The sequence below is a fragment of the Stomoxys calcitrans genome, chromosome 5 (genome assembly GCF_963082655.1).
Source record: "Stomoxys calcitrans chromosome 5, idStoCalc2.1, whole genome shotgun sequence".
Classification (NCBI taxonomy): domain Eukaryota; kingdom Metazoa; phylum Arthropoda; class Insecta; order Diptera; family Muscidae; genus Stomoxys; species Stomoxys calcitrans.
The window spans coordinates 114,517,267-114,661,445 of NC_081556.1; the positions used below are offsets into that span (position 1 = coordinate 114,517,267).

The 144,179-nt window shown below is 38.7% G+C and overlaps 2 protein-coding genes across 6 annotated transcripts; both read right to left on the minus strand.

Moving 5' to 3' along the window:
* Positions 1-23,868: 23,868 nt before the first annotated feature.
* LOC106090874 (MAGUK p55 subfamily member 7) lies at positions 23,869-112,895 on the minus strand. 5 transcript variants are annotated; one of them, XM_059369650.1, is made up of 13 exons: positions 112,665-112,895; positions 109,135-109,469; positions 51,223-51,339; positions 50,972-51,153; positions 50,796-50,891; positions 50,532-50,663; positions 41,201-41,230; positions 37,365-37,532; positions 37,101-37,283; positions 33,035-33,173; positions 29,864-30,157; positions 29,456-29,799; positions 23,869-24,355 (listed from the first exon to the last, which is right to left on the minus strand). In XM_059369650.1, the coding sequence occupies exons 3-13, from the start codon at positions 51,266-51,268 to the stop codon at positions 24,179-24,181; spliced, it is 1,791 nt and encodes a 596-aa protein (XP_059225633.1). In that variant the 5' UTR covers positions 51,269-51,339; positions 109,135-109,469; positions 112,665-112,895; the 3' UTR covers positions 23,869-24,178. The 5 variants fall into 5 exon arrangements, with proteins under 5 accessions (XP_059225633.1, XP_059225634.1, XP_059225636.1 ...); XM_059369651.1 differs by having other exon boundaries at positions 112,661-112,895; XM_059369653.1 differs by lacking the exon at positions 112,665-112,895 and having other exon boundaries at positions 29,864-30,040; positions 109,135-109,718.
* A 21,911-nt stretch (positions 112,896-134,806) lies between these two features.
* Positions 134,807-135,361, minus strand: LOC106090964 (keratin, type II cytoskeletal 3). The gene has a single exon (XM_013257332.2). It carries the CDS (start codon positions 135,359-135,361, stop codon positions 134,807-134,809), a length of 555 nt encoding a protein of 184 aa, XP_013112786.2.
* Positions 135,362-144,179: the final 8,818 nt, after the last annotated feature.

A 144,179-nucleotide genomic window follows, 5' to 3' on the forward strand; every position in this document is an offset into this window, starting at 1 on the left:
CAAAATTTGAAAATTTTCATAAGGGGCTAGCCTTTGCTAAAAAAATGCAAAAAAAATTAAATGTGAAATTTTAGGTATTTCTGTTTATTTTTCGAATCGTCTTCGAATTTCGAACTGCGGAATGCTTGAAAGTTTTCGTAATTCGAAAAAATGAAGGAGTTACAGCGTTTTAGACCTTGAAAACGACTTTGAATTTTGTACTCAAAAAAAAATTTGGCATATGCAATTTTGAGCTTGTTTTGTGTAGAAAAAACATACGAGTTGCACTAATCCGAATCTTTTGCCATAATCATCATTACTGTATACTCAACTCGAATAATTTTTTCGCATCAAAATTTGAAAATTTTCATAAGGGGTTAGCCTTTGCTAAAAAAATGCAAAAAAAATAAAATGTGAAATTTTAAGTATTTCTGTTTATTTTTCGAATCGTCTTCGAATTTCGAACTGCGGAATGCTTGAAAGTTTTCGTAATTCGAAAAAATGAAGGAGTTACAGCGTTTTAGACCTTGAAAACGACTTTGAATTTTTACGTACAAAAAAATTTGGCATAGATATGAATTATGCAATTTTGAGCTTGTTTTGTGTAGAAAAAACATACGAGTTGCACTAATCCGAATCTTTTGCCATAATCATCATTACTGTATACTCAACTCGAATAATTTTTTCGCATCAAAATTTGAAAATTTTCATAAGGGGCTAGCCTTTGCTAAAAAAATGCAAAAAAAATAAAATGTGAAATTTTAAGTATTTCTGCTTATTTTTCAAATCGTCTTCGAATTTCGAACTGCGGAATGCTTGAAAGTTTTCGTAATTCGAAAAAATGAAGGAGTTACAGCGTTTTAGACCTTGAAAACGACTTTGAATTTTTACGTACAAAAAAATTTGGCATAGATATGAATTATGCAATTTTGAGCTTGTTTTGTGTAGAAAAAACATACGAGTTGCACTAATCCGAATCTTTTGCCATAATCATCATTACTGTATACTCAACTCGAATAATTTTTTCGCATCAAAATTTGAAAATTTTCTAAGGGGTTAGCCTTTGCTAAAAAAATGCAAAAAAAATTAAATGTGAAATTTTAAGTATTTCTGTTTATTTTTCGAATCGTCTTCGAATTTCGAACTGCGGAATGCTTGAAAGTTTTCGTAATTCGAAAAAATGAAGGAGTTACAGCGTTTTAGACCTTGAAAACGATTTTTAATTTTTATGTACAAAAAAATTTGGCATAGATATGAATTATGCAATTTTGAGCTTGTTTTGTGTAGAAAAAACATACGAGTTGCACTAATCCGAATCTTTTGCCATAATCATCATTACTGTATACTCAACTCGAATAATTTTTTCGCATCAAAATTTGAAAATTTTCATAAGGGGTTAGCCTTTGCTAAAAAAATGCAAAAAAAATTAAATGTGAAATTTTAAGTATTTCTGTTTATTTTTCGAATCGTCTTCGAATTTCGAACTGCGGAATGCTTGAAAGTTTTCGTAATTGGAAAAAATGAAGGAGTTACAGCGTTTTAGACCTTGAAAATGACTTTGAATTTTTACGTAAAAAAAAATTTGGCATAGATATGAATTATGCAATTTTGAGCTTGTTTTGTGTAGAAAAAACATACGAGTTGCACTAATCCGAATCTTTTGCCATAATCATCATTACTGTATACTCAACTCGAATAATTTTTTCGCATCAAAATTTGAAAATTTTCATAAGGGGCTAGCCTTTGCTAAAAAAATGCAAAAAAAATTAAATGTGAAATTTTAGGTATTTCTGTTTATTTTTCGAATCGTCTTCGAATTTCGAACTGCGGAATGCTTGAAAGTTTTCGTAATTCGAAAAAATGAAGGAGTTACAGCGTTTTAGACCTTGAAAACGACTTTGAATTTTGTACTCAAAAAAAAATTTGGCATATGCAATTTTGAGCTTGTTTTGTGTAGAAAAAACATACGAGTTGCACTAATCCGAATCTTTTGCCATAATCATCATTACTGTATACTCAACTCGAATAATTTTTTCGCATCAAAATTTGAAAATTTTCATAAGGGGTTAGCCTTTGCTAAAAAAATGCAAAAAAAATAAAATGTGAAATTTTAAGTATTTCTGTTTATTTTTCGAATCGTCTTCGAATTTCGAACTGCGGAATGCTTGAAAGTTTTCGTAATTCGAAAAAATGAAGGAGTTACAGCGTTTTAGACCTTGAAAACGACTTTGAATTTTTACGTAAAAAAAAATTTGGCATAGATATGAATTATGCAATTTTGAGCTTGTTTTGTGTAGAAAAAACATACGAGTTACACTAATCCGAATCTTTTGCCATAATCATCATTACTGTATACTCAACTCGAATAATTTTTTCGCATCAAAATTTGAAAATTTTCATAAGGGGTTAGCCTTTGCTAAAAAAATGCAAAAAAAATAACATGTGAAATTTTAAGTATTTCTGTTTATTTTTCGAATCGTCTTCGAATTTCGAACTGCGGAATGCTTGAAAGTTTTCGTAATTCGAAAAAATGAAGGAGTTACAGCGTTTTAGACCTTGAAAACGACTTTGAATTTTGTACTCAAAAAAAAATTTGGCATATGCAATTTTGAGCTTGTTTTGTGTAGAAAAAACATACGAGTTGCACTAATCCGAATCTTTTGCCATAATCATCATTACTGTATACCCAACTCGAATAATTTTTTCGCATCAAAATTTGAAAATTTTCATAAGGGGTTAGCCTTTGCTAAAAAAATGCAAAAAAAAATTAAATGTGAAATTTTAAGTATTTCTGTTTATTTTTCGAATCGTCTTCGAATTTCGAACTGCGGAATGCGTGAAAGTTTTCGTAATTCGAAAAAATGAAGGAGTAACAGCGTATTAGACCTTGAAAACGACTTTGAATTTATACGTACAAAAAAATTTGGCATAGATATGAATTATGCAATTTTGAGCTTGTTTTGTGTAGAAAAAACATACGAGTTGCACTAATCCGAATCTTTTGCCATAATCATCATTACTGTATACCCAACTCGAATAATTTTTTCGCATCAAAATTTGAAAATTTTCATAAGGGGTTAGCCTTTGCTAAAAAAATGTAAAAAAAATTAAATGTGAAATTTTAAGTATTTCTGTTTATTTTTCGAATCGTCTTCGAATTTCGAACTGCGGAATGCTTGAAAGTTTTCGTAATTCGAAAAAATGAAGGAGTTACAGCGTTTTAGACCTTGAAAACGACTTTGAATTTTTACGTACAAAAAAATTTGGCATAGATATGAATTATGCAATTTTGAGCTTGTTTTGTGTAGAAAAAACATACGAGTTGCACTAATCCGAATCTTTTGCCATAATCATCATTACTGTATACTCAACTCGAATAATTTTTTCGCATCAAAATTTGAAAATTTTCATAAGGGGTTAGCGTTTGCTAAAAAAATGCAAAAAAAATTAAATGTGAAATTTTAAGTATTTCTGTTTATTTTTCGAATCGTCTTCGAATTTCGAACTGCGGAATGCTTGAAAGTTTTCGTAATTCGAAAAAATGAAGGAGTTACAGCGTTTTAGACCTTGAAAACGATTTTTAATTTTTATGTACAAAAAAATTTGGCATAGATATGAATTATGCAATTTTGAGCTTGTTTTGTGTAGAAAAAACATACGAGTTGCACTAATCCGAATCTTTTGCCATAATCATCATTACTGTATACTCAACTCGAATAATTTTTTCGCATCAAAATTTGAAAATTTTCATAAGGGGCTAGCCTTTGCTAAAAAAATGCAAAAAAAATAACATGTGAAATTTTAAGTATTTCTGTTTATTTTTCGAATCGTCTTCGAATTTCGAACTGCGGAATGCTTGAAAGTTTTCGTAATTCGAAAAAATGAAGGAGTTACAGCGTTTTAGACCTTGAAAACGACTTTGAATTTTGTACTCAAAAAAAAATTTGGCATATGCAATTTTGAGCTTGTTTTGTGTAGAAAAAACATACGAGTTGCACTAATCCGAATCTTTTGCCATAATCATCATTACTGTATACTCAACTCGAATAATTTTTTCGCATCAAAATTTGAAAATTTTCATAAGGGGCTAGCCTTTGCTAAAAAAATGCAAAAAAAATAACATGTGAAATTTTAAGTATTTCTGTTTATTTTTCGAATCGTCTTCGAATTTCGAACTGCGGAATGCTTGAAAGTTTTCGTAATTCGAAAAAATGAAGGAGTTACAGCGTTTTAGACCTTGAAAATGACTTTGAATTTTTACGTAAAAAAAAATTTGGCATAGATATGAATTATGCAATTTTGAGCTTGTTTTGTGTAGAAAAAACATACGAGTTGCACTAATCCGAATCTTTTGCCATAATCATCATTACTGTATACTCAACTCGAATAATTTTTTCGCATCAAAATTTGAAAATTTTCATAAGGGGCTAGCCTTTGCTAAAAAAATGCAAAAAAAATAACATGTGAAATTTTAAGTATTTCTGTTTATTTTTCGAATCGTCTTCGAATTTCGAACTGCGGAATGCTTGAAAGTTTTCGTAATTCGAAAAAATGAAGGAGTTACAGCGTTTTAGACCTTGAAAACGACTTTGAATTTTGTACTCAAAAAAAAATTTGGCATATCCAATTTTGAGCTTGTTTTGTGTAGAAAAAACATACGAGTTGCACTAATCCGAATCTTTTGCCATAATCATCATTACTGTATACCCAACTCGAATAATTTTTTCGCATCAAAATTTGAAAATTTTCATAAGGGGTTAGCCTTTGCTAAAAAAATGCAAAAAAAAAATTAAATGTGAAATTTTAAGTATTTCTGTTTATTTTTCGAATCGTCTTCGAATTTCGAACTGCGGAATGCTTGAAAGTTTTCGTAATTCGAAAAAATGAAGGAGTAACAGCGTTTTAGACCTTGAAAACGACTTTGAATTTATACGTACAAAAAAATTTGGCATAGATATGAATTATGCAATTTTGAGCTTGTTTTGTGTAGAAAAAACATACGAGTTGCACTAATCCGAATCTTTTGCCATAATCATCATTACTGTATACCCAATTCGAATAATTTTTTCGCATCAAAATTTGAAAATTTTCATAAGAGGTTAGCCTTTGCTAAAAAAATGCAAAAAAAATTAAATGTGAAATTTTAAGTATTTCTGTTTATTTTTCGAATCGTCTTCGAATTTCGAACTGCGGAATGCTTGAAAGTTTTCGTAATTCGAAAAAATGAAGGAGTTACAGCGTTTTAGACCTTGAAAACGACTTTGAATTTTTACGTACAAAAAAATTTGGCATAGATATGAATTATGCAATTTTGAGCTTGTTTTGTGTAGAAAAAACATACGAGTTGCACTAATCCGAATCTTTTGCCATAATCATCATTACTGTATACTCAACTCGAATAATTTTTTCGCATCAAAATTTGAAAATTTTCATAAGGGGTTAGCCTTTGCTAAAAAAATGCAAAAAAAATTAAATGTGAAATTTTAAGTATTTCTGTTTATTTTTCGAATCGTCTTCGAATTTCGAACTGCGGAATGCTTGAAAGTTTTCGTAATTCGAAAAAATGAAGGAGTTACAGCGTTTTAGACCTTGAAAACGATTTTTAATTTTTATGTACAAAAAAATTTGGCATAGATATGAATTATGCAATTTTGAGCTTGTTTTGTGTAGAAAAAACATACGAGTTGCACTAATCCGAATCTTTTGCCATAATCATCATTACTGTATACTCAACTCGAATAATTTTTTCGCATCAAAATTTGAAAATTTTCATAAGGGGTTAGCCTTTGCTAAAAAAATGCAAAAAAAATTAAATGTGAAATTTTAAGTATTTCTGTTTATTTTTCGAATCGTCTTCGAATTTCGAACTGCGGAATGCTTGAAAGTTTTCGTAATTCGAAAAAATGAAGGAGTTACAGCGTTTTAGACCTTGAAAACGACTTTGAATTTTTACGTACAAAAAAATTTGGCATAGATATGAATTATGCAATTTTGAGCTTGTTTTGTGTAGAAAAAACATACGAGTTGCACTAATCCGAATCTTTTGCCATAATCATCATTACTGTATACTCAACTCGAATAATTTTTTCGCATCAAAATTTGAAAATTTTCATAAGGGGTTAGCCTTTGCTAAAAAAATGCAAAAAAATAACATGTGAAATTTTAAGTATTTCTGTTTATTTTTCGAATCGTCTTCGAATTTCGAACTGCGGAATGCTTGAAAGTTTTCGTAATTCGAAAAAATGAAGGAGTTACAGCGTTTTAGACCTTGAAAACGACTTTGAATTTTGTACTCAAAAAAAATTTGGCATATGCAATTTTGAGCTTGTTTTGTGTAGAAAAAACATACGAGTTGCACTAATCCGAATCTTTTGCCATAATCATCATTACTGTATACTCAACTCGAATAATTTTTTCGCATCAAAATTTGAAAATTTTCATAAGGGGTTAGCGTTTGCTAAAAAAATGCAAAAAAAATTAAATGTGAAATTTTAAGTATTTCTGTTTATTTTTCGAATCGTCTTCGAATTTCGAACTGCGGAATGCTTGAAAGTTTTCGTAATTCGAAAAAATGAAGGAGTTACAGCGTTTTAGACCTTGAAAACGACTTTGAATTTTGTACTCAAAAAAAAATTTGGCATATGCAATTTTGAGCTTGTTTTGTGTAGAAAAAACATACGAGTTGCACTAATCCGAATCTTTTGCCATAATCATCATTACTGTATACTCAACTCGAATAATTTTTTCGCATCAAAATTTGAAAATTTTCATAAGGGGCTAGCCTTTGCTAAAAAAATGCAAAAAAATAACATGTGAAATTTTAAGTATTTCTGTTTATTTTTCGAATCGTCTTCGAATTTCGAACTGCGGAATGCTTGAAAGTTTTCGTAATTCGAAAAAATGAAGGAGTTACAGCGTTTTAGACCTTGAAAACGACTTTGAATTTTTACGTAAAAAAAAATTTGCCATAGATATGAATTATGCAATTTTGAGCTTGTTTTGTGTAGAAAAAACATACGAGTTGCACTAATCCGAATCTTTTGCCATAATCTTCAATACTGTATACTCAACTCGAAAAATTATTTTGCATCGAAATTTGAAAATTTTCTAAGGGGTTAGCCTTTGCTAAAAAAAATGCAAAAAAAAATTAAATGTGAAATTTTAAGTATTTCTGTTCATTTTTCGAATCGTCTTCGAATTTCGAACTGCGGAATGCTTGAAACTTTTCGTAATTCGAAAAAATGAAGGAGTTACAGCGTTTTAGACCTTGAAAATGACTTTGAATTTTTACGTAAAAAAAAAATTTGGCATAGATAGGAATTATGCAATTTTGAGCTTGTTTTGTGTAGAAAAAACATACGAGTTGCACTAATCCGAATCTTTTGCCATAATCATCATTACTGTATACTCAACTCGAATAATTTTTTCGCATCAAAATTTGAAAATTTTCATAAAGGGTTAGCCTTTGCTAAAAAAATGCAAAAAAAAATTAAATGTGAAATTTTAAGTATTTCTGTTTATTTTTCGAATCGTCTTCGAATTTCGAACTGCGGAATGCTTGAAAGTTTTCGTAATTCGAAAAAATGAAGGAGTAACAGCGTTTTAGACCTTGAAAACGACTTTGAATTTTTACGTACAAAAAAATTTGGCATAGATATGAATTATGCAATTTTGAGCTTGTTTTGTGTAGAAAAAACATACGAGTTGCACTAATCCGATTTTTTTGCCATAATCTTCATTACTGTATACTCATTTGAAAAATTATTTTGCATCGAAATTTGAAAATTTTCATAAGGGGTTAGCCTTTGCTAAAAAAATGCAAAAAAAATTAAATGTGAAATTTTAAGTATTTCTGTTTATTTTTCGAATCGTCTTCGAATTTCGAACTGCGGAATGCTTGAAAGTTTTCGATATTCGAAAAAATGAATGAGCTACAGCGTTTTAGACCTTGAAAACGACTTTGAATTTTGTACGCAAAAAAAAAATTTGGCATATGCAATTTTGAGCTTGTTTTGTGTAGAAAAAACATACGAGTTGCACTAATCCGATTCTTTTGCCATAATCATCATTACTGTATACTCAACTCGAATAATTTTTTCGCATCAAAATTTGAAAATTTTCATTCCGCAGTTCGAAATTCGAAGACGATTCGAAAAATAAACAGACATACTTAAAATTTCACATTTAATTTTTTTTGCATTTTTTTAGCAAAGGCTAACCCCTTATGAAAATTTTCAAATTTTGATGCGAAAAAATTATTCGAGTTGAGTATACAGTAATGATGATTATGGCAAAAGATTCGGATTAGTGCAACTCGTATGTTTTTTCTACACAAAACAAGCTCAAAATTGCATAATTCATATCTATGCCAAATTTTTTTGTACGTAAAAATTCAAAGTCGTTTTCAAGGTCTAAAACGCTGTAACTCCTTCATTTTTTCGAATTACGAAAACTTTCAAGCATTCCGCAGTTCGAAATTCGAAGACGATTCGAAAAATAAACAGAAATACTTAAAATTTCACATATAATTTTTTTTGCATTTTTTTAGCAAAGGCTAACCCCTTATGAAAATTTTCAAATTTCGATGCAAAATAATTTTTCAAATGAGTATACAGTAATGAAGATTATGGCAAAAAAATCGGATTAGTGCAACTCGTATGTTTTTTCTACACAAAACAAGCTCAAAATTGCATAATTCATATCTATGCCAAATTTTTTTGTACGTAAAAATTCAAAGTCGTTTTCAAGGTCTAAAACGCTGTAACTCCTTCATTTTTTCGAATTACGAAAACTTTCAAGCATTCCGCAGTTCGAAATTCGAAGACGATTCGAAAAATAAACAGAAATACTTAAAATTTCACATTTAATTTTTTTTGCATTTTTTTAGCAAAGGCTAACCCCTTATGAAAATTTTCAAATTTCGATGCAAAATAATTTTTCGAGTTGAGTATACAGTATTGAAGATTATGGCAAAAGATTCGGATTAGTGCAACTCGTATGTTTTTTCTAAACAAAACAAGCTCAAAATTGCATAATTCATATCTATGCCAAATTTTTTTGTATGTATAAATTCAAAGTCGTTTTCAAGGTCTAAAACGCTGTAACTCCTTCATTTTTTCGAATTACGAAAACTTTCAAGCATTCCGCAGTTCGAAATTCGAAGACGATTCGAAAAATAAACAGAAATACTTAAAATTTCACATGTTATTTTTTTTGCATTTTTTTAGCAAAGGCTAACCCCTTATGAAAATTTTCAAATTTTGATGCGAAAAAATTATTCGAGTTGAGTATACAGTAATGATGATTATGGCAAAAGATTCGGATTAGTGCAACTCGTATGTTTTTTCTACACAAAACAAGCTCAAAATTGCATAATTCATATCTATGCCAAATTTTTTTGTACGTAAAAATTCAAAGTCGTTTTCAAGGTCTAAAACGCTGTAACTCCTTCATTTTTTCGAATTACGAAAACTTTCAAGCATTCCGCAGTTCGAAATTCGAAGACGATTCGAAAAATAAACAGAAATATTTAAAATTTCACATTTAATTTTTTTTGCATTTTTTTAGCAAAGGCTAACCCCTTATGAAAATTTTCAAATTTCGATGCAAAATAATTTTTCGAGTTGAGTATACAGTATTGAAGATTATGGCAAAAGATTCGGATTAGTGCAACTCGTATGTTTTTTCTACACAAAACAAGCTCAAAATTGCATAATTCATATCTATACCAAATTTTTTTGTATGTATAAATTCAAAGTCGTTTTCAAGGTCTAAAACGCTGTAACTCCTTCATTTTTTCGAATTACGAAAACTTTCAAGCATTCCGCAGTTCGAAATTCGAAGACGATTCGAAAAATAAACAGAAATATTTAAAATTTCACATTTAATTTTTTTTGCATTTTTTTAGCAAAGGCTAACCCCTTATGAAAATTTTCAAATTTTGATGCGAAAAAATTATTCGAGTTGAGTATACAGTAATGATGATTATGGCAAAAGATTCGGATTAGTGCAACTCGTATGTTTTTTCTACACAAAACAAGCACAAAATTGCATATTCGAAATTTTTTTTTTGCGTACAAAATTCAAAGTCGTTTTCAAGGTCTAAAACGCTGTAACTCCTTCATTTTTTCGAATTACGAAAACTTTCAAGCATTCCGCAGTTCGAAATTCGAAGACGATTCGAAAAATAAACAGAAATACTTAAAATTTCACATTTAATTTTTTTTGCATTTTTTTAGCAAAGGCTAACCCCTTATGAAAATTTTCAAATTTTGATGCGAAAAAATTATTCGAGTTGAGTATACAGTAATGATGATTATGGCAAAAGATTCGGATTAGTGCAACTCGTATGTTTTTTCTACACAAAACAAGCTCAAAATTGCATAATTCATATCTATGCCAAATTTTTTTGTACGTAAAAATTCAAAGTCGTTTTCAAGGTCTAAAACGCTGTAACTCCTTCATTTTTTCGAATTACGAAAACTTTCAAGCATTCCGCAGTTCGAAATTCGAAGACGATTCGAAAAATAAACAGAAATATTTAAAATTTCACATTTAATTTTTTTTGCATTTTTTTAGCAAAGGCTAACCCCTTATGAAAATTTTCAAATTTCGATGCAAAATAATTTTTCGAGTTGAGTATACAGTATTGAAGATTATGGCAAAAGATTCGGATTAGTGCAACTCGTATGTTTTTTCTACACAAAACAAGCACAAAATTGCATATTCGAAATTTTTTTTTTGCGTACAAAATTCAAAGTCGTTTTCAAGGTCTAAAACGCTGTAACTCCTTCATTTTTTCGAATTACGAAAACTTTCAAGCATTCCGCAGTTCGAAATTCGAAGACGATTCGAAAAATAAACAGAAATACTTAAAATTTCACATTTAATTTTTTTTTGCATTTTTTTAGCAAAGGCTAACCCCTATGAAAATTTTCAAATTTCGATGCAAAATAATTTTTCGAGTTGAGTATACAGTATTGAAGATTATGGCAAAAGATTCGGATTAGTGCAACTCGTATGTTTTTTCTACACAAAACAAGCTCAAAATTGCATAATTCATATCTATACCAAATTTTTTTGTATGTATAAATTCAAAGTCGTTTTCAAGGTCTAAAACGCTGTAACTCCTTCATTTTTTCGAATTACGAAAACTTTCAAGCATTCCGCAGTTCGAAATTCGAAGACGATTCGAAAAATAAACAGAAATATTTAAAATTTCACATTTAATTTTTTTTGCATTTTTTTTAGCAAAGGCTAACCCCTTATGAAAATTTTCAAATTTTGATGCGAAAAAATTATTCGAGTTGAGTATACAGTAATGATGATTATGGCAAAAGATTCGGATTAGTGCAACTCGTATGTTTTTTCTACACAAAACAAGCACAAAATTGCATATTCGAAATTTTTTTTTTGCGTACAAAATTCAAAGTCGTTTTCAAGGTCTAAAACGCTGTAACTCCTTCATTTTTTCGAATTACGAAAACTTTCAAGCATTCCGCAGTTCGAAATTCGAAGACGATTCGAAAAATAAACAGAAATACTTAAAATTTCACATTTAATTTTTTTTTGCATTTTTTTAGCAAAGGCTAACCCCTTATGAAAATTTTCAAATTTCGATGCAAAATAATTTTTCGAGTTGAGTATACAGTATTGAAGATTATGGCAAAAGATTCGGATTAGTGCAACTCGTATGTTTTTTCTACACAAAACAAGCTCAAAATTGCATAATTCATATCTATACCAAATTTTTTTGTATGTATAAATTCAAAGTCGTTTTCAAGGTCTAAAACGCTGTAACTCCTTCATTTTTTCGAATTACGAAAACTTTCAAGCATTCCGCAGTTCGAAATTCGAAGACGATTCGAAAAATAAACAGAAATACTTAAAATTTCACATTTAATTTTTTTTTGCATTTTTTTAGCAAAGGCTAACCCCTTATGAAAATTTTCAAATTTTGATGCGAAAAAATTATTCGAGTTGAGTATACAGTAATGATGATTATGGCAAAAGATTCGGATTAGTGCAACTCGTATGTTTTTTCTACACAAAACAAGCTCAAAATTGCATATGCCAAATTTTTTTTTTGCGTACAAAATTCAAAGTCATTTTCAAGGTCTAAATCGCTGTAACTCCTTAATTTTTTCGAATTACGAAAACTTTCAAGCATTCCGCAGTTCGAAATTCGAAGACGATTCGAAAAATAAACAGAAATACTTAAAATTTCACATTTAATTTTTTTTGCATTTTTTTAGCAAAGGCTAACCCCTTATGAAAATTTTCAAATTTCGATGCAAAATAATTTTTCGAGTTGAGTATACAGTATTGAAGATTATGGCAAAAGATTCGGATTAGTGCAACTCGTATGTTTTTTCTACACAAAACAAGCTCAAAATTGCATAATTCATATCTATACCAAATTTTTTTGTATGTATAAATTCAAAGTCGTTTTCAAGGTCTAAAACGCTGTAACTCCTTCATTTTTTCGAATTACGAAAACTTTCAAGCATTCCGCAGTTCGAAATTCGAAGACGATTCGAAAAATAAACAGAAATACTTAAAATTTCACATTTAATTTTTTTTTGCATTTTTTTAGCAAAGGCTAACCCCTTATGAAAGTTTTCAAATTTTGATGCGAAAAAATTATTCGAGTTGAGTATACAGTAATGATGATTATGGCAAAAGATTCGGATTAGTGCAACTCGTATGTTTTTTCTACACAAAACAAGCTCAAAATTGCATAATTCATATCTATACCAAATTTTTTTGTATGTATAAATTCAAAGTCGTTTTCAAGGTCTAAAACGCTGTAACTCCTTCATTTTTTCGAATTACGAAAACTTTCAAGCATTCCGCAGTTCGAAATTCGAAGACGATTCGAAAAATAAACAGAAATACTTAAAATTTCACATTTATTTTTTTTTTTTTGCATTTTTTTAGCAAAGGCTAACCCCTTATGAAAATTTTCAAATTTTGATGCGAAAAAATTATTCGAGTTGAGTATACAGTAATGATGATTATGGCAAAAGATTCGGATTAGTGCAACTCGTATGTTTTTTCTACACAAAACAAGCTCAAAATTGCATAATTCATATCTATGCCAAATTTTTTTGTACGTAAAAATTCAAAGTCGTTTTCAAGGTCTAAAACGCTGTTACTCCTTCATTTTTTCGAATTACGAAAACTTTCAAGCATTCCGCAGTTCGAAATTCGAAGACGATTCGAAAAATAAACAGAAATACTTAAAATTTCACATTTAATTTTTTTTGCATTTTTTTAGCAAAGGCTAACCCCTTATGAAAATTTTCAAATTTCGATGCAAAATAATTTTTCGAGTTGAGTATACAGTATTGAAGATTATGGCAAAAGATTCGGATTAGTGCAACTCGTATGTTTTTTCTACACAAAACAAGCTCAAAATTGCATAATTCATATCTATACCAAATTTTTTTGTATGTATAAATTCAAAGTCGTTTTCAAGGTCTAAAACGCTGTAACTCCTTCATTTTTTCGAATTACGAAAACTTTCAAGCATTCCGCAGTTCGAAATTCGAAGACGATTCGAAAAATAAACAGAAATACTTAAAATTTCACATTTAATTTTTTTTGCATTTTTTTAGCAAAGGCTAACCCCTTATGAAAATTTTCAAATTTTGATGAGAAAAATTTTCAGAGTTGAGTATACAGTAATGATGATTATGGCAAAAGATTCGGATTAGTGCAACTCGTATGTTTTTTCTACACAAAACAAGCTCAAAATTGCATAATTCATATCTATGCCAAATTTTTTTGTACGTATAAATTCAAAGTCGTTTTCAAGGTCTAAAACGCTGTAACTCCTTCATTTTTTCGAATTACGAAAACTTTCAAGCATTCCGCAGTTCGAAATTCGAAGACGATTCGAAAAATAAACAGAAATACTTAAAATTTCACATTTATTTTTTTTTTTTTGCATTTTTTTAGCAAAGGCTAACCCCTTATGAAAATTTTCAAATTTTGATGCGAAAAAATTATTCGAGTTGAGTATACAGTAATGATGATTATGGCAAAAGATTCGGATTAGTGCAACTCGTATGTTCTTTCTACACAAAACAAGCTCAAAATTGCATAATTCATATCTATGCCAAATTTTTTTTTACGTAAAAATTCAAAGTCGTTTTCAAGGTCTAAAACGCTGTAACTCCTTCATTTTTGTCGAATTACGAAAACTTTCAAGCATTCCGCAGTTCGAAATTCGAAGACGATTCGAAAAATAAACAGAAATACTTAAAATTTCACATTTAATTTTTTTTGCATTTTTTTTAGCAAAGGCTAACCCCTTATGAAAATTTTCAAATTTCGATGCAAAATAATTTTTCGAGTTGAGTATACAGTATTGAAGATTATGGCAAAAGATTCGGATTAGTGCAACTCGTATGTTTTTTCTACACATTTATTTTTTGTACGTATAAATTCAAAGTCGTTTTCAAGGTCTAAAACGCTGTAACTCCTTCATTTTTTCGAATTACGAAAACTTTCAAGCATTCCGCAGTTCGAAATTCGAAGACGACTCGAAAAATAAACAGAAATACTTAAAATTTCACATTTAATTTTGTTTGAATTTTTTTAGCAAAGGCTAACCCCTTATGAAATTTTTTGATGCGAAAAAATTTTTCGAGTTAAGTATACAGTATTGAAGATTATGGCAAAAAATTCGGTTAAGTGCAACTCCTAAGTTTTTTCTTCAAAAAACAAGCTCATAACTGCATAATTGATATCCAAAAAAATGCAAAAAAAACAACATGACTATGCAAGAGCTGTATGTTCTTTAATTTTGCAAACTTCACAAGTTTTCAGACACCGTTGAATTCGTGTGGAATCCAACTAGATGAAGCAATAATGTAAAGTTATCTATGAAAAATATCGCAAAAACCAATTTTTTGGGGTGTAAAACTTCAAGGCCGTTTTCAAAGTCTAATACGCTGTAACTCCTTCATCTTTTCGAATTTCGAAAAATTTCTACCATTCCGCAGTTCGAAGACAATTCGAACAATAAACAAAAATACTTAAAATTTCACATTTAATTTTTTTGGAGAGTACCCCGTTCTGAGTCGAAACAATTATTTAGCCTATGTTTCGTTCTAGACCAACCTACACAGTCTATGGAAATTTCGAAGAAAATCGATTCTGTTATTTTTGAGACTATATGGAACAAAGAAACCGTATCCCATATAGTCGTGATGGGCTAATGTGCCCATTTGGGGCGTTTTTGGGGGATCACCCCCATACTTTGTTCTGATTTTGTATGCCAGTTTCGTAATGTATTCTCGTATAGCTTTGAGTTCAGCCCCATATTCATAGGAACGTTCAATTTGTCAGCTTGGAAGATTTTTGGGGTAAGGGCGACTTCCTGGGTACTTGGACACAATTTTTAATATTTGTAATCTACTCTTCAACACCTTTCATTTGATACCCATATTGTTCCTTTTGATTTTGGGTGATGTTTTTATGGCAACGGGGGAGGATTAGTCCTTCCTTCCCTTCCTGGCCATATTCGTAATCTACTCCCGAATACCTTTCATTTGAGTCCCTTATTGTCATGATCGGCCAAATAACCTGTTTTATAGGGTTTTTGGTGTTGGGGCGGTTACTTGGACCAAATTTTTAATACATTTGTATTCTACTCCGAAATACCTTTCATTTGAGTCCCATGTTGTCCCGTTCGGTCTACTTTTATTTTTGGGTAGTACTTTTGGGATAAGGGGAGTGTCCACCGCCCTCCCGATATCAAAAAATTTTATAGCCTATGTTTCCTTCCAGACCAACCTACACAATCTGTGAAAATCTCAAGTTAAACGGTTCAGCCGTTTTTGAATCTGTGCGGAACAAACAAACACAAATTGATTTTTTTTATAAGATTTTCCCAATTTCGTTTTTAAGAAGCACACTCTTTTTTTTTTGCCTGTTAGGGTGAAGATCATTAAATTTAAAAATTTTTTATTTGTTTCCCTTTCGAGACGAGCTCAGTGATCGAGGATTTTCTTTGCAAGTAAAAAAGGAATGCCAAAGAACGCAACACACATCAGCCACTATGGGACGCGTTTCGTAATTTGGTTACAATTACTCATCAGCTATATTAGGTGTGAAGACTTGAAGGGCAGTAAGTTGGTATGTTGTACTTGTAACTAATTTATTGCGAAAACGCCTCTATGATACAAATACCATATTAACCACGCTCGACAACCCTGGCTATTGGCTGTACTTTTCCCAATGCATGTGTTTTTGTGTAATGGCATATTTTCTGTCTGCTCAAATTACAATACTTCCATGGTACGCTAGAATTTTTCGAAGACAGTTCTATTTTTGGGTAAAATCCTATTTTTGCGGTAAAATCCTCTTCTTCCCAATGTTATTTCAGTTTATACCAAAATGCCCATTTGCCCATGAATATTCCATTAAGGAACAGAGGCAAACTTCTCACATATCAATGAGTGCTGTCCGATTCAAGTTTAAGCTCCATGATAAGGGGACTCCTTTTTATAGCCGAGTCCGAACGGCGTGCTGCAGGGCGACAACTCCTTTTGGAGGTGTACCATTTGATGGTTGGCATATCAAATGGTACAGTACCTCCCATATGTCGCCAGCATTAGGCGGGGATAATCTCCGCAGAAAATTTCCATGATGTTCTCACGCAGGTTTTCAGCGTCATAGGCGGGGAGATGCTAACCTCTGCTCTACGGTGGTCTCAATTTATACCCATGGAAAAGTAATTCAATCAAGAATGTGAATCGGATTGTCTACTGCAACTATTGGAGAAAGGTATGAGCTGTTTGTTTCTAGTTCTCTCCCTCTATCCCTTTTTTTGATATAGGCGATTCTATCATCTGTAGATTATAACTTCTGCATCTTAATTCAATTGACTGTGTAACAGTAAAATTTTTAAACAAAGTTTTCTATAATCAGAGAATGTTCGCTACAAACTTTTGCTTATCAAAATGCCCCCCTTGGCCCAAAGCAAATAAATGAACAAAATCTTCGGACTTTCCTACACATGCCAACATACATTCATTTGAATATACGGAAATTTGAATGAATACTTGTACACATTCATAAATGTATTCCAAATTCTTGTTCTTATCAAAATGTATCGGACAGCATGCCATTTCTAATCAAAACTGTGATTAAATGTATGACACAATGGCTCGGGTACCAATTGTGATGGGAAAATTGATTTCTCATCAAATGATTGCCAATACAAATTGATTGTAGACCAACAATAATTGAAACCAATTTGGGGAGGAAAAGTAAACACATTGGGAGATATCGAGAGAAGTGTGTATCAAAAACGAAGAAGAGGAACATGTAAAAGCGCCCTAAGTTCGGCCGGGCCGAATCTTGGAAGGAAGGACGGATATGTCTAGACTGATTTAAAATGTGCAGACTATTGAGAAAATACATATTTTTAAAGGTTACAGAAAAATATTTCGTGCTGCTACAAACGAAATGGCTAGAAGTCTAACATTTTTAGTGCTCTGCTCTCTCTTGGATCAGACACTTGGACCCAAATAATAATATCAAATTTGTATTCCGCTGTCTCTTATGCCTGTCATGGCCAGTTGGTTTGTGGTGCGAAGGTCCCCCAGTCTATTTTTTCCAAATATTTATACCAGGTTAGTACTTCTTCTACTCCTTTGTTCTACTCTTAAGACCATGTCCGTTTTATGAGAGTTGGACGGCCCCAGACACCTTGAGCCTATTTTTTTTAAAGATTTGTAACAATAACATTTACCTTTCTTTTTATACCCATATTGCCCAAATCGGTAAACAGGTCCTCTTCGGTCTTTGGTGATGGTATATATGGATGGGATATACCTTCTGACTTGATACATCAGTTACACGCATCTAAGTACTGGTTTTACTTAAAGTGGCTATGACAGAACCATTGTCCCATTAGCCGAACTAAGAATAGCGTTCCATACGCCTCGATCTTTTGCGCTTCTTCTAAAATCTTAGACATCACGTTTCGAGATGTATTTCAAGTTGTTCCTTACAGCAGGAGATACAAGCTACCCACAGTGGCACCTGTCCCCTTGGGAGGAAAGAATGTTCCATTTACAGAAAGCGCAAAATACCTGGGTGTTTTGGGGGATAGGAAATTTAACTTCGAATCTAAATTTTTTGAAAGGGCAAGAAAGGCCACTCTTGCCCTATAAACCTGCAAGAGAGCCATTGACAAAGGTTGGGGGTTAAGACCGCGTGTCATGCATTGGGTATATACTGCAGTTGTCAGACCTATAATGCTATATGGTGTTGTGGTATGGTGGATGGCGCTTCTAAAGTTCATTACTTAACCGGATCCAAAGGATGCCTTGTGCATCACAGCCGCACTGAAGACGACTCAGTCTGATGCACTGAATTTAATGGTACATTTACTGCCTCTGGACATTGTGGCTAGACAAATTGCTGCAACCTCTGCTGTGAGGCTAAGAGAGCTTTCTCAGTGATCATGTGGCGGCTACGGACACCGTGTTATACTTGATACAATATTCGATGTTTCAGGCAGTGTGAATTACACCCTCTCCTATGCCTTTTTTTGATAAAAATTACTGTACCACTCTATTCCTGATAGAACCTATAGGAACTATGATATCCCTGGTAACCGAAGTTACATAGACTTCTATACGCATGGTTCACAACTAAATGACCACGTGGGCTTTGGAGTGTACTCTAAAAATCTAGAACTGGTCATATCGAAGAGGTTACCCGACCACTGCAGAGTGTGTCAAGCAGAGATCTTTGCAATAAAGTAAGTGGTAGAATGGCTAAGATATAATGTCATTACGACGATTGGCAAAAAATATTTTCTCAGACAGCCAGGCAGCCATTAAATCCCTGGAGAAGGTATTTCTGAACACAAAAAACGCCCTCGACAGTCGCAGATCGCTCAACGAGATGGCTGAACAGTTCAAAATTCACCTGTTCTGGGTGCCGGGCCACAGAGATATCCCAGGGAAATGTAAAGCGATATCCAGGGATACTGAAATCTGTGGGTATGCCTTTAGCGACATGGAAGCCAGACCCGAAGGACAATGATAAATGGTCACAAAGAGGGGGCTGTCAGCATTCCAAAACTATGTGGCCTAATCTAAATTTGAAGAGGCCTACCGCTTTGAGGTCATTGACTAGAACAGACGTCTCAGTCATTGCTGATAGACTGAAGAATGCCAACAACGATTTTTGCAGAAGCTGTGAGGATATCGAAGAATAAGAGACTATAGAACATCTTCTGTGTGTGTGTCCCACACTGGCAGTCAGATGGTGTTCCACTTTAGGTTCTCATTTCTTTGAGAACCTGTCTGACGATATGCTAGTATCATTTGACGTGGTATCATTAATTACAAAAAAAAAAACATCATGAGTAAGTGGGAACATCTCAAGGAACACACTAAGATGATGAAACAGATGTTCCTCAAAATCTTGCAATTCTGTCACATAGAAAACAACTTTTTTAAATACGAGGAGAAGATTTACCATCAAACATATGGTGTGCCAATGGGCACACCCTCTCACCGACTATAGCTAACATTGTGTTGGACACACTTTTGGACAAAGTGTTGGGGGAACTAAAAAGCCGAAATATAGAAATCGAGTTTTTAACGAAATAAGTGGGCAACCTCTTGGGAATAATCAAAAAACAAGACGAGCGGGAAATACTAAGGCTACCTAACACATATCACACGAAAATTCAATTCACATTGGAAAGAGAAGTAGATGGCGATATACTATTCTTGGATATGAAGACTATAAGACATGAGAACAAAATAGTTACAGACTGGTACACGTAGGCAACGGCATCTGGACGAATGATGATTAACTACTCAACACAACCTAAAAGGATGAAGACAAATATGGCAACTAACTTTATCAAAAAAGTTAAACAGCCCAATTGTGAAAACTCCCTAGGCATAAACTCCCATGGAATTAATTTCTCCCTCGAATAAAATGATCCTATTCTGATTGAATGGGGAGAGAAAATTTTTGGGAGAGGGAATTTCGAATTCTCTAAAAACAGCTGTTTTGCTTCAGCTGTTTTGGCTAAACATTTTACTATTATTTTTTTGGAAAAAGAACATAAAATGGAAAATGAAGCAAAAAGCAGTTATAAAGGTTGATAAAAAAGTTTACAAACATGTTTACTGTTGCTTTTGTAATGTTTGTTTTAATTTTTATATTTTAATAGTGCACAATTATGGCCTACAGCTTGTCATCATTTTTATGTGTTGTGATAACAACTTTCCGTCTTCATCCAACAATTGTTGGCTAAATTAGATACTTCCAGAGTGGTCTGGTAGACAGATTAATTGTTGTCCCTGGTTGCATGCGGGGCACACATCCTGCATGTTGGCGTTTTCCCTCTCCAAAAGGAGTTAAGGTGGCTGAATCGTATGAATGTTGTGGTGGTCTGCCAGATACGCCGTTTTATCTAAAGTCCTACTTTTATGGAATTAGAACTTGAAGATCTAATCGACATTTCCGGCCGGCGGCCGATTTTCTTGATGGTTGGCTGCTGGACATGGTGCTGCCGGAAAGCAACTTATGGATTTATTCTTACTCCTGTGGAGTAAATGCTGCCAAATGTGGCGCCAAGTATCTTTGAATAATTGCCCACTAACATTCTATTAAGGAACAGGCAGAAGACTCTTTGCACATCATTGAGTGCCGCCCGATTCTACTTTAAGCTCAACGATAAGGGAGCTCCTTTAAGTATCCGACTCGGAACGGAGTGCCAATGAAATTGAAAAACTTGAGAAAATCTTCTATGGTGTTTACATGACATATTTAAACCGGGAGAACCTAACAAAATTTGTACTTGTTTTTGATGAAAAATAATTTCCATATATTTTAAGTTATTCGTAAGTAATAAGAAGTGGTAGTATTTTCTTTTTATAAAACGATTTTTTATCATAACTCCCTTTCATTTGTTTGGGGGAATTTTTCCCAAGTTTTATCGCCTCATTCTCCTTTTATATCGATTCAGAATAGCTACTTTTTTCCCTGGGAGAGATTTCCCTTTTTTTGAAGTTTGTTTGGAATAAGGGAAAGGGGATTAGGGAAAAAACTCCCAGTAAATTGCTATTCAGAATAGGGGAAAAGGGAGTAGGGAATTGTTATTCAGAATAGGGCTGATAGATCTTAGTGACGAGCAATATATTACACGCAATATAGCAAAAACAGAAACCATATTAAAATTAAACAATTTTCCACCTTCACTTATAAAAACTCTAATTCAGAATGTAATTCAACCCAAACAATACCTCAACAAATATGAAAACTCATCGTGAAATACTTGATTTCGCAATGTACCATATATTCCCAAACTAACAGTGAACAATGCTTGGGCACCAAACAGAGAAAATCGAAAAAAAAAAAACAACAACAATCGCATACAAATCAAAACACACACTACAAAAGCTGTTCACAACAACAACTACCAAAGCAGACAAACTCCAACTAGACTATGTAGTTTACGAATTGATGTGCAATGACAAAGAAGGGGAACAATGCAATATGTGTTATGTGGGCACCACTCGACGAAAACTGAAACGAATGGCAGAACACGAAGCAGCAATCAAGAAAGGCAGAGAAAGTACAGCTTTATCACAACACGTTAAAGAGAAGGAACACAACATTGACTTAAACCCTCCAAACATTTTCTATCGTGCGAGTCACTAAATCTGCACTCAAGGAAGTTGAAAACAATCTCAGGCGATATCATTTTTTACTCTAATTAGTGTCTCGGTACGGGAGAAAACGTGCCACTTGGCGATATATACCTATGAGTGACTAAATAGGGACTAAAAAAGTGTAAAATTCGATTATCAACGTCATTTATAAAAATAAAAATTTATTTGCCAAATGTCTTTTTTTACCTTTTAGAGTGAGGCTTATTTTTATTTCTCTTTCTAATTTATTTCTTTTCCAAATCAAGATTAATAATCGAAGATTTTCTTTGCAATGATTTTCCCTGACTGGGATTTGAACAGCCAACCTTACGATTGTGAGGCGTATGCTATCCCTCTGTGCTACCGGCCTTTCTTCATTACAGAAGGCTAAGTTAACATACATTCTCTTGTTTGGGGTTTGTTGAGTTAGCGTCCAAAACAATAACAAAAAATCTATTTTTAAATTTGTAGCAATAATAGTTGACTATGAGAAACTAATTAGCGAAAAATGAATGATAGAATTTCGACAGTAATGCATTTTGTTGTTGTAAATCTTGAAATCTCTACAAACTATCATACAAAAGAACCTAAAAAGTGACTATTCTGCGAGGGAGTGAGAAAGTCACTTCCAAATGTTTGGAGGGAAGCTGTCAGAATTCTTAACAGAGAGAGGGAGAGAGAGGAATGAAAATAAGAGTTATACTTTTCAAAGTTTACATATACAACAGAGGATAGAGACGTCAATGAACACGAAAGAGGACAAAGATAATACAAAGCTACAGTGTTCCGTTGCAATAGATTAGAGTGTAAGCATAGTTCTGTCATATTAGTTTTTAATTTTTCGCTGCAATATTTTACTTTATTTTTTTTTTTTTATTTATTATAAGAGATAATTAAGAGAATAATGCAAATGTAAACATATGTAAGTAAAAACTATAAACGTAACAAAACAGAACAAAATATTCAAAATGCGTATCTTGTTAATAGATTTCACTAAATAAACTCTTGAAAAAGTCGGAAAAAAAAAGCCGACAAAACGTGAAGAAAAGGATGAAATAAACTTGTTTTATTTGCATTTTGAAAAAAAACGGCAAAAATCACGTAAGAGATTATAGAGCAACAGTGGTCACTAACAAAAACGAAGAATTTTCCATTGAGAGGACACTTTTCATTTATTGTTTAAAAGTTTTATTTTTTCTCTGTTATAGATTTTATCTTCTTCTTTTTTACTTGCATAATAATAACAATTACACACAATGTTTTTTAGGGTTTTATTGGCAAATTTCTCTTTTGTGGTTGCTGTTGTTGTCAGTTTTTTTTTTTTGTTTTGTTTCAACATTAAACATTTTAATAAATTCTTTTAAATTGTTTTACAGATTTTGTTTTTTGGTTTTGGTTTTCATTTAAATACATTTACATAAATAGAGTATATATATATGGAGTATATATATGGTATAATGCTGTGGTTCTTGTATAGACAATTTGTTGTTGTTGTTTAAGTTTAATTTAATAATGGACAGTTGAGTTCTTGTTGGTTTATTTGTTTCAATAAGTATTAAAATAGAGCTTTATTTAACAATTTAATACAAGTTAAGAAGTTTTTTTGGTAGTTTTTTTTTCAAGGGATTCTTGTTAATTTTTTTTACAGTTGGTTTAAGGTTTTTGTTAAATTTTAAGTTTTGAAAATGAGCGAACATAATTTCAGATTTTTTTGTTTATTTATATGCGTTTAAGTTTATTGTAACAATTATTTCCCATATATTGGTTTTGCAAAAGGTACATTCAGAACATGCTTCGTTTTGGTAACATATTGAGATAATTTAATAGTGGCTTATATGGCAAAACATTGTAACGTCTAATAGTCTTTTTCAAAAAAAAATATTTGTTTGTTTTTGGCTGTGGAACTATAGCGATTTATTTATATTTAAAATTTCCTGTTTTTTATTTTTTTTATTAAAGAATTTTTTTCCTTAAAAATGGGCAAATTTGTAATTTTTTGTTAAATAACAATTTTTTTGGTATAACGATTTGCAGTTGTTTATTTTCTTCTTAATTTTGTGGCTTTTTACAATGTCAGCTGAAAGTTTTCTTTTAACTTTTTTTTTCAAAAATCATTTTTTTACAAATTAAAATTTTTTTTTTTTTTTAATTTTGTTTCTCTAAAGACATGAATTAGATTTGTTTGGTGTTGTGGTTTTCTATGACATTTATTTTTTTTTTATTATTAATTTAATTTTCTTAAGTTTTTTTTTGCGTTACGCATGTTTCTTTGAATTATCTCTGTTTTACAATTTTCTAAATTTTATCCATTTCTTAGTTGTTCCTTTGTTTTTCCTTTTGGTTTTGGCATTTGGTTTTAAAAATTTCATTTTGTAGCAGTGTTTGTCTTTTGTGGTTTTTCTAGTTATTTGTTTTCCTTTCCCCAGGGTTTCCTTGTGAAAACATTTTTAGCTGCCTGCTCTTCTGCGCTCCAACCTCATCCCAAATTTCTACAGATCTTATTGGACCCATGACGAGGGAGCCCACAACGGTTCATTTTCGACTCTTTGGACAATATTTACAAGTTTTTCAAATGCTGTCACCAAATCGGCATTCAAAATTTCATCATCGAAGAAATGACCGTATAGGAAGTCAATGCGCACCGAGGACTTGACCATGTCAGTGAATTCTTCATCCTGAAATTTGAAGAAAAAAAAAGAGTTTTATAGGACATTTTTGAAGTTAAAGTGAATTAAGTGAGAGTAAAGGTCCGATACTTGAATACCTATCATAGTGGATTATGTTGAAAATGTACACTAGGATGTACCACGATGTAAAGGGTATGCGTTTCCATATTTTCAAAATACGGAAACGCATACCCCCGATTTTGTCTTTTTGATTTCAATAAACAACAAAATTAACGTTAACCCGTGCGGACACTACGCCGAAAGTTGGATCTAGTAGTTGTATAAGGAACAGGGCCTCACTTCTCACTTATTAATGAGTGCAGTACGATTCAAGTTTAAGCTCAATGATAAGGGGCCTCCTTCCTATAGCCGACTCCAAACGGCGTGCCGCAGTGCGACACCTCTTTGGAGAGAAATTTTATATGGCATAGTACCTCACAAATGTTGCCAGCATTAGGAGGGGAAAACCATCGCTGAAACATTTTTTCCGAAGGTCTCGCCAGGATTCGAAGCCAGGCGTTTAGCGTCATAGGCGGACATGCTAACCTCTGCGCTACGGTGGCCAATAAATTTCTTGGATTGGTCAATCCAATTGGCCAATCTATGAATCATCATTGCATCCCGAAAAAAATGCGGTTTCGTTTGGTTTATAGGCCAGCGGCGTCATTGGGCCGTACTTCTTCCAGAGCAAGGCCGGCACGTTACTGTCAATGGAAATCGCTACCGTTCAATGATAACAGAATATTTTTGAACCCAATTGGATGATAAGGACTTGGTGGTTCCAACAGGAGGGGCCACAAGCCACACAAAAAATGTCACAATCAGTTTATTGGAAACCAAGTTTGGAGAATGTGTTATCTCACGAAATGGTCCAATCGATTGGCCGCATCGGTCGTGAGATGTGGCGCCGTTAGACTATTTCCAGGTTGAGGCTAGTTCAAATCTATGATCAATGCCAAGAAGCCAGTGACGATTGATGAACTTCGCACGAATATCGAACGCGAAATTTCAGCAGTATCGCTCGTTTTCTGCTTGAAAACCGTAGAAGATTGGGAACAGCTTATGGACTTCTGCAAATGTGCTCGTGTGGCCATGCAAAAAATCGAGTTTCATACATAATGGCATCGAGCAACCATTTTTGTTTTATTTAAAAAAAAAAAAAAAAGATTGTACTGCTCTAATTGTAAAACGCGATATGTGAGGCCGTAGTCCTATGAGTCCCGTAATGATATCGAAGTCTATAATGAAATCTTCTTCTTACTTCCCTTCAGTACCAGCCTAGTATTCTCGTGATTGGAATATTGTCATGGGATTTTCATCGTTCTACCAACCATTTCACTGTTTCACTTTTCCACAGTGCTTTATGCGCTTTTGTCGCCCACGCCCTTAATTCAAACTGCGTGCCACGAAAGGCTTCGGATGTACTAAGTTTCTGCGGTTCTGCGGCCTTCACGGCCAAATTGTATGCCCTTTCAATTCCCCTTACTTCGCTATGACCCTTCATTCAGACAATGGGAATCGTGACATCCCGAGAGAAGGCATTAATCTCCTGGTTCTGGTTGTTGGAGCAGTGATGGTAAGTTAACTGCTCGTGATTGTTCACACTCGACGTCCTCGCTTTTATACCATACTAGCTGGCCCACTCCTCTGTGCCTTCTTTCACTCTCTTATTTTATCTGAGTCCTATATTGGCACGGTCAAACAATAAGTCCTATTTGAAGGTACTGGTACGGCATTTCAGATATTTCACCCCGATGTGGATATCATATTGGTGATTTACTCCCAACCACATTTCACTTAAGCCTTATATTGCTATGGTCGGTAAATATGTCCGGTATGGGCCTAGGTGGCCACCGTAGCGCAGAGGTTAGCATGTCCGCCTATGACGCTGAACGACTGGATTCGAATACTGGCGAGATCATCAGAAAAAAATTTCAGCATTGGTTTTCTCCTCCTAATGCTGGCAATATTTGTGAGGTACTATGCCATATAAAACGTCTCTCCTCTTCTCTCGGCACGCCGTTCGGACTCGGCTATAGAAAAAAGGCCCCATATCACTGTGCTTAAATTAACTGCACTCATTGATATGTGAGCAGTTTGCCCCTGTTCGTTAGTGGAATGGGCAAAATTTGCATTTGTATGGGGCTATTTTTGGGAGTTAGGTGGACCCCCATGAGCTCCATATTGTCATTATTGGTTTATATTTATATTTTCCGGGCTTTGGAGATGGCACCGACCCCCTAGATATCCCATCCTAAATAAGGATACCAAATTTCTCGTAAACAACCTAAATTTCGCTTAATTCCCCCCACTCACCTTCGAGATCTGGCGTTTTTGAAAATGGGTAAGGGAGGGTCCGCCCATCTCGGATGTTAGATCTTCTTCATTGGTTTTGGTGGTGGATTGGAGTAGCCAAACCCTTTGCCCCGAGAAAGGATTTTAAACTCATACTCCAATTTCAAAAACCACATTTGAGTTACATATTGCAATAGTCGGTATTTATGTGTGGTTTAGGGGGAGTTTAGAGATGAGTCGTCTCTGAAACACTTGGTCATAAAACAGATATCAGATTTGAGCTCTTTTTTGCCATAATCCACAAGTATGCCAAGTTTGAAGGATATTTAGGGTGGGACAGCCACTCTCGCACTTAGCCTTGAAAAATATCAGCATCGTGCTATACTCTCAAATTTCTTTTATTTGAGCCCCAATTACCATTGGTTTAAAGGGAGTCAATGGGGTGAGACTTCTCCCAAACACTAAGTCTCAAAATTTAATATCAAATTCGTTTTCTACTATTGATATAGTAGGCAAACATGGCCAGTTTGAAGGGAGTTTATGGGGAGCACCCTGAAATAATATCAGCATCAGCACGATTTTGTTTGAGCCCCATATTATCAAGCATTTTGAAGGTAGCTATCAAGAAATTCAGTGTTACGAGTCTCGTTCAAGTCCACACTAATTATTAGTTTTTTGTTATTGGCTATCTACATTAAAAATAAGGGGGAGGGGAGGGGGTTGGCTTCTCAGACAGCATTGTCATATCAGATTTGTACTCTACTTTTAAATACCTTTCATTTGATACCCATATTGCCCAAAGCGGTAAAAGTGTCCTGTTGGGTGGTCTTTTGGGGTGGGGGACTCTCCCCGACACTTATGGTGACATTTTAATGTCAACTTCGTGCTCTACTCTTAAATACCTTTCATTTGATACCCATATTGTCCCAATCGGTTAACATGCCCGTTCGGGTGGGTTTTGGGATGGGGCGTCCCCCCAGTTTATTTGACCCCAAATTTTACACCATAGTCGTGTTTTTGGGGTACCATAAGGTGGCATGCAAAATTTCGCTTAAATCGATACACCGATCTCCGAGATCTGGTGTTTTTGAAAATGGGAGTATGGGGGAGGGTCCACCTCCACTTCTGATATCAAAAAATTTAGTACACTATTTTCATGGGAAGTTTTTGAGTTTATACGAAATAGACAAACAAACAAAGGGCAACAATTTCATTTTTATACTCTCTACCATAGGATGGGGGTATATTCATTTAGTCATTCCGTGTGCAACACATCGAAATATCAATTTCCGACCCTACAAAGTATATATATTTTGGACCGTCGTAAAATTCTATGACGATTTAGCGATGTCCGATGTGTCTGTCCGTCCGTCTGTTGTAACCACTCTACAGCCTTCAAAGATTGAGATATTGAGCTGAAATTTGGCACAGATACTTATTTTTGATGCACGGTGGATAAGTTCTTGAACGGGCCATATCAGACCATATTTGGATATATAGACCGATCTGCCGATAATGGGTCTAATGCCCATAAATGCTTTATTTTTTATCCGATTTCGCTGAAATTTGAAACAGTGAGTAGCTTAAAGCTTCCCGACATCTGACTGAAATATGGTTCAGATTGGACTTTATTTAGATATAGCCGCAATATATACCGATCTGCCGATAAAGGTCTGAAGCTCATAAAAGCTGTTTTTATTACCCGATTTCGCTGAAGTTTGAAAAAGTTGATTAATTTAAACCTCCCGACGTCTGAACTAAATATGATTCAGATCGGACTATATTTAGATATAGCTGCCATATAGACCGATCTCCCGATTGAGGGTCTGAAGCTCATAAATGCCTTATTTTTTAACCGATTTCGCTGAAGTTAGAAACGGTGTGTAGTTTTAGGCCTCCCAATATAGGACCCAAATATGGTTCAGATCGGACTATATTTAGTTATAGCCGTCATATAGACCGATCTGCCGATAAAGGGTCTAAAGCCCATAAAAGCTTTATTTATTACCCGATTTCGCTGAAATTTGAAACAGAGGTAAACAGGTTATCTTAAGCCTCCTGATATCTGACCTAAATATGGATCAAATAGGACTATATTTAGGTATAGCTACCACATAGACCGATCTCCTTATAAAGGATCTATAGCCCATAAAAGCTTTATTTTTTAGCCGATTTCGCTGAAATTAGAAACAGTGAGTTATTTTAAGCCTCCCGACATCTGACCCAAACATGGTTCAAATCGGACTATATTTAGATATAGCCCGATCTCCAAATAAAGGGTCTGAAGCCCATAAAAGCATTATTTTTTAACCGATTTCGCTGAAATTTTCGACCCGATATAGCTGTCATATAGACTGATATGGCGATTTAGGGTCTTAAGCCCATCAAAGCCGCATTTATTACCCGATTTCGATGAAATTGTAAACAGTGAGTTGTTATAGGCCTCCCGACATCCTAAATGAAAATGGTCCAGATCGGACCGTATTTTGATACAGCTGTCATATAGACCGATCCACGAATTTAGGTTCTAAGGCTTTTAAAAGCCTTTTTATTATCCGATTTCGCAGAAATTCGAAAAAGTGATTTGTTTTAAGCCTTGCTTCATCCGACCAGAAATGAAAGAAATGCCATATAGATTGAACTTCCAGTTGACGGGCTTAATCCAATAGAAATCGGATATATTGCCCGATTTCGCAGAAACTGCGATTTGTTCAAGAGTTCTCGGCACCTGAATCAAAAATGATTCAGATTCAAAATCAAATTGGGTTTAAATTTCTTTATAAAATAAAAAAAGGAGTATCCTGACCCACTTACCGTAAAACCTCTGGCATTCGATTCATCGAACGTCGATTTGGCTCTCGCCTCTGTGCGTGTCTTCTTCAGTTCATCGAACTCCGGTGGTTTAATGTGCACAAGGAAGGGTTTCAATTGGACCGTTCTCAAAGCCTTGATGGCCTGATAATGGGGGCTCAGCAAGCAAACACAGCCCGCATTGACAATTGACTTGACGCTTTCGGCTGAGGTGCCATACAAATGGCCCTTGTATTCGCCATGCTCAATGAATTTGCCAGCCTCAATGTCGGCATCCATTTTTTCGCGGCTAACAAAAATATATTCACGGCCAGCTACTTCACCAGTGCGCATGGGGCGAGTGGTATCTGCAAAAAGAAAGGCAAAGAGATAAATCGAAGTTTTAAGGATTGCTTTTTTGCCACCACTTACATGGCACAGGACTACGATACTTTTCGGGATCTCGGGCTATCAAACGTCTCCTCAGCTCATTGCGTCCCACACCGGGAGCTCCGATCAACACCACCGGTCTATAAATGCCTGGACGTGGATACAACTTAGCCACCTCCTCATAGGTGGCAATCAGCTCACGATCAAAGTCATCGTTCTCTGTTAAATCGTACATGATTTTTTTAGTTTTCGGTTGGCGACATGATGAAGTGCTACTGCTAGAACGCAGCCTAGGCGAACCAGGCGGAGTGGTACATATGGAGGTACATGAGCCTTCTGATGATGTTTAGGTTGAGTTGAGTTAGGGATAATGGAGGTGATGTTAAAGAGACGTGGATTTTGCGCAAATGAGGTATGTGTTGAAGCCAATTTAAATGGTAAGTTGGCATATTGAAGGGTTTCAAGGTAGTGGTTGGTTTTTACAGATGTTAGGAAGTGGAGAAGACATTAGAATAGAGTCCATGCATTTTATGAAAATAGAACATTAATGAGTGATTAGTGATCATTGATGAATAAATATGGTAATGAACTAAAAGGAGCGAAAATAAAATATTCTAAAATCCGGGAGTGAAAACTAGATTGTGTCATGGCTATAAGAAGCTAGAGAGGGGCTAAGTGAACAATGGATAGATCCTATGTGCAGTTCTATATTTTGAGATCATAAAAGGCCAACGATATGGGTGAGATAAGCCTTATAAAATTGAACTAATGACTCATATACTATGAAATGTAAAAAAAAAAAAAAATGTTGCTCAGGCAATCATAAAAATCATAGAATTTTTTAGGGAAACATTTTTTTAGAGAACTTCTGCCTGTAGAAAAATTTTCATGGACTTAAAATTTTGTCTTTAAGTTTTTTGACTGTTAGGGCGAAGATCATAAAATTTTACAATTTTTGTTTGCTTCTCTTTGGAGACGAGTTCACTGATCGGAGATTGCAAATGGAAAAGGAAAGCCGAAGATAGCAACATACACCAACCACTATGGGACGCGTTTCGTCTTTGGTTAGAAGACTATTCAACCATATAAGGTGTGATGGCCTCGAGGGCCATGCGTTGGTATGTTGTATTTGTATCGTATTAATTGCGAAAACGCATCTATGATACAATTATCACATTAATCACGCTCGACAACTCTGTCTATTAGCTGTACTTTTCCCAATGCATGTATTTTTGTGTAATAACAGACTTTTTTTCTGTGGCAATTACTCTACTTCCGTAGTACACATGATTTTGTGCATCTGTTGGAAGTTGTATTGATGGCTTCGAATGCTAGACAACGGCTACGGCTATAGCTGTTGCTCCATGTGCCAAGGTTCGAATCCCGGTCGGGCTCTGGCGATTTTTTTCATTTTTCAATTTTTTTACCTGCGAAGATCATTAAATTTTAAAGTTTTAGTTTGTTTCTCCTTCGAGAAAAGGGAAACCAAACATACCAACACAAACAAACACAAGTTTTGTCTTCAGCGAAGATTTCCGTGAATTAGAGAAATTTTCATGGAAATTTTGTATTTGGGAAATTTCATGAAAATTGAGATTTGCTTATTTCCTTTTTTTTTTGATTTATTTGTCCAGCTGAAACCAATATAGGTGTTGTTTTTGTTTTTATTTAAAATAGAATACAAAATAAAACCCCTTTTTCATTAAGTTTTTGGTAAAATGTGGTTGCGACTAATGCACTGGGCAGGCTATAGAGATCATGATTTCGAAGCTAACTAAGTTCCATCTTCAGTCTGCTTTGTCCTCAAAAAGAAAGATGACATGCTTCCACCTCTCACTAATTAGTGAGCTGTGCAATGGTAGAAGCATTTTTCCTAAGACACACATTGGATCATATCAGGGCACCTTTCTTCGAGAGCACTAAGACAGGTAAACCACCAACCGCCAATTGTCTTTAGAGAAATTTTTGCAGAAATTTTGGTTTTAGAGAAAATTTTATGGGAATTCAGTCCTTAAGGAAAATTTCATGGAAATTTTGTCTTTAAGGAAAATTTGTTCAAAATTTTGTCTTTGGAGAAAATTTCATAGAAATTTTGTCTGTATAGAAAAATGTGAAAATTTCACGGAAATTTTAACTTTAGGGAAAATTTCATGGAAATTTTTTCTTTGGGAAGCTTCAGGATTTTTTTTAAAGGAAAATTTCAGGAATTTTTTGTTTTTTTTTTTAGCGAAAATTTAATGGAGATTTTGTCTTTAGGGAAGGTTAGGTAGTGGCAGTCTACCATCAGACTCACTTAGACGTTTTCGTCCATTATGTTACCACAGAAGCAAAAAAGGAAGATGCCTTCTAGTTTCTACCGTTAAACCAGACAGATCGCTTTAAAAATCCCAACAGCTTGTGAATCTTCACAGCTTCTGCAAAAATTGTTGCTGGCAACCTTCAGTCTGTCAGCATGTTTTCCGTTTAGACAGTGACCTGTCATGACGGACTCAATGACTGAGACGTCTGTTCTAGCCAGTGACAGCAAAGCGGTAGACCTCTCAAGTCTAGATTAGGCCACATAGTTTTGGAATGCTCACAGCCCCCTCTTTGTGACCATCTATCATTCGTTGTCCTTCGGGCTTGCTCCTGAAAACTCAGCTTACATGTCGCTAGAGCCATACCCAAAGATTCCAGTGTCCCTGAAATAAGTTGGGTAGTTCCTAATCTCGCAAGCTCGACCACTTTACAATTTCCTGGGATATCTCTGTGGCCCGGCACCTAGAACAGGTGAATTTTGAACTGTTCAGCCATCTCTTTGCCTTTAAGAAAAAACTACTTGGAAATTTTGTCTCTGGAGAAAATTTTATGGAAATTTTGTTTTCAGAGAAAATTTCATGGAAATTTTGTCTTTAGAGAAAATTTCATGAAAATTTTGTCTTTAGTAAAAATTTCATGAAAATTTTGTCTTTAGTGAAAATTTCATGGAAATTTTGTCTTTAGTGAAAATTTCATGGAAATTTTGTCTTTTTTGCCTTTTTAACTTTTACTTTTTATGATAAGGAAGTTGTTAAATGAAGTCAGATGATATTTTTTCTTATTTTAATTTTAATAAAAACAAACAAACTTGGTGAGAAAGCTGTAATTTTGAATGATTTGTTTTATCCTATTATAACAACCAATAATTATACAACCTTTTGTGCAATGATCTTTTATAACGCTTCAAAAACTTACTTTTCGATTCTCCATCAGCTACATCACGTTGCGTCCGTTCATGTAAAATTCTTCTTTCTTGCAAGGCACGACTGGGTATAAGACCGGCGCGAGCGGTGCGTTCCGATTCACGGCGAGCTTGCCACCAATACGAATCGTCCTGTAAAAGAGAGAACAAAAGGAACAAATTAAAATCAAACAAATAGCGGTTTTCAAGGAAATAGGCTACGTTCTGGGTGGCAGTTTTTGATTTTCAGATTTCACTTTTTAAGCAAAAAAAAGAATCAATTTTTTAGGGGACTATGGATCATGAATGGCAGCTTGTATAGCCTTTATTTATATCAACATCTTGCTTTTACATGAATTGATTAGACTGGCCTTATATTTTGCTCAATTTGGCTTGGCATTAATAGCTCATCATTTAAGGAAAATTGGTTTGGTTCGGAAGTTTGGATGTGATGTCATAAACGGATGGACGAACAAACATGGCGAGATCGCCGCGAATGTTCATACGTTTTTAACCTTTCAACGAAATTTTTAAAATTTAGCTGCGTTAAATAAAATTTTAGAGCATAAACTATGCTTTTTTCGGTTATAAAAAGATCTTAAATCTGCCTATGAGTGATGTTATTTCATCACTGCCTTAAGGTATGCTATGAAAAAAACACATTGGTATTTTAAAATATCGCTACCATAGAAACCAAACCCTAAACCAATTTTTACCAACTAGGACAAAAGAGAAGTGTGCGTCTATGCTTTTTTTTTACAGTGGAAAAAGGGACACCAAATCACAAGCTTATTGGTTTGCCAAATTTTATGGAAAATGAGTGGGTAAGGTGGCGTATGACGTATGCAATTTGGGGACATTTTTATAAAATAGTAATCATACGCAACCGTAGACAATCCTCTTATGGCCATTTTTATATCCAACACCATAGGATAGGGAGTATATTCATTTAGTCATTCCGTTTGCAACACATCGAAATATCAATTTCGGACCCTGCAAAGTATAAATATTTCTGATCGTCGTCAGAAGCAGACACCCGATGTCCGGGTGTCTGTTCGTCTGTCCGTCTGTTGTAATCACTCTACAGCCTCCAAATTTAGACATTGAGCTGAACTTTGGCACGGATACGTCTTTTTGATGCACGCTGGTTAAGTTCCGATCTGCCGATAAAGGGTCTAATGCCCATAAATGCTTTATTTTTTATCCCATTTCGCTGAAATTTCAATCAGTAAGTAGTTAAAAAGCTTCCCGACATCTGACCCAAATATGGTTCAGATCGAACTATGTGTAGATATAGCTGCTATGTATACCGATCTCCCGATAAAGGGTCCGAAGCCCATAAAAGCTTTATTTATCACCAGATTTCGCTGAAATCTGAAACAGTGAGTAGTTTAGGGCTTTTCGACATCTGACCCAAATATGGTACAGATCGGACTATATTTAGATATAGTTGTCATATAGACCGATCTGCCAAAAAAGGGGTTGAAGCCCATAAAAGCTTTATTTTTAAACCGATTTCGCTGAAATTTGGAATTGTGCGCAGTTTTAAGCTTCCCAACATCCGACCCAAATAGGGTACAGATCGAACTATATTTAGATATAGCTGCCATATAGTCCGATCTCCAGATAAAGGGTTTGAAGCCCATAAAAGCTTTACCTTTTTCCAGATTTCGATTAAATTTTTAACAGTAGGTTATTTTAAGCCTCGCGACGTCTGATTTAAATTTGGATCAAATCGGACTATATTTAGATATAGCTGCCATATAGACCGATCTCCCGATAAAGGGTCTGGAGCCCATAAAAGCTTTATCTTTTAACCGATTTCGCTGAAATTTGAAACAGTGAGTAGTTTTAAGCCTCCCGAGGCCTGACCTAAATATGGATCATATCGGACTATATTAAGATATAGCTGCCATACAGACCGATATCCCCATAAATATTCTGAAGCCCATAAAAGCTTTACATTTTAAACCGATTTCGCTGACATTTGAAACAGTGAGTAGTTTTTCGCCTCCCAGCCTAGGACCCAAATATGGTTCTGATCGGACTATATTCAGATATAGCTGCCATGTAGACTGATCTGCCGATAAAGGGTCTAAAGCCCATAAAAGCTTTATTTTTCATCTGATTTCGCTGAAATTTGAAACAGTGGGTAGTTTCAGGTCTCCCGACGTCTGATATAGACCGATCTCCCGATAAAGGGTTTGAAGCCAATAAAAGCTTTATTTTTTAACCGATTCCGCTGAAATTTGAAACATTGAGTAGTTTTAGGCCTACCCACATCTGAACCAAATATGGTAAAGATTGGACTATATTTAGATATAGCTGTTATATAGACCGATATGCCGATTAAGGGTCTGAAGCTCATAAAACCTTTATTAATTACCGATTTTGTTGAAAATTGAAATACAAAATTCAACAGTGACTTATATTTACTAGACCACTTAATGCCCGTGCCGAATTTGGGAGCATAAGTTATCCAATTTTCACCGGATTGTGACGAAAGGGGGTTACATATATACCCGAAGTGGTGGGTATCCAAAGTTCGGCCCGGCCGAACTTAATGCCTCTTTACTTGTTATATAGATAGGATATGGCATATTCATAGGACAGATGGCATATTCATTTAGCCATTCCGTTTGCAACACATCGAAATATAAATTTCCGACCTTACAGAGTATATGCGTAGGATCTTTCAAAGGGAGCGCTACAAACTTTTTTTTTAAAATAAAACAAAAACGAATTTTTTTCCTTTGGAAGTTCGTTCGATGCCATTATGTATGGAACTCGATTTCGTTTGCATGGCAACCACGGCACGGGAGGCCACCTTAGCGCAGAGGTTAGCATGTCCGCCTATGACGCTGAACGCCTGGGTTCGAATCCTGGCGAGACCATCAGAAAAAATTTTCAGCGGTGGCTTTCCCCTCCTCATGCTGGCAACATTTGTGAGGTACTATGCCATGTAAAACTTCTCTCCAAAGAGGTGTCGCACTGCGGCACGCCGTCCGGACTCGGCTATAAAAAGGAGGCCCCTTATCATTGAGCTTAAACTTGAATCGGACTGCACTCATTGATATGTGAGAAGTTTTCCCCTGTTCCTTAGTGGAATGTTCATGGGCAAAATTTGCATTTTTGCAACCACGGCACGCTTGCAGCAGTACAGACGCTCAACAAAATTTTTGACAGTTTTCAAGCACAAATCGGCCGATACTGCTGCAATTTTGTTCATCAATCGTCGCTGGATTGTTGGCATAAACCATAGACTTGACGTATCCCCACAGGACATAGTCTAACGACGTCAAATCGCACGACCATGGCGTCCAATCGATTGGACCATATCGTGTGATAACACGTTCTCCAAACTTGGTTTCCAAAAAATTGATTCTGACATTCGCTGTGTGACTTGTGACGCCGTTCTGTTGGAACCACTTGTCCTCCAAGTCCATATCATCCATATGGGGCCAAAAATATTGTGTTATTATTGAACGTTAGCGATAACCATTCCCAGTAACGTGCCGGTCTTGATCATCACGGAAGAAGTACGGGCCAATGACTCCGCCGGTCCATTAACCGTACCAAACCGCACTTTTTCGGGATGCAGATGACTCTTTGAGTAAGTGTGGATTGCTGTCTGGCCAATAACGCATATTTTGCTTATTGCCGAAGCCATGAAGCCAGAAATAAGCCTTATCATAGCGCTCTTAACGTTGAGGTAACTGACTCCGAATTTCGGTAGAAAATTTTAATAATTTCGAGTCTTTCCATCATAAAATGCCAAACCTTACTGAAGAGAAATGTCAAAAGAACAGCAAAAAGTATAGCGTCGTTTGCTGTCCCTATCGGTCTACTTTTGTAGTGTCCCTGTTTAAGAAACCTGTATTGCTGATCGTCATAGAATTGTAAGAAGATTTAGCGATCCGTCCGTGCGGTCCGTGTGTCTGTCCGTCCGTGTGGATGGATGGATCTTCTTAACATGATTTTGTTAAGCTTGGGCCTAGGTTCTGGAGGTTCGATCAATAAGCTGAGTTCTATCAATACGCTTTTCTTTCTGGTTTTTCCATAATTATTTTAATAACTTACCTGTGAGACAATATGTAAAATATCGCCACGTTGAAATGCTAAACCAGCCTCTTTACATGGTATATAAGGATCCACTTCGGGGTTGTAGTCGAAATGGGCACGTACACGAACCTTGGATTCACGTTGGGCACCACGGCCATCGGAGGGAACCAATTTGAAGGTAATGGTGCCTTCAGAGTTTTGCTATAGTTGACAAAAAAACGCACACACACACTCAGTTTTTGATCTAAAATGGCTAGAAATGTGTAACGAAGCCTAACTCACCAATATGCTCAAAACATCACCAGGAGTTTTGCCCTCCACATTGATGCCATTGACTTCGATAACCTCATCGCCCACATGAATAAGGCCAGAACGATCGGCAGCTCCACCATGCATAATGCGTGCTATGATGATTTTACCCGATTCTTCATCGGTTTTAATGGTGGCTCCCTGCAAATCAAATATAAGAAATAGGTTTTAATAAAATTTGGGTTGAATATGGGTTTGCTAGAAAGGGCACAGCAATTACAACAATTTTAATTTAATTATAGTTATTATATACTTTTTTTTAATACTACACAGACAAAGTACGACACAAATGTTTTAAGTGTATGTTTTACAACAAAAAGAAGCGATACTTTTAAACTTTTACCTTTGGTGAACTTGAACAACAGAAAGTACACTTGAAAGATGAAGCAAGGTAAAAGTCTAAAATGTGTTAACAAACTTATTGAAAATTCTTCAGAAATGGCAAACGAAAGAAGAAAGCAAAAAAGAACAACAAAAAAAGGCGTCAAGTTCGACCGGTCCGAACTTTGGATACCCATCACCTCGGGTATATATGTAAACCACCTTTCGTCATAGTCCGATGAAAAATGCATAATTTATGCCCCCATAGCAGCTTTATCGAAATATGGTCCGATTTGGACCAAATTCGGCACGGACATTGAGCTCATAAGTACAAAATATTGGTCTTTTTGGTACCCATATCCAAATGTAGACCGATCTGAACCATATACGAGACGGATTTCGAAAAGTCACTTTTTCAAATATCAGCGAAATCGGATTATAAATGTGCTTTTTATGGGGCCAAGACCTTAAATCGAGAGATCGGTCTATATGACAGCTATATCCAAATCTGAACCGATCTGGACCATATTGCAGAAAGATGTCGAGTGGCCTAGTTTTACTCACTGCCCCAAATTTCGGCTAAATCTGACAATAAATGCGCTTTTTATGGGCCCAAAACCTTAAAGCTAGAGATCGGTCTATATGGCAGCTATATCCAAATCTGGACCGATCTGGACCATATTGCAGAAAGATGTCAAGTGGCCTAGTTTTACTCACTCCCCCAAATTTCGGTGACAATAAATGCGACTTTTATGGGCCCAAAACCTTAAATCGAGAGATCGGTCTATATGGCAGCTATATCAAAATCTGAACCGATCTACACCAAATTGCAGAAGGTGATTGAAGAGCGTAACGCAACTCACTATCCCAAATTTCCGAGCTATCGGTTTATGTCAGCTATATCCAACTCTGGACCGATTTGTGCCATATTGCAGAAAGACGTTGAGGGGCCTAACCTGCTTTGATTTCCAACGGCTGCTCCAAGTAAGGTCCGAATCGATCTATAACCTGATATAGCCCCCATATAAACCGATCATCCGATTTGACTTCTTGAGGCTCTGGAAGCCGCAATTTTGGTTCGATTTGGCTGAAATTTTGCATGTAGTGTTCCGCTATGACTTTCAACACTTGTGCCAAGTACGGTCCAAATAGGTGATTGATAATGTGCCTAGTTTGATGCCTCAGATATTCTTTCGATCACGCCTCAGATATTCTTTAATAAATCTCTGGGCCCGGATAGTATATCAACACTTGTTCTTTGTGAGTGTTCTTCGACGCTTGCTCGTCCACTACGCAACCGTTTCAACCTTGCTTACCGTGCGGGAGTTTTCCCAGCGCGTTGGAAGGTTACGAACGTTCAGCCCATCCCCAAAAAAGGTGGGGCGAACAACCCTGCGAATTACCGGCCAATTGTGATATGCTCCGCGCTCTCCAAGGTTATGGAGAGTATGGTTAGCCACCATCCTCTCAGATACTTAGAGTCCAATGGCCTTCTTAGCGACAGACATTATGGGTTCCGCAAAAATCCCTCTACGGGAGACCTAATGGCATTTTTGACGGAACGATGGAGTTGCTCTATCCACCAGTTTGGTGAGAGTAAGGTCGTGGCTCTGGATATCTCCAAGGCATTTGATAGGATCTGGCACGGTGCACTTTTATCAAAGCTTGTCGCTTTTGGAATCGGTAATAACTTCATTCGATTTATATCGAGCTTTCTGACAGATCGCACTTAACGAGTTGTTGTAGATGAGTTCTCATCAGATGAGTATACATTGACCTTACGTGTGCCACAAGGCTTTGTCCTTTCCCCTTCCCTTTTTCTTATTTTCTTATACGATCTATTGGGTCAGACTTCGAATCCAGTCTATTAATTTGCCAATAACAGTAGCCTGTGTCATACATATTCATTCGACCATAGGCCCAGTCCTTAAGACATTGTGGATAGGAGGCGCCATATGGATGGGACGCTCTCCCAGGATTTGTTGGCCATTTCCGATTGGGGTAGAATGAACAGAGTAGACTTAAACGCACAAAAGACGCACTGCTGTTTCTTGTCTCACATGCGATTCACTGACTGACACTACAATTGTCGATATCTATCGACGGTATAGATATTGAACAGTCAGATGCTCTTGATGTTCTGGGCATGAAGATACAATGTGATGCCCATTGGTCAAAACACATATTCGAAGTGTCGAAAGAAGCATTCAAGTGTTTGGGCTTTCTTAAGCGGTGCAAGATTTCTTGCACCTCTTCTTATCTTCTTAATATCTATACTACCTACATCAGGCCGAGGATGGAATATAACTCTCATATATGGGCAGGAGCTCCAAAATCATCCTTGGAGCTACTTGATCGGGTTAAAGGAAGAGCGATGATGTTGATTGGGGACTGTAGGGTATCCAACTCTATTGCCTCTCTTGATCATCGTCGGAATGTGTGTAGCGTTGTATTGCTCTATCGTTATTTTTATGGCGTGTGTTCCAGGGATATTCATCTTCTTATCCCTGACGTTACGTTGACGTTCACCAGGAACACAAGACTTGCCAGGAACTCACACTCGTTTGTAATTTATTGGCCAGTCGACCAAACCATTCGTATGTGGAATCGACTTACGGCTAATGTCTTTCTCGCTGACGTCGATGTTCAAAAATTTAAGACGAATATTAGCAAACACTACTTCCTCTTTCCCCCCTCCAACCCTTAACTTTCCTAATTGCCAACGCAATGCACTGCATATATTTGGGACACCCTGCGTGTTGCTTATGTAAAATTTGTTAGTAAAAAACAGCAAATAATTTTGCTGATTTTACTAAAAAAATTTTCTGAGTGCATACCAAATTTCATGACATATTTTTTCTCACACCACTGTGCAGCCTAAGATGAGGGAAGTTAAACTGGGGCCTATGAACATTCCCAACGGAGATTATGTAGTCGAAACTAAATTTGAAGAGATCTGGGATCCGTTTTACTGTGGTTGGCTAGAACACAAATCTCACTCATCGTGAGGAAGATCACTAACTGATTGAAAAATATGATGATAGGCCAAAGGATGCAAACATAAGCTATGAGGATGTCAAGGAAGAGAAAACTATAGAAGGAATATCTGCTATGTGTGTAGTTGGTAAGCAGAAAGGGTCAACTTAAGATTTGTATCTCTTTCAAGGATTATTGATATCACAGGATGTGAACAAATCCAAGTTATTAGGATTTATTAATGAGTTTCAAACATTTCTATGAGGCAGTGAATTTTCAATAAGTTCATTAACCGTTTTTATACTTTTTCGCAAGGTGTATTTACATTTTTTTTTTCAATTTTTTTTTTATATATTTTATCGATTTGCTTTGGTGTATAAGTGTTGATTGAACTAATTTTTGTTCTTTTATCTTTTTTTGGTTGGTTTGTTGTGGTTGTTATTTTGGAATTTCGTTGTTGTTGTTGTTGATTATTATTATTTTTTTTTTGGTTGTGAAGGACATTTACTTACAACAATTGGTTCCGCACTTTGTGCTCCTGACTGTGATAATGTATAGTTATTTTGTTTGAGAATATATTTTTTTTTTATAATTTTTTTACAAATTAAAAAATAAGAATATATGAAAAAAAGAAACACATAACGATTTTTTATATGAGTTCACATTGAAAACAAATTTTGCAGTTTTATTCTAAGACGAGACAAATGTAGCAGAAGAAAGGCCAAAAAAAGGAAAACAAAATGAAAAAAGCTAAAGGATCTTAGTTTTGGGATGGGAGATAATGAACCATAATTTTGTGTGATTGATGTGTGAGGGAAAATGAAGCCTGTGATTGTCTGCATGAAAGCAGCATGACTTCATGTTGTATACATATACCGGTTTTTTTAATAAGGTCCTATAAAATTTAAAATGATTTGATTAGTTTTAGAGAAATGAGTTTGGAAGGGACAATATTCTGAGTTTTTCACCAAACACAATGGCTTAAAGACATTTGTGAATAAAAAAACAAGCATTCCATATGTGCCCTTGGACACAGTACGATGATGCGAGACATGAGTTAGATTGTGAATGTATAGTTAGTGGAAGGCTGAAACATTTGGTATTCTGATGTACTCCAGATAATGAAGATGGGTTTCCTTTCTACTATTGAGCAAGCTATCTGGAAAAAAAGGGCCCACCGAACACTTTTACCAGTTGAAGAAAGCTGAGTCTTTTCAGGTGTTTCCTGTCCTGTAAGGGGTAGCGCTGTCTCTCTCCAGAAGCCAAGTACCTGAGCTTGATTTTGGGATGCAGACAAACTGGCGAAGGAAGGGATAAAAGGGGACTATATGCGCTCTGCTCCTGTTGCAACTTGATAGAAAAAAGTTGGGGGCTAAGGTTGCAGATAAAAAAATTGATGTTAACCGCGGTTTATCGGCCAATTCTCCCTTAAGGATATAGGGTGTAGCATCGGTATTTGAAGAACTATGCCCTCCGGATTATAGAGAAGGTACAGCTAACAGTGCGTCGCGGATCTATGGCACAAAACGCAGCCAAGGCACTTTAAACTGAAGAAGCCAAGTACAAATTAAATGTGAAATTTTAGGTAAATCTTTTTATTGTTCGAATCGTCTTCGAATTTCAAACTGCGGAATGCTTGAAAGTTTTCGTAATTCGAAAAAACGAAGGAGTTACAGCGTTTAAGACCTTGAAAACGAATTTTTAAGCACAAAAAAAGTTGGCACAGATATGAATTATGCAATTTTGAGCTTGTTTTGTGTAGAAAAAACATACGAGTTGCACTAATCCGAATCTTTTGCCATAATCATCATTACTGTATACTCAACTCGAATAATTTTTTCGCATCAAAATTTGAAAATTTTCATAAGGGGTTAGCATTTGCTAAAAAAATGCAAAAAAAATAAAATGTGAAATTTTAAGTATTTCTGTTTATTTTTCGAATCGTCTTCGAATTTCGAACTGCGGAATGCTTAAAAAAGTATGGTTTTTGCGATGTTTTTCACACAAAACTTTACAGTATTGCTTCGCACCATTGCGGAAAGAGATTTTTCTCATGAATCCAAAGGTGTCTGAAAAATTTAAAAATTCGCAAAACTAAGGAACTTACAGCTATTGCAAATTTACGTTGTTTTTTGGAATTTTTTGGATATCAATTATGCGACTTTGAAGCAATACTCCAAAGTTTTCAAGCCAATAGAAAAAAGCAATGCTTTGTCCAACACTATCACGGCAAGAGACTTTCTTCACGAATCAAAGGGTACTAAAACTACCCTTTCCCATAAGAAAGGTTGCTAAAACTACCCTTCCCCAAAGGATAGGGTACTAAAACTACTCTTTCACAAAGGAAAGGTAACTAAAACTAAAATTTCACAAAGGAAAGAGTACTAAAACTACCCTTTCCCAAAGGAAAGGGTAATAAAACTACCCTTTACCAAGTCAAAGGGTACTAAAACCACCCTTTACCAAGGCAAAGGGTACTAAAACTACCCTTTACTACGTCAGAGGGTAAAAAACTACCCTTTCTCAAAGGAAAGGGTTCTAAAACTACCCATTCTCAAAGGAAAAAGTACTAAAGGGTAAAAGATCTACCCTTTCCTAACAAAAAGGGTACTAAAATTACCCCTTCACATAGGAAAGGGTACTAAATTCACCCTTTTCCAAAGAAAAGGGTACTATAAACTACATTTCCGAAAGGAAAGGAAACTAAAACTAACATTTCCTAAAACAATGGTACTAAAACTATCCATTCCCAAAGGAGAGGGTACTTAAAACTACCCTTTCCCAAAGAAAAAGGTACTAAAACTATCTTTTCACAAAGGAAAAGGTAATAAATCTACCCTTTTGCAAAGGTCAGAGTACTTGAACTATCCTTTCCCAAGAAATGGTACTAAAGATATGTTTTGCCAAACGAGACGGTACTATAACTACCATTTTCCAAAGGAAAGGGTGCTAAAATTATACTTTTCCAAAGGAAAGGGCGATAAATCTACCCTTTCTCTAAGGAACGGGCACTAAAACCACCCTCTCCCAATGGAAAGGGTACTAAAACTACCCTTTTCCAAAGGAAAGGATACTAAAACTACAATTTCCAAAGGAAAGATTACTAAAACTACCATTTATCAAAGGAAAAAATACAAAAGAAAAAACTTTTTCAAAAGAAAGGGTGCTAAAGCCACCCTTTAGCCTTTCCCAAAGAAAAGAGAACTATAACTACCGTTTCGCAAAGGAAAGCATAATAAAACTACCCTTTTACAAATTTTGTGGGTATCAATTATGCAATTTTGAACCAATACTCTAAAGTTTTCAAAGAAATAGAAAAAAGTATTGCTTTATCCAGCACCATTTTCGGAGAGATATGCTTCACGTACTCAACGTTGTTCTCAGGATTTTAAAGTTCGCAAAACTAAAGATGTTACAGCAACTTCAAACTCATATTGAGATTTTTAACCATTGTTTGGATATGAATGATGCAATTTTGAGCTTTTTTTTGCAGAAAAAACATAGGAGTTGTACTTATCTAAATTTTTTGCCATAATCTTTAATACTGTATACTTAACACGAAAAAGTTTATCGCATAAAAAATTAAAATTTTGCTAAAAATGCAAAAAAAAATAATAAAATTGAAAATATCCGCAAATACCTTTTAAAAGTACCCTTTTCCAATGAAAAGGGTACTAAAACAACCCAATTCCAATAAAAAAGGGTGTTAAAATTTTCTTTTCCTAATGAAAAGGGTACAAGAACTACCCTTTCCCAAAGAAAAGGACATTAAAACTATCCTTTCCTAAGAGAAATGGTACTAAAACGTTCCATTCCCAAAGGAAAGGGTACTAAAACTACCCTTTTTCATAGGATACTAAAATTTCCATATTCCTTTTACTAAAACTGCCCTTTCCCGAAGTAAAGGGTACTACAACCGCCCTTTTCCAAAGGAAAGGGTACTAAAACAACTTCTTCCCAAAGGAAGGGGTACTAAAACTTCCGTTCCCAAAGCAGAGTGTACTAAAACTACCCTTTTCTAAAAGAAAGGGTACTAAAACAAAGGAAAGTGTTCTAAAGCTACGCCTTCCCAAAGGAAAGGTTTTTCAAATTACTCTTTCCCAAAGGAAAGGGTATTAGAACCACTCTTTTCCAAACGAAAGAGTACCAAAACCACTCTTTCCCAAAGGAAAAGTTGTTTAAACTACCCTTTCCCAAAGAAGAGTGTGCTAAAACTACCCTTTCCCACCATATTCTTTACTAAAATAAAGGGTACTACCCTTTCCCAAAGGAAAGTTTACTAAAACTACTCTTTCCCAAAGAAAAGGGTACTAAAACTACCCTTTCCCAAAGAAAAGAGTGCTAAAACTACACTCTCCCTTTCCCAAAGGTAAGGATATTAAAATACCCTTTCCTCAACGAAAACTTAGTAATGAAACCCTTACCTTATCGAAAAGTTACTTTAATTACATTTTATCCAAAGAAAATCTACTTTTGGACAGGTACAGTCCCCCCTGTACGTGCTTCCTCATAGGGTCGACGATTGCTACGATGATTGCTTGAACGAGCCGTGGGCTGGTGCATTGGGTTGCGGGGTGTCAAAGGCCTGTGGCCCAATATTTCGCGGAACAGGTCGTAGCTTTTGCTAGGTCAGAGAGCATAACATAGATAAAGTGGAGCACCTTTCATGTCACTACCACGCTAATGCCAAGGGAGGGAATCCATCCTCCACACTTTTAGGACTCTTGTCATTTTGGAGCTCTGTAGAGGCCAGAATTATCTGACTGGACCTTACTATTACCAATGAAAGTTTTTTCCCCCCCGGTCCTTGTGCGTTAGCTTTATTTCTCTGCCGTTTCTGGATATTCCTGTTTTTTGTCCACCTTCTTCTAGGGCGAATACAAAGGACCTAATTTTAACCCGGTTGCTAACCGGATGAAGCGACTAGAGACCGAGATTGTTAGTCGCGTGCCTCCAATCTAAGCTAAGCTTGTTGTAACGAAGATATGCACACTTCAAAGAGAATCGAAAAACTTACGATCGGCCTCTGTTCGGACGCTAGACCTCGAAAAGCTTCAAGCGCTACAGATGGCAACGACATATTGTATTTCACTTGACTGATGATTAATGTTAAATGGTTTATTGTTATGAAGTTAAGACATCTCTACTTCCATTGGACCATAAACGTGGACATACCACGCTTGTCTGGATATTCTGCTAATACACAATTTTTACGTGTTCTGATATAGATTTTTTCAAATATATTTCCACTATTAATATAGCAAAAACTATTTGGCTCAAGCGCACAACATAAAATATTTTTTAATGTTCAACGAAACGAAAATCAAGTTAAAGGTAATTACGTTCGAAAGCACATAAGAAGAAAGATTGGAACTTAGCATAGGCTTTGTAAATAAAACTTTCTCTGTATCTCAGCTCAAAAAAACACAAATCGATAATGGTCTCCACTGTAGTCTCCTCATATATTTTTGGGCAGAGGGCACAGAATTGTATACTAACGAAAATCGAAATGGTTCACCAAATGTGGTTTTCTAAGATAAATTTTGAAGCTTAAGCATCTAAGCCTATAATCCACCCTATTATTTACAGGTATCTACTTAGGTATATGGCAAAGGTAATTTTTCTTCTTTTTCGCCAATTATTTCTTTGAAAAGAAAAAAAAAAGTCTACCCAACAACAAATCATCGATGGAGGGCAACATAGCCAAGAGCATGTGAAACTATAAAAGTGCCATAAGGCAGACAATCGAACACCATGGCATATTGAACTAATTAATTAACAACACTAAACAATTAAAAACATGGTGCTGCGATTCGCACCGGGCAACAGTAGATAAGGCCGCAATAGCCACCCCTGGGGCAAAATGGGGGGCATGGACTTAATTATTTATATTGTTTTACCAAAGTAGGTGTGTGTGTGTGGGGGGGGGGGGGGATTTAATATCAGTGATGGGGGGTCAGTGATAATAGCGCCCCCCCTCAGGCATAAGAGGCTGGCGTTGTTGCTGAAAGTGACCTCAACTAAGAAGAGCCCATCTCATAAAAGATGAAGCGAAAACATGCTGTCAACACAAGTTCAGATCATAAGACTAAATGTGAATTAACACCGACAAGTGTCAGTGAGAGAGAATGCTAATGTATAGTGTATGAGCGTGGGTGAGTGTTTGTATGTGTTCATGTTCATTGAGCGCATAAAACAATTGCCTATTATTATAATAGACAATTGAGATTGTACAAGCATCCAACCGCCCCTCCATTAGGTTCTGTGTGTGTGTGTGTGGTAGGTGAAATAAGGTATGATTGTCTTAGAGGATATGTAGGGAAGACATTGAATTATGTTGGTAGAAAGCTTAAGATGGTATGGCGGCAAAGCACACCAGCAACAAAAGTAGATGAACTTAACAATGACAAAGGCGACGACTATGACGACCACCACCACCACCTCGTAGGCAAAAACAATGACAATGATGTTTTGTATTGAAACTGAAAGTCATAGAATCATGGAGACATGTAGAGGGGAAGGGAGAAATACGACTAAATCAAGAACAAAACAAACAAAAAAACTGTTATTGGGACCAATACAAACAGATAATAAAAAAAGAAGAAGGAAACCAACAAATCATGGTTAACGAGCGATGTAAATAAGATAAAGGGGCACAGTGTTACGAAACCTTTTGACGAAATTTCAATGAAATATTCTCCAAAACAAATTTTAATGAAATTTTCTTAACAACAAAAAGACAAAATATTCTCTAAAAACAAAATTTCCATGAAATTTTCTCTAAAGACAAAATTTCCATGAAATTTTCTCTAAAGACAAAATTTCCATGAAATTTTCTCTAAAGACAAAATTTCCATGAAATTTTCTTTAAAGACAAAATTTCCATGAAATTTTCTCTAAAGACAAAATTTCCATGAAATTTTCTCTAAAGACAAAATTTCCATGAAATTTTCTCTAAAGACAAAATTTCCATGAAATTTTCTCTAAAGACAAAATTTCCATGAAATTTTCTCTAAAGACAACATTTCCATGAAATTTTCTCTAAAGACAAAATTTCCATGAAATTTTCTCTAAAGACAAAATTTCCATGAAATTTTCTCTAAAGACAAAATTTCCATGAAATTTTCTCTAAAGACAAAATTTCCATGAAATATTCTCTAAAGACAAAAATTTTCATGAAATATTCTCTAAAGACAAAATTTCCATGAAATTTTCTCTAAAGACAAAATTTCCATGAAATTTTCTCTAAAGACAAAATTTCCATGAAATTTTCTCTAAACACAAAATTTCCATGAAATTTTCTCCAAAGACAAAATTTCCATGAAATTTTCTCAAAGACAAAATTTCCATGAAATTTTCTCAAAGACAAAATTTCCATGCAATTTTCTCTAAAGACAAAATTTCCATGAAATTTTCTCTAAAGACAAAATTTCCATGAAATTTTCTCTAAAGCCAAAATTTCCATAAAATATTCTCAAAAACCAAAAATTCCATAAAATTTTCTCTAAAGACAAAATTTCCATGAATTTTTCTCTAAAGACTAAATTTCCATAAATTTTTCTTTAAAGACAAAATTTCCATGAATTTTTCTCTAAAGACAAAATTTCCATGAAATTTTCTCTAAAGACAAAATTTCCATGAAATTTTCTCTAAAGACAAAATTTCCATGAAATTTTCTCTAAAGACAAAATTTCCATGAAATTTTCTCTAAAGACAAAATTTCCATGAAATTTTCTCTAAAGACAAAATGTCTATGAATTTGTCTCTAAAGACAAAATTTCTATGAAATTTTCTCTTAAACAAAATTTCCATGAAATTTTCACTAAAGACAAATTTTTCATGAGATTTTCTCCAAAGACAAAATTTCTATAAAATTTTCTATGCGTACACATCCGCAATTCCAAAACACCCCCTGAGAGACATATTGGACATTCATGTCAATATAGGGCTGAAATGAAAGGTATTCGGGAGTAGATTACGAATTTGGCGTACAAAATCAGTTCAAAGTAAGGGAGGAGCCCCTCCAAGACGCTCCAAATGGGCAGTTCACCCATCATGACTATATGGGACTCGGTTTGTTTGTTTGTTCCGTAGAATCAAAAACGGCTGAACCGATTTCCTTAAAATGTTCATAGATTGTGTAGGTTTGTCTGGAAGGAAACATAGGCTTTATAATTATTAAATATCGGATGGGAGCGGACCCTCCCCATGAACGTCACCCAAAACCAAAAAACGACCCACAGGCACAATACCCATATTGTATATGGGTATCAAATGAAAGGTATTGGATACTAGAGATTCAAATGAAAAGTATTCGGCAGTAGTTTACAAATATGGCACAAAAAATTAGGTCCAAGTAATGGGTGGTCGTCCCTCCACCAAATATCTCCAAATAGGCAAATTAACCGACCATGGCTATATGGGACTCAAATGAAAGGTATTTGGGAGTAGATTACGAATATGGCATTAAAATTTGCATCAAGTCTAGGTGACGCTTTTCCTCTTAAAAATACCTCCATTAGGTTAATTGAACCATTATGACACTATGGGACTCAAATGAAAGGTATTTGAGAGTAGAAAACGAATTTCATATCCAAATTTGGAGTCAAGTGTTTGAGGGGTACGCCCTAAAGCACCCCCTAAACTGAACTACATTTCCGACTGTGACAATATGGAGTCCAAATCAATGGTATTTGGGAGTAAAGAACGAATTTGATATCTATTTTCGGGGCAAAGTGCCGGTGGCCGCCCCAAACCTATAACACCCTTCAAACAGTTCATATTTACCGACCATGGTAATATGGGGCTCAAATTAAAGGGATTTGGGAAAGGAGTACGAATTTGATATCCATATTTGATTAGAAATGTCTGAGGTGCCATTCCTCCCCTAAAAAGTACTTCTCATTACCCTATTTTTCAAAAACATCCGATTTCGGAGATTGGTAATGCGATTTGTTCGAAATCATCGAAAACCATCGAAAAATCTTCATCGGTGATTTTCCCCTCCTAATACTGGCAACACTTGTGAGGTACTATGCCATGGAAAAACTTTTCTCCAAAGAGGTGTCGCGATCCGAGTCCGAACGGCGTGCCGCAGTGCGACACCTCTTGGGAGAGAACTTTTTACATGGCATAGTACCTTACAAATGTTTCCAGCATTAGGAGGGGAAAACCACCACTGAAAATGTTTTTGATGGTCTCGCCAGATTTCCAACCTAGGAAACGAGCAGCGGCAAGCATCTCGCACATCAATGAGTGCTTTGCGATTTAAGTTTAAACTCAATGATAAGGGACCTTTTTTATAGCCGACACCTCTTTGGGGAGAATTGTTTACATGACCATGCATGGCATGGTACCTCGCAAATGTCGCCAGCATTAAGAGGGGATAACCAAAATTGCAAATTTTGCCCATAAATAATCCACTAAGGAACAGGCGAAAACTTCTCACATATCAATGAGTTCAGTCCGATTCAAGTTTAAGTTCAATGATAAAGGGTCTCGTTTTTCTAGCCAAGTCCGAACGGCGTGCCGCAGTGCGAACACCTCTTTGGAGAGAACTGTTACATGGCATAGTACCTCACATATATATGTTCATTAAAGAAGATAAAATTTTCTGAAAATTTCTCTCAAATTTTAATGGAATTTCGTAAAATTTTTCTCTCCTCTCTTTTATAGGTTTCGAAACACTGTGCTTCCCAAAATGAAACTTATTAAAAATACAATTTAGTTATTCTCCATTTTTCTGTGGTTTCTTCTTTCACCATGAAAGGCACAAACTCAATGATTATGCCACCCACTCATGTATAGAATATCCTTGAAATTCTTATCGCTGCCAGGACTTACCAAGGGTTCATTACTTTTAACCAATTGCACAATTTTAATGGTTTCCTCATCCTCATCCATTTCAATAGGCAAATCGGGCAGATGGGGATAGAAATCCTTTTGAGCGATGGCATCGTGGGCATAAAGAAGACTCTAAAGTGGACGGAGAAGAAGAAGAAGCAAAACGAGAAAAACACGAAATGAAGGACAACATCATTATTAACGAAAGATTAAGGCAGATGATATTTCTGTGGTTGTTGGTATTGTTGTTATTGCTATACCCACTTGTAAATGCGGTTTCTGTAGCAGATGAAAAGCCTCGCGGCAATCCTCATTTAAGTGACATTGCTGTGATAATTGTTCCAACACTTCGCACATAATCTACTCAAGGTAAAGAAAAAAAGAAAAGGTATTTTTTTTTTAATTTAGTGATTTTTTCTTTGGTTTAAATTTCAGCTTACCATGCCCGAGGTTGAGAGAATAGGCGCCAAACGATCATCTCTCCCCACTTTGGCCACTTTACTGTGCACATTGACCAAGGCATTGAGTTCCTTGGACTCCAGCAGGGTCTGCAGAAAATCAATTTCTTGATCATTGGATAGACTTTCGGCCTCTTTTAGAGATGCTATCAGCTTGGATAAGGCTAAAGAGACGTTTTTATAAAATACATTTAAATTGCGTGGTTGAAGTTAAGCTGCTAAAGAAAACCTACCCGGATCCCAGTGTGTATCATTTGCTGCCATAACTTCAGCTGTCATAATTCATAAAATCGACGGCAGGAGTTTTTAAACAAATATTTGCAAATATGTAATGTGCCTTTTAAGAAAATCTGTAAAGAGAAAGAAATGGGAAAAAATTGTTAGAAAAATGTACACGTGGAATACAAGGTTAGGTTAGGTAAGGTTGAAAAGAGGGTGCAGATATCTATCCGCTCTTGCCATGGACGTTGTCCATTGGACATACACCTAAGCCAGTAATCGGCTTGTTGTGCGCTCTAAATACTAACAAGTAAAAGCGTGCTAAGTTCGACCGGGCCGAATCTTGGCAACCCTCCACCATGGATTCTGCTAAAATATGGGAGCTATATATAGTTATGGACCGAATTGGACTGTACTTGGAGCAGTTGTTGAGAGATACTATATAAACACTATATGCAAAATTGCAGCCAAATCGGATAAAAATTGCGGCTGGTAAGGGCTCAAGAAGTCAAATCGGGATATCGGTTTATATGGGAGCTATATGAGGTTATAGACCGATTTGAACCGTGCTTGGTTCAAGGAGTTGTTAGGAGTCATTACAGAACACCATGTACAAAATTTCAGTCAAATCGGAAGAAAATTCAGGCTTCCATGTGCTCAAGAAGTCAAATCGGGAGATCGGTTTATATGAGAGCTATCAGGTTATTAACCGATTTGAACACTATTTGGCACCGTTGTTGGAAGTCACAACAGAATACTATGTGCATAATTTCAGCCTAATTGGACAAAAATTGTGGCTTCCATGGGCTCAAGAAGTCAAGTAGGGAGATCGGTTTATATGGGAGCTATATCAGATTCTTGACCGAATTGGACCGTACTTTGCACAGTTCATGGAAGTCATAACAGAACACTATGTGCATAATTTCAGTAAAATCGGACAAAAATTGTGGCTTCTATGGGCTCAAGAAGTCAACTCGGGAGATTGGTTTATATGGGAGCAATATCCAAATCTGAACCGATATGGCCCTTTTGCTATCCCCAACGACCTACATCAATATAAAGTATCTGTGCAAAATTTCAAGCGACTAGCGTTCGCGTTCGACCTCTATCGTGATTTCGACAGATGGATGGACGGACGGATATGGCTAGTTCGAATCATGATTTCGAGACGATCAAGCAATGTCGAGAGTATCAAAAATTTTTAACAGATGGTAGAGTTTGGGCCCGCAGTGAAAATAGGGTACTACATATTTTGATATCCGGATGGGAGGGGGGGGGGGGGGGGAACCTTCCCCCATATCACAATTTTCAAAAACGCCAGGTCTCGGATATGCGTGCACCGATTTAAGCGAAATTTTGTATGCCACCTTATAAATAATAATCAAATAACTTGGGGGTACGCCCCGTCCCAAAACCCTCTCTCTCTCTCTCTCGTCGCTTTGAAATATAATTTTTAATGTATTGTATATAACCAATACAAAAAAAAAATAAATTACTGTGAATCTGAACGAGACCCATAGCCCTCAATATTTTGATAGCCTCCTTCAAAATGCTTGACATTATGGGGCTTCAACAGAATCGTGCTCTAGCACGATGCTGATATTACTTCAGGGTCCTCCTCTAAACTCCCTTCAAACCGGCCATGATTGTCTACTATGGCGACAAATAATAGGTATTTGATAGTAGAAAACGAATTTGATATCCAATTTTGAGGTTAAATGTTTGGGGTCGTGTCATCCCATAAACTCCCCCTAAACCAATGGCAAGGGAGGGCTTAAATTAAAGAAATTTGAGAGTAGAGCACGATGCTGATATTTTTTTCAGAGCTAAGAGAGTGGGTGGCCTCCTCACCCTGCATACCCCACAAACTGGACATATTTGTGGATTAAACCAAAAATCGGTCTCTGATTCATGGCCAAGTGCTTCAGGGACGCCTCACCTCATAAACTCCTCCTAAACCACACATATATATCGACTATAGCAGTATGTAGCTCCAATGTGGTTTTTGGGAGTGGAGTATTAATCGGATATCCACTTTCGGGGCAAAGAGTTTGGTTACTCCAATCCACCACCAATTCAAAGAGAATGAAGTAGATCTGACATCCGAACTTTTATCGGCGGACCTTCTCCTTACCCTATTTTCAAAAACACCAGATCTCGGAGATTGGTGGGGCGATTTAGGCGAAATTTAGTTTGTTTATTGGGTTGCCCAAAAAGTAATTGCGGATTTTTTTAAAAGAAAGTAAATGCATTTTTAATAAAACTTAGAATGAACTTTAATCAAATATACTTTTTTACACTTTTTTTCTAAAGCAAGCTAAAAGTAACAGCTGATAACTGACAGAAGAAAGAATGCAATTACAGAGTCACAAGCTGTGAAAAAATTTGTCAACTCCGACTATATGAAAAATCCGCAATTACTTTTTGGGCAACACAATATAATAACTTAAATACAGAAATTTGTATCCTTATTTAGGGTTGGATATCTAGGGGGCCGTCCCGCCTCCAAAGCCACCAGCCAAATGAAATAAAAACCAATAATGACAATATGGGTTTATATTTGAGACCAAAGCAGGAATCTGATATATGGGGATCTGGCCTTGCCCCCAAAAACAACCCCCATACCGGACATGTTTTCCGACCATAGCAATATAAGGCTCTTATGAAAGGTACATGGGAGAAGAGCATCGATATAATATCCACTCTGGCGTGAAAAATCTGAATCAGCCGTACCATCACCCCCAAATATGACTTATTTTCTGACTTGACCGCATAGGGCTAAGATAAAATAAGAGAGTGAAAGAAGGCGCAGCGGAGTGGGCCCTGTCCAGCTAGTTGTATATAAACCTGAACTTCTGATCTCATCAAATCGGAACTTAGTTATATATAGCCAACACATATATAGACCGATCTACAGACTCAAAATCTTGAGGCAATTAATTGGTAATTTTGCATCCGATTTCGATGGAAATTGGCACAATGAGCTCTGGTAGACCGTTACCTATTTCTGTGAAGTGTAGTCCGTGTCTTTGGATATATCTGCCCTATAGAGCGACTGCCCGATATAGGGTATTAGGGCCATAAAAGGTCCATTTATTACCCTATTTCGATGAAAACTGGCAGACCCCTACCCATTCCTGTCGAATGTAGATCGGACCATATTTGCATATAGCTGTCATATAAACCGATCTCCCGATATAGTGTACTGGGCTTATAAAATGGACATTTTTCATCTCATTTCGATTAAAATTGGCACATTGAGATCTGGTAGACTCCTTCCTATTACTGCTAAATGTGATCCAGATCGGACCATATTTGGATATAGCTGCCATATAGACCGATCTTGGACCGAGTATTGAACTCATAAGAGGAGAATTTTTCATCCGATTTAGATGAAATTTGAAACAGTCAGTTTTGCTACACTTCTTTTGTTGAATATCGTCCAGTTCGGACCATATTTGGATATAGCTGCCACACAAACCGATCTCCCGATATGGAGTATTGATCCCCTAAAAGGAGTATTTTTCATCCGATTTGGATGAAATTTGAAACAGTGAGTTCTGATAGAGCTCTACCTCCTTCCGTTGTTGAATATCGTCCAGATCGTTCGATATTTTGATATAGCTGCCATACAGATCGAGCTCCCGAAATGGATTATTGGTCCCATAAAAGGAGCATTTTTCATCCGATTTGGATGAAATTTGAAACAGTGAGTTTTGATAGACCCAAAGAGGTATTTATTGGGTATTTACTTGGAAAAATCCATCTCTATTCATGTCTGATATTGTGTCAACACCTTAGAAGCCGCAACCAATTCCCGATTTGATTGTTGCAAAACAATTCGAATATGAACTGAGTTTATAAAGGTAAATTTTTAGCGGAATCCATGAAGGTGGTTATCCAAGATTTGGTCCGCCCCAACTCAGCACGGTATTGGCAGAATATGAAACTAAACGAAAACTTTAGTCATTCTTTATCCATAGTAGGTTTTTAGAGAACTTAGAGCTTTTGCACTAGAAATTTCAAAGCAGAAGTTTTGGATCTACCGGCGAACATGGCATCCCAAACTACAATACTTCCAGCTGTATACAATACAACACCAAATATATCCCACTGCCTTTAGAATACACTAGATTTCCAAAATAGCTTAAAATATCCATAAAATAGCATCAGCATTTTAATATTCTTCCATTGGCAGCCATATGGTCCATGAGATGGTTGAATGACCACAAAAAAAAAACAATATTTGAATAATAAATGTTTTCCTTATACCTTAAATCATAGAAAAAGAATCCAATAAAGAATGAGTCTATGTTATGCGATCAAAAGGAATCATTTTTCATTTCTTTTTCAACTTGTCTGTGAATGGAAATTTGTTCACCTCCGTTGTTATTATGGTTGTTTGTTCATGCAAATTTGAACATTTGCTCTTTTGTTATGTTTATCTTAATGTGAGTTATTGATTTTAAATTTAAATAAATTTGCCAAATTGAAAATAATGTTTCTTTTCAAATTGTAACGGTCGATTAAATTGCAAATATTTGCCATTAGAGAGAATGAAGATATGTATCACCCTGAGTGAAAAGAAAAACACAAACAATTTATAATAACTGGTATTGTGGAAATGTTTGCAGAGTGAGTGAATGAATGATTTTTGGAAACCAATTACCAATTTGGAAACCCATGATAAATAAGATGTTGTTCCTTTTCATCTTGAATATAATATGTTGCGTTACACACAAAAAAATATGTACCAACACAACATTTTGTAATATTTATAGAGAAATAGGATTATTTCCTATAAACTACAACAAGTAGAAAGGCGTTAAGTTCCGAACTTTGGATACCCACCACCTCGGGTGTATATGTAAACCACCTTTCGTCAAAATCCGGAGAAAAATGCATACTTTATGGCCCATAGCAGCTAAATACAAGTACAAGTCATTGTTCAATTGTGTACAACAAAATATTGGTCTTTTTAGTAGCCATATCTCAAAACAAACTGATCTGAACCATATGCGACACGGATGTCGAAAAGGCTAACATAAGTCAATGTTTCAGATTTAAGTGAAATCGGATTATAAATGTGCCTTTTATGGGGCCAAGACTTTAAATCGAGATATCGGTCTATATGGCAGCTATATCCAAATTTGGACCCATCTGGGCCAAATCACAATCCCAAATTTCGCCGAAATCGAAAAATAAATGCGCTTTTTATGGCCCCAAAATCTTAAATCGAGATATCCGTCTATATGGCAGCTATATTCAAATCTGGACCGATCTAGACCAAATTGAAGAAGGATGTCGAAGGGCCTAACACAACTCACTGTCCCAAATTTCGGCGACATCGGATTATAAATGCGCCTATTATAGTTCCAAAACCTTAAATCGAGAGATCGGTCTATATGGCAGCTATATCCATATCTGGACCGAACTGTGCCATATTGAAGAAGAATGTCGAAAGGACTAACACAACTCACTATCTCAAATTTTGGCCAAATCGGACAATAAATGCAGCTTTTATGGCTCCAAAACCTAAAACCGAGAAATCGGTCTATATGGCAGCTATAATCAAATCTAATCCGATCAGGGCCAAATTTAAGAAAGATATCGAAGGGCCTAAGACAATCCACTGTCCCAAATTTTAGCAAAATCGGATAATAAATGTGGCTTTTATGGGCCTAAGACCCTAAATCGGTGGATCGGTCTATATGGCAGCTATATCCAAATCTGAACCGATCTGTTCCATATTGCAGAGGTATGTCAAGGGCCTTAATAAAACCCACTGTCTCAAATTTCGGCGGCATCGGAGAATAAATGCTCCTTTAATGGGCCCAAAACCTTAAATCGAGAGATCGGACTATATGGCAGCTATATCCAAATCTGGACTGATCTGTGCCATATTGCGGAAATATGTCGAGGGGCTTAGCACAACTCACTGTCCCAAATTTTAGCAAAATCGGATAATAAATGTGGCTTTTATGGGCCTAAGACCCTAAATCGGTGGATCCGTCTATATGGCAGCTATATCCAAATCTGAACCGATCTGTTCCATATTGCAGAGGTATGTCAAGGGCCTTAATAAAACTCACTGTCTCAAATTTCGGCGGCATCGGGGAATAAATGCGCCTTTTATGGGCCCAAAACCTTAAATCGAGAGATCAGTCTATATGGCAGCTATATCCAAATCTGGACTGATCTCGGTCATATTGCGGAAATATGTCGAGGGGCTTAGCACAACTCACTGTCCCAAATTTTATCAAAATCCGATAATAACTGTAGCATTTATGGGCCTAATACCCTAAATCCGCGGATCGGTCTATATGGGAGCTATATCCAAATCTGGACCGATCTGTGCCATATTGCAGAAGTATGTCGAGGGGCTTAACAAAATTCACTGTCCTAAATTTCAGCAAAATCGGATAATGAATGCGCCTTTTATAGGTCCAAAACCTTAAATCGAGAGATGGGTCTATATGGCAGCTATATCCAAAACTGGACCGATCTGGACCAAATTGACGAAGGATGTCGAAGGGCATAACACAACTCACTGTCCCAAATTTCAGTAAAATCGGATAATAAATATGGCTTTTATGGGCCTAAGACCCTTAATCGGCGGATCGGTCTATATGGGAGCTATATCAAGATATAGTCCGACATAGCCCATCTTCGAACTTAACCTGCTTTTGGACAAAAAAAGAATCTGTGCAAAGTTTCAGCTTAATATCTCTATTTTAAAAGACTAAAGCATGATTTCAACAGACAGACGGTCAGACGGACGGACATGGTTAGATCGTCTTAGATTTTTACGCTGATCAAGAATATATCTACTTTATAGGGTCGGAAATGGATATTTCGATGTGTTGCAAACGGAATGACAAAATGAATATACCTCCATCCTTCGGTGGTGGGTATAAAAATATTAAGGTCTTAAATGGGATTTATAATTGTACCTTATTAACATTAGACCTGCAAATTTCTCTATCGCCTCGATATTTATTGATAGTAAATTTGAAAAGAATCTGCTCCGATCAATTTTTATAGCATATGAGTAATCTCATATTCTTCTCACAGAATTTGGATTATATGTTCTCCAACATTTCAGTTCCAATTTGTTTATAATTGCCCCATGAAAAACTCACTGTGCTGGTACTTAAATATGTACAACAACCATGATTGCCCTCCACACTCCTACTCTTTGGCTGTGTCATGTGTCACAAAAGTCGCCAATAAAATCCAATAACCAACGCCTAAACACCCTGCTCAAATGGCAAATGGCGTTTATTTAACATATCCTTTGCAGAAATGCATTTATCAAAATCCTTCGCACCACACAATTGCTATCGTATAAAGACAAATTTGTGTGGGTGTGTGTGTGCGTGTATGCAAGCATTCCTGCAGTTACAAATACAGTATAAGGAGGTGTAAACAAACTGCTGTAGATAACGGGAGAGTGGGTGGAAGAACAGTATACCAATCGATTTTAGAGATTTCATGAAATAAATTTGGGCAAAAAAGAAGAAATTTACATTTTTTGTAAACAAAATTTTTATAATTTTTTTTTTGTAAAAAACGTTTTACAAAATCTTTAACGGAATTTAAATTTTGACCTAATTTTGTTTAAAAATAAAACTCCAAAATTTATTTTTCAAATAAGGTGAAAATTGATGCCTCTCAAGAAGTCAAATCTGAGGATCGTTTTAAATGGGGGCTGTATCAGTATATATACCGATTCGGATCATACTTGAATGGACGTTAGAAGTCATAGCAGAAGTTTTTGTGCCGAATTTCGTCAAATTAGATAAAAATTGAGGCTTCTAAGGGCTCAAGAAGTTAAATATGGCAGTATGCCGGTAAATTAAACGATGTTGTCATACTCGACACAAATGTTGGAAGTCAGAACAGAAGCCTTTGTGCCAAATTTCAGCTAAATCAGATGAAAACTGAGGCTCCTACCCGCTCAAGAAGTCCAATCCGGGGATCGGTCTAATTGGGAGCTATATCCGTTTACAGACCGATTCGGATTATACTCGGAACTGGTATTGGAAGTCAGAACGGAAATCTTTGTGCCAATATTTCAGCCAAATCGGATGAAAACTTAGTCCTTTAGGGGCTCAAGAAATCAAATCCGGGGATCGATTTGTATGGGGGCTATATCAGTTTATACACCGATTCGAATCAAACTCGAAACTGATATTGGAAGTCAGAACCCAAGTTTTTGTGGTATTTATCAGTCAAATTGGGGGAAAATGTAGGTCTCTAGGTGTTCACGAAGTCAAAACTGTGGATAGGTTTATAGGAGGGGGGGCATTATCCAAATCTGAACCGATATGGCCCATTTCCAATCCCCAACGACATATGGACCGACAGTGGGCGTAGCTAGATTGATTAAGAATATCAAGAGGGTCAAATATGTATATCCTTTATAGGGTCTTAGGTCGTATTTCGAGATGTTAAAAACGGAATGATTGAGATATCTCCAAAACATGCATTCTGAACGCATCAACCGCTGTTTCAGGTGTCGAAAAACTATGATCTCTCATTTTATTTGTAACGTACGGGAATAAAAAGAAGTCAAATGTTCATGCAATATTGAATGTATGCTGGTGCCACTAATGCCTCAGGTTGTCTCAATCTCATGATAGGTCACATGACGAACTTGAACGAATATCAGTTGTTGCTCAGCATCAATGGTTTTTGGAACAACAACTGATTTTGGAAGACCTTCACGAACATCGTCTTGGAATGAACTACGATCTCGGTTGTATTCACCATACCATTGATAAACACTGGTGGAGCTTCATAGCCAAAAATTTAATTAAGTTAATCGATGCACTGCTGTTGAGTTAATCCACGTCGAAAGTTGTTAAAAAAAATTGCACTAAAATGTTAAAGATTTGATTCCATTTCTTGGGCGAGATGAATCTTTTAAGTTATTGAAAACAACACAAATAGCTCTCGTATGTCAAAACGTTCTGAGTAAGTTTAACCCTAAAAATGTCAAGCTTTACGATAGAGCTGTCTGTTTGCAGATTGCAACACAAGGGATGTTCAATCCCGAAATATAAATAGCAACCCTCGTATATTCTTGATGGTCTTGGCATTCTAAGACGATTTAGCTATATCCGTCCGTCTGTCTGACGGGCTGTCCGTCCGACTGTCGTAAGCACTCTAACTTTCGAAGGAATTAAGCTATGCGCTTGAAATGTTGGCCAAATTCTTCCTCTTACTGTAGGTCAGTTGGGATTGCAAATGGGCCATATCGGTCCATGTGTTGATATAGCTGCCATATAAATCGATCTTGTATTTTTACTTCTTGAGCCTCTTGACGACGGAATTCTCACTTGACTTGGTAGAAATTTTGTTTTGTTATGACTTCCAATTTCTGTGTGCCAATTATGGTCCAAATTGGTTAATAACCTGATAAATTGGTTGCCCAAAAAGTAATTGCGGATTTTTTAAAAGAAAATAAATGCATTTTTAATAAAACTTAGAATGAAAATTAATCAAATATACTTTTTTTCTAAAGCAAGCTAAAAGTAACAACTGACAGAAGAAAGAATGCAATTACAGAGTCACAAGCTGTGAAAAAATTTGTCAACGCCGACTATTTGAAAAATCCGCAATTACTATTTGGGCAACCCAATAGCTTCCACATTGAGTGATTTCGGATCTATTATTCTTGAGCGTCTCGTGAACGCAGCTCTTATCCGATTTGGCTGATATTTCGTATGAATATGGGGTTGCAGATGAATATTTCGATGTGTTATAAACGGAATGACTAAATTAGTATACCGCTCATCCAATGGTGGTGGATAAAATAGTTTTATCAAAAATTTTTTTGATTTTGGTTTCCCTTGTTATTTTGTTATCATTTATCTTTCATTGAAGCTAATTTATCATTCAGAAACAAAGGCGACTGGAAAAAAACTTTCCACTTCCCTAAACACAATATTACTAACTGCTACAGCAAGTAAATCATTAAGGTTGTCGGTGACAAATCCTTACGCTGGTGAACAAAATGAAAAAAAAGGTGGGTGAGTTTTAAGTGATTCTATTATATAGACAAGTTGTTTCAAATCCAGCAGTGGTGTTTCCCCATCAGCTCTTGTTTTTTAAATTTATCTCAGGGCCATAATTTACCTTCACTCTGAAACATTTGGAAGTAAAAAAACAAAATTGTTTGTTAAAACAACAAAAAGTCTGCTGAAAATGTGACAGCAGTACAATTTTTCGGAAACAGCAAACATTTTCTGCTGTTTTCAAATAGCAAAATGTCGATTGTAGCCTCAAAATGTAGAAATAGTATAAAAACTTTTATATAGCATCTAATCTTCTAATTGTAATTGAATTGATTTTCAAGACTTAAAGAAAACAATTGCTATGCTATTGGAGTTACATCAAGTTATGATCGGATTCGAACCATAATCGAAATGAATGTTGGAGACCATAGTAGAAGTAATTGTGTAAAATTTCAGCCAATTCGAACCCTTTAGGGGCTCAAAACGTAAAATCGGGAGATCGGTTTATATGGGAGCTGTAGTACCAGACTATTGACCGATTCAGACCCTTTTTGACACGTATGTTGAAGGTCAGAGAAGCTGTTGTACAAAACGAATAATAATTGCGCCTTCTAGAGGCTGAAGAAGATTCCAGATTGGTTTAGGTTATGGGGCGATTTGAACCATATTTGGCACAGTTGTTGGAAGCCATAACAATTTCAGCAGAATTTCAGCCATATCGGATAGGAATTGCTCCCTCTAGAGGATCAAGAAGTCAAGACTCCAGATCAGTTTATATATGACATTTCAACCATACTGAGCACAGTTGTTGGAAATCAAAACACCTCATGTAAAATCGCAGCCAAATCCGATAAGAATGGCGCCCTCTAGTGGCTCAAGAAGTCAGGATCGGTTTATATGGCAGCTTTATCAAAACATGGACCGATATGGCCCATTTACAATCGCAACCGACCTACACAAAGTATTTGCGCAAAATTTCAAGCGGCTAGCTTTATTCCTTGGAAAGTTAGTGTGCTTTCGACAGACAGATGGGCGGACTAATGGACATGGCAAAATTGCAAATTTGCCCTTGTACATTCTATAATGGAACTGGGACAAACTTCTTACAAATCAATAAGTGCAGGACGATTCAATTTTAAGCTCAATGATAAGGGAGCTCCTTTTTATAGCCGAGTCCGAATGGCATGCCGCAGAGCGACACCTCTTTGAGAAGAAGTTTTTACATGGCAATATACCTGCCAAATGTCGCCAGCATTAGGAGGGGATAACCACCGCTGACAAATTTTCTGATGGTCATGCCAGGATTCGAACCCAGGCGTTCAGCGTCATAGGCGGACATGCTAACCTGTGCGCTACGGTGGCCTCCATGGATGGACTAGATCGATTTTAAATGTCATGACGATCAAGAATATATTAGGTTGCCCAAAAAGTAATTGCGGATTTCTCATATAGTCGGCGTTGACAAATTTTTTCACAGCTTGTGACTCTGTAATTGCATTCTTTTTTCTGTAATTTATCAGCTGTTACTTTTAGCTTGCTTTAGAAAAAAAGTGTAAAAAAAGTATATTTGATTAAAGTTCATTTTAAGTATTATTAAAAATGCATTTACTTTCTTTTAAAAAATCCGCAATTACTTTTTGGGCAGCCCAATATGTACTTTATGTCTTGGACGTATATTTCGAGGAGTTACAAAGAGAATGACGAAATTAACATACTCCCATCCTATGGGTGAGGGTATAAAAAGGATGTTGTGTGCTTGATCCATAGATTTTATTTTCAAATTATTTTTGTCAAGTTTTTGACTTGTAAAATGATTTGCCTGGGTGGCGTATGACGTATGACCTTTATGGGTATAATTAGCAAATAGTAATCATACGCTCCCATAACGCATACAAGATTTCTTATGGTTCACAGTAAGATAGAAACGAAAAGAACAAGTAAAACATATGCCATTTTAGAACGGATGGTGATAACTCTTTGAAATTTGAAATGGCTAAGGCTATGGTGCCATCGAGATCATGTGCAAAATTTCAACACAGCACGTAGCCCGGGTGCCCCTTTACAGGCTCATAAAATTTGTTACCTCGGCATTTTGAAAAATTGTTTGGGCTGGCAAAACTTCAAATGAGATCCTAGTTTCAAATTTCTTCTGGATAGTGCCGAAAAACTCTACAAAAAAGGTATACAATATCTTCACTGGTTTCGGGAATATGGGTTAGGTTAGGTTGAAAAGAGGGTGCAGATATTAATCCGCCCGATGACAATATGGTCATACCGCTAAGCCAGTAATTGGCTTGTTGTGCGTTGATTTTTGCCACCTGTTTTCCTGTCCGCAACATAGTGCGACGGAGAAACAGCCTGACGGACATTGCTAAATCAGCATAGAATGTTAAGATGATCAAGAATATGTACATTCCTGGGTCTCCGATCGATATTTTCATGAGTTGCAGTCGGAATGACGAAATTAGTATACCCATTTCGTATGGTAGAGGGTTTAAAGCCCGTTATTTTAGACAATTGACAATTGGTCTTAGTTACCGATATAAAATTCAACTCTCAAATACCTTTGATTGTCCCATCAATCGAAATATCAGTTTCTGTTGGTTTTGCTGTAGGAATTTTCCCCCAGAGGTTTGACAAAAAACTGATAAAAAAAAACACAACACTTGACTTTCATAAATATGAGAGGAATTCCAAGATTAATTTTTATTTAAGTTAATACGTTTTAAACTTCTTATAGATATTTTTAAATACTTGCTTCTAATTTCTGTAAGCAACAATTTATGTTCTAACACTGTTTTCCTTCCTTCCCCTTTGAAAATATTAAAAAAATCTATTCTAAATTTTACACATTCCTTGCACTAATTGATCCCCCCATTAATGTATCTACATCTACAGCAAACTTACAAAATGGTTGTATATGTATCTAGCAAATATGAAGTGCCTCTGTGTGTATATGGCTGCGAACTACAACAACATTTTTTATTTATTGCATATCTCCTATTAGTTGTTTTCTAGTTTTGCCGTTGTTGATGCTGCTGCTGCTGCTGTCTCTGCCATTATGAACGCCTCTTTTTGGGATTTTCTATCAACAGGCGACACTGGGGTGCCAAAATTCACATTCAAGCAGAACAACAGACGCCAAAAACTGTGTAGTCCAATAGAAAACACACAAAAAAAACAACAACTTCACATACAAAAAAAAAAAAAATAAATCAGCCAGACAGCAGAAATGACAATAGCACACTAGGAAGAAAAAAAAGAAGAAGAGCAGAGAACAACAACCGCAACTATGAATTACAAGAATTGGGATTTTGGCGACACAAATTCCCCACCCCATGCAATCTCCCACAATGTTTGGCCGGCAGGGATTTACTTATACTCACACTCAAATACACGCACTCACACACGAAAACACACTCTCTCATAAACAAGCATGCATAAGCACATGCAATTTACATAGATTTGAATATGAAATGGAGAACTAGAAAACACAAGGGCCAGACAGCACAAGGGCCTTCAATAGTTGCAATTATGGATGTAAATGTAGCATGTATGTCTATTTGTATATAACAATCATCCTAAATTGGGCTTATTAAACCATGGGAAGGTTAAGTTCGAAGATGGGCTTTACTCCCCGCATTCATCTTCTTCCGATTTGACTTTAAGTATAACGAAGGCTAATACTTCATGGAATTATTTACAACTGGGACCGCTATGCCGAGCGTGTCGACGTAAAGCTTCGAACCACCAGCACTGTGCTTGATGGTGAAATGGATCTTAAGTTGGCAGCGTTGTCAAGAGCCATGGTGAGCAGCTTTAAAAAGAACATTTACCCTCTCATTTACCCAGGTAAGAGGTAGCAGCCTGTTTGGTGAAATGGGGAGCCGGGGAAATTGAGGCGGACTACGAGGAGGCTATACAACAATGCCTAGTCACTGATTGGGACTTCTATAAGGGGTCCCTGAACCGGCACTAGGGCGAAGGGAGATCGGCTAAAAGGGCCTCATGCATCGCCTTCCGTGAGTTGGCGGAGGGGGTGAACGAGTCCTCTAGGTTTCAGAGATTGTTTTCTAAGGACCCGAAGAGTGTTCTAAAAGATAACGGAACTTGAACGGAGTCACGGAGGGTGTGGCAAGCGGACCGACGTTACGGATGTCCCTCGGACACAAATCAGCGCTTCATGTCGGTGGTTGAGAGATGATAACGGAGGGCAAGATAATCCGGGCGATTGTTTCTTTTGAGCCCTACATATCAGCCGAACCGATCGTATATCGCCTGACATGCTGCAAAGAGCGGGGCCGTATGCCATGAGGTTTCTGAAGGGGGTTTTGAGTGCTTGCGTTTAAGGTCGTTTCAATTCCCGAGGCGGGGCAACCGGATCACTCCCGGCCCAAGGACTTTAGGCTGGTTAGTCTGTCGTCTTTAGTCTTGAAAACATTTGAGAGACTGTTGGGTGCGTACGTCAGGGATCTCCTTGCACCATAATTGGTAATAGGCTACCAGCATGCCTACACTAAGGGTCGGTCAGTTGATAGTGCCCCCCATGACGTCTTGCCTACACCAAGAAACGGTCAGTTGATGCCCAGTTGTGGCTCTTGGTTATCAATGGAATTCTCAGGTCCTTCGTGAAGGAAAGAGTGGAAGTGGTTGCCAGTGCTTTGGTGACTTTGATCGAGTATGGCTCACTGCTGTTGTTCGACCGATGCTCATCCATGGGTGGCTGGAAGCTATAGGGATGGGCGAGAGCCAATGGGTTTGGCATTAACCCTAAGAAGACGGAGCTGATGTTTTTCAAGAGAAGAAGGAAATAAGGCCAGTACAGGTAACCGGTCATTGACGGAATGGAGCTGGAGCGTTCTCTCGGGAGGCTAAATACCTGGACGTTATTCTAGACCAGAAATTTAACTGGAGAAGAATCGTTGAGGAGAAAGTCAAACGGGGGCTCAATGCTTTCTTTACATGTCTCAACTTGGTGGGCAGGAGTTGGGGATTTTGGCCTAGTACGGTACACTGGTTTTACACTGCTTTGGTCGGGCTCTCGAGAAGGTGTGTCTACACGGTATGTTGGAGAAGGTATAGGGTATCGTGGCGCTGCTGAAGGCCGCTGGTGTGGGTCGACTACGTGACATTGGCTAATCGACGGACTATGGGCCGGGAGGGTCTCTCTTCGTCTTCCTGAAGGTTGCCTTCCCGGGGAGATAGCTTTGGGCTAGGGGCTTCCGCCATTCTTGGGTCCCTTTGTGTACACGGTTGGGTTCAAGCTGGATGGGGGAACCGAGGTAGGGGTTTTATTGAATTCCTGGGAAATAGTGTCTCCTTCTGGATGCATGCGTGTCTTCTTCTGGATGCATGCATGTTTTTCAGGCACAGGCTTTGGTTGTAATTCTAAATCAGAAGCGGCGGCCCTCTCAGACTGTCACAATTTATGTGGTCAGTCAGGCGGCGCTGAAGGCCCTGGCTGCGGGTCACGTGAGACTCTCTCGAGTCTTATCGAGAGATGCAAGGAGCGTCTCAGATGTTTAGGGGCTGCTGTCAGTTTGTGCTGGATTCTCGGCCATCAAGGGGTAGCGGGTAATGTCTAGGCTGACCAAGTATGAATCGCGGATGAACTCTGGGAGAGACATGCCAATGTCTACCCTCCTCCGTGATGGCTGTTTGGGATGGTAGATTCCTACTATGAAGAATGTAGTGACTCGGCGTGGGCTGGCGTTGTGGGCTGTAGTGTTGTCTAGGCTCTGGGCTGAGATTTTCCAGAACGAGGACGTCAATTGTCCTTGAGCTGGCGAAGCGTGACCTTGGATTGTTAGTGGGTGTCCTGATCGGCTACTTATCCACTTGGGAATAAGAGGATTTCTGCCGTGGAGGGTGTGAACGAGTCCTCTAGGTTTCGGAAATTGTTATCTAAGGACCCGAAAACAATTCAAAGTGTTCTGAGAGAAGACGAAACTTAGACGGAGTCTAGTTCCAAAACTCTCGTACTATTGGCCACTATACACTTTCAGGGGTGCTCGGACCCAGAGAACCCGTGACTTCCGAAGTTACGGATATCTCTCGAATACAAAGCAGTGCTGAAGCGCTGTCGGTTGTAATCTAGGCGATGTTCCATCCAGCCCGGATGGGATATTGCCGCCCATGCTGTAAATAGCGGCCCGTATGCTATGATGCTTTTGGAGAGGATTTTTGGGGTTTGCGTTTTGCTTGAATATGTGCTGGTTGTTTGGGATGGTAGATTTCTACTATGACGAATGTGCTGACTCGGCGTGGGCTGGCGATGTAGGCTGCAGGGCCCAAGGCCCTGTTGGCGAGGTCCTTCGGAACGAGGTCTTCGATTGTTCGCGAACTAGGAAAACGTGACCTTGGATTGTTGGGGGGAGTCCTGACTGGCCAAGATTGTCAAGGTCCTATTGCCGAGGTCCTTCGGAACGAGGACGTCGATTTTTCTCCAAATGGGAAAACGTGACCTTGGATTGTTGGGGGAGTCCTGACTGACTGACTATTGTCGAAGTCCTTCAGACGAGGACGTCGATTGTTATCGAACTGGGGAAACGTGACCCTGGATTGTTGGGGGAGACCAGACTGGCCACTGCCCACTCGGGAAGATAAGGATATCTGCAGGGTCTATACGGATTAGGAGCAGTTGACGACGGTTGACGACGGTTGAGCATCTGCTGTGCCAGTTCTGCGCAATGACGGGGAGAAAGCGTAGCATTATGGGTGAAGACCTCTTCTCTTCACTGAGCTCTTTACAGTCTTTCGACCCCCGAGACATTCTGGAATTCAGCAAGCGTCTGGGATGGCTGACCGGGCGGCTCTCTAGTCGTTGAGAATTCTTTCGGTCCCTATGCCGGCTTTTTAGTTTCTATAGATATTTTTCTAATGACTTTCGTCTTTCTCTCTTTTCTTCTCTCCTACTTCATTACTATCTAGGAGGAACACAATGGACCAGAGGTCTCCGAGTGAAGCGGTTGGCAACTGCGTTTGCCAGGCTTGTGTCCTATGACAAAACCTAACCTAACCATTGGATGTATAATTCATTCTTAATCCCATAAACCCACATACGCACTTAGAGAAATTTGTCAGTGAAAACATTAAAAATCTTGCTGTGACAAAAAAGCTAGGCTAGAAACGTCTGAGACATTCATTCGTTAGTTCTCATTAACAATGCAAGGCAAATTTACCCATGAACAATCCATTAAGGAACTGGAGCAAACTTCTCTCACATCAATGAGTGCTGTGAGATTCAAGTTTAAGCTCAATGATAAAGGGCCTCCTTTTAGCCGAGTGCGAACGACGGGCCGCGGTGTGACACCTCTTTGGGGAGACATTTTTACATAGCATAGTAACCCACAAATGTCGCCAGAATTAGGAGGGGATAACCACCGTTGAAAAATATTTTTTTCTGATGTTCTCGCCAGGTTTCCAATCCAGGCGTTCAGCGTCATGGTGGCCTCATATTACCAATCCGATACCCTTGTATTAATACTTTAGACAATGTATGAAATAGAAGAATAGGAAAAAGAAAACAGTTTGACTCAAACGACCACAACCCCAATAATATTTGTCAGGCCCCATTCCTAGGCCTCTCCCTCTTCAAAGTTTCCTTTTGTTTTTTTTTTGTATGTCAAATTGCAAGTGTTCTGTACAACAATTTATGGCACAAACACCCCAGAGATGTTAAAGGCCTTTAATTAGCTGATGAAAAATTGTTTGGTTGATGCTTGTTTTTCTTTTTTTTTTTTGTTGTTTTGCCTCATTTTTGACGCCAACAATACTGCTGAAATATATTAGTCATTATGGAATGAATGGTCTAGGATCCTTTTCAAGAACATGAAACATTAGATAAACACACACACGCACACACATACATACAAAGATGTTGTGTGCCAACGCATAATGAATGAATGAGCTTGCATAGGAAAGCATACAACGCTTAAAAAGTGTTAACAAAAATTTTAAAACTTTAGAATTTAATATAACAAAGTGGAAGCAGCATAGAAAAAGTGGTGTATCAGATGTATTATTTTCGGAGAATTATGCGAGGTGTGAGCTTATCTTTGAAGATGAGCCATAGCCCACGATATTATGATTAAGCATTTTTTAGTAAATTTGCTGTAGAGTTTACAAATATTGTTAGGTGCAAACAATTTTTGTATGGGTTTAGGGGACCTATGGAGTAAACAAAACATGTGCCCAAATGGGGGATATGGGCTTTGGGAACTTGAGGGATTTTCCAATTCTTTTTAATACAAAAAATTGCCTATTTTCAAGAACGTAAAGCACCCGTTTAAGTTGGCATGTCTTATTCAAATTTCACTTAAAAAGAGAATTTACAAACAAAAATAGAAAAACAAGTAAAAACGTGCTAAATTTGACCGGGCCGAATCTTATATACCCTACACCATAGATCTCATTTGTCCAGTTCTCTTTTTGGGTAAACAAAGGTCAAGTTATGGTCCGATTCACACTATAATTGTATTGAATGTTGAAGACCATTGTAAAATTTCAGCCAATTTGGATAAGAAACACGCCCTCTAGGCACTCAAGAAGTGAATAGGGAGATCGGTTCATAGGGGAGACGTATCAGGCTATAGACCGATTCAGACCTTATTTAACACGAATGTTGAAGGTTATAGGAGAAGCCGTTGTACAAAATTTCAGCCAAATCGGATAATAATTGCCCCTCTAGAGGCATAAGAAGTCAAGATCTCAGATCGATTTATATAACAGCTATAGCAAGTTATTGACCGATTTGAACCATATTTAGCATAGTTTTGGAAGTCATAACAAAACCTGTCATGCAAAATTTCAGCTAAATCGGATGAGAATTGCGCCCTCCAATGGCTCAAGAAGTCAAGATTCAAGATCGGTTTATATGGCAGCAATATCAGGTTATAGATCGATTTGAACCATACTTAGCATAGTTATTGGAAGTCATAACGAAGCACGTTATGCAAAATTTCAGCCAAACAGGATAAGAATTGCGCCCTCTAGTGGCTCAAGAAGTCAAGATTCAAGGTCGGTTTATGTGGCAATTATATCAGGTTATGGGTCGATTTGCACCATTCTAAGCATAGTCATTGGAAGTAACAACGAAACACGTCATGCAAAATTTCAGCCAAATCGGATAGGAATAGCGCCCTCAAGAAGTCAAGACCCCAGATCGGTTTATATGACAGCTGCTTTCGACAGATAGACGGACGGACGAATGGACGTATGGATGGAGGGACTGACAGACGGACGGACATGGCTTGATCGATTTCAAATTTCATGACGATCAAGAATATATATACTTTATGGGGTCCTAGACGAATATTTCGAGGAGTTGCAAACAGAATGACGAAGTTAGTATACGCCCCTCTAATGGTGGAGGGTGTAGTAAGGTTATTATTGGGTTGCCCAAAAAGTAATTGCGGATTTTTTAAAAGAAAGTAAATGCATTTTTAATAAAACTTAGAATGAAATTTAATCAAATATACTTTTTTTACACTTTTTTTCTAAAGCAAGCTAAAAGTTACAGCTGATAACTGACAGAAGAAAGAATGCAATTACAGAGTCACAAGCTGTGAAAAAATTTGTCAACGCCGACTATGTGAAAAATCCGCAATTACTTTTTGGGCAACCAAAAAGTTTTACAATAAAGACTTGTCAATGAAAATACTTTTTGGCCAGAAACTTTTTTTTCAAAAATTTTGACTTTCAAACAACATAACTTTTATTTTGTGCAGCAAAGTCGTTGTAAGCCGTTGGTCACCATTCCGTGAAATATAGACCAAGACCAGGAGACAAAGCTGACCAACACCTGCAGCTTGCACGGTTGTCACGGATACAATGTGCTACGTATGGATCGCTCAAGGAATAGAGGTGAGGAATTGGTCTTTGTCATACACCATTCCGTGAAATATAGACCAATTTCGCCTGCGCCTGGCGCTAGTGAGCCCTACATGGAGTGCATGGGGATAACAGTCAGGTGCGGTATTGTCGAGATAGAGTCATACAACGTTTACATACCGCCAGTTGGTAGCTGCATCCCAATTATGGGCCAAGCGATCCAGGAGACAAAGCTGACCAACACCTGCAGCTTGCACAGTTGTCACGGATACAATGGGCTACGTATGGATCGCTCAAGGAATAGAGGTGAGGAATTGGCCTTCGTCATACACCATTCCGTGCAATATAGACCCGTTTCGCCAGCGCCTGGCGCTAGTGACCGCTACATGAAGTGCATGGGGATAAAATTCAGGTCCGGTATTGCCGAGATAGAGCTATACAATGTGAACATAACGCCAGTTGGCAGCTATGTCCCAATTATTGGCCAAGTTTACAACCCCGACATAAGTGGGTTACTATCTGGCCAAAATCGTCTGGTTCTAGGAGACTTTAATGCGCATCATATTTCATGGCATTCTCCCTTAGGTAACGACCAGCATAGCATGGCTTTGGCAGAGCAGATTGAAGGCTCCACGTTCTGCACGGTGAATGAGGCTGCCGCCACTAGGATTACGAGCAGGAGCAGCAGCTCGCCAGACATTTCCATTGCATCCCCTGATCTCCTGAGTGACGTATCCTGGCAAGCCGTCATATCTTTGGGGTCAGACCACCTCCCCATAATTCTCACCACTAGGATTACGAGCATGTGCAGCAGCTCGCAAGACATTTCCATTGCATCCCCTGATCTCCTGAGTGACGTATCCTGGCAAGCCGTCATATCTTTGGGGTCAGACCACCTTCCCATAATTCTCACCATCGACCGACCACCCGTGCTTCATAACCTCTGAGCGCCGGACGTTTATCAATCAGAAGAAGGCCGATTGGGCTAGCTTCAGAGAGTATACCAATCGCCGCTTCAGTGAACTGCCACCCCCCTCGGATGTGCTAGTTGCCGAGAGGAAATTCCGAGATATCATTAACGCAGCAGCCGCTCGCTTTATACCAGCCAGTCGAATACCCCAAGTGCGACCCAATTTCCCAGCGCAGGCAGTAGTGCTCACAGACGAGCGTAGTGGGATTTGTTGTATGGACTCCACTAACCCCAGAATCAGCGAGCTGAATCTGGAAATATACAGGGTAGTTAACGAACATAGGCGGAATTTGTGGCTGGAACACTTGGAGCAATGTAACTTAGGCACCGGTTGAGGCAAGCTGTGGTCTACTGTTAAGTAAGTCTCGAACACCGGTAGACGGGATCAAGTGCTCCAAAATACTTGGCGTTACATTTGACAGTGCAGGCAGTGGTGCTCGCAGACGGCGTGATGATATTCGTTGTATGGACCCCACTAACCTCAGAATCAGCGAGCTGAATCTGGAAATATACAGGGTAGTCAGCGAACATAGGCGGAATTTGTGGCTGGAACACTTGGAGCAATGTAACTTAGGCACCGGTTTAGACAAGCTGTGGTCTGCTGTTAAGTAACTCTCAAACCCCGTTAGACGGGATCCAGTGTTCCAAAATACTTGGCGTCACATTTGAAAGCTCTAACACATTCTCCACAACAATTTGCGATAAGGTCTAAAGTAGAAACAAGGTCCTCAAGTCACTTGCTGTCAACACTTGGGGTGCAGACAAAGAAACCCAGTTGACCACGTACAAAGCAATTGGCCGGTCTCTGGTAAATTATGCAACGCCAAAGTGGTCTCGTCAACTTTGTGACACGAAGTGAAATAATATTCAGATCTGTCAGAATGCCGCCCTCCGAACTGCGAAGGGTTGTCTCCTCAGTTCTCATGTGGACCACCTGCATCAGCAGACAGATGATGGGGGTGTCTTCTTCTATCTTCTACCAGTGCGAAGACATAACTACAAGCTGTCTAAGCAATACTATTTGGGCTGTTATTGCAGAGACCATCTAAATCATCATCTTGTGGATAGATATCCACCGCCCAGAAGCCTTAAGGTAGATCTACACGATCTAGAGCGTGAGGTTCAGCGCTACAAGAGATTACCTCTAGATCAAGCGGCATATCAACCAGGTCTAGACAACATTCATGCAGACACGATAGCAGATGCGCTAAATGGCTACCTGGCGAATGTAGTCTTGGAGAACGACCGCGTCCAGTTGCACTTGAAGAAATTGACCTCCTCCGGCAAACCAGAATAGTTCTGGCTCAATTACATTCCGGCAGATGTAGCCGCTTCAACTCCTACAGAGCAAGGATTGATGCCGACGTGTAAGATGTATGTCCCGATTGTGACCAGGGACCACACGACACGCGTCACCTGTTTAACAGCCCAGCCAGACCCACTTGACTCACTAAACGACAAATAAATACGCCCCATTAATGGCCACAAGACCTTTAATCGGGAGATCGATCTTTAATTATGGCCACAAGGCCCTTTTCAAGTCCATTTTCGAACATCGAATTATTTGTATAAAGTTTCAACTTAATATCTTAATTTTTAATAGACATACGGATGGACAGACGGAAGGACATTTATAGTCTTAGATTTTTATTGTATAGTGTCGAAAATGGGTATTTCGATGTATTACAAAGGGAATGACATACCCCCGTCCCTTGGTGATGAGAATCAAAATTCTCATATTCACAAATCTTTTCAATACCTTGTGTTCTAAATCTCTCATGTTTTGCTATTTCGACTATTAATAAATCATTATACAAAAATTAGAAATACAAATTCTCAATCCAAACATATATAAAGAATATAAACATTAGTTTAATTAATACAGTCATCAATTATATTCATAGTCCCCTGGTGGCCTTTGGTACTAAAGGGAGTAAACAAATGACATAAGTTTGGCCAATAAGTGGTTATGGCTATCTCACTTCTCTCAAAGGGTTAATATAACATACTAGCAGTTTGTCTAGAAAAGTTACAACAAATCCCTATGGTGTCATGGTAATTTTACCATGTATTTATATATACTACACAGCTTAATATATATACATACTATGTAGGCATGAATACAAAATATTTTCATTTCATTTTTAGCTTAGGACACCTCATAGCCCAAAACACACACAAACACACTAATACACCTACCATGCTATAGTCTGACAATCTTAACATCTCAAATAGAACATATTGCCGGCTCATTAGGGATACCTGCCATGTTTTCGACCACCCTCTTACATTTTATCTTTCCCTACATGCTCCCCTACATCTTTTGGTCCAAGTAAAATCTTCTTCATTTTGACCATGTTTAGATGGTTAGCAATAGCCACCATCAGCAAACCTGCTGTAGGTCGGGGTTTTTTCTATTTTGGTTGTAGTTTTTCACCATCACCCGTCGCACAGTGGGAGAAAACCGACAAAAACTAGAAAATTCCGTGTTAGAACTGGTAGAGATATCTCTTTGAAATTGTAAGAGCTTTTTATTAACGAGATTCAAGGCGCTAGGTGGTCCGGGCGCCTTTTGGCAGGCCCCTAAATTTGGTCACCTCGGTATTTCTAAAATTTGTTGGGGCTAACAAATCTTCATTTGTGTCAAAAATCCCTCAAAATAAGTATTTTTATGGTCTAAAATATCTCCACTGGTTTCGGAGATATACGAGTTTTAATTTTTATTTCTTGAAATTTTTTGGCCAAGGTTGTCTACGTAATTTGCAATTTACGAATGCATTTGTAGTTCGATTTTCATATTTATGCATGATTTGGATTTGTGACAAAATTTACAAAAACTTTGCCGCAGAAAGTGTCCACATCTGATTTTTCAGTTAAAGGTTATCCAGTTTGGAAGTCAAAATATGTGAAAAAGTGTATTTTTAGCATTTCTTGGTCAAAAAGATTATTTCCATTGATTAGTCTATATTGAAAAAGCTTGCGTAAATACCTCGCTGGCAGGTTTCTGTCACGATCAGCGTAGTCATTGAAGGGTCACTAGGAGGTTGTCGCGATGGGCTACCAGAAATGGTTTGAGGAAAAACGCAGGGAAGACGGAGCTGGTGCTCTTAACGCGTAAATATACCGGAGTTCAGACTCCTGTCTTTGGACGGAGTCACCCTGCGGCTGTCGAAGGAGGCGAAGTACCTAGGCAAAGTCCTCGATTCGAAACTGTCCTGGAAAAGGAACACCGAGGAAAGAAGCCGTAGGGCACTGTGCGCTTTTTACTCCAGCAGGAGGATGTTCAGTAGGAAGAGGGGGGTGACTCCCAAGATGATTCATTGAATGTATACGACCATCGTGAGACCAGTACTGGCCTATGGAGCACTGGTATGGTGGGACGCCGTAGGGAAGAGGATGTGTGCGAAGTAGTTCGAGAAGATCCAGAGACTGGCTCGCGTCGGGATCACAGGGACGCTGAGATCCGCACCGCAGGCAGCCCTAGAAAAAAATGTGAAAAAGTGTATTTTTAGCATTTCTTGGTAAAAAAAAGTGTTTTCATTTTATTAAAAAACTTACGTAAATACCTCGCTTGCAGGTTTGTGTCGACGATCAGCGAGATCATGGAAGGGTCACTGAGGAGGTTGTCGCGATAGGTTACCAGAAACGGGTTGAGGACCAACCCAGGGTATACGGAACTGATGCTTTTTACCCGTATATATAAGATACCGGAGTTCAGACTCCCGTCCTTGGATGGGGTCACCCTGCGGCTGTCGAAGTACCTAGGCAAACTGTCCTTGAGGAGGAACACCGAGGAAAGAAGCTGGAAATCACTGAGCGCTTTTTACTCCTGTAGGAGGTTGTTCGGCAGGAAGTAGGGGGTGACTCCCAAGGTGATTTATTGGATGTAAATGGCCATTGTGAGACCAGTACTGGCCTTTGGAGCACTGGTGTGGTGGGACCCGTAGGGAAGGAGTTCAAGAAGGCCCAGAGACTGGCCCGTGTCGGGATCACAGGGGCTCTGAGATCTGCACCGCAGGCAAGCCTGGAGGCGATGCTGGATATGCAGCCCATTGGAGCCTATATATGGAACTGCACCGCCAGGGTCGCGCTTAGGCTGAGAGAGCTCGTCATGCTGAAGGAGGAGGGTTACGGTCACAGTTCGATTCTGGGTGTCATGGATACGAAGGGTAGACTGAAAAGGATCTCCGACTACCTGCCACCAGTGCCGACTGAGAGGGACGAATGGAGGGCGGATGGTGTACTTGAGAAAGATGAGACCTCGATCTACACAGATGGCTCCAAGATGGAGTCAGGGCCTGGATTGGGGGTCTACTCGTATGCATGTCTCTGAAACTGCCGGACGAGTGTACGGTCTTTCAGGTAGAGGTCTGTGCCATTGCAGGGCTTACCGCCCTCGAAACTCAGAATTTATGTGGACAGTATGGCGGCGCTCAAGGTCTTGGGGTCGAGGATGGTGAGGTCGAAATGCGTAGCGTACTGTTTGAAATCCCTGGATAGGCTCCGGACCCACGATGTGACGCTGACATGGGTTCCTGGGCGTGAGGAGATTCCAGGAGAGGGCCGATGAGTGCCCCAGGAGGGGTTCGTCTGCGCCGGGCGGACCAGTCATCGGTCTTGCTTACGTGCCATTTGTCGAGCTACTGAACACAGTAGATGGGATGGCCAGGGCAGCGTCGGTGGCGAGGTGGGACAAGGTAGATGGTTGCCGGACTGCGAAGGCGCTATAGCCTGTCATTGACCGGAGGAGGACGAGCTGGCGTTCGATAAGATGCCGGTAAGTACTTTGACAGGGGTCATAACCAGACACTGTGCCATAGGCCGAATGGCGGCGCGCATGGGGATACCACACAATGGCTTCTGTAGGATTTGCCTCGATGAGGATGAGGAGGAGACTATTAAGCATTTGCCGTGTTCCCGTCCGGGTCTGCAGAGACGTAAGCTCTCCTTTCTGGGCACTCGTTCTTATGTGATCTGGGTGAACCTATCTCTGGTATCACTCCTGCAATTGCGCCCTCTTGAGATAGATAAAGTCAAGACCCGAGATAGGTTTATATGGCAGCTATATCAGATTACGAATGGATTTGACCATACTAAGAGCAGTTGTTGGAAGTTATACCAAAACACTTCATAAAAAATTTTAGCCAAATCGGATAAGAATTGCGCCGTCTAGTGGCTCAAGAAGTCAAGACTCGAGATCGGTTTGTATGGCAACTATATCAGGTTGTGCATGGATTTTGACCATACAAAGAGCAGTTGTTGGAAATTATAAAAAAACACCTCATACAAATTTTCAGCAAAACCGGATAAGAATTGCGCCCTCTAGAGGCTCAAGATGGCAAAATCCTAGATCGGTTTATATAGCAGCTATATCAGAACATAGACCGATATGGCCCATTAACAATCCCAAACGCCCTCCCCCTGCGCGAGGTAACTATCTTGTCGCGATGCGGGGGCTAAAGGGTTAAATCAAGGGTCGGAGCATTCACCTGCGAAATCATAATGGCCAAGGGCGCCATGGTTTCCTAGGTGAATGCGGTGACTTCGGATTCAACCTGAACTTGTTATCGCTGAAAAAGTTATCCGAAAAATACAAACATAAGTGACATTATTACAAAGCGTAACTCTACAGGTGGTCAGCGGTCCACCACCGTGAATCCACGCAGGGATGCAATATATGCAGTTCCCCACCTCATGTTATACACAACAAAAAAGGCACACAACATACACTTTACCCAAACTCTAAATTGACTTGCCCCCTTGCGAGGATTCCTGCGATGAACTCTCGGGAGTTGGAGCGATCCAGCTTTATAAAAAGAATGAAGAGGACGCCCAGATGATCTCCAAAAACTCAACTCCTGGTGTAGTGGCGGGAACCTCGCAAGGGGACAGACGGAAAGTACAGAACGAGCAGAAGCGGGAAGAAGGCTACAAACGCTCGTTACGGTATCTAAAGAAGATCCCTTACAAGCGTTTGATGCGCATGTATAGGTTCCACGTCAGGAAGTACGAGTCTATGATGAATACTATTGTCGTGGAACGTATTCTGCCCTCTGCTATATCGGATGATACTGGAACTGACACCGACGCGAACACTACAACATGCGCTACAAACAATACCGAGACCGCCAGTGGAAGTACCGCGTGCATAATACCAGGCCCAAAAAGAGCAAAACTGTTAAGCTGAGGCCTTTCGTTGATCCTGCAGCAGGAGCCAGGAAGGGTGGTCAGAAGAGTGTCCTCCCGGCAAGGGTATGTCACTCAAATGACAAGCGCAATCCAGGCAACAAACGGCAGCGATCTGGCGATGCACAGGCGCCTGATGGCAAAAGGGCCAAGAAATTGGCCAGCTTGTCATCAGCGCCTGAATTACAGGTGGCTATCCTGAACTGCAGCAATCATGAAGGCCAGCTAGCCACTGAGAGATGGTTACTTGTCGAAGAGAAGATTCTACGAGCTCCATAGGAAGCCATTGGAAAAGGCGAGAGTGACTTCTTTGCGGCTTTCGATAGTGCCAAGGTCATCGGATGCGGTAATAAGAAAGCTCTGGATTTTCTTTCGACCTGCATCGGTGGCCTTGACCCCCTTTGGCCTGGCATGAAAATAGAGCTGGTCCCGATTGATTAGATCCCCCGCTGGACAACGCTGCGAGTGTGGATTCCCCCTCCAGTATTGAAGGACGAAGCTATACTCCGGCTGCTTAAAGGGCAGAATAAGCACCTGCTAGCGGAGAGCTAGGGGCGAGCAAGGGGACGAGCGAGGGATAAAGGTAATCGCAAGAACCTCTGCATCAGGGTTGGTTCAGAATCCTCGTCACTTCCGAAGTTCTCGCTGGAACAGGCCAAGTTCGGCTTAAACCATGTGAGTATGGTACTGCCCGCCGATGAAGACGACGCCACCCAGGGTACTAGGGGGAATGGGCTGCCTGAAGCTAGTTTAAATTAACCTGCACCACTCGGAGGCAGCCACGGATGCTGCTGAGAGTTATGGGGATAGATGGCACTAATGTGACCCTCGTTCAAGAACCGTGTTACGAGGTAACAATTTCCACTGACTCATATCACGAAGTTCGCGGGATAACGAAGTTGGTGTACCCCCATCCAATGGCGGAGGGTATAAAAATGAAAATCGAACCACAAATGCCTTCGCAAATTGCAAACTGCAACGCCAATCTCGGCGAAAATTTCTACAAATAAAAATTAGACTCATATATCCTCGAAACCAGTGGAGATATTGTAGACCACAAGCGGAAATTCTTGTAGGGATTTTTGAGTACTATCCAGTAAAAAAAAAAAGAATTTTGAAAATCGAACCCCAAATGAAGATATGGCAGCCCAAATAATTTTTCAAAATGCCGAGGTGACCAACTTTAGGGGCCTGCCAATAGGCTCCCGGACCACCTAGGACCTTGATCTCGATAACACCTCAGCTGTACCCATTTAAAATTTCAAAGAGTTTACCTCTATTCCATTCTCACATGGCATATTTTTTTACTAGTTTTTATACCCTCCACCATAGGATGGGGGGTATACTAATTTCGTCATTCTGTTTGTAACTACTCGAAATATTCGTCTGAGACCCCATAAAGTATATATATTCTTGATCGTCGCGACATTTTATGTCGATCTAGCCATGTCCGTTCGTCCGTCCGTCTGTCTGTCGAAAGCACGCTAACTTCCGAAGGAGTAAAGCTAGCCGCTTGAAATTTTACACAAATACTTCTTATTAGTTAGGTCGGTTGGTATTGCAAATGGGCTATATCGGTCCATGTTTTGATATAGCTGCCATATAAACCGATCTTGGGTCTTGACTTCTTGAGCCTCTAGAGGGTGTAATTCTTATCCGATTTGAATGAATTTCTGCACGAAGTATTTTGTTATGATATCCAACAACTGCGTCAAGTTTGGTTCAAATCGGTTCATAACCTGATATAGCTGTCATATAAACCGATCTTGGGTCTTGACTTCTTGAGCTTCTAGAGGGCGCAATTCCTAACCGATTTGACTGAAATTTTGCATGACGTATTTTATTCTTACTTTCAACAACTGTGCCAAGTATGGTTCAAATCGGTTCATAACCTGATATAGCTGTCATATAAACCGATCTGGGATCTTGACTTCTTGAGCCTCTAGAGGTCGCAATTATTATCGGATTAGCCTGAAAGTTTGTACGACGGATCCTCTCATGACCATCAACTTACGTGTTTATTATGATCTGAATCGGTCTATAGCACGATACAGCTACCATATAAATCGTTCTCTCTATTATACTTCTTGAGCCCCCAAAGGGCGCAATTCTTATTCGAATTGGCTGACATTTTACACAGGTCTCCTACCTATAATTTAATTGTGGTCCAAACCCGACCATATCTTGATATCGCTCTAACAGCAGAGCAAATCTTTTCTTCTATCCTTTTTTTGCCTAAGAAGAGATGCCGGGAAAAGAACTCGACAAATGCGATCCATGGTGGAGGGTATATAAGATTCGACCCGGCCGAACTTAGCACGCTTTTACTTGTTTTTTTTTTTTTTTTTTTTTTTTTTTTGATTTTCTCCCACTGTGCACCGCTTTGCTCGTTTAAGTCTTTTGGGTATCGCTGCTATTCTTGGCCCAAGTGAAACCATTGCATATTTTTAGATTAAATTTACTATCCTAAGCAATTACCCATACTCCTGTTTTACCCATTTCTTTGCTTTTTATGAGCTGTTTGGGTTCTTCAAAGAAATTGTTTAGCCAAGATGAATGCATGATGGAACAGATGGACGAATGAATGGATGGATGGTTAATTCATATGACCAAATTAGTCCTATGTGATTGTTGCACGGGTCATATTGGGGAAGCATAAGAAGCAGAGGCAATGTTGCCGTCGAAAAAGTTGTTTTGTGCCAATTTTATAAAAAATAAATACAAAGTTCTTTAATACAATTTTTTGTCCGAATACTTTTTTTTGATACACAACTCAGATTAAACCTGGTTTGATGTTTTTATAAAAGCATTGACCAAAACACCATCAATGATAAAGCATACATACTCCATATCCAAAAAAATTTCAAATATCATCCGACGAACAAAAAAGGAAACAAAAAGCCCACAAAAATGGCAACACTAATCAGCATCAGGTATTACAACAAATGAAAAGAGTCAACGACCCGGCACAAAAGATAATCAAGATGGAAATACTTTCAAGTCTCTTAGGTCTATCATTCGCTTTCCCCCCATCTCTGTACATATCATTGTTGTTTTTATTGTAAAACGTATAGAGGGGAAATGGACGTTTACTCTAATGAAAGCAGCACAATATGGCCTGTACAAAAAAAGTATCACTGATTTATGTCTACAGAAAATGAAATGGAAATGGCAGGTTGGCATTATAGTCTTCTTGTATGGTCGAAGCCAGACACCAGCTCATTTGCATGTGGAAGAAAATCTAGAATTAAACAAAGTGCAAAAACTACCTGAAAAACAAATGCATTGTCAATGGTCATATACGGATTTTTTTTTGTCATACTGTTGCATATATTGTAGATATTAGGGTTGGCAACAAATCATTCACATCAAGCAACAGCTCAAAGTAAATACATTTAGGTTTGGTTCTCAGATTCTTCTGATGGCAAGTGGATTTGAAGTGGTTCTTACGATGGGAACTATGGGTGTGTGGAGGAATGGTTCGTGGACTAAGAATTCATAGATTTATAGTGCTAAAAGGGTACGGGGAAGAGGAGACGCAGAGCCTGTATTCTTAAAAAGAGCAGTCTAAGGAATTTCTTCTTCTGGCGCCAAGCACTGAAGATTCAATGGTAGCCAACTTTGAAATCAGCCTCATTACTGACTGGTTTCCCTACATATGGCACACGATCCACAGATTCCACCTTCAAACCTTAAGTTGTTGGTGGTAGCCGCTTCTACAAGGAAAAAGAGCATTATTGTAGAAAGTGATGCTAATGCTTCTCACCAGATATGGGGACGTTCGGATGTCAACGAAAGGGGTGATTTGCTTATCGATTGCATTTGGCCCACAGTGGGCCAAATAAGGAAAAATTGGGGGTAGCGAGCTTGGATTACCAGTGGTCGTGGGTTCGATTCCCGCCAGGAGCCCTGTTCTATCGCTACTGTGGTATCACAATGGACTTAAAATTGTCTAAGTAAGTCAATAAATGACTGCCACTCTTACCTAACCTCAAACCTATGGGAAAACACTGAAAAAAATACCAAGTTAAAACTTTGATACTTATAAATTTAACAATTCATACCTAGTAAACGGTACCCAATTATACGTTAAACATACTTTCTTTAGATCCCGTCAAGGTCTTTCTCTAGAGTCCTAAATCATGCAAATAGGTTCAATAGACCAAAAATTATGGCCCCAGAAGTTTAGAGAAGTCAAAAGTGGTCAATTTTGACAACCTGTATCTCACCCTGTATTAAAGATATGGACCTACAGCAGCACTTTTCTGAAAACCTATGTCCTATGTCTACAAATGTCTAGAACATTTTGCACCGCTATGATCAACAGATAAATAGTTGTAGACTTATTTCCAATTTTTTGCCGTTTGCCCCACTTCGGATTCAACCGGAACTAAGAGTTATCCCAAAAATACAAACATGAGTGACATTATTACAAAGAGTAACTCTACAGGGGGTCAGCGGTCCTGCACCGTGAATCCACCCGAAACAACAGGTTCGGCAGGGATGCAATATATGCAAGTCCCAACCTCATGTTATACACAGCCTAAAAGGCACACAACATACAATTTACCCAAACTCTAAATTGACTTGCCCCCTTGCGAGGATTCCTGCGATGGACTCTCGGGTGTTGGAGTGATCCAGCTTTATAAACGGATGATGAGGACGTCCAGATGATCTCCGGAACCTCAACTCCTGATGGAGTGGCGAAGATCTCGCAGGGGCGCAAGCGGAAAGTACAGAAGACGGACGAGCAGAAACGGGAAGAAGGCTACAAACGCTCGTTACGGTATCTGAGGAAGATGGAGGGTCTAGAGCCATCCACTCTGACGATCCGTGACAAGCGTTTGATGGGCAACCATAGGTTCCAAGTCAGGAAGTACGAGTCTATGATGAATAGTACTGTCGTGTCGTGGGTATGCTGCCCTCTGCTATATTGGACGATACTGGAACTGACACTATGATCAACAGATAAAAAGTTGTAGACTTATTTTCAATTTCTTGCCGTTTGGCCCACTGTGCGACCTTTATTACAAGGAACAGGCAATGGGTACTAGGTGTTGCCTTTGTATGGGAGGATATAAGCTGAAGGATATGTGACAGAAGTGTTGGATGATCACAGCTTCTATGATCATCGTTATACTGGTCTAAGCCCCTTTTTTTCTATCAACCAACACGCAGGGGATGTCCCCTGCAGCGCATTGCGTTGGCGAATGGAAATTAGGAATTGGAGAGGGGGAAAAGGATGTAGTATTTATTGACATTTGTTTTAAATCTATGGATGTCATAGTGGGTGGAAAAAACATTAGCCAGAAGTCAATTAAATATACGAACGGTTCAGCCGAAATAAGAATTCTCTCTGTAAGGTATTGTTCGGTCCGCTGACCAATCAATTACAAACGGGTGTTAGTTCAAGGAATGTCTAGTGTTTCTGACAGACATTCTTACATCAGGAATAAGAAGACGAATGTCAGATGAACACACACCATGAAAGTACCGATAGAACAGCGCCAAACAACCCACATTGCGACGATGTTCAAGGGAGGCAATCAACGCCATCGCCCATCGCAGATTTTTAAGCTCCAACCCATACATGTGAGTTGTACTCCATTTTCGGTCTTATGAAAGTGGTTAAGAAGATCACCGTTTAAGGAAACCTAATAACTTGAATGCTTCTTTCCACACTCCATAGACCAACGGACATCAATATTGATGTTCATGCCCATAACATCAAGAGTTTTTGATTCCTCAACATCTATACCGTTAATGGACGGGAATGATCGTAATGGGTCAGCGAATCGTTTGTGTGACAACAAACAGCACTGAGTCTTCCGTGCATTTAAATCCACTTCATTCGACCCCACTCAGAAATGGCCAGAAAATCCTGGCAGAGTGTGTTGTCCATAACCCGCCTCTTGTTCTCAATCTCTTGAAGACTCGGCCTATGTTCGCATAAGTACGAATAACGGAGATTACTCTCATCCGCCATTGGGCAGATTGCATTCGACGTCTGACTCAACAGATCGTTAATGAAAATAAGAAAAAGGGAAAGAAAATTAGGCCACTGAAGCGCAGAGGTTAGCATGCCCGCCTATGACGCTGAACGCCTGGGGTCGAATCCTGGCGAGACCAGCGGGGGTTTTCTTCTCCTAATGCTGGCAATATTTGTGAGGTATTATGCCATGTAAAACTTCTGTTCAAAGAAGTGTCGCACTGCAGTACGCTGTTCGGACTCGGCTATTAAAAGGAGGCGCCTTATCATTGAGCTTAAACTTGCATCGGACTGCACTCATTGATATGTGCAAAAGTTTGCTCCTGTTCCTTAGTGGAATGTTCATGGGCAAAATTAGAATTTTGAAGGAAAAAGGTGTTCACCTGTGGTCAATTTATGCTCGTTGGATAAGAACCCATTTATAACGACTCGAATAGTGAGATCCTTGAGCAAGAATGAAATAAATCGAACGAAGCCATTACCGACACCAAATGCTTTGATAGTAGTGCACCGTGCCAGACCCTATCAAATGCCTTGGAGATATACAGAGCTACAACCTTAATGTCACCAAAATGGTGGATGACAGACAGAAATGTCATTACGTCGCCCGTAGAGCAATTTGTGCGGAACCCATACTGTTGATCGCTAAAAAGGCCATAAGACTCTAAATATCTCACAAGATGGTGATTAACTATGCTCTCCATAACATTGTTAAGAGCGGAGCATATTGCAATTGGTCACTGACCTAGGTACATACATCTGAGGAGCATACATCTGAGGTCTTTAGGCTAAGGAAGATTCTTCCCAAATATTCCCAAAATACCCCATTCGGGCAAAGATAGTTTTGAGATTGGCGTTTTTTAGTACATTTTCTGAAGAGGCTACAAATATTGTTATGTTCAAAATTTCTTTTTGCATGGTTTAAGGGGCATATGAAGAAGAAAAAAACGTGCTCAATTGGGGGATCTGGGCTTTGGAATTTTTGAACTCGAACAACGGTAGGAACTAGAAGGCAACTTCCTCCTCCTGTTCCTGGTGCTATCACAATGAACCAAAACGTCTCAGTGACTCTGATTGGCAGACTGCCACTTAAACCTAACCTATGTCATTATGGTACCTTAAGATATGTTGCCCTGGGATATGCAGATGGCAGTCGAGTTAAAAATGCCTCTTATCCATAGCTTAAACTTAATTTGGTAAGCACTCGTTGTCCCTTCTATTTTCGCTTTAGGTCTTTTCCAGCACCTTGATAGACAAAGGATCATTTTCTAATGCCTACACCTAATACTTGTTGTAAAATATTTAAAGGACATGCACATTGCAACATTTCCATTTCAATTTTAATTTCTTAAAAAAGGACATTTACTACAGCAACAACAATGGCCTTTGCTCAAAACAATGACAGGCACTATGCAATGAGCATTTCGCTGGAAGGTAAGAGCCAACAAAAAACAAGTAAGGAAAGACAAAACTCGGGCGGTGTCGAATGTTTAATATCCTACACCCACCCTTTTGGTGTAAGTTAGGAGATATCATAAAATGGGCGCTATATGTATTGGGTTGCACAAAAAGTAATTGCGGATTTTTTAAAAGAAAGTAAATGCATTTTTAATAGAACTTAGAATGAACTTTAATCAAATATACTTTTTTTACACTTTTTTCTAAAGCAAGCTAAAAGTAGCAGCTGACAACTGACAGAAGAAAGAATGCAATTACAGAGTCACAAGCTGTGAAAAAAATTGTCAACGCCGACTATATGAAAAATCCGCAATTACTTTTTGGGCAACCATATTTCAGCACAAATTTCGCCAAAGGTGTACGGATGGGAAGACACCAAGTTTTGGGTTAATCTGTGCAAGATTTAGTGACTACATTTGTATAAGTGAAAATCGTGCGAAAGATATCTTGGAGCTTGATGGAAATCAGAATCGACTTTGATGAAATTTCGAGGAGATTTCAACTCAACTTTTTTCAAATTTCGGGAAGGTACTCAGTGAAATGTAGATAGTACAGCATTTTAAATGTATATCGGGCGTAATATCGTCAAGAATTATAAGAATCACCGTTATGTGGAATTTCATGAAGATCACTTGACAAATGACAGCAATATAAGTTCAAATCGTATGTACTATATTTAAATATGAACCGATTTTTATACCCACCATTGAAGGGGGTATATTCATTTCGTCATTTCGATTGCAACATATCGAAATATCTATTTCCGATCTTACAAGATATATATATATATATATATATATATATATATATATATATATATATATATATATATATATATATATATATATATACTTGATCGTCGTAAGAATCTAAGACGATTTATCCATGTTCGTCCGTCTATCAGTCCGTCCGTCTGCACGTCCGTACGTCTGTCCGTTGAAATCACGCTACAGTCTAAAACTTTGCACTGATTCTGTTTTTGTCCATAGGCAGGTTAAGTTCGAAGATGGGCTATATCGGACTATATCTTGATAAAGTCCCCATATAGACTGATCTGCAGATTTAAGGTCTTATGTCCATAAAGGCGACATTCGTTGTCCAATTTTGCTGAAATTTGACACAGTGAGTTTTATTAAGCCACTCGACTTCCTAATTCAATTTGGCCCATATCGGTTCAGATTTGGATATAGCTGCGATATACACCGATCTGCCTATTTAAGGTTTGGGCCCATAAATGGCCCATTTATTGTCCGCTTTTACTGAAGTTTGGCACAGTGAGTTATGTTATTATCAGCTTTGACTGAAATTTGGGACAGTAAGTTGTGTTAAGCCTTTCGACATCCTTTTTTTAATTTGGCCCAGATCGGCCTAGATTTGAACATAGCTGCCATACAGACCGATCACTCGATTTAAAGTCTTGGCCCCACAAAAGGCGCATTTGTCATCCGATTTCGCTGAAATTTGACACAATGACTTATGTTAGGCTTTTCGCCATCCGTGTCCTATATGGTTCAGATCGGTCTATATTTGGATATAGCCGCCAAATAACCAATATTTTGTTCTACAAAATTTAAAAGTGACTTGTATTTATTTCACAATTCAAGGTCCTTGCCGAATTTGATCCAATTCGGACCTTATTTCGATATAGCTGCTATGGGTGCATAAATTATGCATTTTCATCGAATTTTGATCAAAGATGGTTTACATACATACCCGAAGTGGTGGTCATCTGAAGTTCGGCCCGGCCGAACTTACTGCCTTTTTACTTGATTTCCATTTCAATAGTGTAATCATTTGAACATTCTATTAAGGAACAGAGGCAAACTTCAAATATATCAATGAGTACTGAATAATTCGAATTTAAGCTCAATGATAAGGGACCTCCTTTTTAAATCCGAGTCCGAATGGCGCGCCGCAGTGTTTGGGAGAAGTTTTAACGTGGCTTCTAAGCATGGCACAGTGCCTCACAAATGTTGCCAGCATTCGGTAAGGTTCAAAAGAGGTTGCGGATGTCAATCCGCCCCATGCCACAGTGTTACAAGTGCGTTGGTCGCCCACACCCTTAACTCGGACTGCATTGGCCCCAAAGGCTTCGGGTTAACCATGGTTATTGACGGCAATCCTCTGGCGCCTTCACTGCCCAAATGTCTTCTCTTCCATTCCCCTTACTACGTTATGGCCCAGCACCCAAACGATGTGGATCGTACCATTCTCAGAGAAGGCGTTAGTCGCCTTCTTACACTCCAAGACTGTTCGTGACCTTACCGTCCTGGTTATCATTGCCCTTATAGCAATTTTACTGTCAGTAAAGATGTTCATACTTGACGTCCTCGTGTTAACACCACACCACCTCATACATTTCATAATCGCCCGGATCTCCGCCTGCAGGACCGTATTATGGTCAGGCAGTTTAAAACAGATCTCTGTCTATGGGCTCTCAATGTAAACCCCCAGGCCCTCTCTGTCCTCTAGTTTTGATCCATCTGTGTAGCATGATTTTCCAGATGGCAATGACAGACTTCCGTCAATCTAAGACTGTGCTGATGGAAGCAGTGCCTCGCACTCGACTTCAAGGTTCATCTGAGGTATCTGATCAGAAACCTCTTTGCTTCCTTCCAGGTTTCCTATCATCGCCTCGATTATACCGCGAAGTACTATCCTCTATCCATTCTCCCATTGCCTTAAGTCTCATAGCCGCAGTGCCTGCCTCACACTTATTCTGATTGCCTAAAGGGTGGATATCTAGAAAAGTCTCCATTGCTCTAGTGGGCGTGATCCTCATCGATCCGCCTATGCCAAGACAACATGGTCCTTATGGTGCACTTTTTATTCATAGCAGTCCACCAATCTACTGAGGCGTAGGTAAGTATTGCTCTAATGACACTTCTATGGAGCCAATGGACTATCCTCGGATTCAGGCTCCATTTCGAGCCAACGACCTGTCTACATAGTGCCCAACGTCTGTGGGCCTTCTCAGTACGCTCCTGAATGTGAAACTACCAATTCAGTTTCCTGCCCAAGATCACACCTAAGTATTTGACCTTGTCAGATATCGAAATCGTCTTATTGAGGAAATGTGGTGCGTTAAATTGGCCCACCTTCGTCTTCCTTGTAAACAGGCATATTTCAGTCTTCTCTGGGTTAACATTGAGACCTCTGGGTCTAGCCCCGTCATATGCCATATTCAGTCTTCTCTGGGTTAACATTGAGACCTCTGGGTCTAGCCTCGTCATATGCCATATGCAAGACCCTTTTGGCTCTTCTGCATAGCTGATTCGGATCCTTACCCCTTAGAAGCATTTAACATCGTCTGCCTAGCAGACGGGTTCAAATCCCTCCTCAGTCAGCATCCGTAATGGGTCATTTATGGTGGTCACCCATAGGAGTGGCGTACCCTTTGCCACTTTCTCTCTTATATTTATACCATGGGACACACAATTTATCCATCTGTTCCTTATCATATAGTTTATCCAGTCTCTAAGGACCGGGTCCACCCGGTACTGGCCTAAGGATTGGACCAGTGTCTCAGTCAGCACATTGTTAAAAGCTCCCTCGATGTCAATGCATACCACCAGGGTGTACATCTTGGCATCGAAGGATTCTTCTATTTTATGCACATCCTCGTGCAGGATAATCTACACCGATCTTCCCTTGACATAGGCATGCTGTTTGTATTCGAGCAGTTCGCTGGATATCCTACTCTTTATCATGGTAGCCACGATACGTTCCATGGTTTTGAGTAGAAAGGTCGTAAGGTTTATAGGTCTGTAGGCCTTTTGGTGTCGCATAACTTACATTACGGAGCTTGGGTATAAATATCACCTTTGCCTACTGCCAGGCTTTCGGCGTATATGCAAGTCCTAGGCACGCTGTGAAAATAGTGGCCAGATTGGGCTCTTGATAGTCGGCCTCCTTCTGTTATAGCGTCGGAAATATTCCATCAAGTCCGGGTGACTTGAATGGTTGGAAACTCATCAAGGTTTCTTTTACCATAACTTCCGTTATTATTAGCCTTTGATCAACCTCGTTTTTTAAAGATTCCGGTGTCTCCGTGAGTCACGTCGAATCCTGTGGAGAAGGCGTTTTCACCAAAAGCCTCAACATGTCCTCCGTTGTATCTGCTCTAACTCCCATGTCGCTTACTAATGTTTCAGTCTAGACATGGGTTTGTTAGAGAAATTTGTTCTTGTTGGAGTCATTAAAGCTTTCCACCTGTTCGCAGAAAATCTTCCATGAGGTACGTTTTGCCGCTCTGGTAATCTTATTGTATTCCTTGAGCCGTGTGTAATACAAATGCAAATTTGCCCCTGAACATTTCATTATCGAACCGGCTCAAACTTCTCACATATCAATGAGTGCTGTCCAATTCAAGTTTAAACTCAATGATAAGGGTCTCCTTTTTATAGACGTTGGGCCGCAGTGCATAACCTCCTTGGGGAGAAGTTTTTACATGGCTGTTATACCATTTTTCAAATGGTACAGTACCTCACAAATGTCGCCAGCATTAGGAGGCGATAACCACCTCTGAAAATTTATTGTAATGATCTTACAAGGATTCGAACCCAAGCGTACAGCGTCATTGGCGGACATGTTAATCTCTGCGCTACGGTGGCCGTCTTCAATCCAATCCCAATAAACTTGGGTTTTTTGACGACTTTCTCTTTAAAAGTTTGGGGACCTCTTTCCCGTTTTTCCCTGATTTATGGCAAAAGAAACCTTGAGAAGTTTCTAACCATTTAAGTCTCCCGGACTTGATGGAATATTTCCGACGCTATAACAGAAGGAGGCTGACTATCAAGAGCCCAATCTGGCCACTATTTTCACAGCGTGCCTAGGACTTGCATATACGCCGAAAGCCTGGCAGAAGCAAAGGTGGTATTTACACCCAAGCTCCGCAAGGTAAGTTATGTGTCACCAAAGGCCTACAGACCTATAAGCCTTACGACCTTTCTACTCAAAACCTCGAAGAGGACTACCATCTTCGAAAAACCACACTACGGCAATCGTAATTCTGTTGACATTCTCATTAATGTCTTCTATGCTTGGACAATCATCATTGGGTTTGTAACATCTGGGAATATTGGTTAAGAACCTAATAACTCGGGACACTTTTTCGGCATAGAGACGATATTATACCCCCTTCTAATGATGGCTACGCTTGGACAATCTAAATTATCTAGCCCAAGGCTGCTTCTGAGTAGTCTTCCGAATTTTGTCCAGTCGGTTTTCAACTTATTACGGAAAATCAACTGGACAAAATTTGGAAGACTACTCAAAAGCAGACTTGGGCAAGATAATTCAGATTTTCCAAGCATAGCCAGCATTAGAAGGTGGAATAATATCGTCTCTAGGCAGAAAATGTCGCCCGACTTATTAGGTTCTTAGACCAATATTTCGAGGTGTTACAAACCCAATGATGAAGTACATATACCCCCTTTCTATGGTGAAGGATTCAAAAGCAGTCCTTGGTATGTGTATGTATCGGTATCGGCTAAATTCACACAGTTAGTGTTTACATACGTATTCGAATATTTATAGCCCAAAATGAGAAAAACGATGCAAGCAAACAGGCTTTTGTTCATCTGGATAAAAGCCAAAACTATTTTTAAAACCTAGCACTAATTCATTATGTATGCGTCCATCACAGTGCGAAAGAGAGGAAGAGAGTTAGCAGGAGAAGCGGCTTAATATCCTTTACCATTTTAATCCTTGCCATTTGCAATTTGTATGAGTATGTTTTTCTTTATTGCTATTTTTTTTTCTTTTTTAATTTTTCCATTTTTGGCAAGTGCTTGAAATGTTAATGGAATTTCCAATGAATTTGAATTTGTTTGTGCAGTGAAGGACTCGCTCTCTCTCTACACACACAGACAAACACTTTAACAGCCACACATATGCCTAGGCATAAACTTTTGCATACGCAAGGGCTAAAAGTTTCTGTTAGTTGTTCAAAGTGTTTGCATAACGTCGATATACTGCATAAACTGTAAAACTTATGTTTGATAAGTTTTGGAACTTTTTTTCTGGTTGTTGTTATTAGTGCTGAACTATATATTATTGAGTTTATATGGTGTTTAAGCATTTGCCAAGGCAAACTTTTTTCCAATTAGAGCTATTAGCAAAAACCCAAAAAAATTAAAAAAAAAAAAAATCAATGGATAGTGCAAAAGTTTGAATTTTTTTAAGATTTTTAGAAAGGATTTGGAGCATACTAGAGATTCGGGGAAATTAAACTGCAAAAAAAAAAAAGTAAAAGCGTGCTAAGTTCGACCGGGGCGAATATTAGGAACCCACCACCATGGATTATGCTAAAAATTTATACAAAAAAAAATTTTTGTTGGAGAAGGTTATACGATATACAGATGTGAATAGATATGGCACACTAATCACAATAGAACACATGCTACTCGCCTATGCCCACGACATCGATATCATAGGTCGGTCACCGGAAGTAGTAACTGCAGCTTTTGAAAGAATCGAAAGAGTCAGTGAAAATGGGTCTAACAGTAAATGGAGATAAGATGAAATGGATGGTTTCCACTCCCAAAAAGCCTTGCACAACCGAGCAGATAAAGAAAATGGAGAAAGTTGGGAACCACAACTTTGAGACAGCCAGTAACTTTATCTACCTCGGCACCGCCGTAACCGAAATGAATTATACCAGTTTTGAGATTAGGCGAAGAATAATACTGGCAAACAGATGCTACTTTGGACTTAGCAACCAGTTTAGAAACAAGTCCACCTCTCGACAGACGAAGATTAGACTATACAAGACACTGATACTACCTGTGCTGTTATGTGGTTCTGCAGCAGGTGTAGTTGTCAAAGCAGATGAGGCAGTGCTTGGATTATTTGAGAGAAAAATTCTTCGCAAAATATATGGACCAGTTTACGTTAATGGAGAATATATGCGACGTATGAACCAAGAGCTGTATGACGACGATAGCATAGTTACACGCATCAAAATACAACGGCAGGCTGGCTGGGTCATGTTGTCAGAATGGATGAAGAAGCTCCAGCAAAGAAGTCTTTTGAAGGCAAACACGGTGGTACACGCAAACCGGGAAGACCAAAAGCCCGATGGAAAGATCAAGTGGTGGGAGAAGGTGGGAGCGCAGAAGATCGAGGCGCTTGAAACGCTATTCTACGTTCGGCTAGTGGAACAAATATTCTGTGATAGCCAATTAAAGTAAAGTAAAGTAAATTTAGTTGAAGGGCATAATTTTATTCTACATACCAAACTTCCGTCAAACCACCAAAAATTAAAGCTCTAGGAACCGAACAAGGATGATTGAGAGCAAGGTTTATATGGGAGCTATATCAGGTTCTTTACCGATTTGAACCTTACTTGGCACAGTCATTGGAAGTCATAAGAGAACACTACGTGCAAAATTTCAGACATATCGGACAAAAATTGCAGCTTGCAGGGGTTCAAGAAGTCAAATCGGGAGATCGGCTTATAGGGAAGCTATATCAGGTTATGGACCGATTTGGGCCGTAATAAGCAGATATGTTAAAAGTCATAACGGAACACTATGTGCAAAATTTCAGTCAAATCGGATGAAAATTGAGGCTTCCAGTGGCTCAAGAAATCAAATGGGGAGATCTGTTTATATGGGAGCTATAACAGTTTCTCGACCGATTTAGACGGTACTAGGCACAGTAGTTGGAAGTCATAACGGAACAACACATACAAAATTTTAGCTGAATCGGAAAAAAAATGGGGCTTGTAAGGGTTCAAGAAGTCAAATTGGGAGATCGGCTTATATGGAAGCTATATCAGGTTCTAGACCGATTTGGACCTTACGTGGCGCAGTTATTGAAAGTCATAACGGAACACCATGTGCAAAATTTCAGCCAAATCGGACAAAAATTGAGATTTCCAGGGGCTCAGGAAAACAAATCGGGAAATCGGTTTATATGGGAGCTATATCTAAATCTGAACCGATATGACCCATTTGCAATCTCCAATGACCTACCTCAATATTAACTATCTGTGAAAAATTTCAAGCGGCTAGCTTTTTGCGTTCGAGCGCTATCGTGATTTCAACAGACGGACGGACATGGCTAGTTCGACTCAGAACGTCGAGACGATCAAGAATATATATACTTTATGGGGTCTTAGACGAATATTTCGAGATGTTACAAACGGAATGACTAGGTTAGTATACCCCCATCCTATGGTGGTGGGTATTATAAGTAAATGCGTGCTAAGTTCGGATGTATTGGAGAAGTACAAGGCAGATACTACCGCCTTACAGGAAGTGCAATGCGGACTGGGAATGGCGTCACTACAACACCAAACGGTGACGAACTATACTATAGCTGCCATAACACGAGACATGAATTAAGCTGTGGATTTGTGGTTAGTTGGAGACTGAAACACCTTGTCTCCAGTTTTACTCCTGTGAATGAGAGGCTAGCCACAATCCGCATAAAAGCCGCATATATCTCAATTCCAAGCGAATTGAGATATAAGCAGTCAGAATGAAGTCCGGCATTTCTACCAAACAATTAAACATCAAACCAATGCCTTTGGTTCAGGCAAATCCTCCTGCAGAGACAAAGAAAGAAATCTGGTAACTGACACAGATAACATGCTGAGGATATGGAAAGAACATTTTACCCAACTGGTGCTAGTGTCCGGCGTTGACGGCGAAGAGAATACCCAAAAACCAAATCCTGAGACGAGGCAGCAGGAGCCGACGGGTTACCCACCGAACTATTTTAGACCGGAGGCGATACGCTGATAAGGCGTATGCATCAGATTGTCAGCACAATCTGGCTAGAAGAACTCATGCCCGATGATAGGTACCTCAGCATACTATGTCCCGTACACAAGAAAGGAGACATGACGGAATGTGCCAACTGCAGAGAAATAAGTCTCCTCCCCATCGCATACAATATCTTGTATCTCTCGAGCGTACTTTGTGAAAGATTAAAATTTAATGTCAATGATATAATTGGGCCCTATCAATGCGGCTTTAGATCTGGTAAATCCAGCCTAGACCAGATATTCACACTGCGCCAAATCCTGCTAAAGACATTTGTTGACCACGAAGCCGCTTTCGATACCCCTTTACATAAGGTATTTCAAGCCATGTCTGAGTTTGGTAAATATGCAAATTTTGACCATGAACATTCCACTAAGGAACAGGGGCAAACTTCTCACCTAACAATGACTGCAGTCCGATTCAAGTTTTAAGCTCAATTATAGGGAGCCTCCTTTTTATAGCCGAGTCCGAACGGCGTGCCGCTGTGCGAAAGTCCGAACGGCGTGCCGCAGAGATTATAAAATGAGCGCAGAAGATCGAGGCGCTTGGAACACTATCCTACGTTCGTCTAGTGAAAGAAATGTTCTGTCATAGCCAATCAACGTATGTAAGTAACTCTTCTCGTTCTCACACGACATATTTTTTACTAGTGTTTTTTTCAAATTTCTCCCACTGTGCGTCGTATGAACCATGAGCTGTATACCAGTATGACGATGATAGCATAGTTAAACGCATCAAAATACAACGATTGCGTTGGCAGGGTCATGTTGTTAGAATGAATGAAGAAGCTCCAGCAAAGAAGTCTTTTGAAGGCGACCATAATAGGGACCATAAAAAGGCCAAAGGGGAAGACCAAAACGCCGTGACTGGGTGTCAGAGTTGGGAGAAGAAGCGTAGAAGATTTAGGAGCTTGGAGATCTATTCCACCTTTGGCTAGAGGAATCAATTTTCTGTAATAGCCAATTATGGGTGACCTCCATAGATGACCTATTACGGAAGCTGACTGAGGAGGGATTTGTACCCGTCTACTACGCAGACGATGTTATAATACTTCTAAGGGGTAAAGATCCGAACGAGCTATGTAGAAGGGCCGAATGGATCTTGCATATGGCATATGACTGGGCTAGACCCAGACATCTCAATGTTAACCCAGAGAAGACTGAAATATGCCTGTTCACGAGGAAGACGAAGGTGGGCCAATTTAACGCACCACGTTTCCTTAATAAGACGATTTCGATATCTGACAAGGTCAAATACTTAGGTGTGATCTGGGACAGGAAACTGAATTGGAAGTGTCACATTCAGGAGCATACTGAGAAGGCCCACAGATGTTGGGCACTATGTGCCTACGGCCCGAAATGGGTCCTGAATCCGAGGATAATCCACTGGCTCTACAGGAGCATAATTAGACCGAGACTTATTTACGACTCAGTAGTTTGGTGGACTGCTATGGAGAAAAAGGGCAACATAAGGACCATACAACAGGTTCAGAGACTATGTTGGCATAGGCGCAGCGATGAGGACCACGCCCACTAAGGCACTGGAGACTATTCTAGATACTCGACCCATTGTCATACAGATTATGTGTGAGGCAGCCACTGCGGCTATGAGACTTAAGGCGATGGGAGAATGGATTGAGGATGGGAGCAGCTAATGCCATCGCAGTATAATCGAGGCGACAATAGGAAACCTGGAAGTAAGGAAAGAGGTTTCAGATCGGCTACCTGAGATGAACCTTGAAGTCGAGTGCGAGGCACTACTGCCATCGGCACAGTCTTGGATTGACGAAACCCTAGTATTGGCATCTGGAAGATCATGTTATACGGATGGATCAAAGCTAGAGGACAGAGTGGGCCAGGGGGTGTACACTGAGAACCCAGAGACTGAAACGGTCGGTAGGACGGCGAAAATCCTATGGGAGGATCCAGATCGTGAGAAGACGAGGTTTTTACTGAAAGGAAGTAAGAAAGAGGTCAGTATAGCTATTGATATCATAACGGGACACATGGAACTAGGAACTCACTTATTTAAAATCGGTGCGGCAAGTGATAGCATGTGTATGGCATACGCGGAAAATGATGAGACGTTTGAGCATTTCCTTTATCATTGCCCGGCTTTCGTGTCTAACATATACCGGCACTTAGGTGGAGACACAATACCAGACATGAACAAACTTAGGGGAGTGGTATTGAAAAGAATTAAGGATTTTGTAAGTACTACGGAATTCTTATCTTAAAATTTTCTTTTTATACCCACCACCGAAAGAATGGGGGTATATTCATTTTGTCATTCCGTTTGCAACCCATCAAAATATCCATTTCCGACCCTAAGACGATCTAGCCATGTCCGCCCGTCTGTCTGTTGACATCACGCTACAGTCTTTAAAAATAAAGATATTGAGCTGAAATTTTAGACAGAATCTTTTTATGGCCATAAGCAGGTTAAGTTCGAAGATGGGCTATATCGGACTATATCTTGAAATAGCCCCCATACAGACCGATCCCCCAATTTAGGGTCTTAGGCCCATAAAAGCCACATTTATAATTCGATTTTACTGAAATTTATGACAGTGAGTTGTGTTAGGCCCTTCGACATCTTGCTTCAATTTGGCCTAGATCGGTCCAGATATGGATATTGCTGTTATATAGACTGATCCACCGATTTAGGATCTTAGGCCCATAAAAGCCACATTTATTATTCGATTTTGCTGAAATTTGGGACGGGAAGTTGTGTTAGGCCACTCGACACCTTTATTCAATTTGGCCCAGATCGGTCCAGATTTGGATATAGCTGCCATATAAACCGATCTTGTACCCATAAAAGGCGCATTTATTGTTCAATTTTGCCAAAATTTGGGACAGTGACTTGTGTTAGGCCACTCGAAATCTTTCTTCAATTTGGCCCAGATCGGTGCAAATTTGGATTTAGCTGCCATATAGACCGATTACTCAATTTAAGGCTTTGGGCCCATAAAAGGCGCATTTATTGTCCGATGTCGCCAAAATTTGGGACAGTGAGTTAAGTTATGCCCCTTGACATTCTTCTTCAATTTGGCTGAGATTGGTCCAGATTTGGATATAGCTGCCATATAGACCGACCTCTCGATTTAAGGTTTTGGGCCCATAAAAGGCGCATTTGTTGTCCGATGTCGCCGAAATTTGGGACAGTGAGTTGTGTTGGGCCCTTCGAAATTCTTCCTCAATTTGGCTTAGATTGTTCCAGATTTGGATATAGCTGCCATATAGACCGATCTCCCGATTTAAGGTTTTGGGGCCATAAAACGCGCATTTATTGTCCGATTTCGCCGAAATTTGGGACAGTGAGTTGTGTTAGGCTCTTCGATATTTGTCTGCAACTTGGTCCACATCGGTCTAGATTTAGATATATAGACCGATATCTCGATTTAAAGTCCTGGCCTCATAAAAGGCGCATTTATAATCCGATTTCACTGAAATTTGAAACAGTGCCTAATGTTAGGCTGTCGAAGGGCTCCACCCATCCTATGGTGGAGGGTATAAAATGTAGCCAAATTCTAAAAGTAATAAAAGTTGCATATATTTTTTTTATTAAAAATTTCTATCATTGCACACTGCATATCGAAATATGTTTGCATATACTTTGTGAGATCACAGTTAAGTATTGCTATGAGCTAAAAAAAACAGAATGGGAAGATTAGTGTACCCCCCCATACTATGGTAGAAAAGGTTTTGTAATAATTTAAAACCATTTTAAAAGCCATGCCATGAGCCTGCTCCATTCACACAGCCCCAACCATTTATTTCAAAAATATCATCATATCATCGTTTAAGTTTTTCCCCCCTACCCAATTGTTCTCTTACGTTCACAAGTTTATAATCATTTCTCATTTGTTGAAATTCGTATGAATTGTAGTGGCAACAGAAGAAGCAAACAACAATTTGCAAAAAAAAAAAAAAAAGACAAACTCATAGTCCACAAACCATTTAGCGAACTAGGACTAAGCAAGTATGCTCTGATCCTTTTGGTATCCTCGAAAAGGTAATTGTTGGCATATTTTCTTCTTAGAATGGAAAGCACACAAAAAACGGTGCCATTCATTCACCTTCCTTTATTATATGGATGTATATATGTGTGTGTATACACACCAAGCAGTCACTTAGTTTTCTATTTGTTTTATGTGAACGGTTACTCACTCACGTCCGTCCTTCGTCCATCCGTGTTACAATGAATGGCAAAAAGGTCACTAACTTTTGAATGTTCTTTGCAAAGTGATGTTTATATGCATTTTGAGAAGGAAGAACTATCGCACACACACACACACACTCACACTCGCTCTCATAACAAACGTAGGATATCCGTCGTTCTTTAGGTAAAGTGTTTGTGTTAGCGATATAAAAAAGAGCAAAAACAAAACATTAATATAAATGTTGCTAAGGGGTTGCCATCTAGGTAACAAAGCAAAATTGTTGGACTAAAAATCATTTCATGATTTTCACAGGATATTGTAAAGCTTTGGAAACACAGTTGCCTCTTAAAGCATCTCTTCACGAAAAAAGAAAAAAACGTTTGGAATATCTTTACGATTTGTTGTAAGTCCAATAACTCATAAGCCGTTAGAGATGTTCCAGACTTTTCAGCATTTTTTGTAGGGTTTTACAAGATCTATCAATTAAGTCAATCGACCCCTAAATGACTGTTTGGCGAACAATACAATATTTGACATGCTCGAGGTGACAAAAATTTCAAGCTCCATGGATCGGCCTTCTAACTTATTGGAAAAACAAGTAAAAGCTTGCAAAGTACGGCCGTGCCGAATCTTGGGAACCCACCAAAATGGATTCTGCTAAACTATGGGAGCTATATCTAGTTATATACCGAATTGGACAGTACTTGGCGCAGTTGTTGAGAGTCATAACAGAACACCATATGCAAAATTCCAGCCAAATCGGAAAAAAATCGTGGCTTGTAAGGGCTCAAGAAGTCAAATCGGGAGATCGGTTTATATGGGAGCTATATCATGTTCTTGACCGATTTGAACCGTACTGAGCACTGTTGTTGGGAGTCATAACATAATACCATGTACAAAATTTCAGCCAAATCGGATGAAAATTGAGACTTCCAGGGGCTCAGGAAAACAAATCGGAAGATCGGTTTATATGGGAGCTATATCAGCTTGTAGACTGATTTCAACCGTACTTGGCTACGTTGTTGGGAGTCATAACAGAACACTATGTGCAAAACTTCAGCCAAATCGTACAAAAATTGTGACTTCCAAAGGCTCAACAAGTAAAATCGGGAGATCGGTTTATATGGGAGCCATATCAGGTTATAGACCGATTTGAACCTTACTTGGCTCCGTTGGGAGTCATACCAGAATACTATGTGCAAAATTTCAGCTAAATCCGACGAAAATTGAGGCTTCCAGGGACTCAAGAAGTCAAATCGGGAGATCGGTTTATATGAGAGCTATATCAGGTTCTTGACCGATTTGGACCGCACTTGACACAGTTGTTGAAAGTCATAATAAGTAAAATTTAAGTCAAATCGGATGAAAATTGTGGCTTGCATGGGCGCAGGAAGTCAAATCGGGAGATCGATCTACGTGGGAGCTATATCAGGTTCTTTACCGATTTTGACCGTACTTGACGCACATATATATCCGAATATGAACCGATATGGCCTATTTGCAATCCCCAATGACCTACATATGTATAAAATATCTGTGCAACATTTCAAGCGACAAGCTCTACGCGTTCGACCGCTATCGGGATTCCGACAAATCTCATTCATTTTAAGCGAATGCATGTAAACGGAATTGACGCCATACTCTATTAAAATGATAGGAGAGTGGCTATCGGCGGTTACATATGCCCATACCATCATTTGAAATGAAAAACAAGTAAAAAGGCATTACGTTCGGCCGGGCCGATCTTTGGATACCCACCACCTTGGGTATAATCCGGTGAAAAATGCATTATTTATTCCCCATAGCAGCTTTATCGAAATATGGTCCGATTTGGACCAAATCCGGCACGGACATTACCAAGTCATTGTTTCAATTTTGTAGAACAAAATATTGTTTTTTTGGTAGCTATATCCAAATATAGACCGATCTGAACCATATATATAACAGGAATGTCGAAAAGCCTAACATAAATTACTGTGTCAAATTTCAGCGAAATCGGAATATAAATGCGCCTTTTAGGGGGCTAAAACTTTAAATCGAGAGATCGGTAGCTATATCCAAATCTGGGCCTATCTGGAATAAATTGAAGAGGGATGTCGTCACAACTCACTCTCCCACATTTCGGAGACAACGGACAATAATAGCACCGTTTATGGGTCCAAATCCATAAATCGAGATATCAGTCCATATTGCAGCCATATCCAAATCTAAACTGATCTGGGTCAAATGTCAGAAATATGTTAGAGAGTCTAACATAACTTACTGTCCCAAATTTCGGAGAAATCGGACAACAAAAGCGCTTTTTATAGCCTCAAAACCTTCAATCGAGGGATCGTTCTATATGGCAGCTATGTCCAAAACTGGACCGATCTGAGCCAAATTGCAGAAAAACTTCGAGGGGCCTCAGATAACGCACTAACCCAAATTTCGGCTAAATTGGATAATAAATGCTCCTTTTAGGGGCCCAAGACCTTAAATCGAGAGATCGGTCTATGTGGCAGCTATATCCCAATCTAGACCGATCTGGGAAAAATTGAAGAAGGATGTCGAATGCCATAATACAACTCACTCTCCCAAATTTTGGCAAACTCGGATAATAAACGTCGCTTTTATGGGCCTAAGATCTTAAATCGGCGGATCGGTCTATATGGGGGCTATATCAAGATATAGTCCGACATAGCCCATCTTCGAAATGAAGCTACTTATGGACAAAAACAGAATCTGTGCAAAGTTTCAGCTCAATATTTCTATTTTTTAAGATTGTAGCGTGATTTCAACAGACAGACGGCGTAAGGGGGAATGAAATGGCAGACGATTTGACGGTGAAAGCCAGAGGACTGCCGTCAATACTTTGGTTAACCCGAAGCTTTTCGGGTCGACGCATTCCGAGTTAAGGGCGTGTGCGACGAATGCGCATGCAAACACCTGTGGAAAAGCGAAACGGTCGGTAGGACGGCGAAAATCCTATGGGGGAATCCCGATCGTGAGTAGACGAAGTTATTACTGAGAGGAAATAAGAAGGAGGTCAGTATAGCTATTGGTATCATAACGGGACACATAGGACTACGAGCTCACTTATGTAAAAGCGATGCGGCAAGTGATAGCATGTGTAGGGCATGCGAGGAAGATGATGAGACGTTGTAGCATTTCCTTTGTCAGTGCCTTTTTCGAGGTTTTGTTTTAATTTTTAGAGCGCACAACAAGCCGATTACTTAGGTGTATGTCCATAGTGGCATGGGGCGGATTAATATCTGCACCCTCTTTTCAACCTAACCTAACCTAGTCAGAATGAGTTCCAAGTAGCAGTGACCCGACTGAAGAACAACAAGGCAGCAGGAGCCGACGGGTTACGCACTGAACTATTTAAGACCGGAGGCGACACGTTGATAGGGAATATGCATGGGCTTGTCTGCGCAACAGAGGAATAAGTATCCTCCCCATTGCATGCAAGATACTCTCGAATGTACTGTGTGAAAGAACTTTAAATCCACCCTAGACCAGACATTCACACTGCACCAACTCCTGGAAAAGACCCGAGAAGGATAAAAACAACACCTACCATCTCTTTGTTGACTGCAAAGCAAAGCAGTCAAAGGTATTTCAAGCCATGTCTGAGTTTGGTTTCCCTGCAAAATTAATAAAACTCTGCAGGAATTGATCTACAGAAGATCAAGGCGCTTGGAAAGATATTCTACGTTCGGCTTGTGGAACAAATGTTGTATCATAGCCAATTAATGTAAAGTAAGTGCCTTCGAAACTCATGGCGAAAGTTATAGAGCTTTGAAAGACTGGCCGGTCAAATGCAAAGATATTACACGCAATGACACTGCATTCACCACTCAATAAATGCGTGTAAAGCTTGCAATTTATTTTTCTTTAATCCATAGAAACAATCTTTCCTCCTTGTAACTTTTTGAGCAACCCCTTAAAATTTGGTATTAAGCAATGAAACATAAAAGAATTTCTTTAAATTGAAGTCGAAGAATATTTCTATCAATATTAAATTTTTATATGTGTCATAATACAATGTTTCTTTTAAGTTTTATCAAATTTTGCAGTAAAGTGTTTTTGGCTGCGATTTTCCTTCTTAATTTACTTTAGGCTTGTCTAAACACTTTCAGTATTTTTCAGACGAAATACAAAACTTCTCATCTTGAATGAATTCAAACCAAGGGGAAGAGTGTCATTTCAATTTTGTGTTACTTTGTCCTACTCTTGTAGTTGGGGAGGAGAAAAAGTTCTTTGTGTTCATTAAAATCCTAAGAACTTCAAAAATATTCGAAATCTTTTGAATAGGCATTGCAGAAGGAATGCTGCATACCACATTAAATGCTGCCATATAAAAATCTCAAAAAAAACGAAACGTTTCATATAACATAAACAATTTAAAATTTTAATGACAGCTTTATTATAAACAAAGCAACAATACATTTTCACTCAAAACTCAAGCAGAGAACTTAACTGAACTACACTCATCTCTACTCTACTCTCAATTCAATTTGGAATTGAATTGACATTGATATAAAACGGAGAGAAAAAATCATTGCTCTCGACCTCTGACTCTCTTGCTCTCTGTACTCGCATTCGCTTTGACTCCGATAAAATGTCAAACCATAAAAAATTTTGTTTACCGGGTTTATTTGGGGGTGTTTTGTACCGGAAATGCACTTAAATTCGCTTTAAGGGTAAATGAAGTAAAAAAAAAAAACAAACTTAATAAAGCACACATACACACACACACAAACACGTTTTAATATACTTAAAAACTTTAGAGTTGTAAAAAAAATCTACAATGTCGTAGTCATAGTCGAAGATGACGTTAGCGTTGGAGCATAAGCGAATTGTTGTTACATTGACAGGAAGTAACCTTGAACTACTTACGGCGAATGTGCATAGGCAAACGAAGGGACAGACAGAAAGCAACGGGTAGACAGTTATGGTCTTGTGCTATATGCTTACCACCATTATGCCCTCTCATCTGTGACGGTTTGTTAGAGATAACAAAGTTTGCTGGCATGTGAGCGTACATGTGTAAGTGAGTACGCTTGTGTGAATGAGCAAAGTGTGCACCTATGCAAATGTGTGATTATTGAAAACTTTTATGATTGACGCAAAAAAAAACACACACACACACATGTCTAAAAATTCTGAGCAGATACCCTTCTCTTATTTTGACAGTTCTTTATCTTTCGCAAAGGATTTCCCGGTTGTTATTTTTTGTTTGTTTCTCGTTTTCTTTGTAACAACAGAAAAATAGCACAAGGTTGTTCTTACAACGATGTTAACTTGAATTTAGTATTTGAGCATAAGGGTAGTTGCAAAATGCAATCACCAAATGGATAGCAGAGTTAAAAAGGAAGGGGAAACCTACTACCTTGTTCAAGCTTAGAAAAGACAAATGCAGGCAAAAGGGGCACTGCTAGTGGTACTAGGGATGCAATTAGAATATTGGCTGGCAATTTGTCAAACAAATTGGATTTGGGGCTCGCATACAGCAGATATTTTATAGCTACCTCTTTCTGGAAGATCTTACAGCTTCTGCAGAAATCATAACTCTAGTATATCATCATGTTTTCCCATCGGATAGTAGCCTGTAATGATGGACACAATGAGTGAGATTTTTGTTCTAGCCAACGACAAGCTTAGAAAAGACAAATGCAGGCAAAAGGGGAACTGCTAGTGGTACTATGGATGCAATTAGAATATTGACTGGCAAAGTGTCAAACAAATTGGATTCGGGACTCGCATAAAGAAGATGTTCTATAGCTACCTCTTTCTAGAAGACCTTACAGCTTCTGCAGAAATCATAACTCTAGTATATCATCATGTTTTCCCATCGGATTGTAGCCTGTAATGATGGACACAATGAGTGAGATTTTTGTTCTAGCCAACGACAGCAAGGTGGTAGAGCTTTTCAAGTTAAGATTGAGCCACACAGCTCCCAATTTTGTATCCACCGGTAATCTGTTGTAGCTTTGATATGGCGAGTCCTAGTTCATCAGAGTACACTCCAAAGCCAACCTAGTGGTCTAGTCTGGAACGATATGCATAGAAGTTACTTCCAATCTACATTGGGAGCAAGGAGGAGTGCTCCGAGAGCAGCGCTGATTACAATACTTGATCTGAAACCTACTTGTATGTGTAGTCAATTGGCTTGGCTTAAACCCTAGTAAGATAGAGCTGGTGGGAAGGGGAGATAAGGCGAGTTCAGTTAAACGGTCTTTGATGGAGTGGAGCTGCAGCTGCCAGAAATTAAACTAGACAAGAAACGTTGAGGAGAGTATCAAACAGAGGCTGAATGCGCTCTACATATGTCGCATCTCAGTGGGCAGGAGTTGGGGACTTAGTATGGTCCACTGGATTTATACTGCTCTAGTTCGGTGCCACACCTATGGGTGCCTCAAGTGCAACGGACTCTCGAGAAGGTGTGTCGTAGCGGTATGTTGGAGAAGAAGCAGGGTATTGCGGCGATGCATATATCGAAGGCGAAGAGGAGAGTAACAATAGCAGCACTACATGCATTACTCGATCTGAAACGTTTGCACTGTCAGATTGTGTTGGGTTCCGGGCCATCAAGAGGTGGCGGCGAACGAAGCGGCAGACGAGCTGATCAGGTTAGGGCCGCGGTTGGACTCTGGGAGTGCGACGCTGACGGTGAACCTCCTCTTGTTGGCTGTTTGGGATGGAAGATATTCTGACTCGGCAGGATACCTTACTAATTTAGCCAGCATTAGTAAGGGAATAACCACCGCTGAAAATTGTTTTGATGTTCACGCCAGGATTTGAACCCAGGCGTTCGGGTCATATGCGGACATGCTAACCACTGCGCCACTGTGGCCTCTTATCTATCAGATATAGTAGTATACTACTTTTTATGGCTGCCGTTGTACGCTGCGGGGTTGCCAAGGCCCTGTGGCCGAGGTCCTTCGAAATGAGGAGGTCAATTGTTCTCGAGCTGCGGAAACGTGACCTTGGATCGTTGGTGAGTGTCCTGACAGGCCACTGACACACACGGGAGATTGTTATCTGAGGACCCGGAGATTGTTATCTGAGGACTCAAAGACCCTCTAGAGTGTCCAGAGAGATGATATATATACCATTTCTCTATAATCGAGGCGAAGATAGGAAACTTGCATGGAATGAAAGAGGTTTTGAATCGGATATCTGAGACGGCACTTGAGGTCAAGTGCGAAGCATTGCTGCCAGCGACACAGTCTTAGATTTATGGTAAGGCGCTAATACTATCTGGAAGTTCATACTACACAGATGGACCAAGGCCTGGGGCTCTCTACCCTGAATACCCAGGGATTGAAATCTGTTTTAGACTGCCTGACCATAATACGGTCCTACAGGTGGACGTCTAGGTCATCACGGAATGCGTGAGGTGGAGTGGTGCTAACGCGAGAACGTCGAGTGTGAACATCTTTACGGACAGTTAACTGGCCATTAGAGCAAAAAAAAACCAGGACGGTAAGTTTACGAACAGTATTGGAGTCTAAAGAGGTAGTATTGGAGTGTAAGAGGCGGTATTGCAGTGTAAGAGGCTATTACTGAAAGGAAGTAACAAGGAGGTCAATGTAGCTTTCGAGCTCACTTATGCAAAATCTGTGCGGCAGATGATAGCATAAGTAGGGCATATGGACAAGATGATGAGACGTTGGAGCACTTCCCACGTCATTGCCTGGCTTTCGCGGTTAACAGACACCAGCATTTAGGTGAGGACACCATACCAAACAAAAACCAAGTTAAGGGCGTGGCATGGAAAACAATTTGGGATTTAGTAAAAAGCGTGAAATTCCTGACTTAGATTTTCTTTCTCGAGGTTGCAAATGCAAATTTGCCATGTAAATTCCATTCTGTACTGTCCAATTCAATTTTAAGCTCAATGATAAAGGACCTACTTTCTATAGCCCACAGTCCAAACGGCGTGCCACCTCTTTTGGGAGAAATTTTTACATGACAAAGTACCTCACGAATGTCGCCAGCATTAGAAGGCCATAACCACTGCTAAAATTTTTTTCGGATATTTTCGCAAGGATTCGAACCAAAGCTTTTAGCATCATAGACGGATATACTAAGCACTGCGCTACGGTGACCTCCCTTCGAGGTTACTTTTTAGTATTTAGAGCGCACAACAAACCAATTACTGCCTTATGTTTATGTCCATAGCGACATGGGGTGGATTAACATTTGTACCCTCTTTTCAACCTAACCTAATCTAACATCGTCATTCCGTATGTAGGTAATCAAAATAATGATCTAAGATCCAACAAAGCATATATATTCTTGATCGTCTTGTCATTTCAAGTCTTTTTAACCATGGCCGTCCGTTCATCTGCCCGTCCATCCGTCCGTCTATCTGTCTGTTAACAGCACGCTAACTTTGAAAAGTATAAGCCAGTTGCTTCAAATTTTGCACTCATACTTCTTATTGGTGCATATCGATTGGGATTGTAAATAGGCCAAATCGGTCCATGTTTGATATAGCCGCCATATAAACCGATTTCCCTATTTGACTTCTTGAACCTCTGGAAGGTGCAATTATTATCCGATTTGGCTGTTCTTTTATGTTTTCAATGATAAACAACAGATCAAGTATGGTCCGAATCGGTCTAAATTTTGATAAAGACCCCATATAAACCGATCTCCCGATTATACTTCTTGAAATGTTGCGGAAATTTCCCACAATGACAACATGCTTGTTAAGTATGGCCTGCATGGGTCTAGATCCTGATATAGTTTCCATATAAACCGATCTCCCGAACTGAGTCCTGGCGGCTTTAGAGAGTAGAATTATTACCAGATTAGGCTGAAATTTTGTAGAATGGTCCGAATCGGTTCAAAACCTGATATAAGCTCCCCTATAAACCGATATGCCGATTTTATTTCTCGAGCGCGTAATTCTTATCCGATTTGCCTGGAATTTTACACAACGACTTAACCTAAGACCTGCCAGCTACCTGCCATATGGTCTGAAGCGGCCAATAACCCGATATAGCTCCTATATAAACCGATCTCCCAATGTTAATTCTCGAGCCCCGATAGGGCTACCCTGAAATTTTGCTATGGTCAACATCATGAAAACTAAGTATAGTCCGAATCGTATGGCTCCAATTGCATAGAAATTCTTAACCATAATCCTTTTTTGTATGCCTACAAAAAGAGATACCCTCCACCATGCTTTCCATGGTGGAGAATATATATAAGATACGGCCCAGCCGAGCTTAGCACTCTTTTATATCGAATAATCTGTATACATACTACTACTAAATTTCCCATGAACATTCTGCTAAGGAACAGGGGATACTTCTCTCATGTCAATAAGTGCAGTCCGATTAAAGTTTAAGCTCAATAATAAGGGGCCTCCTTTTTATGCCGAGCCCGAACGGCGTGGTAGAGAAGTTTTAACATGGCAGGATACCTCACAAATGTAGCTAGCATTAGAATGGGGATAACCACCGCTGAAAATATTACTAATGTTCACGCCGAGATTTGAACCCAGGCGCTTGGCGTCATAAGCTGACATGCTGACCTGTGCGCCACGGTGGCCTCCGTGAACATACTTTGCAAATTATAAGAAATGTTCCATCTAAGAACTTAGCCGACATAAAGACAAAGGACAATCAGTGCTAAATTTTAGTTCAATATACATGTTTGGGATATAATACCGTGATTGCTAAGCCGACTTTGCATTTTACGACTAAAAAGGATATACATATATACATGTAAACGTATACGGTCAAAAACTTAATAATTACTTTTATCAACCCTTTCTTCCAGCCCAACACATCCAAAAATTTCAAAAATCATCAATGCACCACTTCCGGCGGTTAACAAAAAACCTAAGGGGTAGGTTTTATTCATTTTAAATTTAATTTTGGCATTAGCAAAACAATTACAAACAAAATTACACACATCCTTTTATGCGGACATGCAATGATTAGTAGACACCCTGTTAAATAACTGACAGTAGAATATTCCGAAGAGGGTGAGTGGTATGGTGGTGGGTGAGGGGAGTATATAAAGAAGCCAACCAAAACAATAATAAAGCAAGGGTATTTGGATGCGTAATGTTGCTGCTTGTGGGTGTGTGTGTGTGTGTGTGTGTCTTAGACAACTTCTCTGTGCAATGCAATTCTTATGCATAGCGGGTGTGCTAAACTGTGCTACTCTTGCTGTATGGTGGAGAGCATGCTTTTGTAGTACTCTCGCCATTACAGAGACAAATTGAGAGCAGAAAACGAGTAAGTTTTTGGTTGTGTTATTATTGTTGGATTTTTCCTTGTTCGTTGTTGTTGTTGTTATTTTTACTAAAAGGGGGATGTAAAGAGTAAACAAACTGCTGACTTCCAGGAATAACAAAAACAAAAGTGACACTGGTTAACGCCAAAATTTCAAGGAGACAATAGACGTCAAACGAAGAATAAGTTTCCAAAAAAAAGCCATCTAAGCCCAACCAAAACCCAAAATCTCAAAGGATATCATCTTCATCATTATCATCTTCTTTTTGCCCAAGCTTAGTAATGCTTACCTTGAGATGTTTTTGTATATCTCCTGGAGTTTTTCAAGAACAGAAATCCTGTAATGAACCTTATTTGCAGAGTTCCAATGGGTGATGCGTATTTGACTGTGTGTGTTTGTAAATCGGTTGATGCACACAATCACATATTATTTGAAGACACACACAAGGTATTTTATATTTGTATTGCTGCCTTCTCTGTTGTATTGGTTGTTGTTGTCGTTTTTGTTGCTACACTTCACCAAATTTACTTCAATAGGTGTTGGGATTAATTTTCTTCGATTTCGTTTTTTGCTTAAGTTACGAGTATTTTTTTTATTATTATTCTTTTGTTTAGCTTTGCTGCACTAAATTTTTATTTGTTGATTGAAGAGGAGTGGTCGTGGGGGAAAGTAAAGAGAATATAAAAACAGGCGAATTATGAAATTGTATTACGATTGGGTGAAATGCAGCGTTGCCGTTTGGATATTTTTTTAAAACAAATTCTTGCACATGGATTTAGGAATTTTTATTTCTTTTCAAAGTTAATGATATATAAACACTTTCTAGTCAATGGTCTCCATGTTCAGGTTAACAAAATTTGCAATTATTCCTAGGAAAATTTCAATAAGGAACAGTGAGGATACATCTATCACATCCATGCGTGTGATTCGATTTAAATTAATGCTCAATGATAAGGGACCTTCTTTATATTTCCGAGTGCGAACGATGTGCCGCAGAGTGACACCACTTATAGACAAGTTTTAAACTGGTGATTACCAGACAAATTTCACCAGCACTAGGAAGATATAACCACACTGAAAAAAAAAGATGGAAAACGGGCCGAATCTTATATACCCTCTACCATGAATCAGATTTGTCGAGTTCTTTTCCCGGTATCTCTTTTTAGGCAAACAAAAGATAAAAGAAAAGAATTGCTATGCTATTGGGCTATATTAAGTTATGGTCCGATTCGGACCATAAATGAATTGAATATTGGAGACTATAGTAGAAGTCATTGTGTATATCGGCGAATTCGAATAAGAATTGCGCCCTTTAGGGGCTCAAGAAGTAAAATAGGGAGACCGGTTTATATGGGAGCTGTATCAGGCTATAGACCGATTCAGACCATATTTGACACGTATGTTGAAGGTCATGGGAGAAGCCGTTGTACAAAACTTCAGCCAAATCGGTTAATAATTGTGTCCTCTAGAGGCTCAAGAAGTCAAGATCCCAGATCGGTTTATATGACAGCTATTGTATATTAGGTTACGATTTCAACCATACCTAGAACAGTTGTTGGAATTCATAAGAAAACACCTCATGCAAAATTTCAGCCAAATCGGATGAGGATTGCGACAACTAGCGGCTCAAGAAGTCAAGATCCCAGATCGGTTTATATGGCAACTATATCATGTTATGTACCGATTTGCGCCATACTAAGCACAGTTGTTGGAAGTCATAACAAAACACTTCTTGAAAATTTCAGCCAAATCGGATGAGAATTGCGCCATCTAAAAGCTGAAGAAGTCAAGACGCAAGATCGGTTGATATGCCAGCTATACCAGATTATGAACCGATTTGAACCATACTTAGCACAATTGTTGGGAGTGATACCAAAACACCACGTGCAAATTTTCAATCATCGGTTAACAAATGAGCACCTTATTGCAATATTTCTCAAAATCGGACGAACATATATATGGGAGCTATATCCAAATCCGAACCGATTTTTTCCAATCTCAGTGGGCTTCGTTTCTACGCCAAAAAAATGTGTGTTCCAAATTTGAAGACGATCGGATGAAAATTGCGACGTATAGTTTGTAAACAAATTAACATGGACAGACAAACAGACAGACGGACAGACAGACAGACGGACAGACGGACAGACAGACAGACGGACAGACAGACAGACGGACAGACGGATCGACGGACAGACAGACTGACAAACAGACGAAGAGGCAGACAGACGGACAGACAGATGGACAGACAGACGGACATAGCTAAATCGAATCAGAAAGTGATTCTGAGTCGATCGGTATACTTATCAATGGGTCTATCTCTCTTCCTTCCGGCTATTACAAACAAATGCCCTAAGTTATAATGCCCTGTACCACAGTGGTGGTGTAGGATTTAAATATTTCTCGAGATATAAATGCAAAAACTTCCAGTGTAGCTCTTTGACATTGAACAGCACAATCTCAGCAACAATTCAAAGAATTTCACACCCAAATCCTTTGATACCCGTCTTTTTTTTGTTCAATTTGAAAGCCCAATGTAGGTTTGTGGCAACACTGTTGGCATGTAATTCGATTTTGTTGTTGTTATTGTACTTTTCGATTAATTTGCTTTTATTTTTCTTATGTTTGGTTGTGTTTATTTTGACCAATATTTTGACGATTTAGTCGTTTTAGCCGTTGTTGTTGTTATTGTTGCTATTATGGGTGGTGGTGTTGCGTATTTTCTTTATAATAATTTGGTTGTTGTTGTTGTGGTTTCTTTATATTATTTGCTACATTATTATTGGCGACGACAACGACTGACTTAACGAGTACACCGAAGGCAAACAGCCTGGCAGCAGAGAGGCAAAGCAGACAAGGCAAGGCGGCATTAAAAATAATTTCTTCAAAATAAAAATTTTCGAACATTTTTTTTTTTTTTTTTTTGATATCTTCTATGCGGATGTGTGTACGTACAACGTCTCTTTATCTCAACGTTTTGCGGTTATTTTTAAAAATTGAAAAACCAAATTATACATAGGCGAAAGGCAGGACAGACAGAATGGTGGGGGGGGGACATGCATGTAGACACACGGACAGACGGACAATTGTACCCATAATAAATATTTTCACTTGTTTCATCATTCGGCGTTGCATAGGTTTTTGCCTAACAGATTCAACAACCAATAAAGTGAAAAGCATCACACAAAATTATTGCCCAACATCATGGATGAACCATAGAAAATATAGAGTACAGGAAAAGCGAGAGAGAGGGTGTGGGACGCCACAAAATATTTAACATTGCCAAAATTACTAAGCATTAGGCGACCAGGCCAGTAAGTCAATTAGACCACCAGCCAGATAGCCAGATTCGTGTGATGGTCCCAGCATTCATAATCATATTCAACATGGGCATCACCATAATGACCACCATCAACATCATCATTTTGATTTTATTTTTGAAGCTTTAGCAGCAAAATAACATAAATTTTCCTCACTATATGCTTTAGAGGATTTTATTTTTAGACTCCCCTTATTTTTATTCTTTGGTGCTTAGCAAAGGTAGCCTTTATCTCACGAACTGATCCGCATCTCCATACATAAAAAAACAGAAAATTTGTATGGCTTGCCAAGTAATACTTGTTTTACTCCACAAACTTGCCCAAGAAAATCCAGCCGCCTAGGCCTTGTTTGGAACCACACATACATATATTGTGACCGTCGTCTGCTGTCTTTACTACTTTCAACAGAATTTGTTGTATTTTTTTTTCCTATAAATTTCTTTTAGCTTTTTTCATATTTTCACTTTAATGTATATATACACACAGACACACGCACACCTACATTGATATATATATATATATAAGTTTGAAGGGGGGTATTCTAAACGTAGCTCGCCGCCACCACCTTCACTAAAAACCGACCGACCGTCTTTTGTGTACAAAACAAAAAAAAACAACACAATCTGAAAATTCTCTTTTGTTTCTTTAGCGGCAAATATACGTTTGAGGCAGCCCTCTATTCGTTTTGAATTCGACGTCCGTTCTCGTCTCAATGAGTTTGACAACTGACAACGAAGAAGAAGGAACCAAAAACCATCAACAACGGAAACACTCGCACTTCTCTAAAAGCCTTTTGTTATTTTTTTGTTGTTTGGATTTTATGTTTGAGTGAACTTTCTGGCCACATTTGGTATAGTGTGTGTGCGTGTGTGTGTATGGACATCATTGCACGTTGTTTTGTAAGGCACTAGTTGGAGCTCTGAGAACAAGTACACAGCAAGAGCGAGAGAGGAAGAGAGCGGTAGTGAGTATTTAACGGTAAAAATTGCGCATGTCAGCAGAAATGCTAAAAGGCGCATTCACACAAACACCTCTACAGCCATGTTGTTTTGATTGATAACATCACAGGGTGGTTAAGCGAATGCAACAAAACCGTTATTCAAGGAAATGTTTAAAAATTAGAAAATTATCAAACAGTGGTGGAAAAAATAATAGCGGCAACAGTTGCTAAGAACAATATAAAACAAAAATAGTAAGAAAACTTATCATGGGGTTCACAATACGTTCCATGGTTTTGAGTAGAAAGGACGTAAGGCTTATGGGTCTGTAAGCCTTTGTTGCCGTATAAATACCACCCTTGCCTCCTGCCAGGATTTCGGAGTATATGCAAGTCCCAGGCACGCTTTGAAAATGTTGGTCAAACAAGGCGCCAGATAGTCTTTCAGCAGTAACGCCGGAAATATTCCATCAGGTCCGGGTGACTTAAATGGTTTGAAGCTCCTCAAGGATTCCTTCACCACAAATTCCGTAATTATAGACCTGTGATTAACGTCATTATTCCAAGATTCCGGTGTCTCCGTGAGTCCCTTCGTATCCTGTGGAATATAGGTTTTCATCAAAAGCCTCAACATGTCCCCCGTCATGTCTCTGCTCTCACTCCTATGTCGTCTACTAAAGTTTCAGTGTGGACATGGGTTTTTGAGAGAAACTTGGCGGCATCATTAACGCTCTCACCTGTTCGCAGAAAAGCTTCAATGTGTAATACACATCCCAATAAACTTCTGCTTTTTTACAATGTGCTCTGTTTAAAAGTCTGCGGTTTTCTTTCCCAATATTGCGAATCTCCCCAGTCTATCAGGGTTTTTCTTGGGCTGATTTTCTTTCCCGTAGAGGACAACTATCTTCCAAGGACCCCAGTCGTAATCCTGTTGACATTTTCATCAATGTCTTCTATGCTTGGACAATCAAAATTATCTTGCCCAAATCTTCTTCTGAGTAGCCTTCCGAATTTTGTCCAGTTGGTTTTCAACTTATTCCGGAAGCTTATCGGATTCGGCGCTGGCCGTGCTATTCTAAACCTAATGTAGCGATGGTCAGAGAAAGAGTGTTTCATGGAGACCTTCCAATCCTGAACCTCATCGATCAGAATTTCTGAACATATCGTCACATCTAATTCCTCCTCCCTAATCCTATTAACGAAGGTAGCGGTGTTACCCATATTAAGTGTTATTAGGTCGTTAGTATTCAAGAACTCTGCCAGGGCTTGGCCCCGCTTATTAGTGTTGGTACTGCCCCACGAAATGTGGTGAGAGTTTGCATCGCACCCTATTAGTACCTCGTTTCCTGTCGCCAGCATTAAAAGGGAAACATTTTTATGAATCGTTGAACATTCGGCCTCATAGAAGGACATGCTAACCTCTAAGCCTTGGTGGCCTCCGCGGTGAAAGAATGTTCATGTGAAAATTTCCAAATTTGTGAAATATTTAGGTGGTCATTGTATAGCGTGGACCTATGTTGTCCCCTCTACGCTCCAAGGGATTGTAATACTGCCTTACACAACTTGTCGAGGCTCCCTCAATCTAAATTCTACTTTTGACAAATTTTGATATTTATAATTGTTCATGTAATTTTCAATCAATTGCTTCCCATTTGTTGTAATTTATCATCTTGATGGCAAAATTGCTCACCAATTGTCCCAACATTGCAACTTAAACCTTTGCAGATACCTACAGTTATTAACTAAACGTTCGTGGAAACCTAACAGTCATTATAAAAATCCATTTGGGGGAAAAAATGTTGAAATTAATTTTTATATTCTCATGGCTTTGCCTTCGGTCACCAAATAGTTATGGCAAATCTTTAAACTCTCTGGTGGATAGTGCAATTTTGGACTCTCAACATTTGGAGTTTACCCAATTGGCCTTGAATGTGACCAAACGTTATATCGGGCCTCGCACAAATACTTTAGTCATCATGGAGCTATGCACATTTTTTTGCCGCAAGGAGAAGTGGATACACCAGGCCATGCTGGAAATGTTTTTGCAAAACATCGAAACTAATTTCAATGTACAGCTGGATTTTGAAAGACCCGATGAAAGGCCTTGGGATTATAATTTATTTTTGGTCGATTCTTTTAGGGCTTTTGAGTTAAGTTTTGGCAACCAATCCCATTGCGGCCATTTATTAACAATTTTCTCTCTTTTTCCCCTACAGACAGTCACTTGATTCAATTCCTCCCACCGATAAGGAAAGAGAATATTATTTTTTTATTCTACTAACTTGGACCTTGCCAGATCGTGATACATTAGAGCATCAAATTATAATTATATTTGAAAACTGTAAACGTTTGAATGTCAGAAATGTGGTGTTAATGCACAACTACTACTATGACAGCTTCATTGCTTTCTACACTTATGAAGCCTATAGTCCTTATTATTGTCGTAACGAAATTGTTCCAGAGATTATAAATCGCTATGAAAATGGTAAATTGGCAAATGATATTCTTTTTCCAAAACGCTCACAAAATTTTCATGGCTGTGCGTTAACTGTAAGTGCTCATCTCATAGAACCTCTAATGACTTTCGCGGGGGATATTCATAATAAGCTGCATGTACAGGAGCTGCATCGTGTGGGTGGCATTGAAGGTGACATTTTAAAGTTGGTTGCGGAAACAATGAATTTGCATTTGAAATTTCGTTTTCCACGAAAACCCAATGAGCATAGAATGTATGCGAATGCAAGCAAGTCCTTTAAAGATGTAAGTAAGATGACAAGTAAAAACGTATATTCGGCAGTGCCGAACCTTGCATTCACGCCCCATATTAGCGCCTGAACCAACTAAACTGATTTTCCCATGAACATTCCATTTACGAACAGATTATTATTATCTCATGTCAATGAGTGCAGTCCGATTAATGTTTAAGCTCAATGATAAGGACCCTTCTCTTTCATGCCGAGTCTGAACGGCGTTCCGCATAGCGACACCACTTGTTAGAGAAGTTTTAACATGGCAGGAAACCTCACAAATGTAGCCAACATTAGTAAGGGAATAAACACAGTTTTAAAAATTTTTCTGATGTTCGCGCCGGGATTTGAACCCAGGTGCTTGGCGTCATATGCGGACATGCTAACCTCTGCGCTACGGTGACCTCCCCTTGAAACGACTAGGGTCTCCAAATTTTGCATAATTATTGGAAACCATCTCCACATTCACTAAGTCAAGTTTCGTGTAGATATTCTTATCCGTTCAAATGTTATAGAATTATTCTAGGGATTTTTCGACTGTGGGACATGTCACCCAAAACTTCTTGAACCAAGTTATATGAAAATTTTAATTTTTGCCACCTGTTTCCTCTGTTCGCGCCACAGTGTGTCGAGTTCATCCCGTCCCATCGACAAGTCTCAAGAGACATGTTCGAAAGATTACTCGGATTGTAGAAGAACCAGCTCTCCAGAAAGGAGGCCTACGTTTCTGCAGGCCCGGAACATATCACAATTTGTAGGTATTTTGTTCCGATTTTAAGTAGTATATCTTGAAAACTAGTTAAAAATGTGTCATTTTTCATTTTGCCTATAGAAGGATATACTTAATCCTCGATAGTATCCTCCTCATCAAGGCAAATCCTGTAGAAGTCATTGTGCGGTATTCCCATGCGCGCCACCATGCGGCCTATGGTGTAGTGACCGGTTATGACCCCTGTTAAGGTACTACTGGACTTCTTATCGAACGCCAGTAACTCCTTCGTCCTTCTTCGGTCGATGACAAGTCAGAGCGCCCTAGCAGTCCGACAACCATCCACCGAGTCTCATCTTGCCACCGACGCCGCTCTGGCCATTTCTTCGCCTGTGTTCCGTAGCTCGACAAATGGCACGTAGGCAAGACCAGTGACTGGTTCACCAGGCGCAGACGAACTCCTCCTAGCGCATTCATCCGCTCATGTCCAAGAACCCAAGTCAGCGTCACATAGTGGACTTGGAGAATTTCCAGGGACTCCTAACAATCCGCCACGCACCCCAACCACACCGTCCTTGATCCCAAAATCTTGAGACCTTGGATTAGACCCCCAATCTAGTTCCTGACTCTATCTTGGAGCCATCAGTTAAGATCGAGGTCTCATCCTTTTCAAACACAGCATTCGCCCTCCATTCATCCCTGCCAGGGAAATGAATCCGGAATGCTTTTATCCCAGTCGGTACCGGTGCCAGGTAGTCGGAGATCCTCCTCAGTCTACCTTGTGCATCCATAACATTCAGAATTAAACTGAGGCCTCAACTGTCCTCATCCAGCATGACGAGCTCCCTCAGCCTTAGCGCGACCTTGGCGACGCAGTTACGAATATAGGCTTCAATGAGCGGCGCGGATCTCAGTGCCCCTGTAACCCCGACGTAGGTCATTCTCCGGACCTTATCGACATCCTTTGTACGAGCCCTATTTTCCGCAGCCCTCCACCATACCAGTGCTTCATAGGTCGGTACTGGTCTCACAATGGTCGTATTCATCCAATAAATCAACTTTCTAACGAACATCCTCCTGCAGCAGAAAAAATTGCACAGTGCCTTACTGCCTCTTTCCTCGGGATTTCTCTTCCAAGACAGCTTCGGATCGAAAACTACACCAAGTTACTTTTCCTCCCTCGACAGCTGCTGGGTGATGCCGTCCAAGAACGGGAGTCTGAACCTATTTCTGGTCCTCAACCCATTTCTGGTAGTCTATCGCGACAATCACCTCAATGACTCTTCCATGATCTCTGATTTCGCTGTTCGTCAACAGAAACCTGGACCAACGCCTTGAACCTCGTAATTTCATTTGTTATGAGTTTCCACAGAATCGGCGAGAATACGCCCTCCCTGGGGCGTGCCTTAGGTCACCCGCCTTCTGACCACACTATCTCCCAGCCTTGCATTAATAATCCTGCCAAAGGGCATATTATTAGTCCACTGGGAGATTATGGGTGAATCTCCTTGCGGTTCAGAGAGGCGACTATCGATCCTCACTTCACGTTATTGAAGGCCCCCTTAATATCCAAGAAGGCCGCCATAGTGTACTTCTTCTGTCGGAGAGACGTCTCGACCTCCCGCACCACTTCGTGAAGGGCCGTCTTCACCGAGCTACTTTGAGATATGCGTGTTGTACCTCACTGAAGCTTTTCGGCCTCAGTGCCCCTCCCATCTTCAAGTCAATTAGTCTTTCCAGTGTTTTAAGCAAAAACTATGACAGACTAATGGGTCTATAATCCTTCCTCGTGTTGTGGTTTATTTTGCCCGCCTTGGCGTAGAACCAGAACCATGCCAGGCTCGCCGATAAATCGGTTCTAGCCAGTGCAGGGTTGCTCTAAGAGACTCAGCAGTACTGGGATAATACCGTCAGGTCCAGCCGTCTTAAATGGGGGGAAAGTTCGGACTACCCATACTATTGGGTTGCCCAAAAAGTAATTGCGGATTTTTTAAAAGAAAGTAAATGCATTTTTAATAAAACTTAGAATGAACTTTAATCAAATATACTTTTTTACACTTTTTTTCTAAAGGAAGCTAAAAGTAACAGCTGATAACTGACAGAAGAAAGAATGCAATTACAGAGTCACAAGCTGTGAAAAAATTTGTCAACGCCGGCTATATGAAAAATCCGCAATTACTTTTTTGGCAACCCAATATATTTTTCTCGTCAAGGATGTCCTGATGAAGTCCGCAAGGCCGCATATGCATTGCGATATCCCCAACCTCTTCCTGGCCGCCAGGGAAATGCGTCTCCATCAAAAGTTCCAACGTCTCCGTAAGTACCGTCCTCTCTCATCAGGGATCTAGGCGTGCTAGGATCCCTCGAGAGCACTTTACGCAACCTAGATGCCTGACTAGTGCTTTCCAATTCTATTTCCTCCTCGCCTCCATTTTCAACTTGCCATGTGCTTCGTGATATTTGTCCCAGACCTCCGTTCTTACTCTCTCGGCCTTATTTTACTAAGGCCTTCTAAGCCGTCTACTCTCCCTCCTGAGCATCTTCAGCTACGGTGACCACCATGACTGACTGGTTTTACGCGGCGGTACTCGTTCGGGACATGCCTTCAAAAAGGCCTCATTCAGACATCCCGTGACAAGATTCACTGCGGCCTCCAGTTCCCTTGCGTCTTCTAAAGGCACCTTAGCGGGCCTTAGATTCTGCGTCTGTTCCCTGAACTTCTTCCAGTTTGTCTTTCTCGGGTTCTCTCTCTAAGGTCTCCTCTTCCTCATCTCGTGCTCGACCTGAAAACATCTCCTATAGTGATTCGAAAAGAAGCACTGGGTAGAGACCTTCCAGTTCAAGACTTTCACCGAGTCACTGTTCGTCGGAAACGTCATATTTATATACAGTTTCCTGATCCGTTTGTATAAAGGGGGGACACTGCCCCTATACCCGTGGATAAGTGACCCACCTCTCTTTTTGGTATCCGTGCTTCTCTAGAGACGGTGGAGTGCATTGGTGTCACCCCCTAGCACAAAGTCATGCCCTTATCTTCGCACCAGCTGACCAGATCTGCTAAGTATGGTCCTAATCAGTCTCAAAACTGATATATTGTAGCTCCCATACAAACCGATCTCCTAATTGTCTTCTTGATCCTTTAGATTCTGCTCGGGGACGTTTCCTATGACCATAAACATACGTGCCAAATATGGTCTGAATCGGTTCATAACCTGCTATGGCTCCCATAAAAACCGATCTCCCGATTATACTTCTTGAACACCTGTAGGGCGCAATTCTTATCCAATTTGGTTGAAATTTTGCACAGTGGGACCTACTATGGGCCCAACACCCAAGCCATGTATGGCCCGAATCGGTTCATAACCTGATATAGATAGCTCCAATAGCATTTTAATTCTTATCCATTATCCTTTGTTTGACTTTACAAATGTGATGCATAGTGGGTATTTTCTAAATTGGCCCATAACCTGATATATGTAGTTGCCTTATAAAACAACTTCATGAGCCCCTAGAGGGCGCGATTATATTCTGATTTTAATGTAATTTTGCACATTGACTTCCTCTTCAACTTCTAACAATCGATGGAAGTATGGTATTAATCGGTCTATAAACTAAAAAAGAACCTATATAAACCTTAATGCCGACTGTACTTCTTGCCGCTAGAGTGCGCAATTGTTACATGACTTGGATGAGCCTCTAGAGGGCACAAATCTTATCCGAATGCCGACTGTACTTCTTGTGCCGCTAGAGTGCGCAATTGTTACAATGACTTCTCACCTTCAACATCCCCGCCATGCATGCCTTAATCAAATACCAGATATGAACCAACTTAGGGGGGTGGCATGGAAAACAATTCAAGATTTTGTAAGTAGCACGGAATTCCTAACTTAGTCTTCTTCTTCGAGGTTACTTTTGTTTAGTATTTACGGCGCACAACAAGCCGATTACTGACTTAGGTCTATGTCCATAATGGCATGGGGCGGATTAACATCCGTACCTCTTTTCAACCTAACCTAACCTAACCTATGTCTAAATCAATTCACAACCTGGCATAGGCCCCATATAAAACGATCTCCAGATTGTACTTTTTGGCCGCTAGAGGGCGCAGTTCTTGTCCGATTTGGCTGAAACTCTCCACAATGACTTCTCCCATTACCTTAAATATCCATGCCAAGTATAGTCTAAATCAGTCTATAACCTAATATAATCCCGATTTTACTTCCTTAGCCACTAGAGGGCGCAATTATTAACAAATTTTGGCTGAAATTCTGCACTATGACTTATTGTACGACCTTAAACATTCAAAACAATTATGGTTTAAATCGGCATATAAACCGATCTACCGATTGTACGTCTCTAGCCCCTATAGGGGTTAGTTTATGACCGATTTGGCTGAAATTCTTATCGACTTCTCCTATGACCTCTAATAAACATTCCATTTATGGTTTCAATTGGTCCATAACGCAATATAGCTCCCATAGAAACTAATCTCCCGATTTTACTTTTTGAGCCCTTAGAGGTCACAAATCTTATCACATTAGGCTGGAATGATGGACACAATAACTTCGTCTAAGAGCTCCAACAGCCATGCAAAATATGGTCTGAGTCGGTTCATACCCTGATATAGCCTCCATGTAAACCAAACTTCCGATTGTTCTTCTAGAGCCCCTAGAGGGCTCTGCCAATAAAGAGAAGCTTTGCAAAGAAGTTGACAACTGCCATCTATAGAGTAGGGTATATAAGTCTCTGCTCGGCCAAACTTTTGGATTAATAACATTTTATTTTCTTCATTTCAGCTCAAAGATAGTCGTGTTCAAATCGCCATCGGAGGGCTAAGTCCTCTCCTACCAGATTCTCACAAATTTACCTACTCGTTTGCTTATCACACCACACCTGCAGTATTTGTGGTACGCAAAGGACTATTAGTTGGACCCCTTCAACTGCTATTGGATCCCTTGAAAACTAGCACATGGATAATGATTTTGGTGCTCTTAGTGATAATAACTGGACTCATAACATTTTTGGTATGCCTAAAGAAACCGAAAATACGCAACTTTATTCTAGGTCCTCGCAACAAATATCCCATTAGGAATATGTTGATGAGCTTCTTGGGTTATTCGTTGCCACACGCCCTATTGCCCATGAGAAACTTTGCTCGTTTTATGCTCATGTCTTGGCTAATTTTAACCTTTGAATTGCGCAATGCCTATCAAGGTAAAATGTTTGATAGCTTGAGGCTGGCCAAACGTTTGCCCATACCTGGGGGTGTAGCAGAACTCATCGATAGGGACTATAAAATACTAGCCCCCATGTATACCGAATTTTATCCCAGCAACAAAACTCGTATTGTGCGCAACACCTTTAGGGCTTTGCAAATGGTGAATAGAAGCAAGAAACGTCTTACAACTATGGCTATTCTAGACTATTTTATGAATTATAATATGAAGAATTTTCACAGCAGCACCTTGACCTATGTGGATGAGAATATCTACACCTATCAGTGTGTAATGTTCTTCAAGAAACATTCCATGTTACCGGCCAGTTTTAACAAGAAACTAAAATTACTCTACGATGCTGGCATAACCACACACATTGCCCAAAGGAATGTGCAATGGAAGAAGGGCAAGAAAAATGATCCAATTCCCTCTTCTGATGTGAGAGTTATAACTAATCAAAATTTGTATGGACTTTATGTGGTATGTGGAAGCTTGTACCTAATGGCCGCATTTGCATTCATTTTGGAGTTGGCTGCCCATCATTTCAGAGGTTTGCAACGTTTTATGGACTGTTTTCATTAGGGTAATGGGGAAAGCAGTGTAAGCAGGAGCCCAAATTTTTGGATGGTTGCCCAAAGAGTAATTGCGGATTTTTCATATAGTCGGCGTTGACAAATTTTTTCACAGCTTGTGACTCTGTAATTGCATTCTTTCTTCTGTCAGTTATCAGCTGTTACTTTTAGCTTGCTTTAGAAAAAAAGTGTAAAAAAGTATATTTGATTAAAGTTCATTCTAAGTTTTATTAAAAATGCATTTAATTTCTTTTAAAAAATCCGCAATTACTTTGTGGGCAACCCAATAGTTGGTTTTATCTTGTCATGGGTTATAAATAAGAACCAATATAGACAGCATACAAAATTTCCAACGAATATGTGTTATTGTCTGCTACGAACTGAAACTTGGTACAGAGGAGTTCATGGTCCATAGAAAGTATGGCTGATATCGTACTATGCCTATACACTCTTAAACATACCGAGAACTCGATAAAACTTTTTAAGAGTATGCTCTTAAGAAGTTTTATCGAGTCCACTGTATCTGCTGCATTATTGCAATGTCCAATAGGGTTCATATATTCTCATCTTATGATCCCATGAATAAAAAAACTCCTAATTTAGCACAAACATAAAATTCGTAAAGATCCTTGAATGATACTAAAGTTCGGCCTGCCCCCACTTAGGCAACTTGGAAGACTTTTTTTAATTAAATTTTATGCACATATGGCACTAATAAAAAAATTAATAAAAATCCTGTTGATAGATGATGCAATGAGTACTCACTGTTTTTAATTTTTCCTCAGCCACAGCATAGTCAGTATTGTCCCCATTCGTACATAACAGCGAATCAATAAACAGATCAATGAGCTGAAACCAACAACGCAATTTCATACACAGAACGTTAAATGAATAACAATATCCGTTAGCTACCAACAGAGCACATCTAGTTGATAACTAATGCTTAGCAATTATGTAGACGGGCCGTAGGATCCAAATGGGATCTGAATCCGGGACCAATACTTACTTAGGCCTCAGTAGTTTGGTGGACTGCTATGGAGAAAAAGTGCAACATAAGGACAATACAGCTGATTCAGAGAACATGTTGTCTTGGCAAAGAGAGAGCGATGAGGACCTAGCCCAATAGGGCACTGGAGACTATTCTAGATATCCGACCCATTGACATACAGATTAAGTGTGAGGCAGCCACTGCGGCTATGAGACTTACGGCGATAGGAGAATGGATTGAGGATGGGAGCAGCTCATTCCATCGCGGTATATTCGAGGCGACGACAGGAAAGCTGGAAGGAAGGGAAGAGGTTTCCGATCGGATACCTGAGATGAACCTTGAAGTCGAGTGCGAGGCACTGCTGCCAGCGGCACAGTCTTGGATTGACGGAACCCTAGTATTGCCAACTGGAAGATCATGTTACACGGATGGATCAAAGCTAGAGGACAGAGTGGGCCTGGGGGTTTACATAGAGAACCCAGGGACTGAGATCTGTTTTAGACTGCCTGACCATAATACGGTCCTGCAGGCGGAGATTCGGGCAATCACGGAATGTGTGAAGTGGTGTGGTGCTAACGCGAGAACATCGATTGTGAACATCTTTACTGACAGTTAAATTGCCATAAGGGCAATAACTACCAGGACGGTAAGGTCATGAACAGTCTTGCTGTGGAAGAAGGAGATTGACGCCTTCTCTGAGGATGGCAAAATCCGCATCGTATGGGTGCCAGGCCATAACGGAGTAAGGGGAAATGGAAGGGCAGACGATTTGGCGGTGAAGGCCAGAGGACTGCCGTCAATAATCTTAGTTAACCAGAAACCTTTCGGGTCGACGCAGTCCGAGTTAAGGCAGTTAAGGCGTCGAGTGTGAACATCTTTACCGACAATAAAATTGTCATAAGGACAATAACAACCAGGACAGTAAGGTAACGAACAGTCTTGCAGCGTAAGAAGGAGATTAATGCCTTCTCTGAGGATGGCAAAATCGACATCGCTTGGTCGCCGGGCCATAACGGAGTAAGGGGAAATGAAAGGGCAGACGATTTGGCGGTGAAGGCCAGAGGACTGCCGTCAATAAACTTGGTAAAACCGAAGCCTTTCGGTACGGCGCAGTCCGAGTCAAGGGAGTGAGCGACGAATGCGCATGCAACATTGTGGAAGAGCGAAACGGTGGGTAGGACGGCGAAAATCTTATGGGGGGATCCAGATCGTGAGAAGACATGGCTATTACTGAAAGGAAGTAAGAAGGAGGTCAGTATAGCTTTTGGTGTCATAAGGAGCTCACTTATGTAAAATCGGTGCGGCAAGTAATAGCATGTGTAGGGCATGCGGGGAAGATGATGAGACGTTAGAGCATTTCCTTTGTCATTGCCCGGCTTTCGCGTCTAACAGATACCGGCACTTAGGTGGAGACACAATATCAGACATGAACCAACTTAGGGGAGTGGCATTGAAAACAATTAAGGATTTTGTAAGTAGCACGGAATTCCTAACTTAAAATTTTCTTTTTAGAGGTTACTTTATAGTTTTTAGAGCGCACAACAAGCCGATTACTGGCTTAGGTGTATGTCCATAGTGGCATAGGGCGGATTAATATCTGCACCTTTTTTTCAACCTAACCTAGCCTAACCTAATGCAAACCAATTAAACAACAAATGGTGTGCAACGGAGGCCACCGTAGCGCAGAGGTTAGCATGTCCACCTATGATGCTGAACGCCTGGGTTCGAATCCTGGCGAGACAATCAGAAAAATTTTTCAGCGGTGGTTTTCCCCCCCTAATGCTGGCAACATTTGTGAGGTACTATGCCATGTAAAAACTTCTCTCCAAAGAGATGTCGCACTGCGGCACGCCGTTCGGACACGGCTATAAAAAGGAGGCCCCTTATCATTGAGCTTAAACTTGAATCAGACTGCACTCAATGATATGTGAGAAGTTTGGCCTGAACGCCTGGGTTCGAATGTTCATGGGCAAAATTTGCATTTGGTGTACAAATTAGCCAACTGATGTGACATAACTTAACAACTTGCAATTTGTCAACTTAGTCAACAATTTATGGCACGATTTAAAAACAAATGCCGCCAGCATTAGACGAGGATAACCACCGCTTAAAATTCAGCGTCATAGGCGGAAGCTCTAGCTTGTGCGCTATAGTGACTTCCTTTTTTAACATTGCCAAATTTTGTGCAGATCGGTTGAAAATTGTAGCTACTACGGCCATTTAAGTGCAAATCGGGCGAAACATATCTATGGGAGCTATATCTAAATCTGGACCGATTTTTATGAAATTTTCTACAAATATTAGGACATCATATGGCGACGTCAAATAAAACACCCCATGTCAAATTTTGTAAAGATCGGTAAAAAATTGTGGCTTCTACAGCCTTAAACGGCCATATCGGATGAAGGATATATATGGGAGCTATATCTAAATCTGGGACGATTTTTATGAAATTTTGCACACATATGTAGACCTCAAATAAAATACCCAATGCCAAATTTTGTAAAGATCGGACGAAAATTGTGGCTTCTACAGTCTTAAAAAGCCATATCGGATGAAAGATATATATGGGAGCTATATCTAAATCTTAACCGATTTTTTTCAGAATCAAAGGCGTTTGTCCTTGGGCCAAAAAAGTGAAATGTGCAAAATTTCGTGACAATCGGACAACAAATACAACCTGCACTTTGATTATTCTTGTAATATGGACTAACAGACTCACAGACGGATAGACGGACATGGCCCGAACCGAATCAGAAAGTGATTCTGAGTCGATCGGTATACTTATTTATAGGTCTAGCTCTTCTCCTTCTTAGCCTTGCAAACAAATGCACAAATCTATAATACCCTGTACCACAGTGGTGGTGTAGTGTATAAATACGCTGTGTAAGAACGGGTAGATTTATGTCTTTGAAATTTGGAATAGTTGGAGCTGAGGTGTAAGCGAGTTCGTGTGCAAAATTTCAAATTCAAGGCCCTAGGTGGTCCGGGCGCCTGTTGGCAGGCCCCTTAAGTTGGTCACCTCGGTACTTCGAAATATTTTTGGGGCTGCCAAATCATCCTTTGTGGTCCGATATTTTTGCTCGATAGTTCTCAAAAATCCCTACCCCTGAGGTGGGTTTTTAACTCTTATTTGCAATATCAAAATACTGACTGATGCCAAATTTGGCCCTATCCTTCACATATTCAAAAAGTTCGTTTGCTTACCTGAATACTTGGTACTTATTAGTTTTTTTTCGATTTTCTCCCACTGTGCGTTGTTCGAGCTCCTCTTGCTTGGCCTCTAAAGTTGGTCACCTCGGCGTTTCGAAAAATTGTTCGGGCTGCCATACCTTAATTTTTAACTCGATTTTCAAAATTTTTTTGTAAAGTACACAACAATCCATACAAATTTGGTCCAGATTGGTTTTGTATTTACAATTTACGACAGCATTTGTACTTCGATTTTGATGCACGGTTTGGGTAGGTGACAAAATTTGCCATGACCTTTCTGCAGTATGCGTCAACACACGATGATTCAGTTAAAAGTTATACATTTTGGAAGCCTAAAAAAGTGAAAAAAATTATTTTTTTAATTTTTTTTTTTTATAAAAAAGTAGTTTCATTGATAAGTATTTTAAAAGGTTGCTTAAATACATTTATTTGTTCTTCATTTTGTAAACGGGTGTAATACATACTTCAATAAAGGCAATTAAATAAAAATTGGAAAACCTCTCTAGGTTTCAAAATGCAAAGCCGACATCCTCCATTCGGGCCAATGTTTTTTTACCCCATATGTTGCCTAAACATATGCAAAAAACTGTTTGCACCAAACACTATTTGCAGCCTCCACAGCAATATTACTAAAAAAGACCGATTTTGAAATTATATCTGGCCAAAATGGGTTTTTTGGGGATTTTCGTAAAAAAATTAGAACCGAATTTTTTTGGTTTTTTAAGGACACTTTTATCTGCACATACAAATCTCCCTAAAAATAACTCAAAAAAAAATTATTAAGATCTCTCTCTTATTTTTTTTTCTTAGAATTTTTGCAGCTCTAGTCATTCCAAATTCCATCAGTTCTCGACTTGACATATTTTTTAAGTTTTTTCGACGTCTCAACATCTTCCCCATATGCCTTATACATGCTATCACTCCCGCACCGATTTTGCATAAGTGAGCACGTAATTCTATGTGTCCATTTTTGTTACCGAAAGTTATACTGACCTTCCACTTACTTCCTTTAAGTAATAGCCTCGTCTTTTCAAGTTCCGGATCTGCCTGTTCCACAGTGTTACATTCGCGTTCGACTCCCACGCCCTTAACTGGGACTACGTCGACCCGAAAGGCTTCGGGTTAGCCAAGTTTATTGACGGCAGTCTTCTGCCCTTCACTGTCAAATCGTCTGCTCTTTCATTCCCCTTTACTTCGCTATGGCCCATCACGCAAACGTTGCGTATTGTGCCATCCTCAGAGAAGGCGTTAATCTCCTTCTTACATTCCAAGACTGTTTGTGACCTTACTGTTCTGCTTGTTATTGCCCTGATGTTTAGTTTACTGTCCGCAAAGATGTTTACACTCGACGTCCTTATGTCAACAACACACCAACACATTCAGTTATCGCTCGGATCTTCGTCTGCAGGAATGTATTATGTACAGGTAGTCGAAAACAAATCTCAGTCCCTGGGTGCTCAATGTAGACCCTAAAGCTCGCTTTGATCTATCTGTGTAGCATGATCTCCCAGATGGCAATAACAGAGTTCCTTCAATCCAAGATTGTGCCTCTGGCAGCAGTGCCTCTTACTCGACCTCAAGTGTCGTCTCAGCTATGCGATCGGAAACCTCTTCTAATCCTTCCAGGTTTCCCACTACGCCTCGATTATACCGCGATGGTATGACGTGTTCCTATACTCTATCCATTCAGCCTCACACTTAATCTATATGTCTATGGGTCGCATATCTAGAGTAGTTTCCAGTGCCCTAGTGGGCTTGGTCCTTATCGCTCCGCCAAGCCAAGACAACAACCTGTTGTATTATCCTTACCTTGCACTTCCTCTCCATCGCAGACCAACAAACTACTGAGAGGTAAGTAAGTATTAGTCTAATCACACTCCATTAGAGTCATTGGACTATCCTCGGTTTCAGGCTTGGGGCTAGGTTCCGAATCAGATATGTAGAAGTGACGAAATGTTCTTGGAGATGGCAAACGTCTGGACTAGCCTAGGGGACTCAATGTTAAACCAAAGAAGACTAAAATCGGCTAGACCGTCTTCATAGTGCCCAACATTTGTGAGCCTTCTAGGTACGCTTTTGAATGTGACAGATCTCAGCCTCTGCGTTCTCAGTGTAGACCCCCAGGTCCATTCTGTCATCTAGCTTTGACCCACCGTGTAGCATGAACTTCCAGATGGCAACACTAGAGTTCCCGTCAATCCATGACTGTGCCGCTGGCAGCAGTGCTCGCACTCGACCTTAAATGTAGTCTTAGGTATCAAATCCGTAACATCTTTTATTCCTTGCAAGTTTCTTATCGTTTTCCTGGGGAAATTTCGATTTTGACTGGATTTTCGATGAAATTTTGAATTATAGGATGGAGTCACGAATTAAAGCCCATTTCCCTCTAGGACGTTTAGTTTAGGAGATACAGCCAATTTAAAGTTTTTCTGGTGAAATTTTGATTTTTAATGGATTTTCGATGAAATTTTGAATAATGTCACGATTTAAAGCCCATTTCCCCCTAGTACGCTTAGTTTAGGAGAATTTAGGTTTTCCTGTTAAAATTTCCATTTTTAATGGATTTTGGATGAAATTTTGAGTTCTTGGATGGTGTCACGAATTACCGGCTAAGTAGTCGAAGTCGGACTATTGAGCCGGTGTCGGAGTTTGGTTCGGAGTTAAGCAAGCTTGCTCCGACTCCGAACCCCGTTCCGACTGCAGCCTAATATTCCGACTCCGACCGTGGGTCAGAGTCGAAGGCTAGACTCCGCAGCCTTGGTTGTAATAGTCACAATTTTTGTCAGATTTTTCATACGATATGATCTGTAATGGTTACAGTTTTGATCAGATCTTAAGAAAGTTTTTGATTTGACATCTCAATTTATGCGCAAAATTTCATTAAAATCGGTCCAGGTTTAGATAAAGCTTCCAGAAATATATATTTCATCCGATATGACCTTCAAGGCTATAGCTACAACAGATTTGTTGCGATCTTTACAAAATTGCATCCAATATTGCATTTGCTTAATAGTAGTAGGTAGACTCTATGGTGTAGGGTATCAAAAGGTGGGCTTTGCCCGACCTTTGCCCGACCTTTGCCAGACATTAGCCGGTCCTTACTTCTTCACATTTATCATTCCACTGTGTTTTCGTCTAACTTAATTTTTAATTTAGTTTAAATTTAATTGTATTAATTTAATTATTTTCGCATTTAATTGCAAACAATTTATTACACACTTCTCTATGTCAATACCATCAATTATACCTCCGATAATATACCAGTCAATGGAATGGTATAAATAATAAAACTACAACATTAATAAAAGCTTATCTCCTCAAAAACATCTTCAATGGAGGAATACAAAAAAAAGTTGCTTAAAATATAACCAACAGCTCTATTGGAAAATTCAGTTTTCTTGTTGAAGTCCCCCTGAAATAAACGCAAAATGTTAAGGAAATTCAAGTGGTGTCTCATTTTTTTATTCTGCCTCTACCTAAGTCCTACTCATGGCTCCGAAGACTCTGTTCTAAAAAAAATTGCTATTGCAAAAAATAATTCTCATCTTTTGGAATATGCAAATGTCGTTCGTTATATGGTCACCAAATTTATTGGCAATTATACGAATACTTTGATTATTATGGAGACCTGCGCCATATCCTGCGATGAACACAGGTTGTATCATACCACAGTGCTAAGATATTTACTGGATAATCTCAATTATACATTGGCCATTCAGCTATTCTTTGGCTATCCGGACGATAGACCTTGGGATTATAATATGTTGCTGGTGGCTTCATACTGGGATTTTGAGTTGAGTATAATAATACAATATTGATTAAGTTCCTACAATGTTAAGCGTAAAAAAAGAAGAAAGAAAACCTAGAGAAAAAATGAAAGTTTTTTTACGTAGGTATTGTCGATAGTATCAAAACTTAAACCGATCTCGAAATTAAATCACCGATCTCGAAATTAAATCACCCCCCATATTTTAGAGCAGAATATAAAAACTGTTAAGCCGTTACCTATATTCTTTGCCATTTTTTCTTGATTTTCAGAGCTCTTCGATTTCGCATCCCTGAAAATGAACATGAACGCCAATTTTACATTTTCATTGTTCTCACTTGGTTTTTGGATGACCAGGCATCGTATTATGACGATTTGTATGGCATATTCTGCACCTGCCATTACTTCAACATTAAGAATGTGATCATAATGAATAAACCCTTGAACCAAAACTACTTCAGTTTCTTCAGCTATAGCATATACGCAACAGATCAATGCAATGAAAATGTGACCATAGAGGAAATTAACCGCTACGAAAATGGTCAGCTGCAAAAGCCTTTTCTCTTTCCCGATCACCAAAATAACTTTCATGGCTGCTCTTTGACCATATGTGGTCATGTTATACCACCATTGATTATATTTAATGGAGATGCCAACAATGAGGAACATTTGAAGGATATCCAACGACTGAGAGGTATAGAGGGCGACATCTTGAAATTGGTGGCTAGAACAATGAATTTGAAATTGCAGTTACGTCTTACACCGAACACATATTCGGAAAAGGATGGTTCGCGGAATTCCACAGGCTGCTTCATTGATGTAAGAACTTCATCAAAAGTTTTTGTAAATTCATAAAACTATGTTTGCAACTTTATCGGCTTTCTTAATTATTTTCACTTTTTTTGTATTTTTTATACCCTCCACCATAGGATGGAGGTATACTAATTTCGTCATTCTGTTTGTAACACCTCGAAATATTTATCTGGATCCTTTCGACATTCTGATTCGATCTAGCCATGTCCATCCGTCCGTCTGTCGAAAACACGATAGCGCTCGAACGCATAAAGCTAGCCGCTTGAAAGGCCGCAAGGATACTGAATTATGATGTAGGTCGTTGGAGATTGCAAATGGGCCATCGGGTCAGATTTGGGTAGAGCTCCCATATAAACCGATCTCCCGATTTGACTTCTTGAGGCGCTGGAAGCCACAATTTTCACCCGATTTGGCTACAATTTTCACATAGTGTTCTTTTATAACTTCCAACAACTTTGTCAAGTACGGCCCAAATCGATCTATAACCTAATATAGCTCCCATATAAACAGATCTCCCATTTGACTTCTTGAGCCCACAATTTTCATCCGATTTGGCTGAAATTGCGGTGTTTTGTTACGACTTTCAACAACTGTGCCAAATACGGTCCAAATTAGTCTATAACCTGATTTTACTCCCATGTAAACCGATAGCTCAATTATCCTTGTTCGATTCCGAAAAGCTTTAATTTTTGGTGGTTTGACAAAAGATTGGTATGTAGAATAAAATTATGCCCCACAACAAAATTTATTTTGTATAAATTTTTAGCAGAATCCATAATGGTGGGTTCCCAAGATTCGGCTCGGCCGAACTTACCATGCTATTACTTGTTTTATTTTTTATTTCATTTCACTTCATTTCATTCCATTCCATTTCATTTCATTCCATTCCATTTCATTTCATTCTGTTTTATTGTATTTTATTTTATTTTATATTTTTATTTTTATTTTTATTTTATTTTATTTTATTTTATTTTTTATTTTATTTTATTTTATTTTATTTTATTTTATTTTTTATTTTATTTTATTTTTTATTTTATTTTATTTTTTTTTTTTGTTTTATTTTATTTTTTTTAATTTATTTTATTTTTTTTATTTTATTTTATTTTATTTTTTATTTTATTTTATTTTATTTTATTTTATTTTATTTTATTTTATTTTATTTTATTTTATTTTATTTTATTTTATTTTATTTTATTTTATTTTATTTTATTTTATTTTATCTTGTTTTGTTTTATTTTATTTTATTTTATTTTATTTTATTTTATTTTATTTTATTTTATTTTATTTTATTTTATTTTATTTTATTTTATTTTATTTTATTTTATTTTATTTTATTTTATTTTATTTTATTTTATTTTATTTTATTTTGTTTTATTTTATTTTATTTTATTTTATTTTATTTTATTTTATTTTATTTTATTTTATTTTATTTTATTTTATTTTATTTTATTTTATTTTATTTTATTTTATTTAATTTAATTTAATTTAATTTAATTTAATTTAATTTTATTTTATTTTGTTTAATTTTATTTTATTTTATTTTATTTTATTTTAGTTTAGTTTACTTTATTTTATTTTATTTTATTTTATTTTATTTTATTTTATTTTATTTTATTTTATTTTATTTTATTTTATTTTATTTTATTTTATTTTATTTCATTTTATTTTATTTCATTCCATTCCATTCCATTTCATTTAATTATATTTTATTTTATTTTATTTTATTATATTTTATTTTATTTTATTTTTTTTTTTTAATTTATTTTATTTTATTTTATTTTATTTTATTTTATTTTATTTTATTTTATTTTATTTTATTTTATTTCATTTTATTTTACTTTATTCTATTTTATTTTATTTTATTTTTAAATTAATTTAATTTTTATATAAACTTTAGCCCATTTAGCGCCGAAAAGTATGCTATATTTAAACTTCCCCTAATACAGTTGTTGACTATGATCTAACATTTTTTAAAATTCCTTTCATTGTATAGTTGGAACAAAACCTTGCCCATATGGCCATTGGAGGTCTCAGTCCCCTCATGTCACAGTCGTATAAGTTCAGCATATCCTATGCGCACCACACTTCACCGTATGTCTTTATCATACGTGGTGGCCGTCCCTTTGGGCCCATCAAACAATTGTTGCGTCCCCTGGAACCCAAAGCATGGTTGGCCATTCTACTGCAATTGGTGATTTCAATCGTGGCTATTGAAATGGTTTTACGTTTTGCCAAACCCTCATGGCGTAATTTTATTTTTGGACCCCACAATAGACATCCCATACGCAATTTATTTGTAAGCCTGATGGGCAATCCGCTGCCTTCGTGCAACATACCAGGTAAAAACTTCGCACGTTTCATTTTGATGGCCTGGCTTTTATGGTGTTTCGAGCTGCGGAATTTTTATCAAGGAAAATTATTCGACAGTCTGAGGCTGGTTAAACGCGCCCCCTCGCCCCGAACAATTGGTGAACTAATTGAAAGGGACTACCATTTGCTAACATTCTTTCGTAGTGATTTGTATCCTGAAAATAAAACCGAAATAGTGCGAAACAGAGCTAATCGTCTGGATTTGGTGAATCAAAGTGAAAGACATTTGACTGCTACCGCCATGCTGGATTATTTGGCTCACTACAACATGATGCATTGGAACAGCACCTCATTGACGTATGTAGAGGAGACCATATACAACTATCACTGTGTAATGTTTTTCCCCAAACATTCCATGCTATTAGCGAGTTTTAATAGCAAATTTAAAATGCTCTCGGATGCGGGCATTACATCCCATATAGGTCGCAAGTACATTCATCCATATTTTTACAATACCAAAGCTAATATGCATGCAAGGGAATTGCCTCAAATATCCCATAAAAATTTGGCAGGCCTCTACTACATCTATGCTGGTATGTCAGTATTCTCGATGTTCGTTTTCATTTTGGAGTTGCTCTCAAAATGCTTGGGAAAATTGAAAGGTGTTTTGGATTATCTACATTGAATTAAGAGATGGGGATGAAGAGAATTACTTAAGAGGGATATGCAGATGAAAGATCGTGGCTTTGAATGCAGACGAGTTGGAATTGTATAACAGTTAATGCAATTAACTAAAAAGTGTTATACTGCAGTAAATACATATCTTTTTTGATGATAATGAACATGTTTTTTAATTGATTAAAATTTATTAAAAATAATTAATAATTATATCTATTCAAAAAAAAAAGGAAGAGCGTGCTTAGTTCAGCAGGGCCGAATCTTATCAGGAGTACGGACGGGAGGACGGAGGGACATTTGATGAAGACGCATTTTCCACATTATTCGATGGAAAGGAAGACTTGAGGAGCTTCCAATCTTTTGAGTCACGCGGATCTGAATTCCAGCATTACTCCAGAAGGAGATGGACAACCTGCATTACTCCATCTGGCCGTAATGGAGGTTGTCCGTTTCGAAGTTTTTTGTTCATTACCGGTAATTGCATAAATTTTATATTGGAATCTTCTATTCTGCATGTTATAAATAAATACCGTTTCAAAGAAATATTTATGAATATTTGTTTTATTAATATGATTTTTCTTTTATTTTTTTGGTTGGTTTTTCTCATTTTTAACTTAAATTTTATACTACTTAAAGTATAGTTAACAGTTCGTTTTTATTCTAGTTAATTTGAACTAATTTTAATTACACTTTAATTAACCGATAAGTGCTCCTCCACCACCCAACACTCCACCGCCAAACCCTGCAAATCCACCTGCTCCGCCACTAACATAACGTGCCTTGTAACGTCCACCAAAGCCACCACCAAAACCATGGCCGAAACCGCCACCAAAACCTCTCGCTCTTACTGTATAGGACTCGCGATATTTTTTGAAGCCCCCACCAAAACCAGCGCCAGCAAAACCACCCACCAAACCTAGACCACCAACTCCCACAGCACTGGGATACTGCTGCACATACGGAACTTGTTGTATATATGGTACACTTTGAACAGCAATAGGAACTTGTTGCACTTCGTGAGGATAGGTTACAGGATAATAGGAGTCAAAACCACTGGGGCCAAAACTATTGCCGCTAGAGGTGGCAGTGGCAGTTGCCGTAGCTGTCGATGAAGCAGATGAACCTCCATTAGCAACTGCTGTGGCGGTTGCGGTAGCACTACTGCCACTTGACCCATCGTCTATGAAGGGCGAGGCTGCAACAAAGTTGACAGCCAACAAAAGCAGTATCAAATCTCGTAAAAATTCCATTGCGCGTTAGACCTTTATATGTTGCCGATTTCACTTCTACTCTTTATCTAAGAATGGCTAGTTTAGCCATTTAGGTCTTTATATTATTTTTGGTAGACTTCTATTTTTTTCAATATTTACACTAAAATTTAGCATTAAAATGCCAAGTTAATGAATTTATGGGGATTTTTTATGAGGCCATCTTCAGCATTTGAAGAACTGGGGATTGGTTTTTTGGTAAATTTCTGCCAATACCATAATCGAACCCTTACTAGTGTATCATACAGGGTGGCTGATGAAAGCCGCTACCAAAAAAAAATGTAATAACTTTTTTTCTATTTAATAATAATAATTTAATAATTAATTTAATTAATAATAATTTAATAATTAATTTAATAATTTAATTTAACATGAATAAAAGAAAAATGTATTCCATACACCGAAAAAAAAATGTAGCAATATTCATCATTGTAGCAATATTCATCAGCCACCCTGTATATGCAGGCAAAGTTCTTGGCTAGCTGTAGTTAGGTGTCAACTGTTGTAGTGATTCACGTTAAGCTAGACAGCTTGAGCAGAACATATAGCCTTCATCTGATAGTGTGTTAAATATCTCAGTTGTTGTGTGGCTAACGATATGTAGTTGTCTAACTATTAGTTGCTAATTGTTTAAGCAAACTCCCAATGAAACAGTGTTAAGCAAAATTTTGATTACAATTTAAAGACCGAATCTCTGAAGTTGAGATTAACAGTCCGAAACAAGACAATATGGAACTCAAACGCCTGGAGTGTAGAATAGGAATAGAGTGGAATAAGAATTGGGAGTGTGTTGCGAGATGTGGCCACCAAAGCCTCTCCAGCGGTGCTACAAGAACAATAAATAACCAAAACGAAGAGTATTTAGAATAGATGTAAGTATCTGAAATCTAGGTTAGCTTAGGTTTCAGGGCTCGCGAATTGTAACCTCGATAGCTACCCGCTTCACTGGGAAACCTTAGGTCCATAGTTTTCATCCTAAAAGAAGTTAGAAGAAAGTAAGAAAATGGAGGAACACAGATAGAGATACACCATAGCGCAGTGCAAGGCAGCAGAAACGGCAAACAAGTAAAAGCGGGTTAAGTTCGCCTGAGGCGAACACCATGGATCGCATTTGACAAGTTCCCAAATGATTTTTCCAAATATATAGGAGATACAGGCCACAGTGGCGTAAAGGTTAGCATGTCCGCCTATGACGCTAAACGCCAAGATTCCAACCCTGACGAGAGCATAAGAAATCTCGTTATCTCCTCCTAATGCTGGCGACATTTGTGAGGAACTATGTCATTTGAAACAAGTAATAGCGTGATTAGTTCGGCCCGGATGAATCTTATATACCCTCCAACATGGATCGAATTGTCAGGTTCTTTGCCCAGTATCTCTTTATAGTCAAACAAAGGATTATGGATAACAATTGCCATGCTATTAGAGCCATGACAGGTTAGGGACCGATTCGGACCATACTTCGTTGGGATATTGGCGACCATAGTAGAAGTTATTTCTCATTTCATTTAATTTTCAGCATATTTGGCACGCATGTTGAAAGTCGTAGGAGAAGTCGTAGTAAAAACCTTCAGCCAAATCGGATACGACTTGCGCCCTCTATAGGCTCAAGAAGTAATATCGGGAGATCGGTTCATATGCAGCTGTATCAGGTTATAGACTTTTTTAGACCATACTTGGCACAGAAGCCATACCAAAACGACATGTGCAAAATTTCAGCTAAATCGGATACGAATTGCGCCCTCTATAGGCTCAAAAAGTAATATCGGGAGATCGGTTTATATGGCACAATTATTGAAAGTCATACCAAAACACCACGTGATGTCAGCCAAATATGATACGAATTTCGCCCTCTATAGGCTCAAGAAGTGATATCGGGAGATCGGTTTATATGACATCTATATAAAATTTCAACTAAATTGGATAACAATTACGCCCTCTAGAGGCTCAAGAAGCCTAATCGGTTATGGACTGAATTTAGACCATACTTGGCACATTGGCTGTAAGTTATACCTCAGCGACATGTGCGAAATTTCAACTTAATTGCATAACAATTGTGTCCTCTAGAGGCTCAAGAAGTATAATCGAGAGATGGGTTTATATGGCGGCTATATCAGGTTATGGACTGATTTAAACCATACATGGCACAGTTGTTCAAAGTCATTCCTCAGCGACATATGCAAAATTTTAGCCAAAATTTAAGAATTGCGCTCTCTAGAAGCTAAAGAAGTCTATTCGGGAGATCGGTTTATATGGCACCGACTTGAAATCAAGACCCAAGATCGGTTTACATGGCAGCAATACCAAAACATGGACCGATTTGTGACCCATTTACAATCCCAACTGAACTTCATTAATGAGAAATATTTCAAGCGCCTAGCTTTACCCCCATCAAAAGTTAGCGTGCTTTCGATAGACAGGCGGACATGGCTACTTCGATTTAAAATGTCACGACGATGAAGAATATATATACTTTATGGGGTCTTATACGAATATTCCAGGTGTTACAAACGCAATGACGAAATTGGTATAACCCCATCCTATGGGGGAGGGTATAAAAATGTCATGGCAACAATGTAAAAACTTCACCCCAAAAAGGTGTCGCACTACGGCACGCCGTTCAGACTCGGCTTTTATAAGAAGGCCCCTTATCATTGAGCTTGGCAGCAATATCAGGTTATGAGCCCATTTGGACCATTTTTGGCACAGTTATTGGATGTCAGAACAAAATACCTCATGGTAAATTTCAGCCAAATCAGATAAGAATTGCGCCTTCTAGAGCTTCAAAAAGTCATGATCCGAAATCGATTTATATGACATCTATATCAATTTATGTACCGATTTGAACCATTCTTAGCACAATAATTAATAGTCAAAACAAACCACCTCATGCACAATTTCAGCCAATACGAACAAGAAATGCGCCCTCTAGAGGATGTAGAAGTCAAGATCCAATATGTGGTAGCTATGTTTATCAAACATCGACCGATATGGCCCATTTACAATCCCAACCGAGCTTCACTAATATGATGTATATGTAAAGAATTACAAGCCCCAGTTTCCTTTTTTTTTCTAAACAACGAACACGCTATGAATGCAATGCATTGGGGGCGGCGAAAGGATGTAGTGTTTGTTGACATTTGACATTATCCGGAAGTCTATTAAACCTACGAACGTTTCGGGCGAAATAAGAATTCTCTCTGTAATACATTGTCCGGTCCGCTGGCCAATCAATAACAAACGGGTGTGAGTTCCTGGAATGTCTAGTATTTCTGACAAACATGTTTATATCAGGAATATGAAGACGAAAAACCAGATGACCACACATCATAAAAGTACCGATAGAACAGCGCCAAACAACCCACATTCCGACGATATTCAAGAAAGGCAATAGAGTTGGACACCCTACAGGCCTCAATCAACGCCATCGCTCTCCTCTGTACACAGTCCAGTAGCTCCAGGGATGATTTTGAAGCTCCAGCCCATACATGTGAGTTGTACTCCATTTTCGGTCTCATGAAAGTGGTATAGTTGTTAAGAAGATCACCGTTTAAAGAAGCCTAAGCACTTGGACGCTTCTTTCGACACTTCAAATACATATTTAGCCCAACGGACATCACTTTGTATTTTCAAGCCCAAAACATCAAGAGTTTCCGATTGCTCAACATCTATACCGTTGATAGACAGAGATGATCGTAATGGGTCATCGAATTGTTTGTGAGACAACAAACAGCACAGAGTCTTCCGTGCATTGAAATCTACTCAGTTCATTCGACCTCACTCAGAAATGAGCAGCAAATCCTGACAGAGTGTATCGTCCATAACCCTCCTCTTGTCCTCAATCTCTTGAAGACTCGGCCTATGGCCAAATGAGTAAGAATGACAGATATTACTGTCATCCGCAAATGAGTAGATCGGATTTGTTGTCTGACTCAACAGATCGTTGATGAAAATAAGAAAAAGAGAAGGAGAAGGAGAAAGAGAAAGAGAGAGAGAAAGAGAAAGGGAAAGAGGAAGAGAAGGAGAAGGAGAAGGAGAAAAAGAAAAAGAAAGAATAGAGCCCTGGTGTACACCTGCGGTCAATTTATGCGCATTGGATGAGAACCCGTCTATATAAAGACATTGCCGACACCAAATGCGACAAGCTTTGATAGTAGTGCACCGTGCCAGACCCTATCCAATGCCTTGGAGATATTCAGAACCACAACCTTACTCTTACCAAACTTTACTCCTTCAAAATGGCTAAACTGACATGGAATGTCAATCAAGACGATCAAGAATATATGCACTTTGTTGGGTCCCAGATCAATATTTCGAGGTGTTACAAACGGAATGATAAAATTTATATACCCCATTAAATGGTGGAGGGTATAAAAAATTAAACTTAAGCCAGAAATGTAGCGAACAAGGCGAACCTGAGAGGACTCACTGACAGTCTGATCGGGACGCCCCTCCTGCATCGACATCGATATCGTCTCCAGTGCCTTCAGCATCGCGAAGCCTCCCGTATGAAAGACGCTGTACTCTTCCAGATGCCTACATGGCTCCTGAGTACCAGAAATTCAATGAAGTCTACTGCCCCAGTGCCACATACAATTTAAACCCAGTGTATACAGACGGAATACCCCCAGCCCACAGATTCATTTGCGGGAAAACAACTTCCAACCTGTCAAAAAGCAAGGACTCTCTTGGTATATAATCAGTCACGCCGCATATAGCATGCCACCGCGCCGTTCTCCATCCCCCAGCAAAAAAGAAGCATGCCCAAAGTTTGAGGAGCACCAAGTACCTGCCGCTGTAGGGCGATTTTCGCAGCCACATACCGATGCAAAGAGACAAATTTGCATTGCATTTCTAATATCATTTGTACCAAAAAGTACATTTTGCCTCAAAAGAATAGATTTATGTCCCAAACGTTAAGTTTTAGTACCAATGGTTAGGTTTTTGTACCAGAGGCAAATATTTGATAACAAAGGATATGTTTTGGTGCCAAAGGGTAAGTTTTGGTTCCAAATGGTACGTTTTTGTAGCATATAGTACGTTTTAGAGTCAATGGTACCATTTGGCACAAAAACGTACCAATTGGTACGAAAACGTACTATTTGGTGCAAAACGTACCATTTGGTACCAAAACGTACCATTTGGTACCAGAACGTACCACTTGGCACAAAAAACTTAACATTTGGTACCAGTTAAGTTTTTCAGCGTGGGTTATCCCCTCCTAATGCCGGTGGCATTTGTGAGGTAGTATGCCATTTCTGATGTTTTCGCCAGGATTCGAGACCACGCGCTCAACACCACAGGCGCACATACAATCCTCTGCGCAATCCTCTATGGTCTCACGCAACAGAACACTACGTGCAAAATTTCAGCCTAATGGGATGACATTTCCGGCTTCTAGGGGAAGTAAAATGCAGAATCATCCCGGAAATAAGTTTAAACTCTCTCTTTTAATCGAATCGACATTCATTTATCTAACTCTAACTCTCAAATAAATAGATTATAATTGAGAAGGAATATATTAAGGGGAATTTTGCAGTACTAAACAAAAGTAATCATTCATTCCATTATCACCAACCATGGCATTTGGCTACAAGCCAATGGCTAAGGTGTTAATTGTTCAAATAAATTTTTGCACAAAATCGTTTAAATATATCTAAAATAAAAGGGAGTACTTTTTTGAAGTTTCCATAAATATAAAGCGAAAAGTGTGTCAAAACCTAATTCTAAAACGAATTGAATACGAAACACAAGTTGAAAACGAAAGCAGTGTCCTAAAAATCCAATTCTTAACAAAATGTTATCATTGAAATTTTTAATATTTTTGGTGATAGCACAAATTGTGTGTGCCAGACCAGAAATACAGGAGATTAATCCAAGAGCAAATTTTCAGGAAGTTCATCAGAATGAAGAAAAGTCTGTGCCATCAGCAACAACAGGTGATGCGGTTACACCAAATGAAGGAGAAGAAACTTCAGATAATGCAAGTCCTCGACGTACCAGACATATAGGTGGTGCTGTTATTGGTGGAGTTGGAGTAATTGGCATTGGTGCAATTGGAGGAGGAGGTGTTGGACCAGCATTACCAGTACCAGCTCCATTACCATTACCACCACCGCAGCCGACAGTGACCACAATTCCTATTGTTGTTCATACAGTACCCACTTATGCTAATTACGGAGGAGGCTATGGTGGAGGTTATGGAGGAGGCTATGGTGGAGGATATGGAGGAGGCTATGGTGGAGGTTATGGTGGTGGTTATGGTGGTGGTTATGGTGGAGGTTATGGAGGAGGCTATGGTGGAGGATATGGTGGAGGCTATGGTGGAGGATATGGTGGAGGCTATGGTGGAGGATATGGCGGAGGCTATGGTGGAGGCCTCGGTGGAGGCCTTGGTGGTGTTGGGCTTGTGAAAGTTGTTAAAGGATTTGGATTTATTGGTTAATCATTTAAAAGTCAAAAATTGTTAAAATGTTATTAAAAGAATTAAATTGTAAAAAATGTATATTCCCTCTCTTTATTATTTAATGAATTTTAACTGGATAACAACAAACGCCAATTGAAACAGGGGGATATTGCTATGATTTAATCGAAACGTATTTATAAATTACTAGCCGAACCAGACCCGCTCCGCTGCGCCTTTTTTAACTCTCTAATATCTTTTTAGGGTGGGGACATTTAGCCCTGCAAGTGGATTTCAAAATCGTGCCACTGTAGCCTATGACGATGAACGCCTGCGTTCGAATCCTGGCGAGAACATCGGACAAAATATAAGGCGGTTGTTATTCTCTCTTAATGCTGACGAAATTTGCGAGGTACCATGGTTCCTTGGCATATTTTTACTCTACTCCCAAATGCCTCTTTTTTGAGTCCTATATTATCGTATCCCGCTTTAGGGGGTATTTCGATGTGGTTTAATGGTCAACCATTAAAGCGAATATAAGATTCGAGCTCTACTTTTAAAAACATTTTATATGAGCCCCATAATGGCATGATCGTTATGTTTGAGAGTGGGGTGGACCCCAGGGTCTTTGTGCCGAAAATTAATACCAATTTCCCGAGAATCAATCAATTTCCACCCCAAATTTATATAATAGGTAGATATTTTGTGTTGGGCGGCTACCCAAACACATAGCTCTTTATTATCGTGATTGGTCTATATATCCATTTGGCGGGTTTTGGGCGCGGCACCCCACCCCAACAATAGGAACCATGTTTTGTATTTGGTGACTGTGAGAGCGCAAAAAAAAATTTCGAACTCTCGTATTTTTGAAAATTAGGGTAATGAGAAGTGCTTGCTAGGGAAGACATTTCGACTCAAATATTGATATCAAATTCGTGCTCCACTTCCAAATCCCTTTAATTTGAGCCCCATATTGCCATGGTCGGTAAATATGAACCGTTTGGAGGGTGTTTTGGGGCTGGGGCGGCCACCGGCACTTTGCTCTGAAAATAGATATAAAATTAGTTTTTTACTCTCAAATACCGTTGATTTAAGCTCCAATTTGCTATAGGTGGAGATGAAGTTCAGTTTATGGGATGTTTTACGGCTCCAAAACTGGATATCAAATTCGTTTTCTACTCACAAATACCTTTCATTTGAGTCCCTTATTGCCATAATGGATCAATTAACCCATTTGACGTATTTTTAGGAGGAAAAGCGCCACCTAAACTTGAACGCAAATTTTAATGCCACATTCGTAATCTACTCCCAAAATATCATTGGAATCCTATATATCCATGGTCGGCTGATATGCCCGTTTGGGGGGTGGTCGCCCACCCCTTTACTTGGACCTATTTTTTATGCCATATTTGTAATCTACTGCCTTATACTTTTCATTTGAATCCCATATTGACAAGAACGTCGAATATATCTGCTTAGATGAGATGGGGTTGGGATGGCCCGCTGGGTACTTTAAACCAAAATTTTAATACGATATTTGTTATCTTGTCTCTAATAACTTTCATTTGATACCCATGTTGTGCCTATCGGCCAACTTTTGATTTAGGGTGGTATTTTTGGTGTTTGGGGAGGGTCCGTCCTCATCCGATATCAAAAAATTATATAGCCTATGTTTCCTTCCAGACCAACCTACACAACTTGCGAACATTTTAAGAAAATCGGTTCAGCCGTTTTTGATTCTACGGAACAAATAAATAACCCTAATCTCATATAGCCCTGATTGCCAGTTGGGGCGTTTTTAGGGTGTGGGGTGACCCCCTACTCTTCCATCTGCTTTTGTAAGCCAGATTCCCAATCTACTCTCGAATACCTATGTTTCCTTCCAGACCAACCTACACAATCTGTGAAAATACGGAACAAACAATTAAACCGACAAACAAACACAAATTCATTTTTAAATATTGTATAAGAAAGATAATATGTACCTTACACACGAAAGAGTATACTAATTTTGTTGCCCCTTAGTACACAGTGTCCTTTACTCCATGCCCGATTTGACACTTCATGCCCGATTTGGCATGGAGTGTTCTGGTACCAATTGATATGTTTTGATGCCAAATGGTTAGTTTTGGTACCAAATGATACGTTTTTGTAGCATATGGTACGTTTTTGAGTAAATGGTACCGGTTGGTAAAAAAAACGTACCAATCTGTACCAAAACGTACCATTTGGTACCAAAACGTACCATTTGGTACCAAAACGTATCATTTGGTACAAAAACTTAACATTTGGTACCAGTTAAATTTTTGTATCAAATGGTACGTTTCGGTACCAAATGGTACGTTTTGGCATCAAATGGTATGTTTTGGTACCAAATGGTACGTTTTGTGTACCAAA

What these genes read in the sequence shown, in the direction of transcription:
- LOC106090874 (XM_059369650.1), bottom strand. Translation starts at nt 51,268, where the DNA reads ATGACAGCTGAAGTTATGGCAGCAAATGATACACACTGGGATCCGG. An exon ending in TTAAAAGTAATGAACCCTTG is followed by an intron (nt 41,231 to 50,531) that starts GTAAGTCCTGGC and finishes ACATTATCACAG; the next exon opens with TCAGGAGCACAAAGTGCGGA. An exon ending in AGCTGATGGAGAATCGAAAA is followed by an intron (nt 30,158 to 33,034) that starts GTAAGTTTTTGA and finishes AAACATCATCAG; the next exon opens with AAGGCTCATGTACCTCCATA.
- LOC106090964 (XM_013257332.2), bottom strand. Translation starts at nt 135,361, where the DNA reads ATGGAATTTTTACGAGATTTGATACTGCTTTTGTTGGCTGTCAACTTT.